The following is a 117,074-nucleotide window of genomic DNA, read 5'->3' on the forward strand; positions in this document are numbered from 1 at the left end:
AAGGAGAAAATTTGTTAACGTAGCGTTCAAGATTATTGCACTTATATACCGACATGCATGCACCCGGCTGCTTGTACAAGTCCGGACTGATGCCAAAATATAGAGCTAGGTCACTGAGATACCATGCCGCAGTTTGACATGAATACCCCACCCAGACACTGTATACTGCGGACTGACCAGTCCTTGTTTTAGCCCCTTAATGCCGAGCGCCTGGCACGGTAACAAGTACCATCTTTTAACGGCAAGTCATGTGAAGTCAACGTACGGAATAAACTATCAATAACTGCTACCAACAGTAGTGATTTCAGATTTGCAGATGGAATAGACACAGAAACATGGAGTGGAATAAATGTTCGACTTGGAGACATGTTTTCTTCTTATTATGACCAGATACAATGGGAAGAAAAAACACCGTTCACATAAAAATAGTGTTGGCAAATAATAGATCGATATTTTCGCGAACCAAGACTTGACAAGGAGTATTGCTACATTTGGAAACATATTTTGGGCTATCATTTCCCCATTAGTTTTAAACTATAGATTATCGTACACACATCTTCGAATAACAATCGTAAGGTTAATCTCTTGATTGAATTAAACATAATCATTTTCATGAATATTTGGTGAAGGTCATCTTGATATAGTTCATGATATTCCTTAATGGCCTCATGAAATGTAATTATAAAACGAATAATTTCAATTTCGAAAAGTGATCTGTGCAGGCTCGATCTGTGTTCGTGATTCTCTGTTGTCTAAAAAACGCGAGTTTTCGCAACGTTGGACAAACTGAATCGTTTGTGTCAGCCGTTGCTTTAAAACCACTCAAAATCGCGATATCAAATTTCGATACAATGGACGCGCCTGTCATACGTCTGTTTCTAGCATGAGATTCCTAATCATTCAGGAATACTTGTTGGTAAACCCATAACACTGCAGGTTTATAGAACCGCGGTCTGCTTGGAATTCTTAATGAAGGCTTAACATGAAATTAAACCAAAACTGCTGAAATCGAAATTCATTTCTTTTCAAAGAAAACACATTACATAAAGCACTCTGGAAAGTGGATTAAGAAAGTCAATAATTGCCCTCTAATTCCCCGGACTGAAATCGGTATCTAATTAGCTGTGACGTCAAATTGCTTCTCCGGACCGGAAAGAACGTGCGACTGCATAGCACCATCTGGTCTGAAGATCACTCGAAGGAAGGTGGGTACTTTTTCTTCCTAATCAGACTATGAAACACATTCTACCAGACGCGTAAAAGCACGTCAGTGTTAGAATGCACTCGACGTGCCGAAACACTAATCTCCAGCCATACATCAAGACGGACAATGGAGGAGAATGAAGGGCTCATGGCAATGAACCTGATCAACAGAAATGACACCATTCGTGACCACTCGTGCTATTCCGGAGAAGATCGAATGGAGCCTTATGATTGGTGCATGTGCTAGTAACGAAGAGTTCCTGCCTTTATCATGTAGGTTTAGTATTTGATCTAGTTCAGGCCACCGTGAGTTACTTTTGTAGTGAAATGATAAACAGCAGTAAGTAGCAGAGTGTAAACATAAATAACGGCAGTTAGTAGTACAGTGTAACCATAAACAATGGCTGTTAGTAGCACAGTGCAACCATAAACAACGGCAGTTAGTAGTACAGTGTATCCATAAACAACGGCAGTTAGTAGTACAGTGTAACCATAAACAACGGCAGTTAGTAGTACAGTGTAAACATAAACAACGACAGTTAGTAGTACAGTGTAACCATAAACAACGGCAGTTAGTAGTACAGTGTAACCATAAACAACGGCAGTTAGTAGCACAGTGTAACCATAAACAACGGCAGTTAGTAGTACAGTGTAACCATAAACAACGACAGTTAGTAGTACAGTGTAACCATAAACAACGACAGTTAGTAGTACAGTGTAACCATAAACAACGACCGTTAGTAGTACATTGTAACCATAAACAACGACAGTTAGTAGTACAGTGTAACCATAAACAACGACAGTTAGTAGTACAGTGTAACCATAAACAACGACAGTTAGTAGTACAGTGTAACCATAAACAACGACAGTTAGTAGTACAGTGTAACCACAAACAACGACAGTTAGTAGTACAGTGTACACATAAACAACGACAGTTAGTAGTACAGTGTACACATAAACAACGACATATGTTTTCCCATGTACACTGGTTCGTAAGTCCAGATTGTATGTTTATTGAGCCCCAGAAATGCGAGCTTATCATTCTCTTCCAGAAGCTCAATTTGAACATAACTTTCGATATCCAGTTTGTCAATGAGGGTGGAGAAGAATTCATTTCAATCATTTATAAAATATTCACAGTGTAGAAGTACATGTCTGTCATAATCATAGGCATGTCTGCCACATTTACAACATCCACGTGATGTAATGGGTCGGGAAGCCATCTTAAGGGAATATTGGATGCCATACGTTAGATGAGGATAAGTTTCCATAATACATGTAGTTTAAGTTAAGAGTGAACTGACCTGTATCGGACCAGATCCTCTCTCAGTGACAGTCTGAGTTTCCACCTACCTTCTTCATATGAGGATATTGCATCACATACAATTCTTCTCCATTCTTTTTTACAAGGAAATATTCCAGTACTGATAAAGTTAGTATGACACTGAAACGATCAACAAAGTAAGTTAGCATTGTAACTCTAAATAAAAGCAACAAGAAGATATATCCAGCCTAGTCGCGTAGTGTATTGTACGACCCTGTCTTCCCCATGAGCATGTATTTATGAGTGAGTGAGTGAGTTGGGTTTAACACCGCTTTTAACAGTATTCCAGTTATATCACGGCGTGTCAGCTTAATGTGGGAGGAAAGCCCGAAGTGATGCAGGTCTCAGACGTATACCACTTCGGTGAAACCCACGAGCACGGGTATGATGCTGACAAACCTAGAAACATAATCGGGGTGAACCGGGATTCGAACCCAATCATAGGTTTCTGGTGTGCCCAAGGGACGCAACTCTGCACAGCGAATCGCGGCGCCCCAGACGACTGGGCCACCGTGCCCCCCATGTATTTGTGAATCAACATCAAATAGTGATGATACCTGGTGTTTGCCAAAAAGTTTCCCCATCTTAACAACATAAGTTAGTATTACAGTATGACGAACACATGTTGCAGTGCAACGTAATAAAACATTGTAATGACATCTAACAGAGTTAGTTTTTCATTGTAACGATAAATATCGTAAGTTAGTAGTACATTGTAATCACAAACAATATAAATCAGTAAGGGTGAGTAACGATAAACAACGAGAAGTGTTCCACTCGCTTATTATATTACACATATATATTCTGCGATTTGAAAGTGAGAGTTGATTAGGATGGTATCGATTGTCTCCCCCTGTCGTCGGCTCAAGGCTTATGCAACAATGGCGGCCCGGTGACTCAGAACCCCAGCATGTTGTAATTCTTTTTTATGGTCACATTTGTAACTTGTAAAGCTCCCTAACACGTTACTTCGTCAATATGTGCTCGACTGAGTGATGCTCCAAAGCTAATACATTCCACTAACGTCTAACTGCTGAACACGTTGTTGCAAATCACACGAACAAATCTCCAACCACATTACAGGCGTGTTCGGTCATTAACAATCGTTAATCCAACACTCGTGTGAGTTACTGGGGATCCACTTCAAACAGTATTGTTCGGTCCCATTAATCCAGCATTCCGTCATATATTATACAACGGAATGTCATTTTACGCCGCATTATTCCAGCTACATCGTGTCGGTCTGTAACAAATCGAGTCCTTAATCCAGCATTCAGACGGCATGCTTATATACAACTGAATGTCATTTTACGCCGCATTATTCCAGCTAGATCGTGTCGGCCTGTAAAAAAATCAAGTCCTTAATCCAGCATTCCGGCATACATATATGCAACGGAATGTCATTTTACGCCGCATTATTCCAGCTACATCATGTCGGTCTGTAAAAAATCGAGTCCTTAATCCAGCATTCCGGCATACATATATGCAACGGAATGTCATTTTACGCCGCATTATTCCAGCTACATCATGTCGGCCTGTAAAAAATCGAGTCCTTAATCCAGCATTCCAGTGACCTCCTGACCTTTAGTAGTCGGCTTTTACTTATTGGAATCTTTTCTGCCTGCAATCTCCACGACACTGCATCGGAAGTACTGGACTAACATCTAGTCTCTGAAATAAAAATATTTTACACCGAAAGCAGTTGTTAATTTATCGGAATGTAATACAGTAAAAAGGGGCCCAGAGACTCTCATTTTCAAAAAGACCCGTGAAGATCCGGGGTAAAATAGGTCTTCAGCAACCCATGCTTGCCGTAAAAGGTGACCATGCTTGTCGTAAGAGGCGACTAACGGGATCGGGTGGTCAGACTCGCTGACTTGGTTGATGCATGTCATCGTATCCCAATTACGTGGATCGATGCTCAAGATATAAATCTCTGGACTGTCTGGTCCAGACTCCATTATTTACAGACCGACGTCATAAAGCTGGAATATTGCTGAGTGTGGCGTTAAACAACAAACAAACAAATAAACAAACTCCAGTAATCTCGACTTGCCAACTATGATGGGTTTCATGGGCGGTATTGGATCTATGTGTTTTAGCGTCTGTGTGATAGACTACGGAAATGCTGTAGTAATGGACTTATTTAAATGTTCTGCAAAAGAGACATATTTTTAAACTGAGATCATTTCCCCTCTTAAGATCTTATTTAATGACTACATTATATTGTTGATATAGCCCAAGCCATGTGACCTACAAGTGTAAGTACCTGTGAAGTCGACTGTGAAGTAGGCTGTGAAGTGTGTTATACAAACACTGGAAAGACCATCATTGCCTCAAATGACTCACAGTAAGTGAGCATGAAATATTCAGCCTTAATTACACCCGAGATCAAAGCGCTGACCTGTTATAAATTCCCCTATCGCCACAACTGACCGACGTTACGTCATCCACAAACAGCAGGTGGTCGCCATATTGGCCGCCGGCAAGATGGCGTCCTACTAAATGTAATCTCCTTACATGGTGGTGGCACTGTAAGGAGTTTGTCGAATTATGCAGTTTGTATAATTGTGCTTCATCAGGAAGGTGTTCAATTTCGGCGTTTTACGGCGAGATCAAAGAGGAAAAAACACTTTCTAGATGTTTTTGTGCATCCTAAGTGTGAACTTTACTTGTTGTGGGGTGGTTAACTCGTTGTGACGTCACGAGGAAGAATTCATGCTTTTGATGTATTGACAAATGACTTGTTAGGCCGGTTTCACCTCCATATTTTACATTAAACAGCTTATTTGAATGACTCCTGCATGCGATGATCCGCTCAAAGAAAAAGAACAAATGCGTTTTTAATCCTGATCTGAAAAGGTGAAATGGCGCATTTCCCGACATAATTCTCTCACGCAAGCGTATGTCATTATCTGAGTGGCTCTATACTGCAGAGGCGTCAGTTGATCGTTATTCATTATAGTCCTAGATAACAACACATTAATCACTCAGTTGTTGTATTTTTATTATCAAAAGTAAGCCACCTAAGGGCGAATTGTTCGTGTTACTTTTTAATTTTCAACGAAAAATGAAAAACGCTCTTTGCGCGCAGGTGTTTATAAGTTAGTGTGTGTTCACACAGGTCGACAAGTTGGCTCGGGGAGTTGGACGGATGTATATTTATGCGATTCGGCATTTACTCTGCAATAAGGCACTTTTAGCTAAAAAAGACAGAGTAGTGTTATGCCGTACAACTCACATCCGATAAGTTCCATACGTCGACATCATATTAATATAAATATACCTTTATACCTATAATAATTGTCGTTTATAGATTCGACGGCCCGGAGCGTCCGCCCAGAGAGCGGAGGTCCGGCCTTCCATTCTCGGCCGCGTCATACCAATAGACGTTAAAAGACGTACTTGTTGTTATCCAATCTGGCGCTCGGCTTAAGGGGACTAAAACAAGGACTGGTCGGCTCAGAGCTGTATACCATGTCTGCGTGGGTTATTCATGTTAAACTGCAGCATCGTATTTCAGTGGGCTAGCACACGAGCATGCACGTCGCTGTATAAGTGCAATAATCTTGGACGCGACGTTAAACCCCATTTCACCTCACCTTTTATAGATTCTACATGACAACCATCGTAGTTGTGATTTTGAGTTCATGGAAGATTTGTTAACTTCTGGAAAAGTCAGTGAGTATTTTACTTTTGTCGCTTTGATTGTGAGCAAGGTGCACGGGTGGCGCACTCGTCTAAGGCGCGACAGAGTTGCGTCCCTTCATTTTGTAATAATCCTATGATCGTGGAATCCAATCCCAGTTTCGGCCTAGGTATGTTCTATGTACACCAGGGACCCGTTCCACGAAGCGATCTTAGCGCTATGACTATCGTAAGCCAGTGTTAAAGTAGGGGAGTTACGATCACCTTAGCGCTAAGATGGTTTTGTGGAACGGGGCGCATCGTACCGTGCCTGAGGGGTTCACACAAAGCGTGCAAAGCGGCAAACGTCAGTTCAGGCTTTCCTCCCACACAAAAGTTAACACGAGATCATGTGTCGAAAATGCAAGGGACGTAACTCTGACCTTAAGATGGTGAAAAATCAGACATCCGGCAGCTCCAGTAATGGAGGCCTGGGTCCTTTGATATCGAAATAATAATCTTGAACCTGAATATAAATATAATTAACCACCGTTCTGCGTCGATTGGCAGCTGTTGACATGTGAATACATATGTTCTTTTCGTATCACAGCTCAGTCCCAATAATTACCTCTGTGTCAGTCGGATATTAAAATAATATCCATCATGGCTTATCACGAACCTTCTTTTTTGCCTCTATCTAAAGACACGCGCATGGGCGGGTCGTACCGCTAGACAGACAAAGGTCAATTCAGCCATCCAGAAAATCTAATGTATGTTAGTCCCATACAGGCGCAATTAATTGCCTGGAAATTAAGCGAATACACCATCTTGAGTAGCGAAATAAAAGCTTGTCTTCCGAATTGCATTTCAAAAAGCGGTAGTTGGACGGAGTTCTTAAATGTCATCGCTCGTTGTTAAAACTTCAACGAGCTCTAATGGTATTTTCTTTGTGTTTACAGACATGTTGAACAAAGTTAATGCATAATGTTTAATGTGGCACGCAAAATTACCCGTTTCTTTGCCCATAATCGTGATCGGGAATAAGATTATTGTTTGCTTGGAAGGTGTAATTATACGAAATACCACTCGAAAAGGTTGATTTTCTTTCTTTTTTCTTGTTTATGGTGAATCATTTTTATATCGATTGTGTATTTTGAAATTTAATGTAGCGGCTAATTTCAATGCTGGCAGTTTGTTTGTTCAAAATGGCTAAGCTTGAATTTCTTGTTTAAGCAAAAATGTACCTAACTGGAACTTAAGAAACACAAAATCAATTATTTGATGTGAAACTTAAAATAAGAGCGTCATTAAGTCTCCGACATCCTCGTCCGTGTTAATAATTTAGAGTTTTCTACTCTGATTGGAGACGATGTAGAGACGACATTCATTGTTTGTTCTTTCATGTATATGACCATTTTCTCTGCGAGTTTCTGCAAAAAGATATATACTGCCTAGGGTGATATATTCATTTATCATCTAAAACTGGCTCCCACAGGAGATATCGCTTGGGTGAGATCAAGCAATATGTACATTGTAATCGTGAAACGCAACCAGAGCATGAGTCTCCAGTCTTTGTTACCGTTGCAGGAACATTTGACGTCATCAAGTGCTTGCATGTTGCTACTGGTCATGGTGGTAGAGACAGGATGGTCAAGGAAGTCAACAAGCACTATGCAAAGGTCACACAGGATTTTTCATCACTGTACCAGTCAATACCAGTCAATACCAGTCAGCGAAAGCGGCATATAGATACTATAGAGCGAAGAAATATTCTGTCTTTGTTTGCCGCACTCAGCGGTATTTCAGCTTCAGTAAACTACGGTTATAACGAACTCAAAGGGACCGCAAATTTTAGTTCGTTAACCGTAGTTCGTCATAAGCATATATACAGCTTATATACAGCAAATGGCCGGGACCAAAAAAAACAGTTCGTTATATCCGCCAGTTAGTTATAAGCGTGTTCGTTATAAACGTAGTTTACTGTATATGACGGCTGTCTGTAAATAATCGAGTTTGGACTAGACAATAATTGTTACTAAATCAGGGACAGAAAATGGCAGCTAAGGTGAGGTGAGGTGAAATGGGGTTAAGATTATCGAACTCCCGACGTTCTCCGGGCGTACTCTCTACGACAAGACAACGGGGGCAGCCAAGTCTTCCTATAGATTTGTTTGTTTGTTTGTTGTTTAACGCCGCACTCAGCAATATTCCAGCTATATGGCGGCGGTCTGTAAATAATCGTGTCTGGACCAGAAAATCTAGTGATTGACATCATGAGCATCGATCCTCGCAGTTGGAATACGATGACATGCATAAAACCAAGCACAGTCGCGTGGGTTGCTGAAGACCTATTCTAACCCGGATCTTCACGGGAGTCTTCTCGTGTAATCAAAAGCTGGTTTCAATTTTGAAAATATTCTCACGACATGACACTGTATATGTTTCCAACGTATTGCTTATACAATGGTATGGGGCGTATATCTATTTCATTGTTTAATATTATTATTATATATATTCATAAGTATAATTCGTACGCCACGCCGAAAGCCCGGAAGCGTTTTTCCTCCATGCGTACACCATTCGAAGAGTAATAAAAGTAGCGTGAAACTAAGCTCACTTACTCACAAACAAGAGTATTCGTATGTAAGGTTTTATAAATGTATCTGATTTTTTAACCAAAAAAGTTCATGTGTAAAATGTCGCAGCAATGAACATCCAAAATGGTATAAATGAGCATTTAGCGAAATGTTCCTGAGCCTAATGTTAAAAATGTTGATAAAAAATATCTTTTTGTATCTTTGAAAGTGCTCGTAAAAAAGATCTGCAACCATTTGCTCCTGTTTTTCCTGGACAATAACATAGTAGGTTTACTCAAAGAACAAATATCAATGTGACGTTCCCGATTCGTCTTGTTTTCTCTCCAACAAAGAAGTTGTTGAACTTTGGGATGGAATATCGCTTATAATTGGAAACGTGTTCTCCGTTAAACTTGAAAAACAGACTACATGTTTTAATTAGGCCCCATCTGAATACACCGATAAGACATCAAACAGTGAACACTTCTTTGAACAGTGACGCCTCCTCTCAATCGTCATGTCAATGCGGGATGTACATAGCAGTCATTGCTGCCAAGCCCCTCTGGTCAGTTTTGACCGCTTCACTCGTCAGGCCCCAGTTCCAGAGTGTCTGGCAGTCAGCTGTGCCCACATCAAGTCCCCGCTCGTTGTCGTCACTTGCCGCATGTGCGTATTACCCCTGAATTCCAGATGTCCGAAGGGAGGATAGCGTTAATTAGCTGGACTTCAGGTGCTTAGGTCACTGGGATGACCTTTCGTGTGGTTGACCACATCGACATGGGATAAAGAGCATATGGAAAACACACGTTCGCTGCTTGGTAAAAAACACGTGCTATTCTCACTAGAGTCATATTTAGCCCCAGAAATGTTCTTATGTTATTTTGAAATATATTTCTACAAAATACAAAATAAAATACATATGGAGTAAGAACAATGTTTAATTTCAGGGCTGAGACAAAATTGACCTTTCAATTATTCTTGGCTTGAGTTGGATATATTCTCTATGATCTTGTAGACAAACCATTTTCACAAAGAAGAGCTACATCTTAAAACAAAATATCGGGAAAACAATATTTTTCTTGATTCAGTGACATTTGGTAACGTTGCGAACTGTTATTCGATGGGCAAAGTATTTTTGGGTACTTCCATTGTGTTTTCTTCGATTTAATATGTGTGAAACCTAATGAGTAAAGAAAATTCGTTATGATTGCATTTTAGATTGCATCAATGTTTTATGTCCGTCCACAACGTAATGTTATTAGAGCACACGTCGACTCGCTAACCTTAAAACTGATTCAGTTTCAGATGCCACCTTCTTCATCCATGATGACGAGATTGAGCGGATAACATCGAAGGGGTGTGTTTTTCATCACAGAAAGGTAATTAAAGCATATCTTCGTGGGGCCTGAGGAGTCCCTACAACCCCCGTGACAGGTCCCTACAACCCCCGTGACAGGAGTCCCTACAACCTCCATGACATGTGTCCGTACAACCCCCGTGCCACGAGTCCCAACAACCTCCGTGACAGGTGTCCCTACAACCCCCGTGACAGGTGTCCCTACAACCCCCGTGCCACGAGTCCCAACAACCCCCCGTGACAGGTGTCCCTACAACCCCCGTGACAGGGGTCCCTACAACCCCCCGTGAAAGATGTCCCTACAATCCCCGTGACAGGTGTCCCTACAACCTCCGTGACAGGAGTCCCAAAACCTCCGTGACACGAGTCCCTACAACACCCCGTGACAGGTGTCCATACAACATCCGTGACAGGTGTCCCTACAACCCCCCGTGACAGGTGTCCCTACAACCCCCCGTGACAGGTGTCCCTACAACCCCCGTGACAGGTGTCCCTACAAACCCCCGTGACAGGAGTCCCTACAACCCTCGTGACAGGTGTCCGTACACCTGGGTGCATGTCCTCGAAAGTCTGGCACCTTACAGACAAACCCTTCTGTCTTACTTCAAATACTTAACACTTTTTAAAAGTTCAAAATGGTTTCCCGACAGTGTCTACCAGACAAAGATAATGCACTGATGAGGGTTGAGCGTCTGCATTTAGACACGAGACAACTGTGGAGGTGTCTCCACGTGCTCGCAAGAACATCCTACTACTGTTAAAATAGAAGTCGGGATCTTCAAAACTCATCTTCGGTTATTTTGCACGTCGCTATACACATGAACATTAATGTAAAGTGCTAATAGAATCAGGGTTAAGTTCCGTATATCCGTACTTCGCTAGACACATAACCACTAACTGTAAGTACATTGGTTACTTCCCACATGTCTTCAGTAACACAATATAAACCTGTTCAGCTCAGCTTCGTTTAAAAACTTTCAACGGTATGGGGAAAATGTTAGCGTCTGTGTCGAGTGTCTAACTCATGTCCTTTCTCGTGAAATATTTAAGTCGCAAGAATACCCGCACACAGCATTCAAAAAGCCAAGCTGCCAATTCCGCCTACTCACATTTACCGTATATATCAGTTTCAACATTTTCCCTTGGACAATAACAAGTTTGTCAATGTTTTTTTCAAATATTTGTTTCAATTTACATGCTGTAAAATATTCGTATGTAATTCTGTACGAATTCAGCTTTTCTATGTATCGGGAAAATGTTTTTAAAGCAGCTGATTGCGGGCGAGTGTTTTCTGGATTTGGCATTTTACAAACTTGGACTGCTTCGATTGTACTGAAAGGTCGTGGGCAGCGTTTAGCCGAGAAACAGCCCCATTTGGCAGCAGTGGACCAAGTTAGGAAAACACGGTTTACATAATGGCTCCCGAATTGATGGATGGAAACCTGCGCTGTCGATTATGGAATCGGGGGGTGGGTGGGGGTGGGTGGGTGGGTGTGTGTGTGTGGGGGGGGGGGGTGATTAAAGAGAAAGAGAAAAGAGGAAGGGAAGGGGTGCGAGGACTGCGCGTCAGCTCAACCCATGCCTAGTTTGGAAGCTGTCTATAGAAATTATTTATACACTGGTTAGGAAAGGTATAGGATCATCCTCTATGATTTGTGTTATTTGTTCCAATAGATCGTATTCTCAAAATATACCCGTTCCATATTTAAATATTTTTCTTGTCATTTATTATTTATCAAAGAAGCAATATCCCAGTCACTCAGTTCAAAGATGTAAACAGATCTATATACGTCTTTGCTCAGTTCAAGTGGACGTTTTTACCGAAGTATTAAACGTCCGAGACCTGCATCACTACGGGCCTTCCTCCGACATTAAGCTGACACGCCGTGATATAACTGGAATATTGTTAAAAGCGGCGTTAAACCCAACTCATTCACCCACACCCGTAGTTTTGTTATATATTTCTAATGATTTGCTAAAGCGATGTCTAACGTAACACACGCAGCCTTCCCAAGCTCAGTAACAGTGCGCAGTAAGAACATGGTTGAATATACTTATATCCCTTGCTAAAAAAACATTTAAACACCGACCCGTAGGTAGAATAGGTCTTCAGCAGCCCATGCTTGCCGTAAAAAGCGACAATGCTTGTCGTAAGAGGCGACTAACGGGATCGGGTGGTCACGCTCGCTGACTTGGTTGATGCATGTCATCGTATTCCAATTGCGTAGATCGATGCTCATGATGTCAACCAGAGTGGATTATTACAGACCGCTGTCATATAGATGGAATATTGCTGAGTGCGGCGTTAAACAACAAACAAAACATTTATACACCAAATGTTTCGATAGAAATGTATTTCAAAAGTTATAAACCTTTTAACACGGACGGGCTACGTTAACTGCTAATATTAAAACACTGTGACAGAGAGACGATTTCGCAGCTAGTTCCAACTGGGTATGCCTTCATCGTCCGCTGCAACACGGAAACCCTCATTTTACGGACAATTGAATATTTCCACAAAGTACTTCAACCATAACCCTCGGCTCGTTAGTTCACAAAGATATATTGTCTGAATTAGCAAGAGTGTCTGGATTTACACTTACTGTTCTGATCAGCATAATACCGATTTGATAAAGATGTCAGGAATAACAGTGATGTCAAAACAAAGTTATACAGATCGTGGATGTCCGGATTAACAATGATGTCCGTATTGAAAGTAATCCGGATTAGCATCATCGTTCAGATAAACAAGGTTGCCGAATTCTCTAACAATTCTGTCCGGAATAACGAGGTTTTCCTGATTACCAAGGTTCCCTAACCAGCACCAATTAGTGTTAAATGACAGATATGTAGGCATGGAAACAGACGACCATTCTACGGTCGTTGAAAGAAAGCAGAAACATGTGCGCGAGGGGTGGGGGAGGGGCGTGGGGGAGGGGTGGCGGGGAAGAGGGAGTCAGTGAAGGGTGTACGGAGGATGTCAGTGAGTGATGACGTATTGACACACCAGATGCTGCCAGAGAAAGAGTTACATGCAGTAGAACTGGAACACTGAAAGAAATGAAAGCTTGTAAACGAGGTGCTTATTTGTGCACGGAAGTCCAGACAGGCGATACCATCAAGAGGAACATATCGATTTCCAATTAACGAAGTCTATATGTAGGTTTTATGGGCGAATTTTAATGAAAACTAAAGACGTTTCACGATAGCATTCTCGTTGTTGTATAGTGGGGTTTTCTAATCTATGCTACTTAACAAGGAAATGCAATTAAAGACTTCAAAACAAACCGATCAGCTTGCCTTCTTTAAATATAACTTTGGAAAATAAGTACTGATCACAAGCCAATAACGATCAACCATTGTGGTTGAACCAGACATCCTCGTGACCCAGGGTCATTTTAAGCGAAATGAATTCCGATAAAAGCTCGAGCTCATTTGACGCAGTACAATCGGTTTGGGGAACTTTTTTCGCAACATTCTTCACGGTCAGCTTGTGATGTGCTGCCAGTAGCGATTCAAGGTCCAGCTTCTCAGTGCCCTATCCACATGTCACTACAGACCATGAAACAAATATATCCAATGCAGCCCATGAAAGTCTACAATAGTAGGTTCTAGATTAATCTAGCCTTAAATGCCTTAGTCTAGATAATGCATTTCTGAAAGTGACGAGTCTCGGGACTCCTTTTTATTATATCTTTGCCCTGATTATCATATTTGGTTTGTCAGCACCATATCTGTGCTCGTGGGTTTCATCGCTATGGTAACATCTTATTAATGCATCAATTTTTTCCTCACGCCACGCTGACACGCCATGTTATAATTGAAATACTGTCCGATAGGATATATAACATCAATCACCCACTCACTCACTCACTCACTCACTCACTCACTCACTCACTCACTTACTCACTCACTCGATTGTATCATATTGTGTGTTTGTTGTTTAACGTCACACTCAGCAATATTCTAACTATATAATTAGGAGCTGTAAATCATCTTGTCTGCACCAGACAATCCAGTGATTGACATCATGAGCATCAATCTATCCAATTGGCATACGATGACATGTATCAAACAAGTCAGCGAGCATGACTACCCGATCCCGTTAGTCACATCCTACTACAAATATGTGATGCTGAAGACAATTCTAACCCGGATATCCACGTTGGTTTGTATTAGAAGTATACATTGAATTCGGTACTTGAGATTAACGAATAGTAACTGAAGCGATCCATATCTCATCCCAGGTGCGGCAATAATTGTTTAAAGAAAAAATGAACTTCAGTTCATCCGAAGTCGAACCTTACCTTGTCCACACCTGATTATACAATGAGTGAGTGAGTGAGTGAGTTGGGTTTAACGCCGCTTTTAACATTATTCCAGTTATATCACGGCGTGTCAACTTAATGTGGGAGGAAAGCCCGAAGTCATGCAGGTCTCAGACCTTTACCACTTCGGTGAAACCCACGAGCACGGGTATGGTGCTGACAAACCTTGGAACATAATTAGGGCGAACCGGGATTCGAACCCACAATCCTAGGTTTCTGGCGTACCTAAAGCACGCAACTCTGCACAGCGAATCGCGGCGCCTTAAACGGCTGGGCCACCCGTGCCCCCATACAATGAATGAATGAATGAATGAATGAATGAATGAATGAATGACCCAGTTATTCACATCGACGACAAAAATATATTTCAGCGAAACACAAGTTTCCATGGAAAACTGATTCAAACCCCCTGAAATCCAATAAAGATCCCCCTCGACAAACAAGCTCACGGTAAGAAACTGATGCTCACGTGGCTTTATGGTCTAATTCTTTCTTGGACATCGTTTCCACTCTGAACCAAGACGAAGAACGCTGACACCTGTAGACAATAGGGAGCAAACTCAGATATCAGTAACACGAGACGAGTGCTTTATCTTCCTCCCTATATGACCCTGGCGGGAATAAACACGGGCCATGAGAACAATGGGAGTTGTAATTTACAAGGAAAACTTATCTACTTTCCGGGGTAGACAGCCATCCAAGCTGACAGTGAATCTGTCAAAATGTCAGCAGCCTAGAGCAACAAGCTTATACGCCGCTGATAAAGTTGTCGTGTTGACTTGAGCTCCTAATTCTCTGTCAACTTAAATCAAATAGAACCCACCTGGTTTTTTGTTGTTTGTTGGGATGAATGGCTTATTTTAAACATCAATATTTGAATGCCTTGTTTGTTAATTATGCAAATAATACGTTGTGGCTATCTCTTAGATTATAATTTGTTTCCTGGATGGTGTGAAGCTCAACGCTCACTGTCGGGGAAGGATATTTTGATGGATGTTATAGGGGTGCACACAGTAGACACACTAATGACAAAACCCTTGCACGTGCACACAGTTGACATACTAATGACAAAACCCTTGCATGTACACACAGTAGACACACTAATGGCAAAATGCTTGCACGTACACACAGTAGACACACTAATGACAAAACCCTTGCACGTGCACACAGTTGACACACTAATGACAAAACCCTTGCATGTACACACAGTTGACATACTAATGACAAAATTGTTGCACGTACACAAAGAAGACACACTAATGACAAAACCCTTGCACGTGCACACAGTAGACACACTAATGACAAAACTCTTGCATGTACACACAGTTGACATACTAATGATAAAATGGTTGCACGTACACACAGCAGACACACTAATGACAAAATGCGTGCACGTATACACAGTTGACGCAAAAATGACAATACGCTTGCATGTACACAGAGTCGACACACTAATTGCAAACGCCTTCCACGTACACACAGTCGTCACACAAATGATAAAATAGTTGCACGTACACACAGTCGTCACACAAATGACAAAATGGTTGCACGTATACTCAGTCGTCACACAAATGACAAAATGCTTGCACGTACACACAATAGACACACTAATGGCAAAACCCTTGCACGTACACACAGTAGAAACACTAATGACAAAATGCGTGCACGTACACACACTAGACATACTAATGACAAAATGCGTGCATGTATACACAGTTGACGCAAAAAGGACAATATGCTTGCTTGTATACACGGTCGACACACAAATGACAAAATGGTTGCACGTACACACAGCAGACACACTAATGACAAAACCCTTGCACGTACACACATTTGACACACTAATGACAAAACCCTTGCACGTACACACAGTAGACACACTAATGACAAAACCCTTGCACGTACACACAGTTGACACACTAATGACAAAACCCTTGCACGTACACAAAGTAGACACACCAATGACAAAACCCTTGCACGTACACAAAGTTGACACACTAATGACAAAACCCTTGCACGCATACACAGTAGACACACTAATGACAAAACCCTAGCACGTACACACAGTAGACACACCAATGACAAAACCCTTGCACGTACACAAAGTTGACATACTAATGACAAAACCCTTGCACGTACACACAGTAGACACACTAATGACAAAACCCTTGCACGTACACACAGTTGACACACTAATGACAAAACTCTTGCACGTACACAAAGTATACACACCAATGACAAAACCCTTGCACGTACACAAAGTTGACACACTAATGACAAAATTGTTGCACGTACACAAAGTAGACACACTGATGACAAAACCCTTGCACGTACACAAAGTAGACACACTAATGACAAAACCCTTGCACGCATACACAGTAGACACACTAATGACAAAACCCTAGCACGCATACACAGTAGATACACTAATGACAAAATGCGTGCACGTATACACAGTTGACGCAAATATGACAGTATGCTTGCATGTATACACTGATGACACACCAATGACAAAACTCTTGCATGCATACACAGTAGACACACTAATGACAAAACCCTTGCACGTACACAAAGTAGACACACCAATGACAAAACCCTTGCACGCTTACACAGTAGACACACTAATGACAAAACCCTAGCACGCATACACAGTAGACACACTAATGACAAAATGCGTGCACGTATACACAGTTGACGCAAATATGACAATATGCTTGCATGTATACACGGTCGACACACAAATGACAAAATGGTTGCACGTACACACAGTAGACACACTAATGACAAAAACCCTTGCACGTACACAAAGTAGACACACTAATGACAAAACCTTTCCACGTACACATAGTAGACACACTAATGACAAAACTCTTGCACGCATACACAGTAGACACACCAATGACAAAACCCTTGCACGTACACACAGTAGACACACTAATGACAAAACCCTTGCACGCACACACAGTTGACACACTAATAACAAAATGCTTGCACGTACACACGGAAGACACACTAATGACAAAATGCGTGCACGTATACACAGTTGACGCAAAAATGACAATATGCTTACATGTACACAGAGTCGACACTCTAATTGCAAAACCCTTCCACGTACACACAGTCGTCACACAAATGACAAAATGGTTGCACGTATACACAGTGGTCACACAAATGACAAAATGGTTGCACGTACACACAGTTCAGACGCTAATGACAAAATGCCTGTACTTACACACAGTTGACACAGCAATGCAACTACTTGCACGTACACACAGTTGACGCTCTAATGACAAAAGGGTTGCACGTACACACAATCGTCACACAAATGAAAAAATGGTTGCACGTACACACAGTTGACACACTAATGACAAAATGCTTGCACGTACACACAGTTGACACAGTAATGACAAAACCCTTGCACGTGCACACAGTTGACGCACTAATGAGAAAATGCTTGCACGTACACATAGTCGTCACACAAATTACAAAATGGTTGCACGTACACGCAGTCGACACACTAATGAAAAAATTTTGCACGTGCACACAGTAGACAACAGTGACGACAGCGGACTGCACCACGGAGGTGTATATGTCTTCTTGGCATTGATTGAACTGATTGGTTTCAAAGTATATTTTATCAATACTCCAACACTATCACGGCTGAGGACAGAATTGGCTTAACACATTATATAACGTGACCAAATACCGGCTGACCTAGCGTCCTAATTTTTAAATCTTCATAGAAAGAGCATGCTTGATTGTACCCCAAAAGCTGTGAAATGTAGACACAGCAAGTATTATATATATATACAAAGATGTGTGTGTGCGCGTGTGTGTGTGAACTGTTATTCGATGGGCAAAGTATTTTTGGGAACTTCCATTGTGTTTTCTTCGATTTTATACGTGTGAAACCTAATGAGTAAAGACAATTCATTATGATTGCATTTTAGATTGCATCAATGTCTTATGTCCGTCCACAACGTAATGTTATTAGAGCACACGTCGACTCGCTAACCTTAAAACTGATTCAGTTTCAGATGCCACCCCCTTCATCCATGATGACGAGATTGAGCGGATAACATCGAATGGGTGTGTTTTTCATCACAGAAAAGTAATTAAAGCATATCTTGGTGGGGCCTGTGTATGTGTGAACGTGCGTGCGTGCGTGCGTGCGTACGTGCGTGCGTGCCATTCGCCTGGCAGCATTGTGTAGTGGCATGATGTGTGTACCGCTAAGAAATATTAACCATAAGTTCTTCTTTTCTGAAAATAGAAGGGTAATAAACGTTTCATTTGTAATCTGACAGATGCAAGAATTCGATGGTGTGTCGTAACAATGCATAGCGTACTCTATACAGTACTCCACGAGTTACAGGAGGAAGTATGATATTCACGTGGTTTCACGTATCCTACCCTTAAGCAGGCGATGTTTCTGGATTTAATCATGTATGTAATCCATCTGCTGGGTATTGATTTATCATTAATCTTTTGTAAAAGGAATAATAATAGTTGGTGTAGTTAATATTTCGTTAATACAAGTGGAAATGTTATGAGTGTGTGTGTGTGCATGTGTGAGTGTGTGTTTTGACGTGGTGTGTGTGTCTGTTGACATGATGGGTGTGGGTGTGAGTGAGAGTGTGTGTGAGCGTGTGTGTGTGTCTGTTGACGTGGTGTGTGTGTATGTGTGTGTGAGAGAGAGAGAGAGAGTGTGTGTGTCTGTTGACGTGAGTGTTGTTATACGCCCAAGAATGTACGTAGGAAGACGGTATAGAGTAGGACATCCAATGCCACCATATTTCATTGAAGTCCCGCACCACGACGTGTGTGTGTCTGCTGGTATCACTGGCGTAGCTCGTCACGCCGCCGGCCTGGGTTCGAGTCCTGACATGCGTCAAATGTGTGAAGCAAATTTCTGGATTGCCCCGCCCTGACATTGCTGAAATATTGCAAAAAAACAGCATAAAACCATACTCACTCACTCACTCACTCACTCACTCACAGGAAGTAGGTTTTAGAACCTATAGACACCTATAGTGCAAAATAATAATCGTCACTCAATAGTAAAGTCGGTCAGATAAAAACTGAACTGGTTAAATATTTTAACAGACCCGAGAGGAACAAAAAATAACCGTCCTTATAATTGTAATTGTATTTCAAATTTGTGAACATTAGAGTCGCGAATCTGTCGTTGAAAAAGACACACCTAAGGGAAAACGTGCTGCTGGATAAAGAGAGCGCATTTTCTCCAGTTTACTATTGGGTCCTGGTTGCGTCTGTCGTTTAATTCAAACAGACAATTTGGAATGAAATAGGTCGCTATATTCATATGTCGTGCAGTAACTTTTAAAACCTTTTAACTTTAATTCATATTCTGAAGCAGATTAATCTTGTCGTTGACATGATGCACTACAGCTTTCATATTCTTTCAAGATATTCCACTGCGGAAATACAGCTCAGTCACAGGTCACCCTAAAACCTTACCATCACCATCTCTATCACTGTCACCATCACCACCCCGCCAACACTATCACTGTCACCATCACCACCCCGCCAACACTATCACTCTCACCATCACCACCCCCGCCAACACTATCACTGTCACCATCACCACCCCGCCAACACTATCACTCTCACCATCACCACCCCGCCAACACTATCACTGTCACCATCACCACCCCCGCCAAAACTATCACTGTCACCATCACCACCCCGCCAACACTATCACTGTCACCATCACCACCCCGTCAACACTATCACTGTCACCATCACCACCCCGTCAACACTATCACTGTCACCATCACCACCCCCGCCAACACTATCACTGTCACCATCACCACCCCGTCAACACTATCACTGTCACCATCACCACCCCCGCCAACACTATCACTGTCACCATCACCACCCCGTCAACACTATCACTGTCACCATCACCACCCCGCCAACACTATCACTGTCACCATCACCACCCCCGCCAACACTATCACTGTCACCATCACCACCCCGCCAACACTATCACTGTCACCATCACCACCCCGTCAACACTATCACTGTCACCATCACCACCCCGTCAACACTATCACTGTCACCATCACCACCCCGTCAACACTATCACTGTCACCATCACCACCCCCGCCAACACTATCACTGTCACCATCACCACCCCGTCAACACTATCACTGTCACCATCACCACCCCGTCAACACTATCACTGTCACCATCACCACCCCGTCAACACTATAACTGTTACCATCACCACCCCCGCCAACACTATCACTGTCACCATCACCTCCCGCCAACACTATCACTGTCACCATCACCACCCCGCCAACACTATCACTGTCACCATCACCACCCCCGCCAACACTATCACTCTCACCATCACCACCCCGCCAACACTATCACTCTCACCATCACCACCCCGTCAACACTATCACTGTCACCATCACCACCCCCGCCAACACTATCACTGTCACCATCACCACCCCCGCCAACACTATCACTGTCACCATCACCACCCCCGCCAACACTATCACTGTCACCATCACCACCCCGCCAACACTATCACTGTCACCATCACCACCCCCGCCAACACTATCACTGTCACCATCACCAACCCGCCAACACTATCACTGTCACCATCACCACCCCCGCCAACACTATCACTGTCACCATCACCACCCCCGCCAAAACTATCACTGTCACCATCACCACCCCCGCCAACACTATCACTGTCACCATCACCACCCCGTCAACACTATCACTGTCACCATCACCACCCCCGCCAACACTATCACTGTCACCATCACCACCCCGCCAACACTATCACTGTCACCATCACCACCCCGTCAACACTATCACTGTCACCATCACCACCCCCGTCAACACTATCACTGTCACCATCACCACCCCCGCCAACACTATCACTGTCACCATCACCACCCCCGCCAACACTATCACTGTCACCATCACCACCCCGCCAACACTATCACTGTCACCATCACCACCCCCGCCAACACTATCACTGTCACCATCACCACCCCGCCAACACTATCACTCTCACCATCACCACCCCGCCAACACTATCACTGTCACCATCACCACCCCCGCCAACACTATCACTGTCACCATCACCACCCCCGCCAACACTATCACTGTCACCATCACCACCCCCGCCAACACTATCACTGTCACCATCACCACCCCGCCAACACTATCACTGTCACCATCACCACCCCCGCCAACACTATCACTGTCACCATCACCATCCCGTCAACACTATCACTGTCACCATCACCACCCCCGCCAACACTATCACTGTCACCATCACCACCCCGTCAACACTATCACTGTCACCATCACCACCCCGTCAACACTATCACTGTCACCATCACCACCCCGTCAACACTATCACTGTTACCATCACCACCCCCGCCAACACTATCACTGTCACCATCACCTCCCGCCAACACTATCACTGTTACCATCACCACCCCCGCCAACACTATCACTGTCACCATCACCACCCCCGCCAACACTATCACTGTCACCATCACCACCCCCGCCAACACTATCACTGTCACCATCACCACCCCCGCCAACACTATCACTGTCACCATCACCACCCCGCCAACACTATCACTGTCACCATCACCACCCCCGTCAACACTATCACTGTTACCATCACCACCCCCGTCAACACTATCACTGTCACCATCACCACCCCCGACAACACTATCACTGTTACCATCACCACCCCCGTCAACACTATCACTGTCACCATCACCACCCCGCCAACACTATCACTGTCACCATCACCAACCCGCCAACACTATCACTGTTACCATCACCACCCCCGCCAACACTATCACTGTTACCATCACCACCCCCGCCAACACTATCACTGTCACCATCACCAACCCGCCAACACTATCACTCTCACCATCACCACCCCCGTCAACACTATCACTGTTACCATCACCAACCCGCCAACACTATCACTGTCACCATCACCACCCCGCCAACACTATCACTGTCACCATCACCAACCCGCCAACACTATCACTGTTACCATCACCACCCCTGCCAACACTATCACTGTCACCATCACCACCCCCGACAACACTATCACTGTCACCATCACCACCCCCGCCAACACTATCACCATCATCACCACCCCCGCCAACACTATCACTGTCACCATCACAACCCCCGCCAACACTATCACCATCATCACCACCCCCGTCAACACTATCACTGTCACCATCACCACCCCGTCAACACTATCACTGTCACCATCACCACCCCGTCAACACTATCACTGTCACCATCACCACCCCGTCAACACTATCACTGTTACCATCACCACCCCCGCCAACACTATCACTGTCACCATCACCTCCCGCCAACACTATCACTGTTACCATCACCAACCCGCCAACACTATCACTGTCACCATCACCACCCCCGCCAACACTATCACTGTCACCATCACCATCTCTATCACTGTCACCATCACCATCTCTATCACTGTCACCATCACCACCCCGCCAACACTATCACTGTCACCATCACCACCCCGCCAACACAGTGACGATGACAGCGATACTGCTGGCGATGTGGTGATGGTGACAGTGATAGTGTTGGCAGGAGGTAATGGTGACAGTGATAGTGTTGGCGTGGGTGATGATGGTGATAGTGTTGGCGTGGGTGATGACAGTGATAGTGTTGGCGGGAGGTAATGGTGACATTGATAGTGTTGGCGGGGTGGTGATGGTGATAGTGTTGGTGGGGGTGGTGATGGTGACAGTGTTGGCGGGAGGTGATGGTGACAGTGATAGTGTTGGCGGGGTGGTGATGGTGATAGTGTTGGTGGGGGTGGTGATGGTGACAGTGATAGTGTTGGCGTGGGTGATGATGGTGACAGTGATAGTGTTGGCGTGGGTGATGATGGTGACAGTGATAGTGCTGGCGATGGTGGTGATGGTGACACAAACACGACCGCGGCCGTATCCACGACCACAGGCACAATTCAAGCCAAGCCAGTCGACAACAGTGACGGCAGGCAAGTGCGTCTCCATGCAACATCGTGTAAACCCCAACAGTGGTGAACATGTTAGCTTCTAGACTGGACAGTAAACGTAAAGTGCTAAACATATAGAACGTCGGTGTGAGCTTATCGCATAAGGCCAAAGCTACCGGAGTCGATAAGCCGACGCCATGCCAACTTCAAACGAAAACACACCATCTTACAGGGACGCAATTCAACTCTACAGGCTAAGCGAACAAAGACGGCAAACCGTATAGTGATCAACCGTTACCCTTAAACATGGGCGAGATGTACTACAAGGCTGTCTTTTGCTCCCTATTTGATTAGTGGTGTGGTCACTTTTTGACCTTCGCCGTATCCCAGGCCAGCCTCGGTGGACAAAGTATATTTGACGATTTGATCCCAGCTAATATTTTAAGGGTGGAAAATTTCACGCCTGTCTTGTGGACATTTGTAAGATGGGACGGGACAAGAGATGGCTCTGGGAACCGAGGATAGTGGCTGCGACGTGAATAGCTTGAACCAGCCTGGTCAAACACATTCTACACGGGGGGTATTCCATGAATGAATCATTAAGATTCATCGTTGGATATAAATAAACCTCCAAAGGATATTGGTAAGAAAACAGTCTTCAAAATATAAGGATTACCATACATGTATCAAACCAAATCCTATTACATTTTTTATCCCTTAAAATCATGAAACAAACGTATCAAATTGGGAAAATATAATACGCGTATATGACCAGTGTACGTATTAAAATGCATATTGTTTGGTATCTTTACACGCGAGGTCATTACTGTTGTACAACAGAAAATTGTTGTTTTCGTCGTAAATTCTTACACCTTTCAAACTGTGTTATTTCTTTTCCTGAACCAGTGAATTTTCGTTTCAGGTAAACATTCATATTGTGATTCATGCACTTTTCACATTCGGTGGAAAATGTCAAATCCTTTAGGATTGTATAATGGCAGAATATATCGATACAGAAAAAAAGTGTATTTCTAGCAACATTTGCTATTTTGCAGAAGTAAACATTTATTCCCATAAATACATCCGTCCCAGAACAATTATCCCGCTATGGGTTTGTGTACTGTGTCGTTGCAACGGGACATCATAAACGTACTACATAACACGACGATATCTTCCGTCGTCAGACAAACACATTATCATTTTAAACCAACATTTAAAAATTCCTAAGCCGGTTATCATAACAAGGAAATCGACATTGAGCTGTTTGTTAGAGCCATAACCCTGTCATGATCGCCACGGCGGTTTCTTTTGCCTTTAGCACGTGGCCGACTTGTAAACATATGACATCGACCAAAAGAACCGAACTCTAGTTTTGACATCCTCTTCGACTGGCTATAAATTTGACACGAGGTAGTATTTATGTTGATTAAACCATCAGTTCAAATACCTGTACTTGTATGGCAAGGATAACACGGGACGTGTTGTGTGATGTAACTTCATCCAAGGAATATTGGCACGATTAGACACGAATGTCCTGGTGCTTGCCAGTCGGTTTTTGTCCGTTATGCATATTGTTAATACACGGTTAAGGTCACACAAAGTGCAATTATTGCAAACAAAGAAACATGTATCAGGACAGCTGAAGCTTTATTGCTGAGCACGTAGATTTGACTGAAACATCGAATAATACCTCGTATAACTCCAAAATTTCAAAATTGAATTTAATCAAAACAGATAATACGTAAGATCTGAGTTTGACCAAATATTTGCAGGTTTACTCAATCAATCCATCATTCAGTTGTTTATTAAGGTCTCTGTGGTTTCTTGGTAAGGGGCACTTTATTTTATTTTCAGTGGAGTAGGTTTTCTTGAATTTTCTGTGTGTCCGAAATGTACTTCCGCTGCGTTCTATGTCAGACTGATTTTGTGCCTTCCATGGCGATATATATTCATTATAAACGATCGCCTGTACAGTTTGTACAAGGAAACGAGTTTCCATATTGACGATAGTTAGTAAATGGCCAAAGTTAGTATTGTTCCTAAAATTACACGTTCTGGAGTTCCAGTTCTTTTTATCAGTTGTTCCAACCAGTTAAAAATAGTTCTTTTGATTCGTCGACTTTATATTTTTCTACGTGCCCATTGTCTCATTATACTTGACCACTGTCGGCCTTTGGGAGGAGTCCATTCTGGGTCCCCGTTGATAGCTAGATTTGGAGCATATCTTCCAATTCCAAGGTAGTAGCGAATAGCTCTGTGGTGAACGGCGGGTAGACTGGAGTTTTCCCCATATTGCTGTTCCCTATCCCATCAATGGCCAGACCATGGAATCGTACAATTTGGTAAAAACATTAAAAGGGAGACTACCATAGCTTTTGCATTTGGCTATAAGAAGGCCTGGTTCTCTACTCGCTGATTTGGTACCTCTTTTGCCCTGTCGTGGTCACAGTGGTGTTCACTTAAAAATGTACCGTAAGAAAACCGTAAAAAAAACTTTGTCAATGGAGATGTGCTCATGCTAGTAACCGAAAAAATGGTTGACGCTTTTCATGTTTTTTTATGTTTATGGAGCCTGAAGTTAAAAAATGAAACGGGAAACGTTCCAAATTGGTAAATTACGTTAAATGTATCGTATTTCTTTTATGACTTTTTTCGAGTTTCGGACTAAAATAATTGATATTTTTTCCTCCCATGCTCCCTTGGGATGTTTTTTGAAATGCTAAATTGAAGTGTTCCTTGGCTCGAATACAAAACTAGCTAGCTCTGTGTGCAGGGTATAAACACTTTAATGCTAAGCAAAAGTAAAATATTCGATGATTCCTTTTTGCGTTGGATAATGGTATTTTAGACTACTTTCAGTCCATTAACACTTGGGTTGTCAAGTGTTCTATAGCGTACATTCGCTAAACAAACCCAATCCTTTATATGGATGAGTGAGTGAGTAAATATGGCTTTACCCCGCACCAGTCGTATTGCAGTTATTCTCGCCAAAATATCTGACTTTCGGATATTATTCTAATTTGATGTCCCCCGTGTGTTCGTCACATCCGGAGTTGCTACACAGGGAGTTAGATAAGCTCCCTGGCTATATAGACTTTCTCCGGTTATGACAAAAACACAATGGTAACTGAAGTTGTTGTTCATTTGAATGAAAAAACGAGACCTATGATTGTGGGTTCGAATCCCTGTTCGCTCCGATTATGTTTCTGGGTTTGTCAGCACCATACTCGTGCTCTTGGGTTTCACCGAAGTGGTTAATCACTTCGGGCTATCCTCCCACATGTAGCTTACACGCCGTGATTTAACAGGAATACTGTTAAGAGCCACACCCCACCAAACAAAATACCAGACCATAACCATTAACGTACACTCCCTCAATTCACTGTACCATCTTCATTTGACGTTAACATCGATGTGAAAAAGGCGACCTTTACGTCATTATTGATCAGGTTATTGGATTTCATAAAAACAGAATTCATATTTCAAGCTCGGGCTCAAACTCTATTTATTATATTTGCTTTTAAAAATGACATTTAATAATCATTTTATTTGGAATTTTACGAGAGCACTATACTGGATATATACTTGTCTCACGTTTGTGACATTTAGATATTTGCAATGGACTGTGTTTATCGTGGACATAAAAGTTCATATCTGAAAACTGATCATCCCTGAAGCGGGTTGTCCGAGCACAACTCTTATTAACTGTAAGCTTTTGTCCACTTTTACTAGGTGTGTTATCTCCTCTAAATTTGTATCCTCTTGATCTCCAAAGTGTCATTGTACCATCTTTAAATTTCAAACGAGAATTAAGTTTCCTGAATATTTTAACAAGCTACTATTCTTTCCATACAAATCACACGTGACTTGCAAATCTTGCCAACATATCACTGACGAGTACACAAGTGTATTTTCATATTTGCTGAGGTTCCCACGCTGAGTTCATATGTCCTCCTTGTGCCCTGAGCTCCCTTGTCCTACCTGGACCACCACTTCCATGTCCTACCTGGACCCAGTTCCATGTCCTGCCTGTGCCCCCAGTTCCATGTCCTGCTTGTGCCCCCAGTTCCATGTCCTGCCTGTGCCCCCAGTTCATTGTCCTGCTTGTGCCCCCAGTTCCATGTCCTGCCTGTGCCCCCAGTTCCTTGTCCTGCCTGTGCCCCCAGTTCCTTGTCCTGCTTGTGCCCTGAGCTCCCATGTCCTGCCTGTGCCCCCACTTCCTTGTCCTGCTTGTGCCCCCAGTTCCATGTCCTGCCTGTGCCCCCAGTTCCTTGTCCTGCCTGTGCCCCTAGTTCCTTGTCCTGCCTGTGCCCCCAGTTCCATGTCCTGCTTGTGCCCCCAGTTCCATGTCCTGCCTGTGCCCCCAGTTCCATTTCCTGCCTGTGCCCCCAGTTCCATGTCCTGCCTGTGCCCCAGTTCCTTGTCCTGCTTGTGCCCCCAGTTCCATGTCCTGCCTGTGCCCCCAGTTCCTTGTCCTGCCTGTGCCCCCAGTTCCTTGTCCTGCCTGTGCCCCCAGTTCCTATGTCCTGCTTGTGCCCCCAGTTCCATGTCCTGCCTGTGCCCCCAGTTCCATGTCCTGCCTGTGCCCCCAGTTCCATGTCCTGCCTGTGCCCCCAGTTCCATGTCCTGCCTGTGCCCTCAGTTCCATGTCCTGCCTGTGCCCCCAGTTCCATGTCCCAACTTGAACTGTGGCAAACGACATGAGCACATATCTATCCTGTCGCTTTAATCATACCAACTGAAAGCAGTGGTGTTCGTCGATCACAGAGATCTCAGCTCGGCAATTTCAAGTTCTTACATGCAATGTAACACAAACTGCCAACTGCACACAAAAACACTAAACATTTACACACTATAGGTGAAGCTGAAGGAGAGTCTATAATCATCTACTATTACAGCCAAGGTACAGAAACAGGGGATTTCTGACAGGTTTGGAGACCTCAGTATCCTGCAGTATCATTTACTGTGACTTTAATGAAGAAACTGACAGAGAGGCATTTGATGGGCAGCATGACCGTGGTGTATTTAAGTAGCCTAGGCCTGTATTATTATCAAATGGCTACTACCAACTATCATGGACAGCATTAAGTAGCCTATGCCTGTATTATTATTACCTGGCTACTACCAACTATCATGGCGGCATTCAGTAGCATAGGCCTGTATTATTATCACCTGACTACTACCAACTATCATGGACATCATTAAGTAGCCTAGGCCTGTATTATTATCACCTGACTACTACCAACTATCATGGACAGCATTAAGTAGCCTAGGCCTGTATTATTATCACCTTACTACTACCAACTATCAAGGACAGCATTAAGTAGCATAGGCCTGTATTATTATCACCTGGCTACTACCAACTATCATGGACATCATTAAGTAGCCTAGGCCTGTATTAATATCACGTGGCTACTACCAACTATCATGGACAGCATTAAGTAGCCTAGGCCTGTATTATTAACACGTGGCTACTACCAACTATCATGGACAGCATTAAGTAGCATAGGCCTGTATTATTATCAAATGGCTACTACCAACTATCATGGACAGCATTAAGTAGCCTAGGCCTGTATTATTATCACCTTACTACTACCAACTATCATGGACATCATTAAGTAGCATAGGCCTGTATTATTATCAAATGGCTACTACCAACTATCATGGACATCATTAAGTAGCCTAGGCCTGTATTATTATCACCTTACTACTACCAACTATCAAGGACAGCATTAAGTAGCATAGGCCTGTATTATTATCACCTGGCTACTACCAACTATCATGGACATCATTAAGTAGCCTAGGCCTGTATTAATATCACGTGGCTACTACCAACTATCATGGACAGCATTAAGTAGCCTAGGCCTGTATTATTATCACGTGGCTACTACCAACTATCATGGACATCATTAAGTAGCATAGGCCTGTATTATTATCAAATGGCTACTACCAACTATCATGGACAGCATTAAGTAGCCTAGGTCAGTATTATTATCACCTTACTACTACCAACTATCATGGACATCATTAAGTAGCATAGGCCTGTATTATTATCAAATGGCTACTACCAACTATCATGGACATCATTAAGTAGCCTAGGCCTGTATTATTATCACCTGACTACTACCAACTATCATGGACAGCATTAAATAGCCTAGGTCTGTATTATTATCACCTGACTACTACCAACTATCATGGACAGCATTAAGTAGCATAGGCCTGTATTATCATCACCTGACTACTACCAACTATCATGGACATCATTAAGCAGCCTAGGCCTGTATTATTATCACCTTACTACTACCAACTATCATGGACAGCATTAAGTAGCCTAGGCCTGTATAATTATTACCTGACTACTACCAACTATCATGGACATCATTAAGTAGCATAGGCCTGTAAAGGAAAGCCCGTTCTTGTAATTATGATTAAGAAAATTGAAATCATATTTTAACGTTTCTTTGAATTGATTTTTAATTCTAAGTCAATACTGCATCACAAGAATCATAATGCATCTAATTAATGATGATGAATGTGACCAAATATCATTAAGCATGTTTCTCTCACGTACACACACGCAAAGAGCAAAACAATATCTAGATATACTCATGAATATAAATGTCTTTGATGCATTGTTTTACAAAGCCGCACAAGCAAACACAAAAATATACTCATACATATGATGTTCTTCGTTGTAAGTGACAACATCATAATTAGAAAATAATCCTTAAAGCTGGACATTTAGGAGTTTATTTAGTTTAGTTTATTTACGCGCTAATAAATGTTTATGTCTTGGCAGCGTGCACGGAAAAGTCCAACTGAAGTTAGTTGAAACCCTAGATGAATAATTGCTTAAAGAAGCTTGAACTTAAACATACACCGAACAGAAAGTTCATTAACGCACAGTGGTTATTTAAACACTAGAGTCTTATTTTAGCCCAAGAGAAGAAACAGCCATGATTGAACATCTGCCTGCCTCCCGATGAAGCCTAGACTCTCGCCATGGAAAAGACGCTGCCAAGAAGCTGCACCTGCGTTGCGAAAGATGAGTCCATAGACTGACACTTTACTCGCGTTTTGAGTTAAAACATAGTATTTATGAATGCATAACTCAATTTAAGAAATAAACGACGAGTGGGAGTAGTTTATCGTACAATAAAATACTGCAGGGAAAATATAAGAATAGCCACGTGATAAATCGCAAAGAAAAATGAAGAACGAAACGTGGTTTATTTCACGATAAAACATTGTTCTAGCAAGACATCATTTCTGGAGATTTGAACATGCGCTCGCAACTTGATGACGTCGTAAACTGGCCAACGTTATTTTTCGGAGTGAAGTGTCTAGTGAGTTGTTCCCCGTGGGTGTAGCTGGGCAACGCAGATAAACGCAATGCCGGAACGATCGCATCCAAAAGTGGGAGAGATATGACAATCGGTATTGGGAGAAATGGTACATCAAATCGACGTGCAAATTGTGAGAATATGTGGGGGAAAACAAATGTAACCCACCTGTTCATAAAATGGACTTGTCCGACATTGCCGAGGTCGGAATCTATTCAGGGAGTTGTCATTATTTAAATACGGGTAAATATATTTAAAGCTTCTACATTATATTAACATCCTTAAAGAGGCTGTACATAATATTGATATCTCATATAAGAAATAAACTACTCGTGGTCGTGGTTTATTGACAATAAAACACTAAAGGTAGAATGAAACAGTTAAATAAAACGCCAAAGTACATGGAAAAAGTAAATACTTTGACACATGCGCTCACAGTTTATTTAATGGCTTTACACCTTCCCCAGAATCTAACAGAATTTAATGACTCAACAAGTTTTATTTATTGCAGTTTTTCGGTAAAATCGATGGATATTGATTTCTTACACGCATGTTGCCTTAATGAGAGCCCCAAATCACAGTGCTGATTCTATTTCCAGACGTGGTTTAGACGTGCAATTAGGAAGATCTGTGAATTGAGACATTGGCTCTTTGTAATTTGGGAAAACGTTCATTGCTAGACTGGTCGATATGTTACTCTTTAAGATAGCAGAAGAGTAAAGAGGTGTTTAAATTTCTTGAATTAAACTTGCTAGGACTAAGTTGCGCCGAGCCTATAACTGCTGTTGAGTGAGTGTATTTTACATCACAATCAGCAATATAACAGCTGTATCACGGCGGCCTGTAAATAACCGACTCCGGGGCAGGCAACCGGGTGATTAATAGTGGGAGCAATACTCCTGGCCTTCTGGGTTCCATGACACAGCCAGCAAGGTCATGCATATACTGTCAACCCATACGGTAAACATGGCATACCGAGGATCGTCTGTGACCCGGGTTCTTTTGAGCATGTGACGTTAACTATTTTTTTAGATGATGTATTTTGTTACGATGGAATAAAATTGATATTAGCGAGTGTTTCTTTCTTTCAGAGCTTTGCCATTGTTCATACCGAGAATAAGATCCGCGTACATCATTCACGCAATTGTGATACGATGACATGTATAAAGCAAGTCAACCAATTCAGCGAGCCTGACCACCCGATGTCCCTTTAGTCGCCTTTTACGACAAGCACAGTCGCTTTTTACGGCAACCATTGGTTGCTGAAGACCTATTCTACCCACGATCTTGTGTGTGTGTGTGTGGTGGTTCCAGATTAGAGGGTCCACTGTAGACATAATTATAGCACATGTTTCGCTTCCATATCCACACACAACAACACATACACACAAAGATACTCTGCTCTTGGAAATGTCCAAAGTCGGCCTTGGTTTTGTCGGCACGAGGACAGATGGTCATGCGTATATTTTATAGACGCTTCAGCAACTCAATTTCGTTTGGCCTAATTGATAACATGATCACACATCCAGATTAAAAGTTATTGAAATATGATCAGGTTTTATCTCAAACTATTAAAATACTACTGAATGAAAACGGATAATAAGGAAATGTTGTTGGTGAAAGTATTCATAATTTCCATTTATTACTTTGTATATTTCAAATCTCAATCATAAGGTAAAGTAATGTTAATTTCCTTTGACTATAACGATACACCGTATTAGGGCTGGGACGGTTAACTCGGATACCCGGGCCGAGTGGGTACTGAGTAGGACCCGGGTACCCACAGGACTACCCGGACCCGTGATTAGTCACGTGATATATTGTTTAATGACAAAAAATTATCTAGAACTCTCATTCGCCAAGACAATGATTCTGTCTGAAGTTGGACCTCGATCAATCCATTACAGTTTCGACGCTTTTGTGACGCCGGGCCCACAGATCAGAGCATGTTGTAGTAGAGTATTACAGTGTAACTCCTTCCTGATTGAAAAGTCTGGCTCCGGACCCTCTTTGTGCTGCGAAAACGCTTACCGTATTTCCTCTATTAGACGCGCCTGTAATAGACGCCGGGTCTGTAATAGACCGGGTCAAAGGCTTGTCCGAAATAAATAGAAGCCCAGGCGTCTAATAGAGGAAATACGGTATGCTCATTTGTCACCAGTGTCCCTCTCCGTCAACTGCCATTTTATTTGTCACGGAAAGTCACGTGGCTTCGAATGTGTTTATTCTCTAGACAGCTGAAGCAGTGTAACAGTTTTCTGAAACCTCTATGGGACTTATGGGTAGTGATTATTGAATAGAAAGTGTATGTATTTGTATATTAGTTTAAATACTTGTTTTTAACATGTCATATTTGATCTAGTTTATGTTAAAATTCCCGATGTGGCGTTAGTTGTTCAGTTTTAGTTAATATCTAAACCCTGAAATGCATGACATTGGTTAGAAGGTTTACCGCAGTATTGTGAGAGAGACAGTACCTTACATGTCGGTTACTTGTAATTTGTTTGCCATTTTAACAAACACATAATAATCTGTTGCCGCCGAGTTAATGCCTCCCTTCGATGTTTTTCTGCTACTTTCCCTGATGATGATGATGATGATGATGATGATGATGATGATGATGATGATGATATGGGTATACGGAATTAATATGGAGAAGTGAAAAGAAATTAATGTTACAAATACGTGTATTGTCAATTTGTTTCAAAGTGATGTTTCATCTTTTGGTTTAGCATCAGGTAAGTTGTGCATATGGAATCATACATGAAAAATAGCAAGTATATTTAAGACCCCTTGAATTCAGCATCTACTGAAGACATTTCTTTTCGCACACACCACCTTTGAAAGATATGTTATGTACGCTTCGGTGACTATCAAGAAATATTTAAAATATGGGTAAGTTAACGTTCCCGAAATGGTGCCCAACCATGTATTATATCTGGGAATATCTGCGGTAATACATGTGTGGTCGGGTCTCCATCTGGGATTTTGCATCTTATCTTTATGCTGACATGTATTATTTTTTTAGTGTCCCATATCAGAAAAGGCTTGACGTCACTTGTCATGAGTGAGTGAGTAAGTTTTGCTTAACGCCGCATCAGCAATCTTGCAGCTATTCGCGGCGAAAAAATGTCTAATCTGACCATAGGGAATCAAATATAATAAAAGTGATGCTGAAAATCACTAAAACTTCAGTCAATATCACAGTCAAGAGTAAAAACTGATTGTTCAGATAAGAGGCTATATTTTATCATACAGTTTGATTTCTTTTAAATATGCTAAAATCAAGTGATTAGAAACTGAATTAAAAAGTTCAGATAGGGTATGAACATTATCATAAAAGTGTTGTCTGATGAGTGCAAAATCTACACAATCAAGCAAAATGTGCTTGATAGTATTTGGACTATTGCAGGGGATACAAAAAGGTGGATCTTCACCCTTCAATAAAAACGAATGTGTATAATAACTATGGCCAATGCGGCACCGCTGTAAAACAACTTCATCATAACGATGTAAACCAGAACATGCATGACCTCCAATCTGTGGTTTGATAGGTCATGACTGTTTGGTGCTTGAAATGAAAAGATGTATTACTTTGTTCACCAATTGGTCGTGGAAAATCAAGAACACTTGAAATTGCATCATTTTTTTATACAAAGAGCTGAAAAAAAAACAAGAAAACCAATAGTCTTGGTGCCACACTGGATAGAGGAGGGGTACCAAGGGAGGAGTGTGGTGGCAGGGAGTGGTCACAGATATGCCTTCTCGGTAGCAATGGCGTGTAAACAGAAATAAAGGTTGACTTTGACAAGATTACAGAAATTCCAACAAATTACAGCTCTGCAGAATTGGTTATATTAGTCCCTGAAATCAGAGACCATATAATTGAATCTATTGTTTGGTCTCTGCTGAAATTAAGGAGTTTTCTCGGCTCCATTTGTAATTTGTAGATATATATTTTTAAATAAGATAACTTTTTTTCTGGGACTGAATGTCAGTCTGGACCCCATCGCGGCTCTTGGGTATAAGACAGACTGTCAGTAGTTGAGTCTGGACCAGACAATCCAGTACGTGATTGATATTTTGATTCTATTAGAATTAAATATCTTGGAATGACATGTAACACTTATGTAAATATACATAAATTAAAAAAATAATTGCCACAAACGATACAGATCACATAACATCACAATGCCTGTTTATTTGTCGTGCTATGAAAGAAGAAAGTATTTGTCACACGCTGTTCACCATGATATTACCACTACCATATCACTTGTTCATTCTGAATAACATATTGATTAATAGTAAGAGAAACTATCCACACCGTCGAGGTACGATGACCAAGCTTGACTATCAGATCCATTTAGTCGCCTCATGCCACCAGCATATTTCTGAAGAAATGCACGTCCATCCACGACATCTCCGCGAGCTCCTCACTGCGATCGGCCGTTCGCGGAGCTATCCCAGAGTGTAACGAACGTGTCAACGCGCTGGGAAAGAGCTTGAACATCTTCGGATTGAAGGGCGGTAACTCTTATTCGAATCACATTTGCAGCTGCCCGGAAGCGAATGACTCGACTGAGGATAAGTACTACTACACAGACAACATGGCGTACGAAGTATGTTTTTGTAAAGCGATCATCAATAATATTTTCTTTTATTTGACAGTAGTACATTTGCTGTCGTTAATATATATGTTTTCGAGTTCCGTCTTGAAATTGTTTGAAGAAAAGTGAATATTGTTTCATGTCGGACCACAGCTTTTCCCTAAATTACATATTTATTCTTTTGTCATATTATGGTTCAGAATATCGTTCAAACGACGTTTCGTTTTAGACTGACTAATCATTTAATCCTTCGATTCATTTATAAACTGTTAACCTCTTACTCTGTCAACAAACTAATTGTAAAGAATTTGAAACTTAAACATATTCAAAAGACTAATTTGCATTTTGGCACAGCGTGATCAATGTAATGTTTGGCCCGTAGCCATTGTAGCAAACATTTCAGAAATGGGTTTACCATCTTCATGATCGGAAACCTTACAGACATATTTGCAAAACATTTTGACTGTGTTTGAGAAATATTCTCCAATTGGGGTATTGTATTTTTACGCTCTGGTACACACATACCTCAATCATTGGCACCTGATCCTACCTTCAAAACTTTGACCATAATTATTATTTTCATAACAATCAACTATGTTTCTTCCAGAAACCTATTTCAGACCATAGGAGGAAGTGGGATCGAGATGAGTATGAGAAAATCGCAGCAGAACGTCTCTTGGCAAAAGAACTAGATGATGAAGATGATGAAGTTCCAGTCAAGAGGGAGCTCCTCAAGCCAAGAGAGTACAAGGTTTGTATTGATTTAGTATATCAAAGAAATGATGTATAATATCTTCAAACCCAACAATAATTAGACAACAGTTCTGTCAACATGCTATAACTTCACGGTTGTGTTTACACTACATTCCTCTACCACCAAGGCGTATATATAAGACTGATATTTGGTTAACTGTTAGACAGCTAATGAAATGAGGCCTTCTAGAACTCCTTGAAGTTAATTAAGCTCTTCTCTGAACTGAGTGAACCCTGCTAGGATTAATCATATTTCAATACCATGAAATACACATTTTTACAATATGTATTTGGGTCAAATAATCTTTGTTATACATAAATCTGTACTTTTCAAGGAGTGAAATAAAAACTATAATACTTCAGGACTGATGGCATGGTTGAATATTTAAATGATTATGTTGTACAAATGACACAATAATCACTCAATAATCCAGACTTCAGATTGCAAGAGCAGGTATGACTATGTGGATAAACAAGACTACATATTATGTCCTCAATATCGAATATTAATGTAAACAGCGCAATGCAATTATATATTTATTCTTCTGTGACTATTGGAAAGTATCAATACATATTGCGATATGTGTATTGCTGAAAGCTTATTGCATAATGCCAGTCTACTGGATATGTTGCGCGCCCCTAAAATGTACTGTTGAAACAATGTGTAGAGCAGTCAGCACAAGGAACATGTTACCCACAATGTCTTGCAGGAAACATTGCCATTTGTATGATGGAACCAGGTCATTGCTTGATATGTTGGTTAAAGATAGTAAATACACTTCTTGTTAGTACAATGTATTCACGGGAGATGGGAGAACATTTCGACTATGTGTTGACATTTGCTGATGGCATCCCTCAACAGACAACACTTATGAAATTACTGTACATGTACAATTGCCAATTAGTATGTACAACTTTTTCAAAAAATCAGGAATAGAAATTGGCAATAGTCCTATAGTACTTGCCAATCTACCCAATAGTTAAGGCTTCGTAAGGACGTGTAGAAATTTGCAATTTTTAAGGGTATTGTTATGTTATCATTTAAAGAACTAGTGGACTAAACATGTTAGTTCTGTCACTGAAAAGTAGGCTAGGATGTGAAATTTACAAATTTGGTCATAGTTCAGACTAGTTCCAGTGTATTACATTTACAGACCTGTAATTAAAGTCATCAGAATCAGCTGGGAATTGAATTAAATCTTGAACATCAACAGTCTTTTTGGTTTACCCATATCTTCAAAATGTAGGGAAACATATCTTTATTGTTTGGGTGTCTTTGTATGACTTTTGAGTACTTGTTTGTATAGTTTTATTGTAGATTAGTGCCCCATGGGACTGGGGAGGAACTGGCTCAAGTGACCTGGATGGGCAGGGGTCATTGGACAATGCTGGCGAAGTGCTATGATTATAACAGCTGTTATGTTACAAGTGCATTGATAAACAGGAACTAGGCTAAAAAACTCAGCTGTTTGCAGGTTTCTGTGCCCCTATGGTGTGGATTGTTGTTCATACTTTCAATCACTTGTTTTTCACCTGACGTCATAGCACCATGATATTGCTGCTGTGTCTTTGTCGTAACCCTAATCATGACCCTCTGTGATTATTAATTAAAAATTGACTTTCACTTTGTGTGAGCTCGTGGGAGTATGAACCTTCATAGAGTTAAGGCCAAACTGTATCATGCAGTCAAACTCTCTGACGTTTCTTAATGTCTACTAAAACGTTGAGTTCAAGATTAAAGGGTCTACATTATCAGAAAGAGGGCTTCTGTATGTAATTGTGCTGGGGAATTCCCGGGGGTTCCCCCAGGAATGTGAAAGTAGTTCGTCAGTGTTTACGTCATTTCAAGAACACGGTCGAGCACGTCATATGAACGTCAAATTGTGTCGTTCATACACTTATGACCGACCTCTCGTCCAGTGGAAAAGCTGTCTATCGTGTAAACTTAAAATTACAAAATTATCACTCCTTGGCTTTCATTTGCTGTTTATTGATGTCCTTTCATTGCACTGAGATTTTATGTCCCGTTTCAGGTTGATCTTGATTCAAAACTTGGCAAGTCCACAGTCATCACAAAAACAACTCCAGCATCACAGCAAGGAGGGTAAGAGGTTCACCATATGCTTGTCAGATGTATTCCTTATCTCATAAACCTGCTGCCACTTTTGCCAATTGCATTGTATCTTCCTAGTTCATAATAGCCTTGTGAGATGTACTAGTGAGACCTGCTCCGAGGTTTACATTTGAAAATCTAAGACCTAGGTTTTACATTTTGAATTGTAAGACCTAGGTTTTACCATTAAAGTTTTTATAAACTGGCATTACGTAAGTAATGGGTTTTTTTCCAAATTGTGAACAGGAATTTAGTGTTGTACAGTGAACACAACATCAAACCAGGAAACGTCTAACAGATGAAGATAGGTGCATCCCCCCATGCCTGAGGACTTGAACAAATGATTGACTACATCAAAAGACCAACTGTTAGCTAATATAAACATGGCTGTGGTTTTATTGTAGTTGTGAATGATCGTAGCCAAGGATGACAGTCAGCTTGCCTACAGCTTGCCAGTCTTGCTTGCCAGTCTTGCTTGACAATGGTATAAGGATCTATACCGAAACGTCACTTTATACAGTATTAAAGAAGTTATTGACCATAAATTGTGTCTACTTTGCCTACATCATGTTCATGAGTTGACAGACCCACTCCATTGTCTGTATGATTTATCAAAACTATGCTGTATCATTATTGTTTATAACCTCGGGAATGTTGTAGAGATTCAGGGGATTCCCCAGTATCCCTTGCATGTTGTTCGAGTGATCACGCTCAGTGACTTGACCGATTGCGTGTCATTCTACCCTGATGGCAAAGGTCGTTGCTCTTGCTTGCCATCACTGGTTTGCCTGTCCAGACTCAGATATTTCCAGGCTGGCAGGATGTAGCTTGAATACAGTGGACTTCAGCATTAAACAATGTTCGCTCATTGATAATGTATTTTATTTTTTTTAATCATTTTTGTGTCGATTTTTTTTTTTTAAACTTGTCAGCAGTCGTGTGATGTTTCTTTTTCTATTTCAAATTTTCATAGCAGTTGTAATGTATATATTTCTCTCATTTTAACTGAATAAAATATTCTGTGTTTTCAGGTACTACTGCAATGTATGTGATTGTGTTGTCAAAGATTCAATTAACTTCTTGGATCACATCAATGGAAAGAAACGTAAGTATTTCTTTTAAGGGCAGTTATATTCTTATTACTCAGAGTAAACAAAACATGTTTGTTTTGAGCTATATGTGTAGTAAATTTTATTGTTATGTTTTTAACTCAACTTTATTGATAATACCTTTCTATCATCAGCCGCACATGTCAGCTTTATGACATCAAGGAACCAATTCGGAAAATAGAAAGGACATTTAAAATTTGTTTTCAAATACCTGACCAATCCTTGTGTCTACAAAACGACGTCCTGATAAACTGAATTAACATTTGGCATGAAATCCAATTCTGACATGCACTTGAAAATCAGTAGAACAAAATTGGTCAATATTTTTTTACCCTCCAACAGTCAAGCAGATAGTCAAAGAAAGAATATAATCAGGATGATTTTTTAAATTATTTTTTTGCAAACAACCTTTAAGCATCAGCATCTGTTGACATTTAAGTGTGAAACAAGGAAGTTTGAAAATTTGAAAATGTCACGTAACTTGTTTGCCATAACACTAAAAAAAATTACTTTGATAATTTATTAAAGCTATTCTCACATGGTTGTGTGAGAGTTTCTATGTGTATGTTGTGTTGATGGGGTAACACTGAAGTCAGGGGTCAAATCCCACATGGGTGACCGCCGTGATATTGCCGGAATATTGCTAAAAGCGGCGTAAAACCTCACTCACTCACTCACTCACCCACATGGGTGCAATGTGTGAAGCTCATTTGTGGTGTCCCTTGCCATATTGTTGGAATATTGCTAAAAGCGGCGTAAAACCCAACTCACCCACTCACGCTGTTTATATCTGTACCTCTCACAGATCAACGTAATCTGGGGATGTCCATGCGAATTGAGAGATCCTCCCTGGACCAGGTCAAGCAGAGGTTTGAGATGAATAAAAAGAAAAAAGAGGAAAAGAAGAAAGAATATGACTTTGAAGAGAGAATGAAGGAGCTGAAAGAGGAGGTAATGATTGTGCCCTATTGTTTCTTTCCTCTGGAATATGTCCTTGATGTTATCCAGATCATGCTGGCTTGGACTGGTGCATTGTAAGACAGAAACAGAGTACTGAAACTGCATCACGACACATAGCCCTTTCCAAATAGGGATAAATGTGAGCTTGAAATCTGTCCTCATCCTATAAATCAGCCTGTTGTTTTCTCACTCATCTGAAATACATCAGATATTTCAGTTCATGGCCTTTGTGCTGTTGAGATATGTATCATATCATGAATAGTATGTCCAGATGCATAGCATATCATGACTAGTGTACAAGTACAGTAAACTATGGTCATAACATACCTGTGAAGATCCGGTGTAGAATTGGTCTTCAGCAAGGTCTTTGCTTGCCGTAAAAGGTGACTAACGGGATCGGGTAGTCAGACTCACTGACATGGTTGATGCATGTCATTGTATCCCAATTGCGTGGATCGATTGCTTATGACATCAATCTCTGGATTGTCTGTTCCAGACTCCATTTTTTACAGACCATCATCTGGAATATTGCTCAGTGCGGCATTAAACAACAAACAAAATGGTTATAATGAACTCAAAGGGACCACTAATTTTAGTTTGTTATAACCATTGTTCATAATAAGCATAAATTCAGTATATACTGAGCAAATGACCGAGGCAAAAATAAGTTTGTTATATCCGTCAGTTCGTTATAAGCGTGTTTGTTATAAATATAGTTTACTGTATACAGATATGTATCGTATTGTAGCCTTCTGTATTGTCGTAGCCCTAGTAAATTCAAGGTCGGCAAACACAGTGTCGGTAGAAATATGATGTACCTTTTGAGTTGGAAGACGTCTGACCCTACAGTAGACATTCTCTGTTAGCCATGTAAATTCATACAGGAATAACAACACCTGTTAAACGAAGTGGAATAACATGCAGGGCTATAAAGGTCTAAAGAAGACATCAGTCAGACAGAGGAAGTATGGTCACTGGTAGATTTGCTTTCATTGGGGAAGTCTTGCTGATCTGTGTTACAATTCGAATTCCATAGATGTGACAGTGTGATTGTGATAGCTTGGTAAAGTAGTGAAGTACACAGTGGTTCTCTACAACCCAAGATTAATGGTGATCCAACTAGAACGTTTTATTACACACATGTACAGTGCGCAGGACGTACAAGTTATACTGTTTGAGGAGTGACTACTTATGACTATCACAGTCAGTCACAGGGATAATTCTAAGGTGGGGCCTTGTGCTTTTAGCCCCTAAATTTGAAAAAAAGGCCAACATTTTCAAAGACAATGGGGCATTTTAGCATTAAGTGTGGTTGTGGGTGTAATTTTCAGATAAAGCGCCCATGTCAGAAATTCCTGGAGCGAACCCTGCAGTCATGTGACAATACTTCAGTGATCACCTGATATAATCACGCTAGGTCTCATGTTGAATTATTCAAGACATTGAGACCAGTTTTAAGTAGATGACACACGTGTCATAACCACTTTATCATATATGTCATTTTTCACTTCTAATTTAGAAGAAACTTCTGAAAGTATTCTAATCTCTCACAAATTGTGCTTAAACATCGTTTTCCTAGAATGTGTGCATTTATATGTTACATTTAGAGGTCAGGGATTAGACAGTCAGACAGTGACAATAGGCAATATAGTTGCAGCTGAAACATGTTTTTGAGACACTGTTTTTGGTATCTTAGACTTATTTTGGTAGCAAACACTGACTCGACTGGACAAGGATGACACCAGGTTTGTTTGAAAACACTGAAAGTAGTACCCACTTTGAATTTCCTACTGCCATATTTATCCATAAATGCCCCCAACATATTTATCTGAGAAACCTACGCATTTCATGATAAAATGAATGACTTAAACCAGTATCACTTCAATTTGAAAATGCTCTGAGAACTTGAAAAATTATTTAAAATGCCTGTGAGCTTCAGTACCTGTGTACCCTGGTTGGTCAATACCATACTGTGCTCGAGGGTTTCACCATAGTGTTAAGTATCGAATGCCTACAGTTTTCAGCCTTCATTTCACTGTGAGAACAACTGAAAATGAAACTGTACAAAGTAGCATCAAACCAAAATCACCAACACTAATTTAACAACCCAATGCCCTGCTATACCAACTCTAAAACGACAATAGTATGACTACAGTTATTTTGCATTTTGAGTATATTATAATGTCTATGAGACTGTTAGATAAAGGAAATGTCCCTTGGACATCAGGGCGTCACTCTTAATCCTCAGTGAAACACATTTGTATTGCCAATCAAAATAATATTTTAAAAGTTTCATTCATCTTCCATGCCCTTGAAAACTGACATTGTATTGAAGAACTGTGATGAATGTGCCCAATTGTCTTTGTTAGTGGCAAAAAATGTGCCCGTGGAAACAACTTTTCATCCTGTTTTAAGAATTAAAAGGGATGTTTCTTCCAAGGCTAACTTTACCGATATCATTTTCTTTGTACCAGGAGGAGAAGCAGAAAGCCTACAGGCGAGAAAAGAGTAAGAATAGGAAACGGAAGCTGGACCCTGAAGATGAGGAACTCAACACAAATATTGATCCAGATATGGCAGCAGTCATGGGCTTCTCGGGCTTCGGGACATCCAAGAAATGAGATGGAGTACCGTTATTAAGGATATATCTTACAGGATGCTACAACTAGCATCACAGTGACTGCGTTGTCCGGAGACTTTAGACTCGGAATGACTTGACAACTTATAAGTGCCACTAATATTCATCATCACAATTGTCACAAATGAATAAAACAATAAAACTCAATGACAGTATTCATTCAACATCTTGGTTTATGTTCTGAGTGCTGTGTAAATGTGTTTCTCTTTCAATTCATCATCATCTTATGTATATAACTTTATCATGTGTTTGGTTGTACACAGTTTCATGGACATTGAAATTTGTTATCTTAATAATTTCTTACAAAAGATGTATATTTTTATTTATCAGTCTGCATATTCACTGATTTTTGGAACTTTTTCTTTTGTAGAAGTGTAATTAGATAAGATATGTTTCAGCCTGGAAACAGTTTGGTTTATAATAAGCTAAATGACATGAATGAAAATTTGATATTTGGGGATATGATATTGAATTGAAATTAGAAATTTGTTTCCTTTGAGACTAGTGCAATATAATTGATACTGGTTCCAAAATGTCTTTCATAGACACCTGCAGTACTCAAATAGTATGTAGTGGTATGTTTCTGATATGGTTGTTTGTCTAGTGGGCTATGTATATCTGACAGTATTCTAGTCAGTCTGTGGTAAATAAATATACATCAGTTATGTGTCAGCTAGTATTCCATTGACATGTGCTTCTTTACAGAGTGGGAGTACAGATGGTTTAATACTCTCTCAACAATAATCATGTACTTGAAAGTTCCATGCCATAGTGTGTACATTGTATAGCAGAATAAATCTCAGTTTCAAACTCGGCTTGTGTCATTTGTTGTTTTTTCAAGGTTAGTGTATGTAGAATGGATATTTTCACACATGGATATTCAGCTCCTGTGTCCTGTACATGCAGTTCAACAATAGTCCTTATTCCAGTCTGAGATCTTCTGCCATTCCGTTGGCGATCACGTGACACAAGACACTTTATCTGGCTAGAGACATTTCACCCTGTCTTCACATTGCTTGACTGACAGTCTGGGTCAGTAACCCGCTGGTAATTGGGGGATGTAGACTTTGTATTCTTCTCAAGATGTCTCCATGATAGATGTAACTATTGGTACATGTAGATCTAGATCACTGGATGAGTAGCCATTACTTTGTCATTTAGCATGTCCTTTGTCATAATCTTCCCGAGGCAAGGGAGTTAACTGACTATAAAAGTCCAGTTTCCATCCTTGCCTGACTAGGCTGGAATTATGGAGTTATAATTTGGCTGGACTAACAAGTCTATGTATAGTCCAATAAAAATCGTGTAACAAACTTGACATCTGGTTTGTAAACAAGATGAATTTTAAAGTGCAGATTTTGGTCGACAACAGGATTTGCAAGCATGTGTACAGACAACAGGGCATCAACAGATAGTTTGCAAATCTTTTCATGTTTTTAATCAAGATGTTCAAGTGATTTGATGAAGTTCGAGGGATAAGACCCGTTTTATTTCACTATAGATCTTGATTAGTGTTCAGATTGTCTTGACTGGGCGCCGTCACTTTGAATCAAATGCAAATGATATGATAGGTGGAATCTGATTGGTCAATAGGAAGGACATAGAAGGGTAATTCCAGCCTACTTCAGCAAGAGTGGAAACTGGACTTTTATAGTCAGTTAACTCCCTTGCCTTGGAAAGATGTTTGTCATGTGGTCTGGAGCAGAATATCCAGTATTCATATGGCGTGTTCACACTTTTTCAACAACAAATTATTCCCTCATGGATGCTAATTTGAGTCACAATTTTACTGCCAAATGATTTATCTAATAATTGTTATTCAATTACAATGAAAGATTTGTTGATGTTAACTGGTCAGATTAGCCACTTCCCCAGTTTTTTTTTTTTTTGCTTATCTGTTTGTTGTTGAACGCTACACTCAGCATTGTTCCAGTAATGTGACGACGGTCTATAAATAATCAAGTCTGGACCAGACAATACAGTGATTGACATCATGAGCATCGATCTACGCAATTGGGATATGATGACATGCATCAACCAAATCAGCAAGCCTAACCACCTGATCCTGTTAGTCGCTCTTATGACAAGCATGGGTTGCTGAAGACCTATTCTAACGCGGATCTTCATGGGTATGTTCCCTAGTACCCCTTGCTTGTTGTAAGAGCTGATTGAAAGGGGATTGGGTGGTCATATGTTGAGATTTGACTGATTGTGTGACACACTACTCCAACACCACAATTTGTTATTCATGCTATCAACCACTGGTTTGCCTGGTCCAGACTCAATTGATAAAGAAGCTGTGATGTGGCTGGATTATTGCTGCCTGCAGCAAAACATATTCACACACGCCTTCGTTTTGTTTGTGATAGCATCAAATCTGTCTATCCCAGCCCTAGCTGGACCATAGGAAACAAAGTTCTTATTATTATAATGAGGTTTTATGTCTTTTTCACTTTCACACACCCCCTTTACATTATATATGACATGAATACTTGTCATGGTGTAACAGTGAGGGTGTATTTCATCAAGACGGCATTACGAAGTGGTGCTCGCAAAACTCGCTGTTATTACAAAATTTATCAAGCCTCTTTCACATAGGAGCATGTATTACCAAATCTGGCTTCATTACTAAAACAGAATCAAAATATCAGCTCCTCAACAACATATTTTATTTGTGCAATCAATATGCAACGAAACAACATATCCTAAAAACAATCAACAAAAACGTCAAACATCAACAAGTGTCCTGTGTTCAACATGATAACATTAGTTTCACCATGAAGGAAGCTTGTCAGAACTCATGGTATGAAATTTAAAAGCTTGATTTCAAGGATTCATAACCATAATAATGAAAACAACATACCGTAACATTTTCTGTAAACAAAATAGAAAAATACAATCCACAAACATTTTACTATGGTACCAATATACAAGACTACTTTCACACAGTATATATTCCTTTTATACCAAGAGCTTAGTAAACATTTAATTGCTTCATGTATGTACAAGACTACATCTATTAATGTTCAATTATATTACATGTCCTCAACAAATATTATATCTGAACCAATTCATCCTTTAAAGAAAGAACAGCAAAGCACACATCGTTTGTTTGTTTGTTTGTTGTTTAACGCCGCACTTATCAATATTCCAGCTATATGACGGCGGTCTGTAAATAATCGAGTCTGGACCAGACAATCCAGTGATTGACATCATGAGCATCGATTCGCGCAATTGGGATCGATGACATGCATCAACCAAGTCAGCAAGCCTGACCACCTGATCCCGTTAGTCGCCTTTTACGACAAGCATGGGTTGCTGAAGACCTATTCTACCCCGGAATCTTCACACATTGACCAACATTGTTTCTTTTGTCTAAGTCTAAAGGCATTTCCTCCAACTATGAAAAGTGTATCTACAGTAGTAACTAATTAAATGCTACACAAGGATTTGCAATTAAATGTAACAGTGTTGCCAATTTTCTGAACACATTTTCTTATTTATTGACCAGAGAGATAAAAACAACAGAAATATCAGACATCAGATGTTGGTCGCCTACATGCCAAATCAATTCTTTTGTAAAATGAACATAGAGATTAACAAATCCTAATGAACAGGCAACAATGAACACTTGATGCATTTGAGACATACTGGAACAACAGAAAAATTATTAAAGCATATCATGTTTCCTCAATATCTAAGTTTGATATATCTAGGTGATTATTTCATTCAATATTCCTTAAAACTCAAGGACAACACGACTAGAAAAACTTAAGTGTGTTTCTGGTTCAGTGGAATATATCCCGGTCTCCAAACATGTCATCAAAGTTGCTTCTTCCCGGCATACTGTTGCTCCTAACAAGTCTGAAATTAGAACATAAATAAATATTATTGTTCTTGGGCAAGTAATCTGTCAAAATCAATTAATAGACACGATATTTTTCAGTTAGTGTACCTCATTGTGTAACCATATACATGGTACATGGTAAGCCTAGAACGGGACAATCTGCTTTTCTGATCACAAATCTGTAATTTCACAAACCTGCATACCTTCAACCTCAACAATAAAGGGCTTAATATGTACTACAATTACACAAGCAAATTTCTAAATATGCAAATTTGCATACAATGACCGAAGCAAATGAATTACATATTCTGTATCAGTACCAGTTTGAAGATTTTTTTCAAGACATCTTCTACATTTCGCACAAACACCAGAGTGGGTCAGTTTGGGATGTAAGGTATCACTGCGTCTGATTCTACATGCCGTAGTGTTACTGTTTTAACACAGGAGACCTTAACATAGCAAGGGTGAGTAGGGTAACCATGTTGTTAATATGTTCACTAGTCATGCCTAAAACCTGGTTCTCCACAATGTTTGAAGCCCATTTCTGGTGTCCCCTTCCATGATATTGTTGAAGTAGCAAACGCCATACCAGACTTGATTTGATTTTTTATTATTTATTTTGACCTCTAACCATGTGGTTAAGGGGAAAAGGTGTGTGATTTAATTAATAAACAGGAATATCTAGAGATGCCAGTAAACATCACCTCCTTGCTGAGGGCTTGTGTATGTCCCGCGGCGGCAGTGACGTATCCTGGAACATGCTGCACACTGTGTATTCCTTGGCTCCCTTCTGTCCCTGCAACAGACACGACACAACTCTTACCAATCTCAATATTTTGTATGTGGTAAAAAATATATTTGTGTTTGACCTGACCAACCTATCATGTCACTGCAGTGCAATGTTATTTGAATGTAGGGGGCCTATTTGATTTGTAACATTAGTGTCAAGGACCCGTTGAACACTGCAATATGATCCTGAAAAGTATGGCAATAGACCTTATTGGCCCACTGGTAATGACAAATCTTAAAGTTCTGAAATAAAAAAGTACCTAAGTGATGTTAAAATTAGTGAAAAAGGATGATTTCAAAATCGAACTATGAGAAAAAGTCTGTGATACAAGATGAATTTTTATCATACAATTTTTATTGCATCTTCTAAGAAACTCAGCTTGAGTCAAAGATTTGCTCATGTTCAAATATTTAAAAAAAAGCTTCCTCCCAAACCTTTAGTAAATAGAATCAGGCTTTTTCTTTTTCCACATTTTAGCATTAACCTACACATACACAGAAAAATACATTTGACATGTTTCCAGATAAAATGTTACAACAAAAGTTTTTTTTAGCTTGATATAAAATTGCCAGAAGTGACTTACTGAGAAATGTTGGAACAGTTCCACCAGTCTGGGTCAAAACCTTTTAATCTACTAGCTCAAACCTGGCTCTCTAATAAGCATTTTATGCAATAGCTTTTAGTGTTATAATATGAACTATTATCAGAGGAGATTACTTGACCAAACAGAATCTTTGTCTTGCCTACAAATTCTGCAGTGTATCTACAGTGTGTATCACACCAAGAAAGCCAAGATTGCCTACTCGGTTGCTGTATCTGAGAGCTGACTTGGAGGTGGAAGGAAACGTCTGTGCCTCGAGAGGCTGTTTCACATCACAGGCTCTCCGAGTCCTTAACTGTGACTGGAAAGGCTGATCACTCTCTTTGACAGATGATGCTGTAGACAGGCTTGAGAGCTGAAGAAAAGAGGATTTGAGTATTAAGTTCATGTGTGGGAATTCTCTGGTAGAAATGGTTTCTAGAACAACATGCTTATCTAATGAAGTCTGCTGGTATTTTTTTGTGTTCACTACATTGAACTACTGTGTATCTGGAATCTGTTGACAACATATTTCAAATTTTTCTAAGGTCAATACAAAGTCTTTCTAACGCCAATACAAAGACTTTCTAAGGTCAATACAAAGTCTGTCTTAGGCCAATACCAAGTGGTACAACTGAAAATCATAGACTTAACATTAAGTCATCAAGGATATGGCTTAATATACACCCCACCCAAAGTTAACAGTTAATTAAGGCAAAAGTGAATGGGAGTAATTCTGCAACGTTCTTATGAATATGACGTCACTACATGGTAACAATGTTGCGTGACATCAGGAATAGCACTGATGCTAACAATGAAACGTCACTGCATGTTATGAATTAAGTGACATTCACAGTGTTTGAAATTAAGGGGGAGTCCTGGGGCCCTTGAGAATTGCTGCTATAGTATTTGGATCTTGGGACTTCATAAGTCTTTTAAACTTTAAACTTTGGTGTTAGTCTTTTAAACTGACAGTATCCAAACAACAAACATGTAAGTGAAGAGTTGATGTACTACTTCTGAATTTAGCATGAACTATGGCATGAATTTATCAGCCAATATGAATTTATCAAGATAATAAAAAGAACACATTGAAGCAATCGGTGCCACATTAAAGATATACTTCAAGCAAGTGGAAATTTGTTTTTTAAAAGTATCTTTCTGTTCAGTGATGAGAAAAACAATGTTTTTACTATGGTAAGGCCCTACACTCAAACATATGTTTCTGGTTTCCAGACCAACCCTAATTCCCTCACCCTAAAGCTAAAGTTTTTTTCAAATTCCATTATACATTTATAGATTTATCCCCGTCCTGGTAATCATACTAATGTCTGAGTTATACATTACTTTTAATTCTCACTAGTCCACAAAAGAAGATCTCCCAAAGATCTGCCATCTTCTAATGTTGAAAGTTGTGGTCACTTTTTTCGGAACTTTAGCAGTCGCTGATCAGCGGACTGATGTTGATTTTACACCCTGATTGACCGTATTTTATGCCCTAAGCATATATTTATCATATTTCACAATCAATTAACCAGTCACTTCAGAGAAAAAAGAGTAAAATGACCTACCTCCCCCATTTTTGTAAATGCCAAAATAGGAAATACAATATCATACCTCTGTAATGCCCGAGAGAGTTGGAGACAGTAGTTTGGGAGATGTATCACCCATGTCAAGAACACTTGGCAAAGTGAGCTGTTTCATCTTCCGTAGAAATTTCATGAGTGTAGGGTTTCCATCTATATTTGCAGTGGTGCCCTGGTAGCACAGCTCGTCACTGAGGCTATTGCTTCCTTCAGAAATTATAGGTGACACAGGTTTCTCCACAGCAAAGTCATTACACAATGACAACATTTTATGCTTCAACCTTGACTCTGAATTCAACATGTCCTCTTCTGTATCTCTGTTCTTCCTAGACTCTTTCTTCTGTTGATTTTCAGTTTCCTTTGGGCTGGATTTCATATCAGCAACTTCATCAAAGTCACTGCAATAGCTCAAATTTCTTTGTTTCTTTCTTGAGTTCTTCGTCTTAAAATCTGGCTGCCGTTTCTTTGCTTTACAGTTTACTGGTGTTCTGCTTGATCTTTTGGTTGATTTTGAGACATTTTTTTCAGTGTCTTTGTTGTCAAGCACTTTATCTATTTTCCCAAACTTTAAATCCTTCTCGTCTTGGAAGTCACTTTCATCATTGTTAACAAATTCATTCTCACTCTCTTCAGACAACTCAGCTTCATCAACCATATCATCAAAATCACAGCCTACAGGTCCTACAAGCAAACCTCTTTTATTCCTGATGAAATTCCCTGAAGCACAAGCACCTGCATCTGTCATCATTGGGCCTACCAAACTTCCTTTTCTGCCAGTGACAATACCATCATCCTCATCTTTTGACCTTCTACCTCTGTCTTCAGCCTTTTTCTCAGATTTCTTCTTGGGTGTCCTTTTCCTCCCACTAGATTGTTTTGAATAAGTTGTCGCTGCCCACACCTTATTTCCAAATACATCTAATGATAAGTTATTAGTGTTGCTTGAATTTTCTTTTTCGGTCTTGTTCAACATTTTCAGTTTTGATGCTTTACCTTGTTTTGCAGTCCTCCTACGGTTATCTGGTCTCTCTGTCCTTGTTTCCGATGACCGTCTCTTCCGAGGAGCTTTACCAATCTCTTGCAGAAGTAACTTTCCAATTTCCGGTGTTGTGAACAATTCATCGTCTATGTTTTCTTGAAAAACTAGACCCTCTGTGTCATTGGTCTGTAATTTGGTGTCACAATTTTCCATCATGTGGTCCTTTTCACATTCACTGTTCCTCTCAGTTGTGTCTTGATCTTCAGAGAATAAACTGCTTATGCTGGTGTATTCTGAGTTCATCGTGTTCTTGACACTTTTCTTTGTCTTTCCTTCGACTTTCTTTGAATCTGGACTCTGCTTTACAAGATTTCTGTTATTGGGTGAAAAACTGACACGTGGCACTCTCTTGCTTCCCTTTGTTGGCTTCTTCTTTTCACTAAAATACAAAATAATTCATTCAACCAATTTTTTATTGAAATCAGTGCTTGGTTTTAATATAAAAAAATCAAGGATTTCAAAACCCTGAAGCTTAAAGAAAAGGAGGTCCCTGATTCAACATCCACTTTTATTATAATGATATTCTCCACAATAGCTTGTATCGAAAGTGACACCATCACCTCCAGCATTTCTATCTCATGCTGAGCACAGAATTACTCTCGTTTCTCTTGCTATATGTTTACTTTCTTTTTTAACTGGCCTGCAATTTGTGTCAACTAAATAAACAGTTTCAAAGCTAAATATGTTAAAGCATTAATTCCTAATAGAGAAAACATTTTTACTGACCTGACGGGTCCTGGCAATCAGTAGCACTGAAAATATCTCTTTACATTTATCATGTATCACTTTCTGTCAATACACAGACTAACTGTAGAATATTCACATCACTGCACAACTTTGTGGCAAAGTATCACTGATAATCCGGCAGGGATAGACACAGCTACTAGTCTGCTAGTCTAAGACTAGTGAAGATCTAAAGGGTCCAGTTGTGTTCTCATGATACATAGTTATTTTACATAGCCTCTGGTCTTATATAAGATGTGGCATATTTAGATATGACTAATCGGATGCAATGGTGTCAACTTCTGTTACAGTTAATCGTTACCGCCCTATCAACATGATCATAAAATTCCAGTCTTTGCCAAAAACTTTTGAATCTACCAGCACGAACCCGTCACTAGACATGTTTTTCAGAAGATCTTACTGTTAATGTATGGACATTTAAAGGCAAAACCTGGGATCAAAAGACATTTTACAAGACTCACTATAGTGGCTAAAGTCATAGACTGAAGTACAGGTGCCCCATTGCATGCTCACCTGCTTTCACATTTCAATATGCCAGGTTGTTTGCATGGTGTTGGATCGATGACTGTAGGTATTCCATAAGGTAGACTATACCTTGTCCCATCATAGGTTTTCTTTAGTCCAGTTTGGTCTGAGAGTCGCCTCTGCTTAGGATTGTTTAGCCAATCCACAACTTTTGCCTTGCTTGCAACAGATTTGGATAGCACAATAGCATTTCCACAAAAATCGTTTTTGTACGGAACATGCTTACTATCCTTTAACAATTCTAATTGTCCATCTTTCTTGGACAATAGTGACTGTGATGACTTAGTTGGGATTTCTTTACATGCAGGTTTTTTAGTTGGTGTTGTATAAAGGACAGCTTTAGTGTAGTTCTGTTTCAAGTCTTTTTCCATATGATTCCATCTGTCTTTAATTTTCAGATAGATTTGCTCCTGGGTTAAAAAAGGATACAGGATACCAAGGCGAACTTTTTCTTTCTGGGCATAAACTTGAAAACTTGCAACTCTTTGAAGTTTAAATGGTTTAGTATCTGGAACATCAAAAGAGTCAAGGGACTTGGATCTTTTTCTGAATGCTGACATTGTTGATAGCCGTCTCTAAAAATCTGAAAATATATAGATCATTTATAATATAATCATGCTACTGAATATTTGTCAATCACTTTATTGTGTTACTTTCTCTTCAATAGGCCAACTCATATTTCACATTGTTTCAAATCAGTTCATTATCCCACTAGATCTAGATTGTCATCTCAAGCATCCTACAGATATATCGTAGTAGTTAGGCCTAAAATTTGGTAAAGATAGGCCTAGCCTACAAAAATCTCCTGTAAGAAATCCAAAAATTGAAAGTGTAAACAAGAAAAGTGACTAAATGTCAGCCATTTGAATAAGTCTGAAAACATTCATATCAATATATTTTGAAGTAATCCGCAACCTTATTATACAACATTTTCAGTAGGCCAGTAAACTGGGATCCGTGGTTAGTCACGTGATTGTGTTGTTTAATGGCAAAAGTTATCTAGAACTCTAATGTTCACATTTCTTTCTGACTATGCACAGATTCCTTTGGACTTTTATGTTTGCATGAAGATAACACTTCAATCAACTTCAGTGTATGCGTGACCAGATTGATCCAAATACATTGGACAGGAGTATGGTCAAACGTTTCCCAATCTGACATTTTGTACCTATCTCTCCTACAGCGGGTACCCGGGTTGGGTCAGGTAATAGGGGATAAGGTATCCAGGTAGTAAATTTGGACACAAGATATCTTGTGTTTAAACTTCAAATTTTAAAAAGTTCCTCAATTTACTGTCCACTAAACTGACACGCGAAGAAATAAATACATTCAAGGCGAAATAAATCTGTAACCTACTAAATATTATAGCTCTAGTCAAATTTGCCGCCACTCCAATATTTCTTAGCAGAAGGCATTTTCTACTTCTCGCAAGTTCCCTTCTCGCGCGAGATTTATCACGATACATGTGATGTACGACTAGTTATATTAATAATGTATTCAACCATTTCATATTTTACTAACCTTGCATCTCCGCATAAAATAATACCAAAACATTTATACGAGCGTGCAATGTTTAATGTCAATCAATGTGAAAGGTGTAATATATCAAAACATAAATACATCGAATGCCCGCACACGTGACTAACATTAGTTGCTACGAAAAGGGTTTACCCAATGCACTGAATAGTTGCTACAAAACAAGCGGGTTGACATGAAGTGCTGAGTCGGATACGCTGAGCGGATTACCATGCTGTTTTGATCTAGCTCCAGCACACGTTGATATGGATATGGACGAGGATTTAGAAGAACTGAAGGGAGATGTAGATTTTGATTTCTTCGACTCGCCGGGAAAAGAAAGATCACCATCTCCTCGAGACAAGAAGACTTCGGAGAAAATAAGCTCTAAACCGCCACCAGCACCAAAGTCACCTAAACCAGACTCACCAGTAGATATTGGAGGATACGAAAATAAACGAACGTCAAACTCAAGGAGTGATGGGCCTCGAGAAGGGAAGGCATCACTCTTCAAAGTAATCAAACAAGAGGATGAGGATATATACTCTTCTGATTCTGATCATACCAGTTCACAATCGGACAGTTCTTCGTTTAGTGATGTGTCAAGTGTAAGATCCGGGGGTAGAGCGAGAAATCGTTCAAGATCTTCAAGTAAGACTCGTTCCCCATCGACAAGCCCAGACCAACGATATACCAGGTCTAAAATAACACGTAAGGAGCATTCACGTAGTGACAGAGACAATAGGAAAACAAGATCACGTTCAGAAAGTGTCTCCAGTCAGTCAGGTAGTGAAAGTGGCAGTGAGAGTACATCAGACTTTTCCGAGAGAAGCCCCAGTCCAACTCCAAGAAATAAACATGAGAAAAAGTATAAAGACATTTCCCAAAATCCTGTTCATAAGGTTGAAGAAAGACCACGAGTAGCAAGAACGAGACCTGTTTCAGCACATCCAAGTAAAAAGCAAGGTGGTTCTAAGCATCAAGCATGGGGTGCTGGTAATAAAAATAATAGTTTCAGAAACAGTGATTCGAGCCATAAGAATAAATCAAGATATAGAAATGAAGATAGTGACAGGTCAGGATCTGATTCTGAAAGTGACATGACGGACGTTTCTCCATTGACATCACCCAGGAACAGCCCACACAAGAAGAGGTATGATCTCCAAAATGGATCTCATAAAAAAACTGTGCAATACCGTGGTATACCACCAGATCTGGAGAACCCCAGTTATTCTATTAGACCAGGCGAGGCTGAGACACTGGATCTTAATATTCTGATGAAAGCTGTTTCAGAATTGGAGAAAAAGAAGCGTGTGAAGGATAATACAAGACGTGTCATGTTTGCACCACCAAAGGCTCATGACCGTGGCAATTATACTTTCACTGATGACCGAACTAAATTGATTGAAAGAGAAAACCAGAGGTTGTTACGTGAAATAATGAAGCATGTAGCAGAACAGAGAGCACCACACCAAATGAAACGAGCAGAACCAACCCCAGTCAGAAGAGTGACTGCATCAGCCATTAACCGACAGAGACAACAGAAAACGATTGAATCAGAAAATATGGTAAGAATCTATTCATCTAGACTAAACACATTTTCTCTTTAATCCAGAAATGTCATTGATAGAATGACATATCAATTCAATATCAGGGATACAAGGACTGTTCTGGTCTGGGCTAGCATTTATAAAACCGGCATAAGTCCAGACTAGTGCAAGCAGACCCACACACATGCACACACATTGCTATGTAACTTATAATTCCAATGACCTTGAATGAGGTGTTAAGCCGCATTTGCCGTCACATGTACTGTATCAATGAACAAAAGAGGAATATTAATATCCTCTATAAAACTGGTTTTATATGAACCCTTGAATGTTTGGTTTTTTTATGTTCCAATGGTACTCTTGTAAAGGTTTGATCAACGACGCTTTGAAATGAGGTCACACAATTGATCATGTACTGGTTGAAAAATTGCAAATTGTTTGGTTCAGTTTCCAGCCAAGAAACTTATCATGAAATATGTTAATCAGGTCAATTGTGTTAGTATATTTTAATGTATTTCAGTGTTCAAAGTAAAAAGAGCATCCTGGGGTCTTAATTTTTGCTTCTATGGTATTTAAATCTAAAGATGCCTGCTCCCCTCTCCATTTCCCCTTTAATGATCCCCTGCCCCAACAAAGTTGGCGTGTGTGTGTGCGTGTGTGAGTCCCAAAATCGTTTCCGGAGCATAACTCAGAAACCGTTTAATATTTCTCTACTAAACTTTGCATGTCTATCAGACTCATGCTGAACTGGTGCCTTTTGCTATTTAGGAATTTTATAAATTTTTATTTTTTACGTTTCCATGGCAACAAGTTGGACTTAGGTTCTATAAGGGTGCTGTTCGTTTCCGGAGCGTAACTCAAAAAACGTTAAATAATTTCTTACAAAACTTTGCATGTTTACCAGGCACATACTGAACTGGTGCCTTTTGATATATAGCACTTTTAGAATTTTTTATGGTTTATGTTTCCATGACAACAAGTTGGATTTAAGTTTTAATTAGGATTGGTTTACTTAAGCAGTATAACCATGATATCAAATAAACTGTTTAATATTTCCTTGCCAAACATTGCATGTCTATATATAAAGCGCATACTGAACTAGTGCCATTTGATATTAAGGAGTTTAAGAAATGTTTATTTTAGAATTTCCATTGCAGCTATTTTGACATGGGCTAAGAGAAATGTTGGGTCAGTTACCTTGTTTGGGACCATAACGTGTTAAAATGGGCGGGGGATATAGATGACTTTGTCAAGTTTACGCTTGTTAACATTAGGGTTATGACAAGGTCCCCTTGATTTTTATCATGGTCATGCTGAATCTCTAACATTGCAAGTGCTTGGGGAAAAATTATGCTTGCAATGATACTTGTTGTATTTCCTGTTTTTGAAGGCTTCATCTAAATCATAATGAACATTGCCTCATAGCATTTTAATGCAAAATTTTTATTTATTCAGTCTCACTTCATCAACTAGTCCAAAGCCACTGTTCAGTAAAATTTCTTATGGTCTGATAAGATCAGCTTGTGCTAGTCCATATAAAACCCCAAATAAACATGATAAATACTTCTGAAAATAATGCCTAAATACAAGTTTGGCTGAGTAGACTCAAAATGTTTGGTTCAGACTGTTTATTAGCGTGCATTGTGATTTCAAATAACAAAAATACAGGGAATTAAAACTTTGTACTTGAAGATATGGTGTTTCTTGTCCATGTCCTTATCATTATTGTCAATCAAACACATTTGTAATTTCTGCATCTTTGCTGCATCAGGTAAGAAAAAAAACAAGACAAATATCTGAACAACATGATGAAAAATATGTGAAGTTGTAACTGACGAGGTGTACATTTCATCTGGAAATTAACTTGCTTGCTGGCATTTCTCCATCAATGTGTACTGTTCTAATCTTGAGGGAAAGGTCATCTATTATTCATGATGACTTGATAGTGTCGGGGGATTCATTTCACTTTACCATTGTCATGCATCAGTCACCTACCATTTACTGCCTGCAGGTTAGACTCTGTTCTAGGTATATAATACCAGGGGAAGTACATGTATGTAAGGAATTCCTGTGACAGTCTTCTTGTTATCTTTGAATACAAGTAGCAAATGCTGGGAAACTAGTGTTCTTATTAGAAAGTCCCCCTTAGCAATGTGCCTTATCAGAGAAGCAAATTGGTGTTATGTTACAGGTACCCTGGGGGTTGTGTCTTTAAAGGGAATACTGCTTTCTGAATCCTGATAGGTATTACAAATATCATTGTTCAGTGACAAGGACCTTTGTCAATTCTGCACATTCCCAGAAAGCATATTTGATTCCTGGTTTTACTGGAATTCTTAGATTTGTAAAGTACCTGGGTAGCCTTTTTTTGGATGGTTTCATGGAATTTACAGGTAGGGCCAGAATAGAAGCGTGTTAAAAGTATCGCTACCTCAAACAAGTTACGGCTAGTATTTTATACATGGGCTTCCATTTTAATAGATCTGGCAGTTATGAAATATATATCCAAACTATTTACAGTGATGATAATTATCTTACAGATTAGCTACAGTACTTTATACTTACTCTATTAGAGATTGATGTTTTGGCAATTTTAGTGGCACTGCCTCATAAACATTTATTGTCCTTTAGTCGTTTTAATGATAACATATAGCAAAAATCTAAATAATGGAAAAATTCTACTAGTCCTTATGACATGTATGATACCTCAACTTTTGGACAGTTTTGCAAGGACTATAGGACAAGTGCCAATTTCTAACACTGCTCACGCAAAATCGAACATGGAACCCCTGTCCCTAAAACTTCACGCATGACATCATGAATTACTATTCATCTGATTGGTGCCATTTCCAAACATAGATACCTGTACTCCCCTATTGTACCACTCTGTATTGCACTTTTTGTAGTTAGTCACATGTTCTTCATACTATATATTATAACATTTTTGATCGCTTGAATTTATTTAAAAACTGAAGCCAAGAAAAAATGTATATCTATGCAATTATTTGGTGCATTAAAACATCATTATGTAACTATCCCTGTATCCCTTAATGAATATAAGTTCTGAATATTTCTGGCAAGTGAGTAGAAGGTTTCTGATGATATTAGGATTTATGATGTGTCCGTATGAACTGTAGTTTGTACATTATGTGTAAGGTTGCTACTGTTATGAGCTGAGTAACCCGACCATGACATGAGAAACTAGTCCACACCAGGGCACCCTGTGGGGATTGCAGGTAAGAAATGGTCCACAGCTACCTGTGTATGTTGTAGGAGGCTCTTAATGGATAAGATGGTCAGGCTTGATGACTTGGTTAGTAGCGTGGTGTTGTACCCCAAAGGCGTGAATTGCAATATCATTGTTGCTTACAATATCATATTGTCTAGTCCAGACAGGTCACCATCAGATAGCTGGAATACTGTTTTAGAATACGGCGTTAAACAATAAACCAAAACATCATGGCTGCAATAACAATAAAAATAGAAAAGATATTTTTTCACTTTGAAAATGTATGGGCACCATGAAAACATGATGGCTGCCAGTTGAAAAGAAAATCTAGCATGACTAGTGCAGTCATATTTAAAAATGGGACGGCCACAAATTGCTGTGTTCCTGTTTGAAACCGAAGGTGTGAGATCACCTCAGTTGGGAGAGTGTAGACATGCTGTGAGTGGATGGCACTAGCCCAGGGCCAGAACCTGTACACACAAACCTCATTAAGTGCTCATCGCTGTGGATCTTAAATGTTTTATTGGAAAGAATCAGGTTTTGTTCCTCTGGGAAGTGAAGTAGAAAGGAGAGCATGTTGTTTACCTACAGTCTGTTGTGTATTGTGTTGACTGGATTGACTATGACCGTGTCAGACCATGTGTGTATTTATTTGTTGCTTGGGTAATGTTATGGTTGATCTGCATATTGCAGGTCATGTTTATTTAATGTACTGTCTGTTTGGTCTAGTAAGCTCAGCTAATAATAATTCATATTATAATGCTGAAATTACTGAAGCGGTGCTGAATGTTTTTGGCACAGGCTGGTACACAGATATTGTAAATGTCTCCTACAGAATTGAGGCTCACTATAGCCACTGAAAGTCCTGCTTACATACAGGTAGTTGACCACGGTAGCAGGAACAATATGCTTGTTGAGCGTGTTTCACAATATCTCAGTTGTACACACAGCATTCAAGTCAGTGAATTTAGCTTTAATCCCAGGCCTAGTAACTTATTTCAGTTGAGTGTGCTAGTGAATTTGACAGCCGTTATGAGGGAGGCCATACCCAGGTCGTTTGACAGTGCCACCATTGTTTGGTTCCATCCATACCAATTCCCCTTTGTGAAGATCTGGGGCAGCAACCCATGCTTGCCGTAAAAGGCGACTATGCTTGTCATAAGAAGCGACTAACGGGTTTGGGTGGTCAGGCTCGCTGACTTGGTTGATGCATGTCATCGTATCCCAATTGCATGGATCGATGCTCATGATGTCAGTCACTGGATTGTCTGGTCTATATAGCTGGAATATTCTTGAGTGCAACCTTAAACAACAACAATGCCACTTTATTGGTCTGCTTACTTAAATCTAGTATCCCTTAAGACTGATTATTCCTTAGATCTGTGTTTCTTTAATGTATGAGAACATTTCACATGATTAAACAAAGATGTACTTTCCTAAGACATTGAAAGTAACAATTCAGCATGTTAAATTTCAGGAGGGGCGAGGTAGGGAAGTGGTTAGAGTGTTCTCTTAGCTCACCGATAGCCCAGGTTCAATTCCCCAAATGGGAACATTATAAGAAGCCCACTTCTGGTGTTCCCTGCTGTGACATGGCTGGGATATTGCCCAAATCAGCCTAAAACCTGATTCACTTTAAATTTCAGAGCAAAAAAAGCAGTGTCTGAGAATAGTAACATGTTAGGCTTGTGTACTGATGCTTATGCTGTGATATATGTGGTTGATTTTCTGCATTAGCTTGGCTTGACATGCCACATGCAAGTCCCAACCTTGGAAATACAGACAGACACTAACATGAAAGAACACTGAAGCCTGTTGATAGTTTCTGTCCACCCCTTCCCGGTCCTATGGTTAAATCCTCCTTGAGTGCAGGTTGATCACCGCCTCTATTGTGCACTGACTGTATAGAGAATATCACATTACATATTGCATGGATTCCCACCCATCCATGATCCCGGCTCACAATGAGGGCCAGTTCTTCTATTCTGTGGTTTCAAAGGATTTAATTTCCAGGCACATGTACTCCATGTACCCTTGTGTGTAAACTGGGTAAAATGACACAGACAGTAACTGGGCCCTTCGTGGCCATTGTGGGTGAGTTTCTTGTCAGGCAATGAAGCTGATATTTGTGTGTAAACGGGTCGACGCTAGGACCCCGATGGAATCGGGGACATATTATTGATAGGTCCTCAATACCCATTCTTGTCCAAGGGCCATCTAATAAGGATTGGGTGGTCATTGTGTAACCTTGTCTTACCGAGATTCGTTGTTTTTAGGCTGCTGTGATAGGGCCAGCAAATGTTGATGACCTGCATGAAATAGCATTCACTCACTTAAAACTTAAACTAGTGGTGTTCAGATTAATTAAAATAATCACATATTGTTCGAAACAATCAAGCAATTGAACACAATTTTTCATAATCGAACACTGACAATTTTGTAATATCTCTCAAATTCTCATCAGTTCTAATCTTTTATTAAGATTTACAACTTAGTACTTGGAGAAAAATGTGAGTAAATCTAGTGTCATTTTGAAAAATATTGTGCAGAAGTATTTCTTGTATTTTGTTAGGTGTGATCTAGATACATTCGTATTCGGAAGTTAACACTTAAAAACAACAACATGACGCTAACTTTTTCAGTTCGAAGATTGATCGGTTGGAATGATCCAATTATCAATCATGATTTTACAACTAATTCCCAATATTAGCTGGAACCAATTTGGAATGAATCATTCTGTCTTATCCTCCCTGATTCTGGAGTAAAACAGACCCCCAGGACCTATGCTTCGGTGATATTGCTGGAGACACATGTCAGTAGGACATTGATTTTGTCAACTCTTTGATGGAGCATTCTTTCTTTCTGTGTTATCATCAAATTTCAAAACACATCTTCAGGACATTTCAGATGACAATCTGCGAATGTCCTTGAAAATGAACCGATCTAAAACCCTGATATTCGTTGTGAGAAGAAATGTTGGTCCAGACATGATCACATGATGATTATTTACCATATTTCAATGCCACAGTGACAGAGAAAGAATATTGCTGACTGTGTGTTGAAAAACATTCACTCACTTTGGTTTGAATCAGCAGTGTTAGAAATTGGCACTTATAGTCCTTGCCATACTGCCCATTAGTTAAGGTATCATGAGGACTATTGTAGTAGAAATTGGCCATTTGCTATGTGTTATCATTATAAGGACTAGTGGACTTAAAGTGCTAGTGTCTATCCCTGGAGCTTCGGTTCAGGATGGTCATGTTGAACCTGTATGCTGTCGATATGGAGGCTATGTGCTATGCTTATTTCAACTGCAGAATCTTGTTCTACACTAATATTGCTATCAAGGAGGAATTTTCTGAACTTTTAATACCGTAATAATATGTAATAAGCGCCCAGGGCGCTCTCAAAATTAGAAATAGGGGGCTCTTATTACAATATAATTTTGGTGGGGAAAAAAACAGTTGATACACGACAGATATATTTTCCAGAATTTAATTGCCAATAATTAGGTTGCATATAACACACGAGTGCGTATTATACATGAATAAATAAGACTTATGTACATATATCAATCTGAAGGGTGATAATTGGGATTGTTCACTAGCCAATATATTTATAAGCAAATATCGCCATGGGTGCTTATTACGTCGAATACGGTAAGTTCCAATTTAGAAGTTAGCATGATAAACAAGGACACACTCTAATGGGTAAGCAACTTCTTGATGCTTGATTAGAATGGAGGCAATGTTTGCTTGATAAAGGTATTAGAATCTACCCTGTTAAACTTGCCCCCTATTGTAATAAAGTAGTCGTTTGTCCATAAGAATTTTTCCTTCTTGAACTTTTATTGTTTGTTGCCATTGTTCAAAGTGTACTTCCATGACTGCAATATTTTCGACTTTGTGCAACCATGAATGACACATGAAACTTGTCATGGTTTTTCAGGTGACAGGACACAAAATGTTGCCATAAAATATATACAATATTTGACGTAATAAGTGCCCGGGGTGCTCTCAAAATTAGAAATAAGGGGCTCTTGTAAGAATATTATTTTTTTGGGAAAAAACAGAGTTGAAAGATAAATTTTGTAGTTTATGCTGACAGGCTATAATGTTTATATACGACAGATATATTTTTCCAGAATTTAATTGCCCATAATTAAGGGTTCATATAACACATACATGAGTGCGTATTATACGCGAATAAATAAGTTTTATGTACATTGATCAATCCTAAGGGGTGCTAATTGGGATCGTTCACTAGCCAATATAAGAGCAATTATCGCCGTGGGCGCTTATTACATCGAATACGGTAATCCAAAAAGTAACTGCCATGTCACTGAAGGTGATTGTGTGTAGGAAATTATGACTGGTTTAATAAGGATCAGTGATACAGACAAGTCTGTTCCGGTGTGTTTTTATAAAGTCTGTTACATGAGTATTAATTTCATCAGGGCAATCCTACAATTTTTCCGACTGATATTACGTTTGTACATATTACAAATTTACGTCAAATCCATTGAACGATCAATACACTAACAATTGCCTATTTGATCATAAACATGTGAGGAAATCTACAACAGTTATTCTCATTGATTTAAATGAAAGGGAGGTGACATAAAAACATTTATAACTTTTTTGTTAAGATGTTTCTTTGCAAAAGTAATCCATAGAATATACAGAACGATAAATGTTAGTGACAGCAAAAATGAAAGGTGTGTAGGTGAACTGCATTATTTATGCATTTGAATTACAAAAAAAATTAATTAACTTTCTGAGACTTGTATGTTGCTGACAAATATATCTGAGACAGCTAGAAATATACTATAGCATGAAAAGGCATGGACGCCACAAAGGTGTGGTGTAATTAAGTGCTAATCACTTCCCCTGATCTTCAAGGCCAGATTTGGACTTATCTGGGTTAAATTAGGTGGAGCCAGTAGACTCTTAATTACAATTATCAGGATTGTTCTTAATGTTAACGAACTGATCCTAGCATCATAATACCCAGCTTATGAGATAACAGGATATAAGGACACAGGTCTTGGAAAAAATTCTCGACTGTGTATCACCTGTGTATTCGCAGGGCAACACACGGCCAGGGCCTAATGAGCCATGTTAATCTTCTATTGTAATTCAGGTGGCAATTGTAATGAAGCTCAGCCACATAATGCCCCTCTGATGGGTTTTCTATTGATGCTTGAAGTTACTTTGGTGCATTACTTTGTTGGAGGTTTAGAAGGAGAAGAAAAATATTTTATTTTCGTGTCACAGGCCAAATTGAATTGAACGAGGTACAGCATCAGTCCTCTAAACCAATGAGACACAATATAAACAATATAAAATGCATCAGGTTGAATAACTATTCTACCATGAATTTGGAATTTACTCGATTCTGATTGGTCAATCAGAAGCTATTAAATCACAATGATCCCCCCTCTGATTAAAACAGCTGGTTTGACATCCGCATCACAGCGGAAGCTAATATTCATAGAATAGTACTTTTTTTTTCAGTCATTGTCGGTAGGCATATTTAGATAATTATATCTACAATTACAGGTTACAATATACACAGATGCGGTTACTACAATATTCAAAGGATGTGTCGCAATACATTTCGTGCAGATAACACAATAGAAATCTACAAAGGGAATGTATTTACGTTTTGAAGACAACAGAGAGCTTGGAATTTTGGCGCTTTTCTATATAAGACTGACGTCATATCTTTTGCGTGACAATGAGTGATATGACGTCATAATGGTGACGTGCGATGTAGAGCAAAAGCCTTGCAAAGCTTGTTTTCTTTTCTTTAGGGATGTCCACGTCATGTTAGCTTACCAAGTTGCCGTTGCTATATGCTTTCAATGCCTGTCATATGTTTGAGTGAAGTATTACGGTGTAAACAAACTGCTTGAGTATATACAGCGCCATATTTTGTTCAGTTATTCCGTAATTCAGATCGATAACCATTAAAAAAACACTCCCGTTTGAAACGCAAAACCTAGGTAATATTTCTGATATTCCGTCAAAATACGGAAAGAAGTTTGAAACGCAAGACCTACTTAATATTTCTGATATTCCGTCAAAATACGGAAAGAAGTTTGAAACGCAAGACCTAGGTAATATTTCTGATATTCCGTCAAAATACGGAAAGAAGCGATTACATTCAAATGTATTTCATGCAGCCTTGACTATCTCATCTGTAAGTTACAGTCAGCAGAAATCCCTGAATAATGCCGATTCATTTTACAACAGGAAGTTTAGTAGTACGGTAGTGGAACATGTAACTAATGAGAAAAACACTTTCATTTCAGTTTAATTTGTCAAGACATGAAATAAAATTAACATCAGTACTTTAATGAAACTGACTGTCCCTCATGGGATTCCCAAGAGCATTACAGAACATTTAGTACCCCCTGTCAGGCCCCAGCTCTCTTCCATAAGAAATAGAAAATAAAAGAAGGTCTGGAGTTTTGACGTTAAATAGTCAACTAGTTAATTAAATAGTAATTTGAAAAATTTATTTATATTGATCATGTTGATAGGGACAGTAAAACAGGTGAAGTTTTTATCAACATTTTACTTATTTCTAGCCTGCTGGTGACCTATTCTGGCCCAGCAACCAAACACTATTTTAAAAGTCAAGGTGGCATAACCCATAAATGTTAAAACTTCGAAAGGTTCAGTCCTTCGATCCTTTTTCTTCGATGAAAAGACACCTTAATAAGAAAAGGAAATCTCAAGGGCCCCCCTTAATTTCCAACACTGTATGTTTTTTGTTTGTGTTTCATTGCAGCCATGGACACAATGATTAGTTGGTAACTCTTGCACAACTGGCTCGTCTTTCATATCATTTAAGACTGACATTGTCAGCAGTAGGTAATCCAGCAGGGAGTTTCCACGCTCCACCCTAGACAACTGCTGGCAACTTAGGCCCCCCTCACAAATACTTGCGTTTCAGGTAACCCCACCGACCCATTGTTGCACTTGCAATCCAAATGTTTTGAGTACAGTTGGAAACAGCTTCAAGAAACTCATATTTTACATTTTAAAGAATGGGTTGTTTCTGCATATGGTTGCTTTCTTCACGTACCGATTCGAAAACATTGCAACTAACATCATTCAAAACTAGACGTGTGTTAAACATTATTTACAAAAATATTGAAACATAACCTACCAAAACTAACTAACTAACTAACTAACTAACTAACTAACTAACTAACTAACTAACTACTAGGGCTGGGACGAGTCCAAATTTTCTACCCGGGTACCCACCCCACTATTTCCCGACCCTACCCGGGTACCCACTGTAGGTCTCAAGAGATACAAAATGTCTGTTTGGGAATTTTTTTACCACAGCTCTTATTTAGATACATGTCTTAAACGATCTGGGCATACACTGAAGTTGAATTAAGTTATATCTTTATTCAACCATATGAAAAGTCTGAAGGAATGGGTGCATAGTCAGAAAGAAATGCGAACATTAGTGACTTGTGGTGTAACCATTGAGTTCTAGGTAACTTTTGTCATTGAACAATGTATCACGTGACTAACCACGGGTCCGGGTAGTCCTGTGGGTACCAGGGTCCAACTCAGTACCCACCCGACCCGAGTCCCCGGGTTACCCGTCCCAGCACTACCACCTACCCACCCACCGATCCAGGGTAGTCAGGGGGTGTCAGGCTCGCTGACTTGGTTGATGTATGTCATCGTATCCCAATTGCATGCTCATGATGTCAACCACTGGATTGTCTGGTCCAGACTCGATTATTTACAGACCTCCGTCGTATAGGTGAAATATTGCTGAGTGCGGCGTTAAACAACAAACAAACAAACAAAACATACCTACCTACCTACCCACTTACCTACCCACCATATTTGTTGAGCTTCTGCTACCTGAAACACAAGTGTATGTTTTCTGCCATTGCAACTATTGCCATGATTAACAAGTGTTTGTCTTGCCACGCTTTTATCATTTTGCTGCCTCTTTGATGAAAAGGAATTGATACCATGTATAAATTCATCCAATCAATCAAATTTCAAAATCTTGTGTATCTACGAACACAACCAGTAGAGCAAGTTCTAAAAAATAAGCTTAATCATCGGTTTAAACATAGGGCTTAGAAGGTCCCAGTAGCCACCCCAGCTGTGTCTGAAGTACTCACTAGTTGCTTAGAGGCCCTAGTAACTGTCAATATTAGGTTTGCAGTGCCATGTAGGATATACATAGATAATGAATTCATAGTACATATTGTGTGTAAGGCTTGCTTCGGTCATTTGTGTATTTGGTTCATGTTTTCAAAAGGTCAACATATGAATTGCCTCTCTGTGAGACTCTACGTTTGTTTTGGATATTTGATCATTATCACTGTTTGAACATGTTGGTTGATTTAGGTTGTCATGTGTGATTTATTATATAAGCATGCTGGATGATTATTCTTACAGAAAAAAAACATTTCAGAAAGTTAACATATGATATGCTGAACTTGATAAAGATTTTATTTTTTCAATAAATATGATAATAATCCCAGATATTTCAGAAAGTTAAGTAGTCAATGTTGTTAATTTAGAATAAGTTCCTGGTGCGTGTAGAGAACACATGCTTTAACACCAATACCCTGTGACAATGTTTATTTATAGGAAACCCCACATAAACACCACGAACACAGGACAATGATGACATGTGACCACAGTGAGTCAGAATGCATTGTCTGCTTCACAACCTGTATCAGTGGATTCAGATGCTGAAAAGGGCATCAATATCAATAAAAAGAAAGGCAGTAAACTTTCATTAGTGCCACTGCATATTATCTAACCTGGGTGAAATGCCATTCACGGAGTACAATGATGGGGCAAAGACATTCTTGTAGTTGGGACACTTTATTTCCAGGTAACTTGAACTTTGAGAGTAGGTAAGGTTTTTTTGTCTTGTTTGGGTATATCCCCGCCATATCATGTTACGAGATGGCGGAATCGAATTCCACATAAGGAATTGAACCCAGGTCTTCGGCAGCTCACACTTGAGTCAGTAGATTGCCTCTGAAGATGCTGCCTTGTCTCATTGCTGCAGTGTTGCTGAGTGCTGGGTTAAACAACAGACAAAGGGGCTCATCTGTTTGACAAAATATCATTTTTGTTTTGAGAGATCAAATTATATTTGAAAAAAATAATCTCTTCCCAAAATTGATGGGGGAAATAATTTGTCACCAACTTTATGATATATATATCATTCACTGGATATGCTGTGTTCTAAAAATAATGTACAGTGTGATGCACACACACGCACACACGCACACACACACACACACCTTTAGGAGAAAAACATTGCATGTTTTGAAGGTATGACTGAAAACATATTGATGTCTCAAACTAAAATACCACCTCTATGAACCCCCCATAATGCATGTTAGGTCCTTTTCACAATCTGATAAAACTGTGATATGGATTTGACAAAATTGTGTATGTAAGTTTATCATTTGAATTCTCAAAAATATCAACCCATTCCTAGACCTGCACCTGACTTGGAACAAATGCTGCCTGTTGAAAAGAATATCAAGTCCGTATTCATATCACGATCATTCAAAGACTGTCGCTTTTATTGCTGTTGGGCTACAATGCCCTGGTGTACAGCTTGTTCAACAGTGTTGACGTCCTGGTGGTATATTCACCTCACTTGTGTCACTGTGTGTGTGAACGAACACCATGACACAAAGAAGCCAACCCACCCTGATTAGCTGCTGTGTGTGGCTTGCAAGGACCTAGAGGCATTGATGAAAACCCTTCTCCAAACACTGAATCGATCAGTGAATATTCTACCATTGTGTCGGTGCCCAGCTGAAACATATATTGATACCTGCTAAAATCTTCTGCAAATGATGCCAAGAGACCATTTAGGGCTGGTAGATTTTCTTTTCGTTTTGTGATTTGTTTCCTTGTGTATTGGCTGGCTTGGAACTGGGAGATGGTGATGGTCATATTTGGTACTGAGAGATTGTGATGTTTATGTTTGGAACTGGGAGATCATGATGGTCATGCTTGGAACTGGGAGATGGTCATGGTCATGGTCATGTTTGGAACTGGGAGATAGTGATGGTCACGTTTGGAACTGGGAGATAGTGATGGTCACGTTTGGAACTGGGAGATAGTGATGGTCATGTTTGGAACTGGGAGATAGTGATGGTCATGTTTGGCACTGGGAGATAGTGATGATCATGTTTGGAACTGGGAGATAGTGATGGTCATGTTTGGAACTGGGAGATGGTCATAGTCATGGTCATGTTTGGAACTGGGAGATAGTCATGGTCACGTCTGGAACTGGGAGATAGTGATGGTCACGTTTGGAACTGGGAGATAGTGATGGTCACGTCTGGAACTGGGAGATAGTGATGGTCATGTTTGGAACTGGGAGATAGTGATGGTCACGTTTGGAACTGGGAGATAGTGATGGTCATGTTTGGAACTTGTAGATAGTGAATGTCATGTTTGGAACTGGGAGATAGTGATGGTCATGTTTGGAACTGGGAGATAGTGATGGTCATGTTTGGAACTGGGAGATAGTGATGGTCACGTCTGGAAGTAGGTGTTTCTCATAGTAATGTTTGGAATAGTTCAGTGTGTCTGTCAGTGTAATGTATATTTTCCTGATACTGAAGCCTGAATGCACACATAATCTGACTTCGAAACAATGGCAGAGAGTTAAGTAACTGATCCAATACAATGGCAGGGTTGTTCAAATAATAGCATTTACTGATGAGTTGCCTGCAGGTAGTGTGATAATTGATAATTCTTTGAAGATCCAGGGTAGAATAGGTCTTCAGCAACCCATGCTTGCAGTAAAAGGCGACTATGCTTGTCGTAAGAGGCGACTATCGGGTTTGGATGGTCAGGCTCGCTGACTTGGTTGATGCATGTGAAATTAGGCCATGAGCATTTAACGTGTAACACTGCAATTACGTGTATTGTATTTTGTCTTATCCATGATGGCACACGTTTCCGAGCCAAAAACATGTATAACGAACAACGGATATAACGAACTGATTTCTTTGGTCCCTTGTAGTTCGTTATATCCGTGTTCTACTGTAACTTTCAACTTTATCCATGCCTGAATGGGTAATATGCCAGAAGTTTTAACTGTTTTCATCATATATGGCAGTTATTAGTTTTAATATTATTTTCAAATTTGCAAAACTAATTATTATGTTTGTGTTTCAGAAATTTTTGAACCGTCTCCAAAAAGTGAAGCCGACACGAGGAATGTCCCGCGATGATCAGATCGGCCACTACCAGCGCACCATGCTGTATGGAGTCCCAATCGCAGGTGGAGATGACCTTCACAAGTCAGGTCGCAGGTCACGGCCTGGGTCAGCAGGGTCAACCCTGAGTCAAAGGTCACGGAGCATGTGCAGTGTGACCAGTGGATCAACTAATGCCTCCGCCGCATCTACTATGCGATCTGCAGCTTCAACAATGAGATCAGGTCGAATACCTGGAAGTGCTAACAGAATTGTCGATACTCGTCCTTGTTGGTCAGACCGATGGTAGTGTTGAGATGATCATGTACATGTTATTGGGTTCTCGGTACTCTTATGAAGAATATACTTTTATTTTGAACTTTTTTGGTCTTGCTTCAATTTCATGCCAAGTGTTGTGAAATATGACATTGCATTAAGTAGCTAGATGATCATTTTTTTAATTTTATTTTTCAAATTTTTGCAGGCCATGATGTGTTTTTTATTGTATTAGATCTGGAACCTCTTTGTCTTATACTGTTAACATGAAGGACAAGAACCCCTTGGCTTACATGCTTTATTTATTAAATAAATATTTTCAAAGACTTTTCATATGTTATCAAAGCATTCAGCTGAGTCATGTGATGGCAAGTAATCTGAGAAGAAAATATATGATTTTGTGCAGGACATTTTCTTCATAGTTTATCTACATGTATGAAACATGTTCCATTACATGTCACTGTTAATTCTATAATTGTATAAATCATGTATAGCAGTTAACACTGGGATATATTTAGGGAACACATGAAATATCATGCCAGGTAATTAAATAAATTTTCATTTGGTTTGTAATTGGTTACCATGGTAATATGATCATGATGAATATATTTGTTCTTTTGTTATCATGATTATTCTATATATATTCATCATTCTGTTGTTGTCAGCAATCTCAATACAGGGAGTTATGTCCCTTGGGTTTGACAGGATCTTCAGTCAAAGGAGTAAGTTAGGACGTTATGTGAGCTGTTTTTTTAAACCTATTGGTTTATGAATGTCTCAATCTCAGGACCCAAGCACACCCAAGGGTTACAGCCTTAAAATGTTTCATTTTTAACATGTGTTTTTTTTTAATAACTTCCCCAATGGTAATAACTATAATAATAAGATCCATCCTCACATTATAATGCTCTGCTTGTTGTTGAAGTGGTTCTATGATGATTAAATGTATTTGTTTAGTATCCGTCCAGGTTTGAAATCAGGATTCATCGTTCAAATATCTAAAACAATGGTCACACCACTTTATACAAAAGACATAAAGTAGTCATACCAGAGTTAGAAGTCAACTCAAAAGCTGCACTAGCCCCGGTAATAAAATGACTTTGTAATGTTAAAGCAATGGGGAAATTTGTACTAGCCCGAATGAATTTGTACTAGCCTCGGGCTAGCGGGCAAGTGTTAATTTTTAACCCTGTCTTATGTGGCAAGCAACCATGTCCTTTGGGCTTTTGCACCTGTACGATAAGAGGGCTATGTGACATGTGGGGACACCGAAAAATTGATATCCATTTTAAATGTTTGATATTTCTGTCCACAACAACGGAACATACACATACTTTAAATACTGGCTGTGTACTAGGTATAGATAACTTCATCAGCCATAAACTTGTGGAATCCCGGTACTTGAGTCCAGGATTACATCTACATGACCTGAGGTCACATCAAGTGTATTATCACCATGTTCGTATCCCCCTCTGTACAGTCATGCTGGCGTATCAAATACAAGAATTAGAGAAATTGTTATTGATTTCTTGTATCATTACATGTCTAAGAAATTGAATTTTATCTAATTTTTGATAATTTGTCATGGCCCAATTTTAGCATACGGGTACCATGGTTACTGAATCTAGAGACTCATTTGAAGTACATTTGTAATATAGATCACAGCATTAGAAAATAACCCTAGCTTGTTTATGAGAGTACTGAGTGGAATGATATAGCCCTGCTGGATGGTTCTTCCTCACTGAAAATCAATCTTAGCAACTAAGCCATATTTGTTTATAATTCCTTGATTTAAACAGACAAAATTTGACAAATGCAGAAAACAAAACATACATTTTTCATGCAATTTTTTTCTTCCCACTGACTTTGTAAAAAATTATGTTTTTGCCTCCAATAATCAGAAAACTTAAAGAAACATAAAGAAAGGGGTAACATTATGTTTGTCATGGCAAATGACAGCCTCTTGCGACACACCCACATGGCTGTTGGCATAGTGATTTCCTAAGCTGAGGTCATATGTTATGTATATATATTCATGGGATGACTAGTGCTGTGTTGGGCTAATCATGTATGGATCTTTACATTATCTGGAAACAATTAGTCAAATAATTCATCAGCAATAGGGGATGTAATACCTCGTATTTTTTAGCATTTTTTACCTTACCAAGTTTGGTGTCCAAGTTTTATCATTACAAGGACTTCTGAATATATTCTCCATATTTCAACACTGTGTACATCACCTGATCAATAGTGTTATTTCCTGGAATCAATATCAGGAAAAAGGTTTGTGGCATTGTGACACATGTGAGGGTGCATGGGGGGCTGGGGGGGGACTTTGTCCAGGAGGTCTTAATTTATACTATAGAGAAACTTTCAATGAGGTCGATATCTCTTTTGATGGACCAATTACATACAGTATTGAACAAAACAAATATTCAATATTGTTTTTGTCAGGTTCATGACTACATAATTGATTTCCGAAAAGAATCTATGACTTTATTTGTGTTATTAGCAAAGACATGTTCAATAGTTGTAACTCTTTGTCTAATAACCATAAATATTTCTGTCATACAGATCTGCTTTGAAAGAACTGAAAATTACTTCTTTGGATTCCAGTGGCTATTTTGGGTGGTTCAAAATGTTGCCAGTATGGATTTTATTGACGGTCATCGTGTGATTGCTTGTCAGCTAATCAGAGTAGAGAAATAATCTACATTTCAGGTTTTAGGTAACCCAATTATTCTCTCAACCCATTCACTGAGCTATCGCGGCTGTGACTTTATTAAACACTTGCGTGTATTGATATGTAAATGACAACATGTCATTGTATATTCCCACTGTTGCTATGGTTACATAATGAATGGATTCAAGAGGTTTCCATGGTAACAAGTGACAATGTGATTTTTTTTTTAGACACATCTAACACATAATACTACTTGTTCACACAGTTTTACATTATAATTCATAATTTTCAATTCCATTTGTTTTCAAAAGTGAACTAAAAATAATAACACTGCACCATATTCACACTGTAAGCATGCCCATTATTGAACTAAATCATAGACGAGATAAAATCATAAGGGATTCACTGACGAGTGGCAACGAAGGGTGTCTGACAAAAGTAGCTAATCCCCACCTTCCTCACCCTCATTAATGTAGCGATATATCAGGTGATCAATATCACTGATTGGTTATTGATTAGGCATTCTCTCCAGCTATTGTATAACATTATGTCACACTACAGGCCCATCAATGTGATCGAGTACCAGCCAGAAGTGAAGCTTTTCAATTCAAGTCCCCCGTTCCTTTCTGCAGAAATGTATGAATAATGTCCGCACTGTCAAATACCACTTGCTTCAGTAGGCTTGTGTTGGTTACCTGTGTGTTTACTGATCAACATCTCTGTCGTGTGTACAATAGAATGTTCAGGTCAAAGCAACCCAGACTCACCTATCGTTTACCATGTTGAAATACGTTAAAAGTAAATTTGCAGGAAAGATTCAACAACTGAACCAAATGATTGTCCTTAAACTCCCTTTGTACAGCTTAGTAAGATTTCAGAAATGATTTAACTTATGTAAGAAAATCTGAAACATAAGTTTTCTGTGTATCTAATTTTTTTTTTTTAAATTGGAATGTATTTCTTGTGTGTTACAAGGGTTCTGGACCCACTTGCACAAAGCAATCTTAGCGCTAAGATGATCATAACTCCCATACTTTAACATAGTCTTAGTGCTAAGATCGCTTTATGCAAGTGGCCCTGGATATAGACTGTTCACTACAGCAATATGGAGGCCTTGAGTTTATGTTTAGCTGGGCCCCGTTCCTCAAAGCGATCTTAGCACTACGATGATCGTAAACCTATGTTAAAGTGTGGGACTGAAGATCACCTTAGTGCTAAGATCGCTTTGAGGAACGGAGCCCTGGAGGATATGGGATAAATCATGGATGTCCACATAGGACTAATACAAAAGGAATCCTGCAAAGAGGTGACAAGTTGATTATTTATTAAATAATCGGCCAGTGTATGACATTTTCAAACATGTTCAAAATAAATTAACCATGCTGATGAAGAAACCATTATACATGTGTTTATTATGCTGTTGATGTACAAATAGATATTTATTGAAAGTTGGGAAAGTAAGGTGGAAAAAGTGTTTTTTAATGTTCAATGTATGTTTCATATGTGAAAAGCACATATATTATATTTATTGAAAGCATTTCTAGGAACCTTGAATATAAAGTGAAGTTCAATGTATGGCCATCTTGACGCCTGTATAATATATTGACCACTATGTGGTCATCAAGGCTCAGAAAGATAAGGCATTGTATTATAAAGGCTCATAAAAGATAAGAGTACATTATATTATAATCGTCTAGCAGGCTTAGATTTCATACACTCCGTGCCTAATACCAGCAGCTTGAAGCCCAAGTCTAGTATCCGTAGTCTGTAGCTGAATTGATGTGAGGTTTTATCATGCACATTTATTTTGAAATAAATGTTACGAAATTCAAACAGAAGCATGCTTTTGAAAAAAACATACCGTATTTGACGTAATAAGCGCCCACGGCGATATTTGCTAATATATTGGCTAGTGAACAATCACAATTGGCACCCTTTCGATTGATCAATGTACACAAGACTTATTTATTCGCACTCGTGTGTTATATGCACCTTAAATATGGGCAATTAAATTCTGGAAAAATATATCTCTCGTATATAAACATTTCAGGCTGTCAGCATAAACCACTGAATTTATCTTTCAACTCGACAAAAATAATATTCTAATAAGAGCCCCCCCTATTTCTAATTTTGAGAGCGCCCTAGGTGCTTATTATGTTGAATATGGTACTTTCAGTCAAACTCTGCAGTTCTTTTAGGTTTTATATAGACTTAAAACAGTAAATAATTCAGTCTGGTTTGATAAGTACATGTAAGTGAAAAGACGTGCTCCTTTCCCTCTGTTTGACTTCCAACAGTAAACCTATTAAAGTCTCCATGTTGTGTTGTTTATGGCCCATTACAGTGAGCGTGCTGGAGACATCAGACAGTGGTGGACCTGTGTAGTGCAAGCATGTGTGTTTACTCAAGAACACAGACATTGTGACAAGTGACATATTGACTTTAGTTTGTCAGTGTATATTCAGAGTTCTTTGCCTCATGATGTTATTTTTGCAATTTCTATGTCATTTTACCTCATTTTATTTTATGTGGACAGTTTCTCCTTGTATTATTATTGACAATGCTATTGATGTACATATTGTGTGTGTGTGTATATATATAGTACATGTAGTCTATGTCAGTTGCGGAGCTTGAAGCAGCTGAAGTTTTGTTCCACGTATTGGGATATTGTATTGCATGTTTTAGAAGAACTTGATCTATAAGACATCATCCCATCAAATACTGTTTTTAAAATGATTTAAACTGTAATGCTACTTCAGCAATGATGTCACTCTCAGATAGCATCTTCCTCTCTCCCCATAACATTGGGGTATATTGCAGATACATGTACATTGAAACCCTGATAATCCAGAAATCTTGGGAAACCAGAGCTTGTTGGTATGGAAACCAGTCTCCAGCAGACGATTTGCTGTTCTTCTGTCTTGATTAGCCGGGTTTCACTACACAGGAACAAATTCAGATGTCAGTGATTCAATGTTTTTATCTTTCTTTTCATCACATCAATAAAATTAATCAGATTATTCAAAGGGAGGTAACTTGTGTAACTTAAGTAACAGTTGTTGTTAAAGAAACTGAAACACTCGTTGTTCCCATTGCCATATGTGTTAGTAGCTTGTCAGGAATTGTTGTCTTCTCACTCACATGTATTTTTGTATGTATATTGCCACCTATACGTGTCCTTAGTCTCCAGTATGTGAAGTAGTGTTCAAGTGGGACCTGACAGTCAGCAGCTGGACATCTTCCAGAGGCAAGGGATGTAAAGTCCAGTTTCCACCCTTGTCGAACTAGGCTGGAACTTCTTGGTTCAATCGTAGGGCCACCAGTGGCTATTACGAGTTATGTCCTTTCTATGTCCCTCTTATTGACCAATCAGAATCTGCCTCTCATATCTCTTGCTTCAAACAAAATGGCGGCGCCCAGTCAGGATGATCTGATAGATAGTCAAGAGCTATATTGCAATAAGATGGGTCTTACTTCGCGAAGTTAATCAAATCATGTGAGCACCTCGATTAAAAACATGAAAAGATTTAGAAAATATCTAAGTTGATGGTACACATGCTTGGCAAATTCTGCAACTGACCGAGATCTTCATGGCAGTTTATGAACCAGATGTTGATTTCATTACACGATTTTGATTGGCTTATGCTTAAACTCGTTGGTCAAGCCAAAATGTAACTCCATAATTCCAGCCTTGTTTGGATAGGGTGGAAACTGGACTTTTATAGTCAGTAAATTCCCTTGCCTCGGGAAGATGACAACTGTGGACTTGAAACCGCTCTAAGTTATTTGTTTATCAATGAGAGCTCCTGTGGTTGGACCGTGAGTCACATGTTGTGATAGTCCTGTAGGTGTTGAAGCCCAGAGCAGTGTTAGCCTGTGCCTTACTCCGTGTGAGTCAACTGTTCATCTTACGTGTATCTAGGACAGTGCCTGTAATGTTATGGCAGAATAAACCAGGACAGTACATGTTGTGTCTTTGTCTTCAGTTTCCAATGAGGGGAGGTGGGGTAGCCTAGTGGTTAAAGTGTTCACTCGTCACGTTGAAGACCAGGGGAATTCCCCACATGGGTACAATGTGTGAAGCCCATTTCTGGTGTCCCCTGCCATGATATTGCTGGAATATTGCTTAAAGCGGAGTGAAACAATACTCAGTTACCAATGGGGTTGTATTCTGACCTAATGTGGATTGGGTAGTTACAATGTCACCTGGCTGGTCCTCTATCATTGTGTTCATGCTGTCAAGCACTGGTTTGCCTGGCCCAGAACAAGTCATTTGGATATAGATGGAATAGTTACGCCAGGTGTAAAATAACATTTATGCATGTCTACTTGGGAATGTTGGCTTCTCAGAGTGGTCAGACATTGTCACCAAGACATGGAGATAGGTAGACAAGTGTGAGCAACTTTGTCTTCTCATTTACACTCGCCAATTTTTGTAGTTGAGTGAGTGAGTTACGTTTAATGCCGTTAATAACAGTATTCCAATTACATCACGATGTGTCAGCTTAACGTGGGAAACAGAAGTGACTCAGGTTTTAGATGTTTGCCACTTTGGTGAAACCCACGAGCACATGTATGGTGCTGACAAACCTAGAAACATTATCTTTCGAACCTACAATCAATGGTTCTTGCGTGTCCAAGGGATGCAACTCTGCACTCCTCAAGATGTTGTGGCCATCAAACCATAATTGAATCACCTCTTGTAATTATGTTTGTTTCTTGGTTAAAGCAACACTTGGCAATATTAAAGCTGTATGACAGCATATTGCATATGACAAATTTTATATTTGGGAAAAGACTTTCTCAGTAAAGTTCAAAATTTTAGTACTCCGGTACTCTATTGGGTGGAGTTGCACTCGGCAATATTCCATCTATACACCTGGAAATTAGTTAAGCAACATCCGTATATTCTCAGACCAGGCAACTTTAATGAACTAGTGCACGAGATGTGTAAAGGATTTCCATACCAAATAAAATATTTAGTGAAAAGAAAGGGTTGAGGGGGAACACGACCCTTGCCCCTACACACTAGGGACATATTCTGACCCAGACAACCCTTGCACCCCCAAAACTAGGGACATATTGTGACCACACGACCCTTGCCCTACATAGTTGGGACTTATTCAGACCAGATGACCCTTGCACCCACAAACTAGGGACATTTTCTGAGCCAGACGACCCTTGCCCCCACACATACAAGGGACATATTCAGACCACATGACCCTTGCCCCCACACACTAGGGACATATTCTTACCCAGACTACCCTTGCCCCCACACACTAGGGACATATTCTTACCCAGACTACCCTTGCCCCCACACACTAGGGACATATTCTTACCCAGACTACCCTTGCCCCCACACACTAGGGACATATTCTTACCCAGACTACCCTTGCCCCCACACACTATAGACATATTCTTACCTAGACTACCCTTGCCCCCACACACTAGGGACATATTCTTACCCAGACTACCCTTGCCCCCACACACTAGGGACATATTCTTACCCAGACTACCCTTGCGCCCACACACTACGGACATATTCTGACCACATGACCCTTGCCCCCCCATACACACACACAAGTAACATATTCTGACCCCAACGACCAGGTGAGTAATGGGGTGTTATTGTTCAATTGTTGACTGATAAGGTGAGTGTCTGTAATCTGTGTTGTAAGGTCTGGATCAGCCACCAGGTGTGTGACCACACCAACCCTGTCAGGTGGAGTCATCCATCAAACACTATCCGTGTTCAGTAGCTTGCTGAACAGTGAGACAACATGTGTGTCAGATTCCCACATTGTAGAGGCACAGTGGATACTGTACTGACACAAGGCAGGCCATTCCTTCAACACTATGTTCCTTATCCTTCGGTTCATACTACCATGAATCCCTTGTCACAGTTGTGGGAGCATATGTAGATGAAATGTCTAGGGCACCAAGAAGCTGCAGTGAATAGCATCTCTTTTTCTTTGCCAGGATCCAGTGATTTAATAAATAAAGTTTGTTCTGCCTCGATGTGTAGTGTAATAGTATAGGTTTGGCCTGACCTGTTTCATCTTCAACATTCAACCATAGGTCCTGAATCAGGAGGTCAGTGAAGATACTCAACCGTAGGTCCTGGATCAGGTGGTCAGTGCAGGTCCTCAACACTCAACTCTACATCCTGGATCAAGAGGTCAGTGTAGGTCTGCAACACTTAACTGTAGGTCCTGGATCAGGTCAGTGTAGACACTCAACCGTAGGTCCTGGATCAGGTGGTCAGTGTAGGTCCGCAACACTCAACCGTAGGTCCTTGATCAGGTGGTCAATGTAGGTCCTCAACACTCAACCATAGGTCCTGGATCAGGTGGCCAGTGTAGGTCCTCAACATTCAACTGTAGGTCCTGGATCAGGTGGTCATTGGAGGTCCTCAACACTCAACCGTAGGTCCTGGAATAGGAGGTCAGTGTAGATCCTCAACACTCAACCGTAGGTCCTCGATCAGGTGGTCATCGGAGGTCCTCAACACTCAACCGTAGGTCCTGGATCAGGTGGCCAGTGTAGGTCCTCAACTCTCAACCGTAGGTCCTGGATCAGGTGGTCAGTGTAGGTCCTCAACTCTCAACCGTAGGTCCTGGAATAGGAGGTCAGTGTAGATCCTCAACATTCAACAATAGGTCCTGGATCAGGTGGCCAGTGTAGGTCCTCAACTCTCAAACGTAGGTCCTGGATCAGGTGGTCAGTGTAGGTCCTCAACACTCAACCGTAGGTCCAGGATCAGGTGGTCAGTGTAGATCCTCAACAGTAGGTCCTGGAATAGGAGGTCAGTGTAGATCCTCAAAACTCCACTGTACATCCTGGATCAGGTGGTCAGTGTAGGTCCTCAACACTCAACTGTACATCCTGAATCAGGAAGTCAGTGTAGGTCCGCAACACTTAACCGCAGGTCCTGGATCAGGAGGTCAGTACAGGTCCTCAACACTCAACTGTACATCCTGGATCAGGTGGTCAGTGTAGATACTCAACACTCAACCGTAGGTCCTGGATCAGGTGGTCAGTGTAGGTCCTCAACACTCAACCATAGGTCCTGGATCAGGTGGTCACTGTAGCTTCTCAACACTCAACTGTAGGTCCAGGATCAGGTGGTCATTGGAGGTCCTCAACACTCAACTGTAGGTCCAGAATCAGGAGGTCAGTGAAGATACTCAACCTTAGGTCCTGGATCAGGTGGTCAGTGCAGGTCCTCAACACTCAACTCTACATCCTGGATCAGGAGGTCAGTGTAGGTTCGCAACACTTAACCGTAGGTCCTGGATCAGGTGGTCAATGTACATCCTCAACACTCAACCATAGGTCCTGGATCGGGTGGTCAGTGTAGGTCCTCAACACTCAACCATAGGTCCAGGATCAGGTGGTCAGTGTACATCCTCAACACTCAACTGTAGGTCCTGGATCAGGTGGTCAGTGTAGATCCTCAACACTCAACCGTAGGCCCTGGATCAGGTGGTCAGTGTAGATCCTCAACACACAACCGTAGGTCCTGGATCAGGTGGTCAGTGTCTGAGAGTTTTCCATTAATTCTGTCTTGTAATTCTTGTTCTTGTTTTCAGTCACTATATTGTCAGGTGCAGACTTCATTATTTATAGGCGAAGCGATGTGTGTGTGAATTGTTGCTGAGACATTACATGCATTTGTGCCAGTATTAGACCCCAAACCTGGCCTGAGTCATCAACCAGCTTTCTGGTGCATATGTCATGAGACAATGAATATGTTTCTAGGTGTGAATGTGCATGTATGGGAATAATAGAATCTGGACCAGACAGTCCAGTGATTAGTATTATGAGCGACGATCCATGCCATCCATGTACGATGACATGCAACCAACCAAGACACTGAGCCGACCAAATGGTCCATTGGTCGCCTCTTACAACCAAAAACGTTTGATGTGACCTACTCTGACCCGGAATCCCTACAGGGTGCCACATACCACATACATTGACCCAATGTCACTTGTGTGTGTGTGTGGGTCGCCTCTTATGACAAGCAGAGTCACCTTTTACGGCAAGCATGGGTTGCTGAAGACCTATTCTACCCCGGAATCTTCACGGGTCCAACAGTAAAGTGAATCAGGCTGAAATTCAAAGAGTGTTTGTTTGTTTGTTTGTTTGTTTGTTGTTTAACACTGCACTCAGCAATATTCCAGCTATATGATATATCAGACGGGAAATATGGATTCTTGTAGCAAAGACACCAGAAATGTTACACCACCCGCTGAAACTGTACTGATCTATTCATCAATAAATTATCAATAAACATAAAACTGAGACAAAGAGAATCACAGGAGTCTGCACTGTGATGTAAGCCGTCAATTGATGTATTCCGAAGATGGCTTAAGGCCATCATAAATCAATTATGAGATTTTCATCCGTATTAAACACCCTTGCCTCACATCCTCCTGCTGTAGAACAGGTTATGGAAGAACAACATGCTGTCTTCCATTTTCATTATTTGTTGAAATAGTCCAAATATACCGGCCTACCAAACATTCCTGCTTCACCGGAATCACATCAGTTGTCAGTTACAGTATGCATATGCTTTCAACAGTTCTGTTGTTTTTTAAATAAGATATCAATAAAAAATGCTTTAAACCTGAGAATGAGTTGGTATGAAAATCTAAAAATTATATTTCTAAGTATTGTGGCCACATATTGGTTATTGCACTTATATAGCGATGTGCTTGCATGTGTGTGAGTGTGTGTGTGTGTGTGTGTGTGTGTGTGGCTGCTTGTACTATTCCGGAATAACGCTGATTTTATAGTGCTAACCAACAGAGATACCAGGCTGCAGTTTAACATGAATACCACACTCAGACACAGTATTCTGACTGATCCAACCAGTCCTTCTATCAGAACCTTAATGCTGAGTGCCAGACAGGGCAACAACAAGCACCATCTTTTAACATCTTTTGATATAACCATGACAACAGACAGGGATTGAACCCCAGACCGTACACTTTCTGGGCGGACGCTCTACCACTAGACCACGGTGGCAGTGTAAGTCAAATAGATTTTAGCAGGTGTCTTGTCCAAATAGCAGCAGCAACTGTTACCATGGCTACATAAGCTTTGTGTATGGCCTCTCCAGTTGAAGTGTGGGTGTGAAATGGAATGTATATATATATATATCCTATTGTGTCAGCTTCATGATGCTAGAGGCCCTTCTGATGGAGCGATTTCTGTGTTGGTGTAATGTCCTTTTAATCTTATGTAGATATCTGATCAAATGAGTGAGTGAGAGAGTTGGGAGTTTAACGCCGCTTTTAACAGTATTCCAGTTATATCACGGCGTGTCAGCTTAATGTGGGAGGAAAGCCCCAAGTGATGCAGGTCTTAGACGTTTACCACTTCAGTGAAACCCACGAGCACGGGTATGGTGCTGACAAACCTAGAAACATAATCGGGGCGAACCGGGATTCGAACCCAAAATCATAGGATTTGGCGTGCCCAAGGGACGCAACTCTGCACAGCGAATCGCGGCGCCTTGGACGACTGGGCCACCCGTGCCCCCTCTGATCAACTGACCTCTGGAAAACTGACCTAATAATGGTCAAAACAAAAGGTCTCTTGTGTAAATTAGTGTGTCATGATCGGAGGGAGTAAGCATACAGCTTCCGCTTCATCTGTACACTGATTTCGAGGGGATGCTTAACGACACACAACGCACACCCCAACAAAACAGACTCAATACACGTGAGCTAAAATCTGAACTTTTCAATACGTTGCAGGTTACCAACTTGCCTGCCATAAGAGAAACAGTATTAAAGGGGAGCTTGGCTCTGGAAAATAGGCAGCCCCAGCAAGCTGGATTCAAGTGGTTTCAACATCACTTCAACTCAAATTTAATGATGAATCTCAATTTCAATTAATAACTGCTCCATTTACACAAGAGACACAGCTCCAGTTTCACTTCACGCATTAAGTACAAAATCGCAACCCATTGGACACCTGACATTGGCACATAGTCTCCTTTAAAAATATCAGAATGTTTTCAACAGCATAAGAGTCTGTGACCAGAATTTGTGGTCTGTAAGGCTGAAAAAATAATAAGTCTTGGTTCTCAGGCACCACCCGCATCATCATAAAGTCTGTCACACATTTTGCTTTTATTTCAATTTTGAAAAGATAAAGTCATCATAATACTTATAAACAATGTGATCCAATACAGCACACAATTAAACCCCTCCCCCTCCCCCCAAATTAACTGACCCATTTATCCAACGAGGCCGAAGTCAGTGTGACAGTAAAAAAACGACATCAACCAAATTCCATATACCGCATTCGACGTAATAAGCGCCCAAGGCGCTCTCAAAATTAGAATATTATTTTGGTGAAAATAAAGTTGAGTTGAAACATAAATTTCGTGGTTTCCGCTGACAGCCTGAAATGTTTATGGACAACAGATATATTTTTCCCGAATTTAATTGCCCATAATTAAGTGTGCATATAACGAGTGCGTACATTAATCAATCGGAAGGGGTGCTAATTGGGATTGTTCACTAGCCAATATATTAGCAAATATCGCCGTGGGCGTTTATTAGAGCGGGGCGCTTATTACGTCGAATACGGTACTAGTACTTAAATTTAGATTCCAACCATACTTTAAAGCACAATTATACTTAATATTTTTGCAATCACATTTTTAGTTTCATTTCAACTAACAAACTTGATGAAAAACAGGACAAGAGTTGTCCCCGAGTTGACCGAGAACCTTGCGCTGCACATCTGGATAACTTGTCATTCACAAAACAATGCATGATGAGAGGATCTCTTTTATTCTTGTAATATATTACTCCAATACAACGATATACAAATATCTAGGAGTCTCTCACAAAATAGGACCATATTAGCTAGAAAAATACATCTAGCTCTGCACACATTTGCACACTGTTAAATATGTAGTTGCTGTAGCAGAGACAAACTTCCTTGGTGTGTCTACACTACCTTCTTCCATCACCCATGAATACACACAGCCAATAATAGGTGTTGCTTGTAGCCAAAGAATCAATTGATGACCTAGTTCCAGCAAGCAAGAAACCAGCAAAGACCAATGAGGCCCATGAAGATCCAGGGTAGAATAGGTTTTCCCTAAGCCATGCTTGCCATAAAAGGCGACTATGCTTGTCGTAAGAGGCGACTATCCGGTTTGGGTAGTCAGGCTCGCTGACTTGGTTGATGCAGGTCATTGTATCCCAATTGCGTAGGTCGATGCTCATGATGCTGGAATATTGCTGAGTGCTGAATTAAACAACAAACTTAACTCTTAATCATTTATCTATTTCGAAGAAAATGTCGAAATATGATAGTTTCCTCTCATGTGGAGGACTTTATCCAAGTGTTGGAACAACAGCGTTAGAAAATGGGATCGGGTGGTCAGGCTCGGTGACTCGGTTGATGCATATCATCGTGTCCCAATTGCGTGGATCGATACTCATGATGTCAAGACCGCCATCAAATAGCTGGAATATTGCTGAGTGCGGCGTTAAACAACAAACAAACAAACAAATAAAGGACCAATGAGTGCACAGATTACATGGCAATATTTCTTGTCCAAAGTTGTTTCAATATCAGGCAAAGGCAGGGTTCGCACTAGGTTCATGCACAGAGTCAGGCTGATACGACTTCTGTGAGTTATACACGGCCTCATTTCATAAGCTGACTGAATAGAGACACCATGACATGTATTCACAGGTGATGGAAGCAGTCTGAACCAACCTGTGAAGTACAGATGATGATGATGATGATGATGATGATGATGATGATGATGAACATCTGAAGCTCACCTGAATTTGTTTTAATAAAGTATACTAAAAACAACATGTGTACTATATGTTGATGCATATATAACACATGCTGCACATGCTCAATATGAAGAATTACTGATATTCAAGAGATATTAGATTGGTTCAACGCACACCAAAAAATACTGGTATGTTGTGTGAATTGACGCTCATGAACGCATTACATGTGACATCATAGACCCATGACTTGAGATGCACCATGTGTCTCCTGCAGGAGTACTGTGTACAGTTTGGAAATCACATGCAGCATACTGTGATAAGAATAATGACACTGTGGTAACACTTGACTGTCAGTTTTGTCATTAAGTGGTACACATTGGAAACATACATACTTCTCTATATATTTCTGTGGTTCATGTTTCTTTTGGTGGTGAGTATATATATTTGAGTCAGGGACCAAACTGGCATGTTCAAGATGCCTGCCCTACAAGGGTCAGACTTTCTGGTTTCTATGACAACAATGTGCCAGTACATATGAACCTTTGATTTAAGTATGCTACGAGTTAACAACTGTACAAGAGTGATGACAACAGTTCTCCAAGCTGTATCAGGATTCCCCATGCTGCAATGATTGTCCCAGGGCAATATATCTGGTAGAGTGAAATATTGATTGACGTCACAAACTTCAGTGAAATCAGTTATGATTTATGAAGACAGCTATGATTTAATGAATGAGTGAGTGAGCTTATCGCTGCTTTTAAAAGTCCAGCCACCCCAGAACAGTAATGATTTGGTTAGGGGCATAGATTATAACACATACATTGTAAGCGATTCTTTGGCATCTGATTGGCTAACCAAGCAATTTAGTTTGCATATGTTTCCATAAACCGAAAATCATTAAGCAAAGCCCACTAACGAACTAATATTGTTTCTGAATGGCTTATAATAGAATGAACAAGGTCACTGATTTCACACAGTTTTGTGTGTAAATAAATAAGCAGTCTGTGAATAGAATGGACATATACCAGGTAAGCTAAATGATTAAGTATGCACATCCGTGGAACAAAAGATTATTATTTTTTACAAGCTCTACACAACTCACATGACGAGATGCAGACCAACATGAACATGTCAAACAGTTGATTCAGTAAAAGATCAATATACAGTCTCATAACTTATAAACACTCCTCGTAGTCAAATTTACATTCAAAATGTATTATCACCATGCATACAAGGTGTGAGATCACTCAACAGTATCATATTTCAGTGTGTCGATTTATTATATGACAGTCAAAGTACCACAGGAATCGTGAAACCCATGAACACTGACATTCCTGACCTCTGATCCCAATCAGGTCGAAATGTGGAGTTTGTATATTAAGTTGAAGGAGGATCAAGAGGGGTACATGCGTTTTTTTGTGTTCCGTGTTCGGTTTTATACCACGAGCCGGAAGCTGGATGCATAAAACATGAACCCCTCGTGATTCTGCTACAACAGATCATCTTACCAACATGTTTTAATATGAACTTGTAAAAATGACAAATAAAAATTGATAAACTCAGTCTGATTGAGCTTAGGTTAACTTGTGCTATGTCACGTGACTTTCATTGACTCGGAAAAGGCGTGCAGCTTTTGCTTCAGAGCGGGATATACCGTAAGTGATTTATTCTGCCTCTCAGAAATCCACGTGCAGCCTGTTTTTGCTCCTGGCAGGGTATAATGGATTTATTCTCCCTCTCAGAAATTTATTTCCCTCCAAGGCGGGATACATAGTATTTTATCAAGATCATGGGAACCAATCAGATCTCATCATTGTGGCATGGAGGTATGATAATAATTATTATCTCAACACAAGGGGAACTCAACCACTACAGGTAATAAACACTCCTCACTTATATAACATTATAAGTGATAAATTTGGCTTAAATCAGCATATTGACTGTTGGATTCAGAGTAGTCTCCCTTATGATACAGGAGTAGATCCAAATGGCAAATGGGTTGATATTTTGCCTCCAGTGTGTTTAGGCTTATTAATGTCATCAGAGGCCACACTGGTATGTTATTTTAAACGGGGGTGGGGGGTGGGGGGTGGGGTAAGGTCAATGGGATTGGACACACACACCCCATCTTGATCCCCAGCTGAAACTGTTGGAAGAAATAATTCAAATTGTACGGCCCACAAAAATCTATTCCCAGGAATCAGATGTCACTTAGTGGAATCATTTTCAGAACTTCTTTAATAAACAAAGTTTGATGAATAATTTTCATAAAAATAATAAAATGTTCACATCCCTAGGATGTATCTTAGACCAACTCCCACTGCATGACTTCCTTAGTCAGACTTGTCCCCATCATCATCAGAGGTCAGTGTCCAGGACGAGGTTTTCCCATGATCCTGGAAACAATGAACAGGGCGGTTATTTCTTCATCATAGGAATGCAAATAACTGACAATATTTTCAGAGTGGGGGGCAAAAGGACTGAGACCAGTCACAGAAAAGATCTAACTTCGATCAGAAACTTTGGGGAGGGCACAGGTGGCTTTACAGTCTAAGGTGCCTCCATTTGCTGTGTTTCACTTGGCCACGCTCTGGTGCCCATGCGTCTCTCCAAGGTCTGCACCAATCATGATCTTTGCTCATATGTATCACTAAGGTCTGCACCAATCATGATCCTTGCTCATACGTATCACCAAGGTCTGCACCAATCATGACCCTTGCTCATCACTAAGGTCTGCAACAATCATGATCCTTGCTCATACGTATCACCAAGGTCTGCACCAATCATGATCTTTGCTCATATGTATCACCAAGGTCTGCACCAATCATGATCCTTGCTCATCACTAAGGTCTGCACCAATCATGATCCTTGCTCAAACGTATCACCAAGGTCTTCACAAATCATGACCCTTGCTCAGGTCTGCACCAATCACCAATCATCATCCTTGCTCATACATATCACAAAGGTCTGCACCAATCATGAATCATGATCCTTGCTCATACGCATCACCAAGGTCTGCACCAATCATGAATCATGATCCTTGCTCATACGTATCACCAAGGTCTGCACCAATCATGAATCATGATCCTTGCTCTTACGTATCACCAAGGTCTGCACCAATCATGATCCTTGCTCATACGTATCACCAAGGTCTGCACCAATCATGGTCCTTGCTCATATGTATCACCAAGGTCTGCACCAATCATGATCCTTGCTCATAGGTATCACCAAGGTCTGCACCAATCATGAATCATGATCCTTGCTCATATGTATCACCAAGGTCTGCACCAATCATGATCCTTGCTCATATGTATCACCAAGGTCTGCACCAATCATGATCCTTGCTCATGCGTATCACCAAGGTCTGCACCAATCATGATCCTTGCTCATGCGTATCACCAAGGTCTGCACCAATCATGATCCTTGCTCATATGTATCACCAAGGTCTGCACCAATCATGATCCTTGCTCATAGGTATCACCAAGGTCTGCACCAATCATGAATAATGATCCTTGCTCATATGTATCACCAAGGTCTGCACCAATCATGATCCTTGCTCATATGTATCACCAAGGTCTGCACCAATCATGATCCTTGCTCATGCGTATCACCAAGGTCTGCACCAATCATGATCCTTGCTCATGCGTATCACCAAGGTCTGCACCAATCATGACCCTTGCTCATACGTATTACTAGTGTCTGCACCAATCATGATCCTTGCTCATACGTATCACCAAGGTCTGCACCATTCATGATCCTTGCTCATAGTTTCTGATTAGTGGAATTAGTAGATACACTAAAAATAAACAATTGACAGTTATTGTCATGCAAATTAAATCATATCCATCATCTCCAAGCCAATCACACAACTAAAAGAGTCTTCACATACATTGGTCCTTACCAGAATTTGAACTTTGGCAGCTTTGAGATCATCCCTGACTACGTCACATGCTTGCAACAACGGTGACAGTACTTTGCGTCTTGCCCTTTTCTCTGTCAGACTTGGGTCAGCGTCTGCAAGGTTACAGAGGATGATTACTGCAGTGATTACTGGCAGTGATTACTGGCGTGGATTACTGGCATGATTACTAAGGGGGATTACTGGCATGATGACTGAGGGGGATTACTGGCACTGATTACTGAGGGGGATAACTGGCACTGATTACTGAGGGGGATTACTGGCACTGATTACTGAGGGGGATTTCTGACATTGATTACTGAGGGTGATTACTGGCAGTGATTACTGAGGGGGATTTCTGACATTGATTACTGAGGGGGATTACTGGCACTGATTACTGAGGGTGATTACTGAGAGTGATTACTGGCAGTGATTACTGAGGTGATTACTGAGGGGGATTACTGGCACTGATTACTGAGGGGGATTACTGGCAGTGATTACTGAGGGGGATTTCTGACATTGATTACTGAGGGGGATTACTGGCAGTGATTACTGAGGGTGATTACTGAGAGTGATTACTGGCAGTGATTACTGAGGTGATTACTGAGGGGGATTACTGGCACTGATTACTGAGGGGGATTACTGGCAGTGATTACTGAGGGGGATTACTGGCAGTGATTACTGAGGGGGATTACTGGCAGTGATTACTGAGGGGGATTACTGAGAGTGATCACTGGCACTGATTAAAGAGGGTGATTACTGGCACTGATTACTGAGGGGGATTACTGGCACTGATTACTGAGGGGGATTACTGGCAGTGATTACTGAGGGGGATTACTGGCATGATTACTGAGGGTAATTACTGGCACTGATTACTGAGGGTGATTACTGGCAGTGATTACTGAGGGGGATTTCTGACATTGATAACTGAGGGGGATTACTGGCATGATTACTGAGGTGATTACTGGCACTGATTACTGAGGTGGATTACTGAGGGGGATTTCTGGCACTGATTACTGAGGGGGATTACTGGCACTGATTACTGAGGGGGATTACTGGCATGATTACTGAGGGGGATTACTGGCACTGATTACTGAGGGGGATTTCTGACATTGATTACTGAGGGGGATTACTGGCAGTTATTACTGAGGGGGATTTCTGACATTGATTACTGAGGGGGATTACTGGCACTGATTACTGATGGTGATTACTGAGAGTGATTACTGAGGTGATTACTGAGGAGGATTACTGGCACTTATTACTGAGGGGGAATACTGACGTGGCATATTGAGGTGGATTACTGGCACTTATTACTGGGGGTGATTACTGGCACTGATTACTGAGGGGGATTACTGGCACTGTTTACTGAGGGAAATTTCTGACACTGTTTACTTGGGGGGGGGGGATTACTGGCAGTGAATACTGAGGGGGATTACTGGCATTGATTACTGAGGGGATTACTGGCATTGATTACTGAGGGGATTACTGACTGGGCATATTGAGGTGGATTACTGGCACTGATTACTGAAGGGGATTACTGAGGGGGCATATTGAGGTGGATTTCAGCAATATTTCAGCAATATCAAGGCGGGAGACACCAGAAATGGGCTTATTAATTGTACCCATGTGGGGAATTGAACCCAGGCATTTGGCGAGACGAGCGAACACAATAACCAGTAGGCTATCCCACCAACACAATGACGGGTGAGAGTTACGTGGGTACCTATGGGGATAAATTTAAGAATTTAAGAAAATCCACTCTTGTCTCGTATTCTTGTCAAACTTCATGTTTATCTCATCGGGTGACATGACTCAACTGATATATCCATGTATGGCACAGACATGATTCCTGTTTTAGGCCAAGAGATGAGACAATCATATCATTTGACAAGAAATCCCAAATGTACTATCCATTACGTATTTGTTATAAAGATCTTAGTCTGAAAACTACAGCAACACATAAATAGAAGTGAGACACACTAGAAGTTTGTTCAGGCAAAAACATTTCTACAAATCATCATATGAACCTTTCACGATTATTTCTTCTGGAGGATCGATAGAAAAGTTGCGAACTTTGGCCCTAAAGTCAACAACACTGTCCATGATGTGCTGGAACCTCCTAGTTGTCAGGTCCTGCGCTGGAGGCTGAAACACACCCAGTAACCATGGTAACTGTCACCTGTCCAGACGTTCATCATTCCGTAAACCATACTATGAATTCATAAAAATACAGTAGAACATGGATATATCGAACAACAAGGGACCAGAGGAAACAGTTTGTTATATCCATTGTTCGTTATACAAGTTTTCGCTCGCAAACGTCCCTCATCTTGGATAAAACAAAACACAATGCACGTAATTGCAGCATTGACTTGTATTAGCAGTGATCACTTCATAGCATTCAATTGATAACATTTTATAACATTCATTTAATAACATTAAATTCATAACATTTTTTGACATTGTTATCAAATACATGTACAAAATGTAAATGACTTTTGGCAGCTCGTAACCTTTTCCGGGCAGGGCCAAAGTCAGTTGACTCGAAGGATCCAAGAATGGATTCTCTCTTCTTCATAATGGTACTCAATGTTGATTGACTTACCTACTATCTCCACAAGGACCTATTCTAACCTGGAATACCGACAAGGACCTACTCTAACCTGGAATCCCACCAAGGACCTTTACTTACCTGAAATCTCCACAAGGATCTATTCCAACCCCATTTCCCCACAAGGACTTATTCTAACCCAAAATCCTGACAATGACCCATTCTAACCCAGAATCTCCACAAGGACCTATTCTAACCCAGAATCTCCACAAGGACCTATTCTAACCCAGAATCCCCAAAAGGACCTATTCTAACCCAGAATCCCTACAAGGACCTATTCTAACCTGGAATCCCCACAAGGACCTATTTTAACCCAGAATCCCCAAAAGGACCTATTCTAACCTGGAATCCCCACAAGGACCTATTCTAACCTGGAATCCCCAAAAGGACCTATTCTAACCTGGAATCCCTACAAGGACATATTCTAACCCAGAATCCCCAAAAGGACCTATTCTAACCTGGAATCCCCAAAAGGACCTATTGTAACCTGGAATCCCTACAAGGACCTATTCTAACCTGGAATCCCTACAAGGACCTATTCTAACCTTGAATCCCTACAATGCCCTATTCTTACCTGCAATCCCCACAAGGGATAATTGTCATGCAATACTTAAAGGCGTCTGCTGTTGACATGAGCAAGCCTGTGATGAACTGGCTGACCCACCTCTGCCAGCTGGAGCGACACCCCCAGCTTGGCCATGACATTCTGTAGATAGGTGCTGCTGTGTGACACCACCGCTGGACTCCTCGCCCCCATCGCTGTCTGGAACACACCGCACAATACACCAATACTGTACCACCTACAGTCAATCATGAAAGTAATACAAAGAAATCAAGCGTCTGTAGGGAAAATAAAACTTGATTTCAAACCCTGACTCAGTTTTATGTTATGGGTCCAGGAAGACTTTTGAAAACAAAAATCACAAAGTGTAGAAATAAGATTCAACGTTCAAAATAATTTTGGCATGAGATAGTCTCCAGGAAAATGCCAAGATAAATATTGGAATGTAATAGAATGGCAGACCTAATTTTACAATTGTGTTTTCAGTCCACTTCCTGCCACCTACCTCCACTTTTGTGCCCAGGGCAATGTTGAGATGTTTGACCAGGTCCATGACACTCTCCATCACCTGGGCTGTGTTGAAGTCGTCTGCCAACGCAGCCTCAATGTTACTTCGTGCCTCAGATAAACTGCCACAGAGAAGGGTAAACATAGGCCCCCACTGGTCATCTTCCCGAGGCAAGGGAGTTAACTGACTTACAGTCCAGCGTCCACCCTTGCCGCACTAGGCTGGAATTTTGGAGTTGTATTTTGACTAGACAAACAAGTCTTTTGCATAGTCCAATCAAAATAGCGTAACAAATAGACATCCGATAAGTCAACAACATGGATTTAAGCATGTAGATTTTAGTCGACTGCATCATTTGCAAAGCATGTGTACTGTCATCTTGACGTTGACAGATATTTTCCACATCTTTTCATGTTTATAATCAAGGTGCTCAAGTTATTTGCTGCACTTAGAGAGGAAAGACCCATTTTATTATATACTGAACCACAAAAGAAACGTTACCCCAAGAAACGTTGTCATTTAAATATCTGGGTATTTTTTGTCAAAGTTTATAAAATATCTTTTCATGTTTATAATCAAGGTGCTCAAGTTATTTGCTGCACTTAGAGAGGAAAGACCTGTTTTATTATATACTGAACCACAAAAGAAACGTTACCCCGGGTATTTTTTGTCAAAGTTTATAAAATTTAATAATAACTTGTCCGGAAAAATGAAATTTGATGATAAATAAACAAAGCAGATGACAATAAAACCTATCACCCAAACGCATCACGGCAATGGCCATGGTAACCCGATGCATGTGAGTTCTGTGCAAATAGAAATGCACATGTGTTCCCCCATTTCTTGCCCTATAAAAATCCACCAAGATCGGATAACATTCATTTGTTATTGAATTGCTACCAAATGCCAAGATTGACAAGAAATCAGTGACACCAAGCCTTTGGACGATTGCAAGGACCATATACAGGCTCCAGCAACAGTACCAGACCACCAACACTACAGATGACTGACCACGTAGTGGCAGACAAAGGGTCATCACCCGACGTCAGGATCGTCAGATTGTGCGACAGCATCTTCAAGATCGCTTTGTTACTGCTGCGGAAACTGTTCGACAGACCATTGGGACACACCAGCGACACATTAGTGAGGACACCGTGTGTCGACGATTGACGAGCAGATATCTCCACTGTCACAGGCCACACCGAAGACCCATTATGACACTATGTCATCGCTGGGACCATCTTCAGTGGGCACCACAGCACCAGCATTGTCGCCACCAGCAGTGGAGAAGAGTCCTCTTCTCAGACGAGAGCCGTTACTGCATCTCAACAACAGATGGCAGGGAGATAGTCTGGAGACACTGTAGGGAACATTATTCGGATGCTTGTGTTGTTGGTCCGAGCATCATGGTGTGGGGTGGAATTGGTCTTGCACAGAGGGTCGGCCCTGTGGTCTTCCAGAACATCGGTCCAGGGAGAGGCAATGGTGTCACCTTAGTGAGGGAGTGGCTCCCTACTGGGGAAATTTGAAAGTTTGAGGATGAAGATGATAAAAATTAGAGAGATGTTCCAACAGTTGTTCCCACCAAAATGGAGGAGACTTTAACACACACTGACCTCTTGTGTAGTTTGGCCTCGTTGATTGGCTGAGTGAGGAGTTGACCTCTGACATAAGCCTGACACTGATGGAGACAGCTCTGGATCTGCTTGGTGAGCTGCATCGCCTTCTGCATCTTCTCATCCGTGTACTCGATGTCTGGCGGAACAAACACACCATGACGAAATGGACACTCGCTATACGTCAACTCAACAAGAGTGGTATTAATTTTTGTACTTGATGTCTTCTGAGGAGTATAAACTAACACTAAAATCCTAATGATTTGAAAAAATATGACCTCCCCATTAGAAGAAACATATTTGAACAAGTTTGGATTCCTCAGTTTGGGAAAAAGAAGTTTACAATATTATTGAGAATTTAAGAGCATGGTCCAAACAAGGTCAAAACTTCAAATATTGAAAAAAAACAAAAAAACATGTGTAAAGTCTCGCTACCACAAAAAATGTCATTACATTCTGAAGAAAGACTGCTGTGTAATGGCCATAACCAAAATGGTTGCTATGATGAATTCAAACATCTTCAACAAAATGGGGTATCATTTTTGTGGGAACTACCATGATGTGCACGACTCACAATGCATGACGATGGACAGGCCACGGCATATGCTCACATGACTTTCAATCAGGTGAGCCAAAAATGTCGAAAAGAATCAAAATAATAAATATCTTTTTGTCCTACCCACGCCCCATCAAAGTGTGTTGATTACTTTCAGTAAAAAAATATTCCCATGTCTTGATCTGGAACATATCACAAATCATCAACCTGTTAGAAACAGGCATCAGATGAACCTTTGAAGGAGCACTGTGTATTTCCCTGAGAAGGATATGGACTCACTGTTCCTGTAGGGTGTAAGGAGACAAAGAACGCGGAACTGGTTAGCTGTGTACTTCTCGAGGAGCTCCGATATAGTTATCACATTCTTCAGAGACTTTGACATCTTCTCGCTGTCACCCTTCAAATACAGGTGCCCTGGAAGGAGAGAACACCAGTGAGTCACATAACCACACAGCCCCACCCACCTGTGTGTATCCAGTAGTTGGCCCCACCCAGCTGTGTGTATCCAGTAGTTGGCCCCACCCACCTGTGTGTATCCAGTAGTTGGCCCCACCCACCTGTGTGTATCCAGTAGTTGGCCCCACCCACCTGTGTGTATTCAGTAGTTGGCCCCACCCACCTGCGTGTATTCAGTAGTTGGCCCCAACTAACCTGTATGTATCCACCTGTGTGTATCCAGTAGTTGGCCCCACCCACCTGTGTGTATCCAGTAGTTGGCCCCACCCACCTGCGTGTATCCAGTAGTTGGCCCCACCCACCTGTGTGTATCCAGTAGTTGGCCCCACCCACCTGTGTTTATCCAGTAGTTGGCCCCACCCACCTGTGTGTATCCAGTAGTTGGCCCCGCCCACCTGTGTGTATCTAGTAGTTGGCCCCACCCACCTGTGTGTATCCAGTAGTTGGCCCCACCCACCTGTGTGTATACAGTAGTTGGCCCCACCCACCTGCGTGTATCCAGTAGTTGGCCCCACCCACCTGTGTGTATCCAGTAGTTGGCCCCACCCACCTGTGTGTATACAGTAGTTGGCCCCACCCACCTGTGTGTATCCAGTAGTTGGCCCCACCCACCTGTGTGTATACAGTAGTTGGCCAAACCCACCTGTGTGTATCCAGTAGTTGGCCCCACCCACCTGTGTGTATACAGTAGTTGGCCCCATCCACCTGTGGGTATCCAGTAGTTGGCCCCACCCACCTGTGTGTATATAGTAGTTGGCCAAACCCACCTGCGTGTATCCAGTAGTTGGCCCCACCCACCTGTGTGTATCCAGTAGTTGGCCCCACCCACCTGCGTGTATCCAGTAGTTGGCCCCACCCACCTGTGTGTATCCAGTAGTTGGCCCCACCCACCTGTGTGTATACAGTAGTTGGCCAAACCCACCTGCGTGTATCCAGTAGTTGGCCCCACCCACCTGTGTGTATCCAGTAGTTGACCCAACCCAGCTGCGTGTATCCAGTAGTTGGCCCCACCCACCTGTGTGTATACAGTAGTTGGCCCCACCCACCTGTGTGTATCCAGTAGTTGGCCCCACCCACCTGTGTGTATACAGTAGTTGGCCAAACCCACCTGCGTGTATCCAGTAGTTGGCCCCACCCACCTGTGTGTATCCAGTAGTTGGCCCACTGGGTACAGCCGTGATAGGCATGAGACTGGGCAAGTTCGTTTTCATGATGAGGAAACATCAGGTCCGTCCCTCCTGAGTGAATGTCCATTTTGTTGCCGAACACCTCACTGCAATACAAACCATAGGGAACTTGGTGTCAAGGAAACACACTTCACCACAAGCATATCATCATATATTGTCAACTGAAACCTGTACTCCTCATGACCATAGAAGATGTTGAGTTAATTGTGGTCCAAGAATAACAAGTACCGGCAATTTACATCTTGCTTAACAAAGATACTTGTACTGTAAATTTTGATTCTTAATTCCTAGCATGTTCTCGTCATTATATTGCTGAAACAGTTCTTAATTCACTCACTATCAGCAGCTGTACTGAAATGTTAAAACAATACAGGATGATGAAATCCATGTAATCTTGCATCAGAGGTTTCATCCTCGACCATACAGGGTATTTTATCTCCAGGGTATTAAGATAAATTCCCCACACCCATTCACACCACAGCTTCCTACTCAATCTGACTCAGATAATATTATGCTACAAATAACCATTCAAACAAATTACCTGTTCTCCGAGATTGGAACCAGTAACATCACCAGTACTTAACTTAAATACAAATGGGAATGCCTAGCAAAAGGATTCAGACACCACATGACCCCTATCCCATCTCAACACTCAGTAAAACAATAAAATAATAATTTTTTACGGCAAAAATTACTTACAACAGACTCATGGTTCGATTAAATGTCTCAGGGCTTGCTCATACAAGGTAACAAACTTAAATAAGATCTTTGGCTTAAAGTCATATTGATTGGTCGAGAAATCTTAGGCTGTGTGATAAGTGAAATGGCGATGATATGACTTCTGTTTGTTTGTTTGTTTGTTGTTTAATGCTGCACTCAGCAATATTCCAGCTACATGATGGCGGTCTATAAATAATCAAGTCTGGACCAGACAATCCAGTGACTGACATCATGAGCATCGATCCACACAATTGAGGTACAATGACATGCATCAAACAAGTCAGCGAGGCTGATCACCCGTTCCCGTTAATCGCCTCTTACGACAAGCATAGTCGACTCTCACGGCAAACATGGGTTGCTGAAGACCTGTTCTACCCAGGATCTTCACAGGTTGATACGACTTCTGAAACAAGTGACCATGTCCAGAGTATTTATCCAAACAGAACGGAGATATTCTAAACTGGGTAATAGAGGCTGAGTCTTTATTGATACAGCAGCTGGCTAATGCCACATGGGACTACACCAGCAATAACATGATAAGACAAGTCACACATGTTCAGTGGTTACCTCGCCATTGTAGAGCATTCGACATGCCAGCCTGGCCGGCCCCTCCCCCATGGCGCCTCCCAGTGGGGTTCCCCGGGCTTAGCTGCCTTCCACAGGGCGAAGTCTGCTGCATTCTTCTTCTCCTGATTGTCTGTCAACATGCAAGTCTTTTACCAACACTGGAAAATACCGGAACCAGAGCTGAGTGAGTGAGGGAGTTGGGTTTAATGCTACTTTGAACAGTATTTCTGTTATATCTCAGCATGTCAGCTGCATGTGGGAGGAAAGCCCAAAGTAATGCAGGTCTTGGACATGTACACTTTGGTGAAACCCTAGAGCACAGGTATGGTGTGGACAAACCTAGAATCGGGGGAATCTGGGATTCAGACAAATGATCATAGGATTCTGTAGGGGCGGTCGGGTAGCCTAGTGGTTAAAGCGTTCGCTCGTCACGCCGAAGACCCGCGTTCGATTCCTGACATGGGTACAATGTGTGAAGCCCAATTCTGGTGTCCCTCGCTGGATATATTGCTATATGTTAAACAGATGTGTTGGCTCCAAGGAAAACCATTTGGGCTTCTGTTGGGTTTTTTTCTTGCAGGAGCCAGATGGCTCCTTAGGAAACATATTAACCAAGAGGGCTGTCGAACCAATCTGATCTTCATCTTGGAATGGTGAGTCAGTCGTAAAACCTTTCCTAATTCACTAGTAAGACATTCTCGCAGACATACACATATCACATCTGGTGGCAGGTATGATACCGGGAGGGTAACGAAGGTGTCACGCATTGGATGGAGCTTGTTGAGGGAGCTGTACAGAGTTGTGCCCCTTAGATGCCAGGATCTGCTGTTTGTGGGTTCACATCCCCATAAGGAGCATTTGTCGTTAACCACCACAACTGTTTTTTTGTAATCAGATGTAATTTGTAATTTTTTGTATGACGGCATCAAACAAGATCACTCAGTTGGTGGTATCTCGAAGTAGCTTACGAAGTGACAGCATGTCAGACTGACTGGTTCAACTTTCCACACTGGGAGACGACAACTAATAATGTCCCTGTCTGATCTGCTGAGTGGATGTCTTACAGCATGAACTGAACTGATATATAATGAGGTGTATATCTTTGTTATTTTATACAGGTGAAAACTAAGTACCCTTGGCAAGCAATATGCGGGCAAATACTTAAAGTATTTTAACACTACATTCAATGCAATGATGCAAAACAAAGCATTAAAGCTTCTTCCTATTTATCACTGTATATTGGTCCTGCTATCAGTGAAATACAAGTCACCGCTACAAAGCCAAAATATTAGTTATAACTATATGCAAGATAGCTACGCAATAAATCACAAAGAACGATGAAGAACAAAGTGTGGTATATCATTATCAGAATACGGGTAAATATTTTTAAAGCTTGTACATTTTATCATCATCCTTAAAGAGGCTGTACATAATGTTGCATCTTCCTGAGGCAAGAGAGTTAACTGACTATAAAAGTCCAGTTTCCACCCTTGCCGAACTAGGCTGGTATTACAGAGTTACATTTTGGCTGGACTAACGAGTCTATGCATAGTCCAATCAAATTTGTGCACCGAAATCGAAATCCGTTTCGTAAACAGTCGTGCACATTTCGGTCGATTGCAGTATTTGCAAAGCATGTGCACCGCCAACTCGTTATCAGCAGATGTTTTCCAAATCTTTTCATGTTTTTAATCAAGGAGCTCACGTGATTTGATGCATTTCGCGATGTAAGACCAGTTTTATCACAATATAGATCTTGATTATCAATCAGATCGTTTTGACTGGGCGCAACCATTTTGTGTGAAGCAAACGCAAGTGATACGAGAGGTGGAATCTGATTGGTCCACAGGAGAGGCTTAGAAGGGACATACCTGGTAATAGCCACTGGTGGCGCTACGATTGAGCCCAGTAATTCCCGCCTAGTTCGGCAAGGGTGGAAACTGGACTTTTAAAGTCAGTTAACTCTCTTGCCATGGGAAGATGAAGAAATAAATGACCTGTGGTAAAACACTGCAGAACCTCATGGTTTATTCTCCCTGCAGTGTTTTATTGTACGATAAACAACGACGGAATTTTGCCAAACAGTTGCTTTAGACTTGAGAAGGTCTAGATAAATCACTGAATCAACCAGCATGACCAACACAGACGTACCTGGATGCCAGTGGTCACTATTCCCAGAAGGTGGACACAGTATCCCGTAGCGGCCAAACTTCTCGACATCAAAGTACACACTACCTGAAGAATCAATATAAAACATGTATTTCTATGTTTGGCAGCAGCTGAAAGATCACTGCATCATTAATTATACCACAGAAAGTGTCTGTTTAAGAGTAACAACTTTACAATTTTATACCGTTAATAAAAATGTTTTCATCATGTTCATATCAATGAGGTATTGGAGTCACAGCAACTGTTAATCACTGTTAGCTGAACTATTATTTATCAATTCAGTGAGAAAACAAACAAACAAACATGTGATATCAAGTTGCGGAATATCTACAAGCTTATACAAGCTCCACGTCTCTCTCGGTTACAGATGCCATGTCCCTTGCTTCATTTTCCAGAATAAGGGCAGGTAACTCTGAAGCTATGTATCAGCTATAACAGTTCGGCGGTAGAGACATTACAGGATGACAACATCAAAATCAGCAATCACAAGCAAACCACGTTGATCAGGTTACCTCACAACTGAAAGATCTAACTGAAATTTTATTGATCTGATAGTGTCTAATTACACAGAGCAAAATTTGTGAACATTTCCAGGCACAAATAGATGCAACGCTGCTGATGCATGTCAAAGCAATATTTACCTACTCACAATTGCAGGAGGAGAAAATCCTCACAGCTATAAACGTTTTTTTGATTGGATGATTGCTTGCAATTTGTCACATTAACCAGGACAAGTTCTAATCAATTCACCTTGCATGCCATATTTTGATCAATCGATATGATCCGCCTTGCATAGTACAAGTCATTACTACAAATCGATGATGAGGAGAGCCCTCTGATCTTACCACTGGGCGTGGTGTAGGCGTAGCCCTTGTCCATGATTTCATTCACAAAGTCTATGATCTCCGGAACATACTCCGTGACCTGTGTTGACCTGCTGGGAGGGAGGATGTTCAGGGCCTCCATGTCCTCGAAGAACTCGATCTTGTGTTGCCAGGTGATCTGTGTGAAGGGGATGCCAGTCTGGAAGAAATGCCAAACTTTGTCAACGTTGTCATGACAACTACAGTCAATTGTGGTGTAACGGTGATACAGTACAGCATTGCGATACAAGGCCCGGGACACAATACATCGATGCGAGCCCTGTACCACGATACATACGATACATTACATTACAAGTTGTATTGATGGAAAAAACACATGAATAGTAACAGAAACTGTTCAACAACCAGCATATGCAGATTCTCTAGAATGTCCCTGTTGGCTAGAAATTGAATATCATTCAGCCCTCTAGCCCTACAATATCTGATCCCTGAAATTTAAAACATATGATCCTAGAAAACCATGAGACTTTGTTCTTTCCACATTTGAATGTCATGGCCAGATAGCATGAGTGAGTGAGAGCAGTTTTGCCCCACTTTGAGCATTGTTCCAGCAATATCACGACAGGGGACAACAGAAATCAGCTTCACATGGTACATGTAGCAGGGCGTGGAGTCTGCCCACAGATGACATCCTTACCTTGTCAACCTCTTTGGTGATGTTTACAAGGTGTCTAACCCCGGATCAGAAGGTGGTTCGAATCCCATCATGGGACTCGGATATTTTATGGCCGCCCAACGCGGGGCTGAACACGTTCAAATTAAATTTTAACAAAATAAGTGTCAGTACCCAACTATGTGGCCCAGGACGCACAAGGCGTGGAGTCTTCCCACAGATGACATCCTTACCTTGTCAGCCTCTTTGGTCGCATGGACAAGGCGTCTGACCTCTGATCAGAAGGTGGTTCGAATCCTATCACTGGACTCAGAATTTTTATGGCCGCTACATACACATCAGGAATCAGAGCCAGGTTTCCTAACCAATCTAAAGACTGTCCTATTGACCCCCATGCTTAAAGTAACTAACATATATTTCATTAATTTTGAATTACCTCTTTGGATCTGTTGATAATTTTGTCATCAATGTCAGTGATTCCAAGGACGACCATCAGATTGATGTCAAAGAAGTTTTCCATGATCCTTCGAATGATGTCGAATCTCATGTACGTGCTGGCATGTCCAATGTGTGCTGAGTCGTACACTGTAGGGCCACACATGTACCTGCAACAAATAGTTCCAGCTACACAATCGCCTTCTACACAGGACAAGCATAACCACATGGTGGTGGGTTAGAGAGTGTTACGTCACAGCAAAACAATTTCTACCTTCTCTTTCAAGAGATTAACCTCAAATCACCTCTGACAACACTTATATCTAATTTGCCTCCTGTTTATTGTTGTTGTTTTTTTTTTTGGGGGGGGGGTTTGGGGGGGAAGGTTGTTTAATGCCACACTCAGCAATATTCCAGCTATATGACAGCGGTCTGTAAATAATCAAGTCTGGACCAGACAATCCAGTGATTGACATCTTGAGCATCGATCCACGCAATTCGGATTGATGACATGCATCAACCAAGTCAGCAAGCCTGACCACACGATCCCATTAGTCACCTTTTACGACAAGCATAGTCGCCTTTTACGGAAAGGATGGGTTGCTGAAGACCTATTCTACCCCGGAATCTTCACGGGTCAATTATGATTACATCCTGTATATTGGCTGGTTAAAAAACAAGTCTGTAAACCAAGAGAGAGTGAGTGTGTGTTCAATGACACAGCATTTCAGTTCTTTAAAAACATATCAGCTTGGAGCAAAGCCCAAAGTTGTCTCAAATCTAGGATTCGAAAACAGGATCATAAGTTCATGGTACGCCATCTTCCCGAGGCAAGGGAACTGACTTTAACAGTCCAGTTTCCCCCCTTGCTGATCTAGACTGGAATTTCTGGGCCCCAGCAGTTATTACGAGTTATGTCCCTTCTATGTCCCTCCTATTGACCAATCAGAATCCATCTCTCATATCGCTTGCATTTGCTTCAAATAAAATGGAATCGACCAGTGAAGACGATCTAATCAATAATCTACACTACAGTGAAATGGGTCTTACTTCACGAAGTGCATCAAATCATGTGAGCAGCTTGATTAAAACCATGAAAACATTTGGAAAATATCTACTGACACTAAGTTGTCTGTATTCATGTTTTGCAAATCCTGCAATCGACCAAAATCTGCACAGCAGTTTACCAACTGGATATCGATTTAGTTACGAGATTTTGATTGGACTAGACATAGACTTGTTAGTTCAGCCAGACTATAACTCCATAATTCCAGCCTTGTTCGGCAAGGAGGGAAACTTGACTTTAATAGTCAGTTAACCCCTTTACCTCGAGAAGATGATGGCAGGCCTACAGGTTAAAACTCTAGATCTGCACAAGTTTGCAGTGCCTCAGACGACTAGGCCGCCTATGCCCTGTCTAAAGCATCTTAACTGGTAATAGCCACTAGTGGCGCTACGATTGATCCCAGCAACTCCAGCCTAGTTTGGCAAGGGTGGAAACTGGACTTTAAAGTCAGTTAACTCCCTTGCCTAGGGAAGATGAGTGTAAAGCAATCTCATTATAATCAGACCTTAGTTCTCGCTACCGCTAAACAAAGATCTGAAGACATCCCATTAGAGGTCACGTCAGAACGACCTTTCATCCGACCAATCAGTGCGTCGCATACCAGATTATGAAAGGGACAGTCGGAATGTGATTTCTAATCATGCAATCTCGAAAACTTTAACATGGGGTATTCCGAACGATAGTTACGGGTTTAACAACTGAATCCTTACAATCTTGACCATCTATCAGCCATTCCAGAATGTTTTTTTGTTCAGGTTTCAAATTTGTAATCGAGAATTTGTCAAAATATGTTTCGAAGCGTAGTCGCCAATTTGAAATTTGTGCAGTAAAGCACGAGAAAGCTGCCTTCTCATTGGTCATTCCATTGGTCGGTCAAAGTTTGCGCAAGGTCGGTCTGACGTGACCCGTAATGGGATGTCCTCAGATCTTTGTTTAGCTGTAGCGAGAACTAAGATCTGATTTTAATGAGATTGAGGGTAAAGCAACAACTACCGTTCTGGGTTTATACCATCATATCCTGCCAGCCAGTTATAACTTAGATTGTACCAGGTGAACCACTGGTTGATGCAACTGGTTCATTGTACTTACAATCCCAGTCACCTAGCTACAAAGACAAACAATCTGATCACACGTTGATATCCCACAGCTATGGGATAAATAATGATATACATGCCGATAACATCAAACAAAAAGTCATCCAAAACTTCTTTGAAGACCTGTTTTTGTCTTAAATGATGGATTACATCATTAACATCTTAACAGCTTACAGACAAGAAATAGCATTATTCCTATATTTCGTCATCTTAAGCTGTCTGATTACTGTGTGACCAATGGGAAGATAGGATGTTGATACATGATACCAGCTGATCAGTGACCTCACCTTCGTTACTGATTGACAACTACATACACAGATCAGCTGGGATTTGACAGGTGTTGATTGCTGACTGCCCAAATAGTTAAGGAAAATTATATCATTTCATAATTTTCATTCCATTTAAAGATGTCTACCTTAAACACAAGATTTCATGAATAAAATTCTTGTTTTGATTAACAATATCTCTGGATTTACAGGGTCTCACTGTATATATGCTTGTTTGTTTATGTGTTGTTTAATGCCACACTCAGCACTATTTCAGCTATATGGCGCTGGTTTGTAAATAATCGACAATCCAGTGATTGACATCATGAGCATTGATCACACAATTGGGATATGACGACATGCATCAGACAAGTCAGCGAGCCTCAGCCCTGACCACCAGATCCCGTTAGTCGCCACTTACGACAAGCATAGTTGCCTTTTACAGCAAGCATGGGATGCTGAAGATCTATTCTAACCCGAATCTTCACGGGGCGCGTGTGATTGTGACATTAATCACTTGTTTGTCTGGTCCATATTTCAGATTCATCCTTGCACAGGAAGTTGCTACTATAGCTGGAATATTACTAAGTGTGCTGTTAAACAAAAAACATCTTTCAGGACAAACACAGTACACACAACTTCAGGACTGCTCTACCCTGGTTTTACAAAGAAACAGGTTGAAAATTTTATCCAAGAAGCAAACATTTCTATAGTAATAAACTCATAATGACACCAAGAACAAACTCTGCACATTAAACTCAGTTATCTTAATTGGCTGAATTCTTGAACCTATTCCTTGTCTCAACTTTATTTGTTATCCTTTAATTCATAAAAAAACACTCTTTATCTTGGTTTTTAGATAAACATGCACACTCTACTGTCATTAAGTGATCTAATATCTACTTTAACAGCTCAAGTGATTTTTTCAGTGATATTTAGATATTGTACACAGCAAATAGATATCAGTGTTTGATAGGGATTGTCAAGTAACCATGGTTACTCAGGGTACAAAAAGTCATCCAGTTAGGACAAAGACCTATCGTGAATATCAGGAATCAAATAATACATTAAGGGCTTGGACAAAATCCAGAAAAATAAAAACAACTTAATAAGAATCAACTGTATGCCAGTATCTCAAACCGGGGCGGTCGGGTAGCCTAGTGGTTAAAGAGTTCGCTCGCCACGCTGAAGACCTGGGTTCGATTCCCGACATGGGTATAATGTGAGAAGCCCTAAGTATGGTTTTATACCGCTTTTAGCAATTTTCAAGCATTATCACGGCGGGGGACATCAGAAATGGGCTTCACACATTGTAAACTGCACATGCATGAACTGTGCATGATTTGAAAGAAATAAGAGGGATAAGAGGGAAAACATATTGGCCAAGACGTAGCAATTTGATTCTAATCATTCAAAGTCCTCCATATATGTGATGTAACTCAGTGTAACAGTAAATAATTACCATACACAGAGACAGAGCTCAGTTTTAATCAGGGCACTAGGTACTACGTCTAGGCCTAGATATAAAATGAAAAAAAGGAACTTGGAAGCTGAAACAGTCTCCCTCTAATAAGGGACTGAAATCACTTATCTTGCTTATATCTACATATGATTATTCAGCACACAATATTTTTTACTGCTTACCATGTTTATGGAATATGTACAGTTAAGTTGGCATTTATGAAACTTTACATTGTGTAATCACAAACCAAATATTGATGCTCAACTCAACTTGAACAGAACTAAATGTCCTACATAATCTTATTACCATGTTCCAATTCGGTCATTCCTCAGAATTAATGGCTCCTTTGTCTTTGTTAAAGAGTTCCACACTTTAATTCCAGTGTCATGACCCTGGGGCTGCTCCCAGTTTGTATAACGTTGGGATGTTGAAAAGCTGCTGCTTAAGGCTGTACCATTTGTGAGAGTCCATACTCTAACTTGGCAATTTCCGTTTGGAAATCGTACATGACTCGAGTTGAAGTACTGAAGCCATCCTCTTGAAAACCTGGTAAACATTTTAGTTGACATTTCGATGCAAATGTCATAACAGCATTCCTAACTTAGTATTTACAGCATCTTCCATTTGACAAGACGAACTCTCGGGACACCTGAAGGTTTCCTGTAAGTCGTTTGAATATTCATGATCACTTGTGACCTATAATGTGGCTGTACTGTGTGAGGGGGTTTCCCAATGAACAATGAGGTTTATTTTTAGATTTCATTTAACCATTTGGTTGATTTGAAGTAATGTCCGATCGTTGTCAATTGTGCTTTTTCAACAAGGTGTAACAACAACAAGCCAATGTCAGTCAGGCTATTTGCGTATACACGTGTTTCAGTTTGTCATCACATGCTATGTCACTGTCAAGGTCGAACGAATTCCCGGAAGCAAGTGCCCGATTTCATATAAAATGAAAACACTTATTCTGAAACGGAAAGAGATTAACAAATGCAGCAAGCAGTCACCTTTATGTACCGGTCCGGTTAACGTGCCATCACATATCCTTAGTTGAATACAAGCATCTCAATAAAAAACATTTCTTAAACAGATTTGTGCATATTTTCAAGTTGATGAGATCTTTCTTTTCGTTCATGTTAATTTCGTTCGCATCATTTACACTCAACCGGTTTCATTCACCAGCGGGAGGGAAACTCGATGCGTAGGCCCAGTCAAATTTTCATGTCACACCGTTATGATTTGATTCAACATACTGAAGTTATCAGACATTAACTTTTATTTCAGTTTGGCGGTGTAATCAAGTGGCATCTATCCCGGTATGAACATGCTCAACCAAGCAGCCGTAGAGGCTTTATGCTCTGGAACGTATCTCGAAAATTATTTGGAAACGATGGAGAATCTGCCCAACGATTTACAACGAAGTGTTTCCCAACTTCGAGAGTTAGATATTCAGTGTAGAGGTAAGAATTAATTCATTTCAAATTCCTTAGTTTACACCGAAACCGATTGTATATAAGTCTGATGTGTAGGGTCTCATGGATGGTGTTAGTTTGAAAACCAAACGTGACAAATGTTGAACCGTTTGTTTGTGTCACCCGAATTTGTACCCCGTGATAAAAGATCCGGTGTAATGTTTGGCAGTGTGTCCCTATCATGGATATATATTTTGGTTGATATTTTTTGTCGTCTTTCATTAACGATGTATTGTTAAACTGACCTTGGTAGGAAGATGTGTTCTATTGTCTTAATTTGATTTTGATATTTGCTAATGCAAATGACAATATATATTTAGATAGTGACTTTTTCATGCAAAAATAACATGGTGCCAACTGTCCTACATTCACAGTGATGACACATGTTCCATGTACACCAAGTTATGACTAATTATAAGTGATTAAATCACATGATTAATGAATACAATGTAATTTGACTGATTAAGTTCTCATGAACCAGAGATCTTGTTTCTTGAGAGCTTTATACCAGTGAAGATCCGGGTTAGAATAGGTCTTTAGCAACCAATGCTTGTCATAAGAGGCGACTATGCTTGTCATAAGTGGGATCGGGTGGTCAGGTTCCCTAACTTGGTTGATGCATGTCATCCTATCCCAATTGATTAGATCAATCCTTATGATATCAATCACTGGATTGTCTGTTCCGTACTCGAGTATTTACAGACCGCCGTCATATAGCTGGACTATTGCTGAGTGTTGCGTTAAACAACGAACTAACTTTTGAGCTTTGACACTGTTAGTGTTATGTTGTAATTTGTTGAATATTTGTTTATTTAATACTTTCATCCTCATAATCATGATAATGTTCACAAAACGTGTTAGTGTGTTAAGCATGTTTTATAAATTGTAATTTTGTCCAATGAGCCATGTTAGCATGATAAGATAATTATGCATGATTTTCTGTCTAATCACTTAGGCAGTTTGATGTGCAAATGAACATGGTAAATTAGAACATGTACAACAGGATAGTTTGCATATTTTAAATCACATCCCTACATTCATACATAAAAACAGCTTTTTGTGTCATGTTAAATTTTTTTTCAAAATTGGGATTTTTCAAAGTTTTTATTTTTGTACATTCAGGTGTATTTTAAAATGTCATTTTAACATTGCATTTTATGCAATAATGTAAAACAAAGTATTACAGCCCTTTAATACCTACTGGGGACATATAAGTCACCTCAACCAAGCCATCGACCCGTGAAGATTCGGGGTAGAATAGGTCTTCAGCAACCCATGCTTGCCGTAAAAGGTGACTATGCTTGTGGTAAAAGGCGAGTGATGGGATTGGTTGGTCAGACTCACTGACTAAGTTGATGCATGTCATCGATCCCAATTGTGTGGATCGATGCTCATGATATCAATCACTGGATTGTTTGATCCAGGTTTGATTATTTACAGACCGCTGTCATATAGCTGGAATATTGCTGAGAGCGGCGTTAAACAACAAACAAACAACCAAACCATCACTTTAGTTATAACAGTATTAACATGATTTGGGAAATATTGAATTCCAATTTGGGATTTAGTACTGACTTTTCCAGCAGATTTGGGATGGAACGATTATGTTATCCTCTAAACAGGTCTAGAAAAGTCCCTGACGACTGACCATGTGGCTTTGGTTCTTGTAGGTTGAGGGGGCACTGGTGGCCCAGTCGTCTAAGGCACCGCGATTCGCTGTGCAGAGTTGTGTACCTTGGGCACACCAGAAACCTATGATTGTGGGTTCGAATCCCGGTTCGCCCCGATTATATTTCTAGGTTTGTCAGCACCATACCCGTGCTCGTGGGACCTGCATCACTTCGGGCTTTCCTCCCACATTAAGCTGACACGCCGTGATATAACTGGAATACTGTTAAAAGCGGCGTTAAACCCAACTCACTCACTCACTCATGTAGGTTGAATATTAAACAAAGAGAATTAAAGACTGAAGTCTTGTCTCGTAGAAGCTAATAAGTAATATTCTTGTGATATTTAACTATTTCCTTCATCAATTCATGGCCTGGTTTCCTGTATGTGATGACTCGTGTATATTGCAGACATTATGCAAGACATGGACTATCAGCAGGAGGTGTATAAGCAACAAGGCCCCATGAAGAAGAAAGCATTTTTTGCCATCCAGCGAGCTCTGATTCGATGCCAGGAGATCGGAGACGAGAAACTTGTCTTGCTGTCTGTTATTATTGACTTCATTGAGAATCGAGCCAGACAGCTGGAACAAGACAGAGAGAATCTGGGTGAGCTATGCTCCATTAATCCTTCTGTATACAGACCAAATTTCTATTTCTGGACTGAAAATTACCAGGGTTTATTTTGTCAGTCAGTAGTCAGAAAAATTTAGGGTCTTTACTATTTTTTAAAACACTATCAAGTTGGATCGAAAATGCGAAATCGTCTCTATGCAAATGTGGATCATGAGTCTGTCGGCAGCGAAACGTGGACAACTGGTTCTGTTCTCCCTTCTTTAATGCAATTCATTGTCAACTGGTTTTCTGGTGTTGTTAGATCTAGCTTTATACAAATGTTTTTAGCATCAATAGCATCATTTCACTCTAAACAGTGTACCCCATCAGAACCCTCAATTATTAATCTCCTGTATACAGACCAAATTTCTATTTCTAAACTGAAAATGACCAGGGTTTTGTAAAGAGGTAAATTTTTAAAAACTGACGTACCTGAATAGGCTGAAATTGGAAACATATTTTTGGGGGTCCTTACCAATGTGATGACTTTGTTTCAATATCAGCATAAGTTCAGTAGTGTTGCTTATCAATGACATGTTCAAAAGACAGTCTCTATGGTGTATTGGATAGAGCATTTCCCTAGTCAGCAGAATGTCAGTTTCTATCAACATCCCCATCGTAACAGAGGACCTTTCTAGGTGGTACGTGTTGTTTCCCTCCCTGGCACTCTGCATTATGGGTAGGCTGTGTGTCATCCATGTTAAACTCAGTGGGCTAGCACTATAAAACCAGTATTGGTCCAGCTACATAAGTGCAAGTATCTTTAATGCGATGGTAACCCTAGTAGTGGGACGATACCCAGAAGCATTGGCGGATCGTAATTTTTTACCACTTGATACAAGTATCGATCACAATCGGACAGTAAGTAAAACAATATCGATTCTGACCTTAAATGTTTGTTTTAATAACTGTTACCACGGTTACACCAAGCACTAATTAGTAGTGAAAACGTAAGTATTTTCATCCACTGCGCCATATTTGACACTGCCAACTGTAAATCGAGAGTGTGCCAGTGCTATTGAACCCCATTTCACCTCACCTAGTAAACCAAACAATTTTGCTTGCTGCAGATCCTGGCTCCACAAAGGAGCCGGAGCCGGTGAAGGATCCACCCAAGAAGGAAGCAAAAGCAGTGGACTCAGAGCGGTCCGAAAAACCGGTTGCTAAGAGACAACGACGACAGAAGAATCATGATGTCAGTCAAGAAGATGTTAAGGTACATTCTGTCTCTCTTACTAACGGGATCGGGTGGTCTGGCTCGCTGACTTGGTTGATGATCATGATAATAATCACTGGATTGTCTGGTCCTGACTCGATTATTTAAAGACCGCCGTCATATAGCTGGAATATTGCTGAGTGCGGCGTTAAACAACAAACAAACAAAATGATTGTGTGGCACTGTGCAGTTAGCCTCTTGTCAAATTTAGGAAAGTAAAGTTTAGGAAAGTTAACACCAAAATTCATGTGATTGCCAGTCCCTTTAGCATGTATAGACTGGCCAATAAAGTATCATATAAATCTTCGTTGTTGAACAAAACATGGGCGATATTCAAATAAGTATGTTTTTCGAACAAAGTCAGCTTGTCTGTTATCTTCAGGGTTTCCCTTTGTCTATTTTTAGTGCAAGGAAATAAAATTTCTCTTTGCTTCGAGGTTATATATATATTTGTAGCGACTTAGTCTTGAAATATCAAACAAAAGAAAAGGAAATTGTGTCTTGACTTTGTGTGAATGATGTGTAGATCTAACTAAGTTACTTCAGCAATGACATTATTGCATTGAACATGATGTTGAAAGAATTAAAACCACATAATTTACATGTGTTTTTTTAATTGCTGAAAGTTGGGACTGACAAAAATTAGGGGGGATTGGTAATTTTTAGAGTTACGAGTCCACCAGGACTGACAGTTTCAAAAGCCAGCTGAAACACTGAGTTTCCAGGAATATATGACTGACAGCGGTCTGTTAATAATTGAGTCTGGACCAGATAATCCAGTGATTATCCGGTGATTATGAGCATCAACAAAGTCAGCGAACCTGACCACCCGATCCTGTTAGTCGCCTCTTACGACAAGCATAATCGCCTTTTACAGCAAGCATGGGTTGTTGAAGACCTATTCTACCCCAGATCTACACAGGTCTAACAGTTTGTAATCAGGGCATGTAGACTTCTACTAATCAAGATGTCGCCATGATGTACTCAATGATGAGTTTGTCCTTTGTCATTTTATAAGTGAATGCAACAAAAATTCCAGCACTTGAGACTCCTCCTGTAGTATTTTAATTTCAGTACCCCTTAAATCCATTGTTCCTAATGTCAATCTTGCTATTTTCAGGAGGAGAAAGAAAAGGTTCCGAAAAAGAAAAAGAAGAGAAAAGTGAAGAAAGAACGAGAAGACTCCCCCGTCGACCCCCCCATTGACCCTGACGAGCCCACATACTGTTTATGCAGCCAAGTCTCATATGGCGAGATGATAGGATGTGACAATGACAAGTGTGTGATCGAGTGGTTTCATTTTAACTGTGTCGGACTTACCACAAAGCCAAAAGGAAAATGGTATTGCCCTAAATGTCGGGGAGACAAACCTACAGTAAAACGGCCTGACAAGTAGAAGACGTGAACTCATCTCGGTGCTACACGAAGACGAGTCTTGTACAAGGGCCTGTTGTCATGTCATTTCCGCAAAGAAATTTGTACCTGTATCGTACATTTGTTATGAGTGTGTGCTGTTGATGACTGACCATGTTTACAAGGAATAAATGGGATTCCCGGTATCAAATCGATAACGTTCATCAGACATCCGCGTAGTGCTGTCTGGTCTTGTAAAGCAGTTTTTCTCAATGTCTTAAAAAAATTCACATTGGCTAATGAAAATGAATTATTTCTTTTCCCCTCATTCAACCGTTATTCATCTTCCCAAGGCAAGAGAGTTAACTGACTTAAAAATCCAGTTTCCACCCTTGCCGAACTAGGCTGGAATTACTGGGCTCAATCGTAATGCCACCAGTGGCTATTTCCAGTTATGTCACTTCTAAACCTCTCCTATGGACCAATCAGATTCCACCTCTTTGGTTAAAAACATGAAACGATTTGGAAAATATCTGCTGACAACGAGTTGGCGGTGCACATGCTTTGCAAATCCTGCCATCAACATGATCGACTGAAATCTGCATGACAGTTTACGAACCGGATTTTGATTTCGGTGCGCAATGTTGATTGGACTATGCATAGACTCGTTAGTCCAGCCAAAATGTAACTCCATAATACCAGCCTATTTCGGCAAGGGTGGAAACTGGACTTTTATAGTCAGTTAACTCTCTTGCCTCAGGAGGATGACTGTTATTTAGTAGAGTGTTCCGAATTTAAAGATCAAGTTTAGAGTGAAAATGCAATTAGATATATAAATTTGGTCAAAGTGTTCAACACATTCATCATAATGCAATAATTCAAGTGTTTTCATACATCATTATATATGGAGTAAGATTCCTAAGTTGTCAAAATCGTGTTAAAGACATGGTCTTGGGACAAAATGTAAAATATCTGGAAAATGAAGAAGCAATTAGGAGACGATTATTTACTTTGACTCATAAGTTAGAACTTGCAACCAATTATGGATGATGAAGTTCACCTGACTCTCACACTGAAGTATACACAATAAGCATGATAAGGGCTCGGCACCACCCCGTCAGCTAGTGCTGAATAGTGGACCTTGTTAGTAAAGCTGGAGTTACCATGGTTACTAGAAATATCTAATGGTACCTGGAGTCACAGATAAAGTGATCCAAGAATTGGATAAATTGTTTGTTTGCTGTTTCCACATTTGATCAGTCTATGTGACAATGACATGTTTGTAATGAAAAGATATGTATTATAAGTTGAGTTCTTGATGAATGGATACTTTTGGTTCAGTCTGTTGAATTGTCTCCTAATGTGAGTCAGCTATTATTATTAACAATGTAAAGAAGGGTGTAGAAAAATCACATCAAATCAAATTAATCCAGCCTATTTGTGGGGATCATCTGTGTCAATCCTGGTTTTGTCTCGAGTACTGTCTCCATGAGAAATAGATTAGCCTGCAGCCTTTGAAAATCAAGCTATTCCACTAGCTCGAGGCAACTATATTGTGCTCAGAACAACTGAAATCCATTAATAGTACATGTAGTCCACAATGACTCGGGGTCGGGTGGTCAGGCTCGCTGACTTGGGTGATGCCTGTCATCGATCCCGATTGCGTGGATCGATGCTCATGATGTCAATCACTGGATTGTCTGGCCCAGACTCGATTATTTACAGACCGCCATCATTTAGCTGGAATATTGCTGAGTACGGCGTTAAACAACAAACAAACGAAACATTTAAGGGCAGATATATTCAGTAGCAATCTTCTCCATGGACAACCTTGTGATATGGCGACATAAAGGGCTGCACAATTGGTGGTGTGGCGTCACACAATAGTCACTCCATGGTGAGGAGGGTATGATTTGGGTGTAAGTATAGAGTAACCATGGTAACAGTAAGCTGACCAATGTTGCGTGTTGATAGCGTGGGGTGTGAGGATACCACATTACACGAAGTATTTGTTGTCTTGTTGATGAAGGAAGTTTTATCGTGTATTCTGGTTTCTCCACATGCCGAGCATCGTCATAAACATGGGATAATGTGTCTCAATATGGCTGCATGCATTTCTTCAGAGTGCTGCCTTGTAGGAAGCATGTATCACCAGCTGGTGGCAAGGAAGTCACATATGCATTATTATGATTACTAAGCCTGATAAACAGGACTTTTCAGGAATGGAAATTAGCTCTAGCTCGCTAGCTCGGACCAGTCTTGTTGTGTTAAAGATATTCTAAGGGCTAGTAGAATTTCAAAACTTTTTACACGTTATCAATATTTGGGCTCGTCGACTTTTTTTGTTAATTTCCATCCTTGCATTTGTCCTGTCTAGAGGAATGTGTGACCTCAATGTATGTTCATGGTGATTTTGTTGAACGCAGTATTCATGAAACATGTTAAGTTTTATGAAACTTTGTATTTCAATTGAAATTTTGTATCTTTGCTACATTTTATATTTTCTTATGTCGAGGAAGTTTTGACTTCTGTCAAGAATGAAGGAGTGCTTGTATGAAATCATATTGGTGATTGTGATCAAAATTATTGTTTTTTCCAGGGAGAAATATTTTATTATCGTGATTATATAAAACCAGGTTCATGTTGATATCTGAATTAAAATGAAAGTGTGAATCTCAGAGAATCTTACTGTAGATGTTCTACTTGTAATTACTCAGAGTAAGTGAGTGAGTTTGGGTTTACGCCGCTTTTTGCTGTATTCCAGCAATATCACAGCGGGGGACACTGGAAATGGGCTTCACACATTGTACCCATGTCGGGAATCGAACCCGGATCTTTGGCGTGACGAGCGAAAGCTTTAACCACTAGGCTACCCAACCGCCCCGTAATTAATCAGAACACAGCTCCCTCTACAGTATAAGCTGCCAGTGAGTGTTAGGGTCTGATGGATGTGCACAAACCATGGGTCTTGTATTCTTCAGGGTCGGGATCACTTTTCAGTATTTGTTCGTCAGAATAGAAAATCAATCAGGACATGATAGCTGCTACTAGCTACCTCCTTGTCGGCTTCATACAAACTTTTGCCGATTGTTGATGAACTAAATCAGTCTCTCTTCATGCTGATATTTTCTGCAATCATATCTTGTTTGCAAACTGATATTTTCAAAAGAGCAAATGAAATCTTTCACTTTACTCATGACAGTGTACGTCTGCTATACAAAATGTGTACATTGGATGCCATTCTGATCTGGAATAACATGTACCACAGTCGACGTAATAAGCGCCTACGGCAATATTTGCTAATATATTGGCTAGTCAACAATCCCAATTACCACCCCTTCCGATTGATTAATTATGGGCTATTAAATTCTTGAAAAAAATATCTGTCATTTATAAACATTTCAGGGTGTCAGCATAAACCACGAAATCTTTCAACTCATTTTCAATATACTAATAAGAGCCCCCTATTTCTAATTTTGAGAGCACCCTGGACGCTTATTACGTCAAATACGGTATTTGACATCTTGAAAGTTTGCAACGCCATTGTCCATGAGGAGCTAACTACACAAATGGCTTCCAAAATTTGTGTAACCTAATTGATCTCTTGATAAAATTCCCAGCCAGGCTCTAGTAAATATTTCCCCTCCTTTGACTTCACTGTAAGAAAACACTAGTGAGACTAATAGGTGTAGCTTGATGTCTTGAGAGTTTAGGGAGAGCAATGTAGGGCCATGCAATGAACTGGATTTGATTTCCTGTGGGTGCCATGTGTGAAACCCATGCTTGGTGTCTTCTGGCATATTTCTGGAGACATGTTGAAAGTAGCATTACTCCATTCTCTTTGGGGAGATGTTCTTTACAACAAATGATTAATGTGATGGCTGAAACGTATTTTCTAAGGCTAAAATGTGCTTGGTTCCCTTCAAAGTAAATTGACCTTGACCAACACCAGTAGAATTAAATTGCCCAGCTCTGTAAGTGATAAGTAGGGTTTTGTTCTTTGCTGAAATTGTGCAAAGGCAACGTGATTTTGTTTTTCATACGTTTATACCACATCACAAACATCTTTGCCCGAAATGATTTGAGATATGGCCAATTGACAATGTGTCGTCTTTGTGTGTTGGGCAGGCATCATCCATTGTGCATTGTGTACATTGCAATCATATTCACTCATCTCTACATGTTAGTGTCTCGTCTATTTATTAGTCTCTTCTCTCCATCTCACGGAGCGCACAGTCCAGAGCGGAGGGCACAGAATCAACATTCATTAGTGGAGGTCTGGGGGATGTGGTTCAGCCACTGTCTCCACAGACGGACAAATAAATCATTTTAAATATGACTGCATTGTTGTGTTGTTGGTTGTGTTTTAGGGGGCCTTGTTGTCTCAATTGTTGTGCAAGACCAAAATGGTTCTGGGTTCGAATTCCAGAATTGCCTTGGTTACGGTTCTTGGTTTGTCAGCACCTGACCTGTGCTCGTGGAAGTGGCAGACGTCAAGGAAGTGCTTCATTCTGGGCCTTTCCTCCCACTTAAAGCTGCCTCGTATTGATATGACTGAAATACTGTACAGAGAGAATTTATATTCAACTGGCATTTGTGACCAACTCGTGTTATTATGGGACAAACCGAATAGCGACTCGTGTCCCTCTCATGGCCATTTTTGCGACCGGGTTCCATCTTAGCGCAAACAGGCATACCTAAAACAATTGTCAATTCATTGCGTAATGGTTCACATATATTTCACCATATATTAAATATATTTCAGATGCAATTTAGGAAGTGTGGAATTATACAGTATGATTGAACACATTTAACTGTGTTTTGGGTATATTTTTAGATGCAAGGCGTATGTAAAATAAAAAATTATGTCTGAGGGATTCTTTGACAAAGAACTTGAAATCATATGTGAATAGAGCCAGGATGTGACCTAAGTCAAACTTTGTATACCTTGTTTGTCCGATGACGTAATTTGTGGAATTTTGTTGCAAGATCCATCAGTGAAACAATGCCATGTGACCTCAGCCTAGCAACAAGGTTGCTTGGGTCATCGAGTGTGCATAAGCTCCTCTCAGTGATCTATCAACTCAACACGCAATGTTGTTGAATAAGCCAAGGGATGTTGAGAGCTTTCAATATTTATTCCATGAAACGTGTTCGGAGAGTAATTAAGCATGCGTTTTGGTATTACACAATGTGTAATACAGCTGTATGTTTATCAAACGGGTGATCTCTTCACGAGCAAGTAATAAAGGTATGTTGTTAAATTTTCTCAAAAAGTAATCAGCATTTATCCTTAAACATGGTATCAGCTTTGTTAGGATGGCGTCCTGCTTGGAAATGGTTTGGGCTAAGTCAGCAATCACTCTTTTTGATAAAATATGGTTATATCATTGTCAGTGCCTGCCTACATCCTAAAATTGGTGCTGTGATAAGATCAAGATAATCCTTGATGTTATTGTGGAACTTGGTTGTATATATAACTCATTGCCAGTAACTTTTGCACTTTTACTTATACAACCATAAGACATGGTAATTGTTGGTACACGACACGCAAGAATGTGGCATGATGTGACGTCACGACGAACGATCACACGACAGCTGCAATCGGTCCTCAGAAAAGCAGACTAAAAGTTGAAACCTTTTTTCTTCATCTACGACCATTGCTAGGCACTGTCTTTTTGTCAAAGGTAAGCAGTTGATTCATTATTAAGGAATAATGCAGGATAAGTCAAAAATATAAAAAGAGG

At 40.4% G+C, this 117,074-nt stretch overlaps 6 protein-coding genes across 6 annotated transcripts; 3 read left to right on the plus strand and 3 right to left on the minus strand.

Moving 5' to 3' along the window:
• Positions 1 to 27,411: 27,411 nt before the first annotated feature.
• LOC139450336 (circumsporozoite protein-like) lies at positions 27,412 to 28,107 on the minus strand. The gene has a single exon (XM_071232014.1). The coding sequence runs from the start codon at positions 28,105 to 28,107 to the stop codon at positions 27,412 to 27,414; it is 696 nt and encodes a 231-aa protein (XP_071088115.1).
• Positions 28,108 to 35,348: 7,241 nt separating this feature from the next.
• On the plus strand, positions 35,349 to 43,752 carry LOC139449734 (zinc finger matrin-type protein 2-like). The gene is made up of 6 exons (XM_071231256.1): positions 35,349 to 35,396; positions 35,992 to 36,135; positions 38,171 to 38,241; positions 39,282 to 39,355; positions 40,165 to 40,310; positions 42,794 to 43,752. Exons 1-6 carry the CDS (start codon positions 35,385 to 35,387, stop codon positions 42,938 to 42,940), a joined length of 594 nt encoding a protein of 197 aa, XP_071087357.1. The 5' UTR covers positions 35,349 to 35,384; the 3' UTR covers positions 42,941 to 43,752.
• A 2,993-nt stretch (positions 43,753 to 46,745) lies between these two features.
• On the minus strand, positions 46,746 to 52,628 carry LOC139449726 (transcriptional regulator ATRX homolog). The gene is made up of 5 exons (XM_071231245.1): positions 52,057 to 52,628; positions 49,792 to 51,178; positions 48,398 to 48,550; positions 47,509 to 47,600; positions 46,746 to 46,821 (listed from the first exon to the last, which is right to left on the minus strand). The coding sequence occupies exons 1-5, from the start codon at positions 52,626 to 52,628 to the stop codon at positions 46,746 to 46,748; spliced, it is 2,280 nt and encodes a 759-aa protein (XP_071087346.1).
• Positions 52,629 to 53,760: 1,132 nt separating this feature from the next.
• LOC139449532 (cilia- and flagella-associated protein 97-like) lies at positions 53,761 to 70,994 on the plus strand. The gene is made up of 2 exons (XM_071230967.1): positions 53,761 to 55,151; positions 69,576 to 70,994. The coding sequence occupies exons 1-2, from the start codon at positions 53,850 to 53,852 to the stop codon at positions 69,903 to 69,905; spliced, it is 1,632 nt and encodes a 543-aa protein (XP_071087068.1). The 5' UTR covers positions 53,761 to 53,849; the 3' UTR covers positions 69,906 to 70,994.
• A 12,376-nt stretch (positions 70,995 to 83,370) lies between these two features.
• Positions 83,371 to 105,854, minus strand: LOC139450063 (probable cysteine--tRNA ligase, mitochondrial). Its single transcript, XM_071231701.1, has 13 exons — positions 105,311 to 105,854; positions 101,118 to 101,286; positions 100,030 to 100,207; positions 99,167 to 99,250; positions 97,016 to 97,145; positions 95,681 to 95,814; positions 94,365 to 94,499; positions 93,530 to 93,668; positions 91,911 to 92,034; positions 91,508 to 91,606; positions 90,260 to 90,377; positions 88,236 to 88,348; positions 83,371 to 86,730 (listed from the first exon to the last, which is right to left on the minus strand). Exons 1-13 carry the CDS (start codon positions 105,571 to 105,573, stop codon positions 86,668 to 86,670), a joined length of 1,749 nt encoding a protein of 582 aa, XP_071087802.1. The 5' UTR covers positions 105,574 to 105,854; the 3' UTR covers positions 83,371 to 86,667.
• A 332-nt stretch (positions 105,855 to 106,186) lies between these two features.
• On the plus strand, positions 106,187 to 111,538 carry LOC139449957 (inhibitor of growth protein 1-like). Its single transcript, XM_071231570.1, has 4 exons — positions 106,187 to 106,464; positions 108,555 to 108,752; positions 109,829 to 109,974; positions 111,095 to 111,538. Exons 1-4 carry the CDS (start codon positions 106,323 to 106,325, stop codon positions 111,368 to 111,370), a joined length of 762 nt encoding a protein of 253 aa, XP_071087671.1. The 5' UTR covers positions 106,187 to 106,322; the 3' UTR covers positions 111,371 to 111,538.
• The last annotated feature ends 5,536 nt before the right edge of the window (positions 111,539 to 117,074 follow it).

This window comes from Haliotis cracherodii, unplaced genomic scaffold, assembly GCF_022045235.1.
Source record: "Haliotis cracherodii isolate W230 unplaced genomic scaffold, xgHalCrac1.p SCAF_8, whole genome shotgun sequence".
NCBI classification, from domain to species: Eukaryota; Metazoa; Mollusca; class Gastropoda; order Lepetellida; family Haliotidae; genus Haliotis; species Haliotis cracherodii.

What these genes read in the sequence shown, in the direction of transcription:
- LOC139450336 (XM_071232014.1), bottom strand. Translation starts at nt 28,107, where the DNA reads ATGGAACTGGGGGCACAGGCAGGACATGGAACTGAGGGCACAGGCAGG.
- LOC139449734 (XM_071231256.1), top strand. An exon ending in TCAAGCCAAGAGAGTACAAG is followed by an intron (nt 36,136 to 38,170) that starts GTTTGTATTGAT and finishes GTCCCGTTTCAG; the next exon opens with GTTGATCTTGATTCAAAACT. An exon ending in CCAGCATCACAGCAAGGAGG is followed by an intron (nt 38,242 to 39,281) that starts GTAAGAGGTTCA and finishes CTGTGTTTTCAG; the next exon opens with GTACTACTGCAATGTATGTG.
- LOC139449726 (XM_071231245.1), bottom strand. Translation starts at nt 52,628, where the DNA reads ATGTCAGCATTCAGAAAAAGATCCAAGTCCCTTGACTCTTTTGATGTT. An exon ending in CTCTCTCGGGCATTACAGAG is followed by an intron (nt 48,551 to 49,791) that starts GTATGATATTGT and finishes TCTTTTCTTCAG; the next exon opens with CTCTCAAGCCTGTCTACAGC. An exon ending in CACAAGCCCTCAGCAAGGAG is followed by an intron (nt 46,822 to 47,508) that starts GTGATGTTTACT and finishes TTCTAATTTCAG; the next exon opens with ACTTGTTAGGAGCAACAGTA.
- LOC139449532 (XM_071230967.1), top strand. Translation starts at nt 53,850, where the DNA reads ATGGATATGGACGAGGATTTAGAAGAACTGAAGGGAGATGTAGATTTT. An exon ending in CGATTGAATCAGAAAATATG is followed by an intron (nt 55,152 to 69,575) that starts GTAAGAATCTAT and finishes TTTGTGTTTCAG; the next exon opens with AAATTTTTGAACCGTCTCCA.
- LOC139450063 (XM_071231701.1), bottom strand. Translation starts at nt 105,573, where the DNA reads ATGTCAACTAAAATGTTTACCAGGTTTTCAAGAGGATGGCTTCAGTAC. An exon ending in GAATGCTCTACAATGGCGAG is followed by an intron (nt 95,815 to 97,015) that starts GTAACCACTGAA and finishes TTTGTATTGCAG; the next exon opens with TGAGGTGTTCGGCAACAAAA. An exon ending in CTGCCAAAGTTCAAATTCTG is followed by an intron (nt 86,731 to 88,235) that starts GTAAGGACCAAT and finishes CATTGTTTCCAG; the next exon opens with GATCATGGGAAAACCTCGTC.
- LOC139449957 (XM_071231570.1), top strand. Translation starts at nt 106,323, where the DNA reads ATGAACATGCTCAACCAAGCAGCCGTAGAGGCTTTATGCTCTGGAACG. An exon ending in GTTAGATATTCAGTGTAGAG is followed by an intron (nt 106,465 to 108,554) that starts GTAAGAATTAAT and finishes TGTATATTGCAG; the next exon opens with ACATTATGCAAGACATGGAC. An exon ending in TCAGTCAAGAAGATGTTAAG is followed by an intron (nt 109,975 to 111,094) that starts GTACATTCTGTC and finishes TGCTATTTTCAG; the next exon opens with GAGGAGAAAGAAAAGGTTCC.